Below are 144,179 nucleotides of genomic sequence, written 5' to 3' on the forward strand. Positions count from 1 at the left end.
GGGTGGCAAGGTAGAGTTTGAGGATACATTGTGTGTAGTAACTAGCTGGAAATTGTTGGTAGGTGGAGGAGGGTTGGTAAGAATGTAAAAGAAGGAAAAATAATTGCTTTTGATAGAGGTTTGCTTTTTGTGGATTTTGATTCATCATCAATGGCCAGTCCATGTCAAAATTACTCAAAATATACTTGAGGCAAAAATTTGTGGGCCGGCCCCATGGCTTAGCGGTTAAGTGCACGTGCTCCACTGCTGGCGGCCCGGGTTCGGATCCCGGGCGCGCACAGACACACCGCTTCTCCGGCCATGCTGAGGCTGCGTCCCACATACAGCAACTAGAAGGATGTGCAACTATGACATACAACTATTTACTGGGGCTTTGGGGAAAAATAAATTTAAAAAAATATTTGACAGTATGTGTGTGCATTGAGAGAGAATATTGTAGAAGAAAGCCTTCTCCCCAACTTCATATCCAGCCTAGCTTCTCCAAGTGACTGGTTTATGCTTTACTGTTGAAAACAAAACTTTATTCTAAAAAAATTAACACACATATAGAAAAAGATGTAAAATCTAAATATACAGTTTAATGAATTACAAAAAGGCAAATACCTATGTAATCACCATCCTGGCCAAGAAATAACGCTTTGCCAGTTCCCCAGAAATGCTCCTTCCAGAAGACAAGCCCCTCCCTTCTCCCTAAAGGGAATCACTAGCCTAACTTATGGGAATCACTTCCTTGTTCCCAACCACATTGTTGTAAATATTATAGACTTATGAAACATCTTGGCAGCCAGTGAATCAAGGCTTGCCACCTGTTCTTCAAAAATGTCCTGGTTATTCTTGGTCCTTTGCCTCTACATAACATTTTTAAGTCTATTTAAATCACACACACACACACACACACACACACACACACACAGAACCTTGGAATTTTTATTAGAATGACATTGAATCTCTAAAGATCTATTTAAAATTGCAAGCTACCACCACCCCCAACATGTCAAAGTCCCTACTCTACTTTCTTTTTCTCCATAACAAGTATTAAAACTTGACTTTATATTTATTTTATTTATTTATTTTGTATATTGTCTATTTCCCACACTAGAGTGTAATCTTAAGAAAGACTAAAGTTTTTGCCTGTGCTGTTGCTGTATCCTCAGCACCTAGAACATGGCCTGGCACATAACAGGCTCTCACTTAATGCCTGTAAAAGAAATGAATGGATGCACGAGTGATTAGGAACATTCATGAAGTATGTTGTTAACTCTATAGCAGCCACTAAAAGCATAGAAACACATTGTATAATTTTAAAACTAGTAGAGAGTAAAAATGAATACTAAAAAGCAATTGTATTAGTTTCCTGGGGCTGCCATAATCAATTAGCAAAAATTGAATGGCTTAAAACAATAGAAATTTATTCTCTCACAGTTCTGGAGGTGAGAAGTCTGAAATCAGGTATCTGCAAGGCTGTGTTCTCTATGAAGGTCCTAGGGGAGGATCCTTCCTTGCCTCTTCCTAGCTTCTGATGGTTGCCGACAATCCCTGGCATTCCTTGGTTTGTGGCAGCATACTTCCATTCTCAGCCACCATCTTCACATGGCCATCTTCCAACTCTGTGTGTCTGTCTCCATGTCTCTTTTTCTCTTCTTATGAGAACACCAGTCATATTGGATTTAGGGCCCACCCTAACCCAGTATGAGCTCATCTTAATTTAACTAATTACATCTGCAAAGATCCTGTCTCCAAGTAAGGTCACATTCATGGGTACGTGAGATCAGGACTTCAACATATCTTTTTGGGGAACACAACTCAGCCCACAACAGCAATCATCATCCAAAGCCTTGAATTATGTCTATAATTTTTCATAGACAATGTTCAGCAGCCAATCACAAATAATTCAGCATATGTGCAGAGAAAACATTGCGACCAAAAACCAAGAGAAACAAGCTAACAGAAACAAAACAATAAGTCACTCAGATAATAGAGTTATCAGACATGGACTCTGCATTGTGTTTAATATGTTCAAAGGAATAAAAGACAAAGGAAACAGTTTAGCAAAGAACTGAAAATTATTATTAAATTTTAAATTTTATAATTCAGGATTTTGGTGCAGGAATGTCCTGTGTTTGAAGAGAAATGAGACAATTTAAGGGAGAGTTAGAGACCGTTAAAATGTGTAAAAAGCACAATAGCCCTTGGAGCAACAGAAGCCTAGCTTTGAATCATCTTAATTCTTGAAATGGGTGATCCCTAAATATTAGTGCCTCTGAGCACCTACCAAGAGCTAACACAAATCCTCTTTGGAAGACAAACAGCATCATCTCCGAAACTCCCAATTGATTACCAGATGTTTCAATGACTATGACATACAAGAAATTCCTGTCTCCATCCCCTCTTCACTTTGGTCCTGCTATGGTCTGAATGTTTGTGTTCCCCCAAAATCCGTATCTTGAAATCCTAACCCCCAAAGTGATGGTGTTAGGAGGTGGAGCTTTTGGGAAGTGAATAGGTTCTGAGTGTGGAGCCCTCATAAGTAGGATTAGTGTCCTTATAAAAAAGATTCCCCATTGCTTCTGCCATGTAAGGACACAGCAAGAAGATGGCCGTGTATGAACCAGGAAGCAGGCTCTCACCAGACCCTGAATCTTCCAGTACCTTGATCTTGGACTTCCCAGACTTTAGAATTGTGAGAAATAAATATTTGTGCTTGTAAGCTGCCTAGTCTGTGGTAATTTATTATAGCATCCTGGACATACTAGACATGTCCCAACATGCTAATGACGTCAGACTCATTCATTCTGCTCAACCAGTTAGAATCATGTTAAATGCAGCAGAACTCCTTCATAAAATGTCTCAGTACCCCTTGCATCCAGAATCAGAATCACATTGTAATGTCATTGCTACAACAAGAAATTATAATTCCACTTAAAAGTTCTTGAGGTTCTCCACTTCTTTCAGTTAAATAGAAAAACAAATGTGCTTACCATTATGTTCAAGATCTCTAAGAAGTCATTGCAATGGTGTTCACTTTGTCCCCAGTTTCTCTCAATCTGCCCACTGTATAATCATCTTTCCATCTTCTGCCATTCTCTAGTGGTAGATAGGTGTTCCTCCTCCTTCTTTTCTATCCTTATTCATCCTGACAACCTGTTTTTACTTGCAATCAAACAGCAAGGTCTCCTGTATCCTTGGATACTGAAAGTCCATGTATCTTTGTAAATCTTTAAAAAAGATTTGGATAGTATTATATTTCCTGGATACTCCATGCTTGTCTAGTAGGCAGATGACCTCTCACCGGTCTCCTCCTCAATAGATGTCTATAAGCAAGATTTAGTAATTTTACTCGCTTCTCTCATTTAAAAAGGCCGTAAGGTTTCTAAGGAAAAATTACAATTTTCTTTGACATAAGTCTATCACCTGTTACATGTCTTTTCATTCAACACCCAATACCTCTCAAGCAGAAGCCGTTCACAAGGTCCTGAGGATAACTGCAATTTCACCAAGATGTACCTTTTGAGGTATCGCTGACCATTATTGATAATAAACATTGGGATATTCTTCAAGTGCTGACTCTTTAATACAACTGACTGGAGCTTGGCTGCTGGAAATGGAAGAATAATTTTCCCTCCTCAAATGGAGTTTAGCCAGATCTTCTTGATTAGGAAAAGAACTTTCCCTCTTTTGTCATGAGAAGATAGAATTACCTTAGGTGTGATAACTCTAAGTCATAGAGACAATCAAAGTCCTATTATTGCTTAATACATACAGTCCTTCTCCGGACCTTGGAAAAGCTGGGCAGCCTCCCTGTACTCCCATGTACTATGACCATGGCTATAATTCTGGTAGAGGGATCGTTCACTTCTATAACTTTAGGCAGAGGCTTCTCTTTAGCTTGTATTCGTCACAGGTAGCTTGACCTCAAGATTTCAAATGTTGTCAGGTAGTTCAAAAGAGTTCCAACTCTTTCCTTGTCTAAGATCAAAACTGCAAGAATTACTAAAATTGAATGAAAGACAAAGGATACTTTCTAAAATAAAAAAAAGTTGAACAAGTTGAGTGTAATTTTTTGAACAACAAAAAATTCCCAAGATGTTTCAGCGAGATATAAACCTCTTGCTTGCTACAAACTTAGTTTCATAAGACAAGTGGAGACATTTTTCTTGATTACAAATAACAATTTATGCCCTGAATGAGGATAAGTATTCAGGTTAGAAGATGACATTTTGTTCCCGCTTGTCACTCAGAAGCTTCTCTCAGAGGATCTTTCCCACTTAATCTACGTCACTTAATGGGCTGAAGAGCTCTTGTAGTTCAAAATTTTATTATAAGAAAAGGTATGACACTGATTTTCTCTGGGCCAGGGGGTTAGGGATCTGGGGTCAGTGGTAAGAGGGAGATATACTCCTCATGGTATATTTTTTATGCCTTTGAAGTATTGTACCAGATGAATATATTAACTAATGAAAAAATTTTAAACTATATTTTTCAAAAAATAAAAAGCATTGTTTGATAACATTATCAAAAGAACAACCATTTCTTATCCCAGATTTCACCTATGTTTTAATTTTTTCCAACTAACTACTCTTGCAACTGCGTGTTTCCCTTCCCCTAGATCAAGGCCCTCATATTGAGGAAAGCAGTCTTGGTGACCAACAGGGTGTCTATTATCCACTCACCCCATGCCTGCTGCACATTTTCTGTGGCATAGCCTAGACTGCCATTTGACGATGCCAAAAGATTTGCTCAGTCGTGTTGCTCCAGTGACACAAAGAGTGGAGAAAACAGAAGAGCAAAAGGAGATGTTGAGATGGTAGAAACCGTAAGACATGATTGGCCCCAAAGTGTTCCAGGGTAGCTCAGATCTGCCCTATTTTCCAAGTATATAATGTAGACAAAGCTGCTAAAAAAAAAAAAAAAGCAAAGAAAGAAAGACAGCGCACTGCCTCCCTTGAAGTCCCTTGTGAATATTCAGATTGATTGTATTCAGATAACACAATATTGTTTATATGAATATATTTGAGTAGTTGTCTGTACATATTTAGGATGGGTAAAAACATACTTTAACAAAAAACTAACCTGGTTACTGTTGGCAAAAGACTTGAAGGAGATTTTATTCAGAGACTGGGTATACATTTGTCTATCCATAGTGTCTAGTACACACACTACATAAAATAGATCATGAAGGAAGTTTGTCCTGAAAAACCAGCAACACCCTCATTGCTCACATCACCTAAAATTAATGCATATTTTATTGGCTTTCCTCTCCCTCCTATTTCACTTCTGCATTCCCTCACCATATTTTCTGTGGTCACCTCCCAAAAAAACTTTATATCCAAAAGCCTATCTCAGTCAGCATCCACTTCTGGAAGAACCCTAATTAAAACAAGTCTTGGGGTCGGCCCCGTGGCTTAGTGGTTGAGTGCACGTGCTCCGCTGCTGGCGGTCCGGGTTTGGATCCCGGGCGCGCACCGGCAGGCCGTTTCTCCGGCCATGCTGAGGCCGTGTCCCACACGCAGCAACTGGAAGGATGTGCAGCTATGACATGCAACTATCTACTGGGGCTTTGGGGGGAAAAATAAATAAATAAAATCTTTAAAGGAAAAAAAAGTCTTGATACGTATTTTATAGTGTAAGTTCTCTAAATTTTTCTTATTTTTTAAGATTGTCTTCACTATTCTTGGATATTTTCATTTCCATATGAATTTTATAATTAGCTTGGAATTCAAATATCTGCTTGGATTTTGATTGGGGTAGCATTGAATCCATGGACAAATTTGAGAGAATTGATATCATTATAATATTGAGGTTTCTAATCTATGAACATGGTATATACCTCCATTTATTTGTCTTCTTTAATTTCTCCCAGTAATGTTTTATAGATTTGATTCTAGAGATATTGCTCATCTTTCATTAAATTTATCCCTTAGTATTTGATTATGTTGATGTTATTGTAAATGGTAGTTTATTTTATTTTCTAGTTGTTTGTTTCTAGTATGTCCTAATATTTGTGTGTTGATCTTGTGACCTTCCTAAATTCATTTATTCATTCTAAAGTTTAGAGAGACTTTTGTATTTTCTGTGAACACAATCATATCTTTTCTTGTTTTCACCTTGTTTCACTGGCTGAGGTCTCCTGTAAAATGTTGACTAGAAATGGTGGTATTAGCCATCTTTACCTAGTTCCCAGTTTCTGAAGGAAAGCTTTCAATTTTACCATAAAGTATGATGTTTGCTATAGTTTTCTACAAGATACTATATATCATATTAAGAGCTTTCATCGTATATAAGTTTTGAATTTCATCAGCTTCTTTTTATGCGTCTATGAGATCTTTGTTTTTCTCTTTCATTCTGTTAATGCAACCAGTTACATTGATTGAGTCCTTGCATTCCTGGAATAAATCCAGCTTTGTAATGATGTATTTTTTTTTTTTTTTTAAAGATTTTATTTATTTTATTCTTTCCCCCCAAAGCCCCAGTGGACAGTTGTGTGTCGCAGCTGCACATCCTTCTAGTTGCTGTATGTGGGACTCGGCCTCAGGATGAACGGAGAAGTGGTGCCTCGATGCGCACCCGGGATCCGAACCCGGGCCGCCAGCATCGCAGCGCGCGCACTTAACCACCAAGCCACAGGGCCGGCCCATGTAATGATGTATTTTTAATTAATGCGTTAGATTTGTTAATATCTTATTTAGGATTGTTGCATCTATAGTCATGAGAGTGATTGGCTTGTAATTATCCAATCTTGTGATATCCTTGTCAGATTTTTGTATCAACGTTAGGCTGAATGCAGAGTTAGAAGAATGCGCCACAAGATCACCCTTACTTCTGACACCAATTGCAATTCTGGGGATCCCCCCCAAGACCACTACCATCACCTTTGACATTAATTATCAACTTGAAGGTCCCCAAGACCACTCTTAGGTTCAATAATTTGATAGAATGACTCACAGAACTCACTGAAAGCTGTTGTGTTCACAGTAATGGTTTACTGCAGCCAAAGAATACAGATTACAATCAGCTAAAGGAAGAGGTGTATAAGGAAGAGCCCAGGAAAGTTCCAAACACAGAGCTTCCAGTTGTCCTCTCCTCGTAGAGTTATGAACAGCGTTATTTTCCTGGCATCAATGTGTAACAATACACACAAGAGTATTGTCAACAAAAGGAAAGGTCACCTAGTCCTTGCTGTTTAGAGTCTATTGAGGCTCAATTACATACACCTGGTTGGCTGCCCTCAGTCTCTAGCCCCTCCGAGGTCAAGATGATATTGCAGTTCTGGTTTGAGTCTCTCATGAGGTGGCAGACAGATGGTGGCTAAGGCTGGGATAATCTTTAAGGCTTCTTCTCTTACATGTCTGGTGCCTGGGTGGGAAGACTCAAACAGTTGGAGGAGGGAACACATAGGGCTTCTTGGACATCCCTCTATTTCTATGTGGTGTTTTCACATGGTCTCAGAAGTCACACAGTGTCATTTCTGCCACATTCTATTCATTAGAATTGAGCTACTAAGAGACCCCAAATTTTGTGGGATGGTTATCAAAGAATTCACAGAGTATGTGCAGAATATGCCACATCAGTGAATTTTCATATCTGAAGGTTCTGTCTAAAGTGAGAAACCAGTTTTATCACCTATTTTGAATAAAAAGACAAAATACCAGGTCAGGTTATTGTGTTTGGAATATGGAAGCACCATACATCACATTTGAGCCTGCTCTTACTCAGGCCATAAGGATTCCAATTTCGAGTGGAATCCCAAACAAGAAAAGGCTCTACAATAGGTCCGAGTCACAGAGAAAATTTTTTTTCCACATGGACCTTATGGTTGTGCATGCCAAATAATATTTCTAGATGGAAAAGAAGCTGTTTCGAGTTTCTGGCAAGCCCCAGTAGGAGAACCACACCACATACTCCTAGAATTTTGGAGTAAGGCCACTCTGTCTCCTGCCAATTATTCTCCATTTAAAACAGATGTTTTAATGTAACTTGTCTTGCTGCTAGGCCCTGGAGAGGCTAAATGATGACTAAGGAGCATCAAGTGACTGTGTAACCCAAATTTCCCATCATGACTGTGAACTAGGTATTACCTGATCCATCGAATCATAAAGTTGTAAAATGGAAATGCTGTATTTAAGGCCAAGCCAAGGCAAGTTTAGGTGACAGAACTAAACTACAGAGCAAATGTCTCAGACTCTTATATCATCTGCTCCTACTATCTTGCTTCCTCTTCTTTAACCCACACCTATGGCTTCATACTAAGTAACCTATGATCAGTTAATGAAGAAAGAAAGGAGGGAAAGTATGATTTACAAATGGATCTGCTTGATATGTTGACTCTATCTATAAGTAGACAGCCACTGTATTATAGCCCCAAGCAGGAGTAACCTGAAAGTTAGTAGTGAAAAGAAATTCTCCTTGAGAGTAACTTCAGATCATTCATCTCGCTGCTTACTTTGTGAGGAAGAAGAGATGGCCTGAAGTACAAATCTACATTGTTTCACAAGCAGTGGCTTGCAGGTTGCCCCTCTGGGGAGGGACTTGTATAGACCAAGACTGAAACATTCGTAACAAAAAGCTGTGAAGGGAAAGTACATGAGTGGACCTCTAGATCTGAGCACAGAGAATGAAGGAATTTGGCTCCCATGTAAATGTGCACCAGAGAGCATCTTCTGTAGAGGAGACTGTCTCAATTACCAGCTCATTAAGATGACCCAACCTGTGGATGACAGTCAGTATCTTTCACCAACCACCTCAGTGCAAATTTAATGGGCTCATGTACAAAGCAGCTATGGCATCAGGGACAAGGATGTGCATAGACACAATAACATGGGGTTCTCTTCACCAAGGCTGATCCGGCTAACGCCACTCCTGAGTAGCCAACCTGCCAACATCAGTAGTCAATGTGGAGCCTCAGTGTAGCACTATTCCTTAGGGGGTACCATCCAGTTACCCAGTGACAGCTTAGGTTACTTTGGACCCTTTCTATAAGGGAAAGAGTAATGATTGGCCTTCACAAGGACAGATACATATTCTGGTTATAGGTTTACCTTCCCTGGTCATAATGCGTCTGGTAACACCAACATTTGTTGACTTGCAGAATATCACAGTATCTCACACAACATTGCCTCTATAGGCAATCTTGGCTAGACGTCCAAGATCAAGGTGTTGGCAGGGTTGGTTTTTTTTAAGGGAAAAAGCAAAGAAGACACCGTGGGATATTCTAATTCTCTTACTCCCTGTGTCCTTATCACAAGATGTTTGGTGTTAGAGAAAGGAGCTTCAGATGAAAGATAAATGTTCAATGAAAACCCTGTGGATCTGAAGTTGAATTCGCAGTGTTTGTGAATCTATTTGAAGCAAGTGGTAGAAATCAAAGGTCCTCCTGGAAGAAAATAGGATCCCAGAATCAGAACATGCCACACCCATCCTCACAACCTTACATCTATGAGAGTAATTGCACCGAAGAGAGAGATCTAGACCTAAGAACTCCACTAAGCCACTCATAGCACCTGTCCTCTCCTGCATAGAACTTCTGTTTCTCGTTCAGGTAAACCTAGGCATGTTAACGTGAAAATCACAGAGCAGACATGTATTCCAAGGTGACAGAAGAGAAGAATAGAAATAGAGAGTCAAAGATTTCAGCTCGAGAAACGATTTCCCTCAAAATCCATCACAAAACATAGAAAAACTATAAAATGACATCCCTATCTGACTTAAGTGTTCCTAACAAAGCATTTGTAGGTACGAAAAACACAAAACTTCACATAAGAAATACACAACTCAAAAGAGAAGTGGATAAGAAACAGAAAATCAGAAATTAGAATTGGCAGAAATTAGGAAAAAATTGAAGCAAAAGAAAATTCTCTGAAAAATAAGCTAAATGACAAGGTTCATAAGGGCAACATATTTGTCTAAAAAGACTAGAAGGGACATTGAACAAAGAAATGAAAGCATCCAACAGAACAGAAATGAAGAAAAGATGATGAGAAAGGATCGAAGTCTAGCTCCCTGGGAGACATAGAACTGCAATGCTCAACTCTAAGACCTATCCTCTTAGAACTGATAGATTTTAAAGAAAAAGAAAACACAATTCCTCTGAAGCTCCAGAGCTCTCTCTGCTCCTCAGAGAAGCCAATTCACATTCAATGCAGAGAAAATCAATTTACATTCTACATCTCAACAGAACATACAAAGCGGGACGATATCTCATAAAAGCTCAAGAAAAGTCATTGTGGGCAAGTACCTTCTATTCACAAAGCTGCCCATGTATCAAGGCAGCAGAAAAGAGTGTTATACGTGCAACACTCAGGGACTCCTGCTTCCATCCTGAGGAGTCTTTTCAGGAGGAACTCCACCCAAGAAGAGGAAACTGAGTAAATTGGGACATTTGAACAGCTGGTCACCACTGAGTGTATTGAATTGTAGATCTAAAACAAAGATCTAGGAGGGGACAAGGTGGGAAAAATAGTGTGAATGATATACCTTGGACTGGGTTGAAATAATTCTATAAGAAGTGGGAAGGGAAAGATGGAAGAAAAGAGAAAATAGAATCAATGGACTTGATGGTCACAGTGGTCAAAGTTGGCAGTTGACATTTCAAACTCATAGAACAAATGCTAGAATTTGACAAGTTAATGAGGGACTAAGATATCAAACAAAATTTAGTGCAGTGTAGACCACTAGCTATAATTTCTTCTTAAATACCAAATAAACACACACACACAAAAACGTGGAGAAAGAAATACATTTATAAATACAATCTACTACATATGGCTAATACGGCCTAAAGTGTATGGGAGAGTGTAGGATATACATATGAAGAAGAGAAAGCAGAATGTTTATATTAATTTGTATTTACATCCACCCAATCAGTCATGATGATAATGATTAATAACACTGAATTTAAAAAATTGACAAGTCCACAGTGATAGTCAAAACAAAAATTTTAATGGTATGAATGGGGAGGGAATGTTCTTTTTCACGGCACAATGCCAGCAAATAAAGTATAAAGGTATGAATGAATGAGAAAATTTCCAATGTACAAATATGAATATGATCATTGAACCACGTCAGGGATCATTGAGGGATGGTAAAGTTTTGAGACAAAGATTGTTAGAGAAGAGGATATTCATACACTCTCAAAGTACCTCTTGCAAAATTACTTGCTGATTATAGAAAGAAAAGAATGTGTCTTCACAATGAAGAGATCTCGCAGGCCCCTCCGCAACAAAGTGACCAATGCTAGTATGGCAAGGATAGTGATGGATAAACTTTCTTGGTCCCCAGGTGGGCTGCACTAGGAAGCACACAGCATTAACTATGCAGTGTTCTTGGCAAGAGGGTCAGCCTGAATTTCATCGTGAGGAAATGGTCAGACAACTATGTAGTGTAGACCATTGAGCCAGACAACTGACCTGACCTCTACAAACGAGGCAGTGTCCCCACCACCTAAAAGAACTAAAGGTGAGGAGATGTTTTTGGTTCAAAAGGACTAAAGAAATATAGTAACACAATCTTTTGAGACCTTTGGAGCCTCAAACATGTCTTTTCCTTTTTGTGATCTCACTGGTGGTGACATTGACTGAAGAAAGGCGAGTTGTCTTGTTCAATGGTCTAAATTCTGCACTTCTCTCGTAACTACCTCATGATTCAATTCAGGCTAAACGTTTTCAGCAAAGACACTGCATAGTCAACGCTGTCTGCTCCTAGCGCTGCCCATCTGGTGCCAAAGAATGCCCAGTGTGTCATGCTGTCTGCTGCCAGTTGCTCCCGATTCCGGTGATGTACAGGATGGAAACTGAGAGGAGAAAGAGTTAAGGTCTCTCATAACTCTGTCTGGGTCTAGGCATTGGTCTCCTTAGTGATTTTGCACAATTGGAGGCTGGAGGGCTGGGATTTCTCCCCTCAAACCAGGCTTGGAGTAAAAATCTTGGAGAGTGGTTTGTGGTTGCAATGTTTTTCAACAAAGGATCCCTTCAGAGTTCTGTTTGGGCTTTAAATTGACTTGCTGTTTTAGGTTTTTTTTCATCAAGTGGAAAAGCTTCCTTTTATGATGCGGTTTCTTTCAAATCAGCAATATCTTTTCTTAGTTCCAGAAGTACTTGATATCTGAGAGAGGCAGAGAAAATAAAAACCAAATGTGAGTCTTTGTCAGGTCCTGCTGATAGCTGAGCCTGGAGGAATGGCTATGTGGTGACAGAGGCCAGCAGGATGCTGAGCTCCTGTTGAGAGCAGGAGCTGAAGCAGGGAGCCACAATTGGCTGAAGGGGAAAGTCAGATCCACAGGTTAGAAGAAATACCTCCCTAAACTTACATCCAGTCTGTGGTGCAGCATCCAGGGAGCCTGTCCTCATCCCACCAGGAGCCTGGTGATGTCCCAGCTCAAAGCTGCTGCAGAGCCTTAGCCAGACCCCTACCACCCTTTCCTCAGCAGCCACTTCACTCCTGAATCCCCTTCATTTGCAGCAAAGTGGTGGCTTTCTCACACCTCCCAGGGAGGGATGTCCTTAGCATCCATCGCACACATTCAGAAACAGGCTGCTGTCAGAAGGAGGGGACCCTTGGCAGAGAAACATGCTCTCTTTAACTCTATGTTGCCGTCCTCCGAGGAGGAGGGGCCGGCTATGGGAGAGTCCCAGAATGTGAGGGGCAAGAGCGACCTCAGAATATATGTAAATCCAGTTCCCCTTTTACACATGAGAAGTTGTAGTGCCAAGGGGCTAAGGACTAACCAAAGCCACGGGACCTGTTATTGACAACCCTAGAACTAGAACCCAGGCCTCAGGCCCTTTCCATAACTTGGGGGAAGGTGAGAGGAAAGGCTCCAATCTGGAGGTTTCAACAGGCCATAGACACTGTTGGGTCACCTCGGCTGGAAAGGAATAGGGCTTTACAGAGAAATTCCTCTCCAAAGGGACTGAGGAAAGAACAAAAAAGGAGAAACTCAAAATAGAATTAGCAAAAAGAGAGCAGGGAGGGTAACCACGGCCCCACTCATTTTCCTTCATTCTCTGGTGTTGATTCGACGCCAGGATACACCTTAAGGCATTTCTAGGAATATTCTCAACACTAGAGTTCTCAGCCTCAAAAACTCTGAAGGGGAAGCATACAGCAACTGGTTTGACTAGATTCTCCCCCACTTACCCATTATTCCCGCAAAGCACTGCCTAGGGAAGGATTCTGTTTTTTGTCTTTTACGCCAGTGTAAAGAATGGCTTAAAGAAGCATAAACATACAATCTTTTTACTAACTTGCAGTTTTTATTTGCTATGATATTCTCTTTAGGGAAATGAACATAATGATTCTCTTTGGAGATCTTACTGAATGACAAAAATTGATCAATACTAAAATTTTCAACCTGTAGTGCTTGAACTACATTTTCAACACATTGGGCTTGAAATCAATTGGATGGAATATGAACTTGTAGTTTTATATGAGAAATATTAAAGAAAATACTAAATTTTATGATGTGTAATAAGGGAGGTCTTCTTTTCTGTACACTGGGTTTCAATGAAATGCTTATTTCCTATTTTATCACGTATTCAGAAAAGTTGCAGAAACTCTCCTCCAAGTAGGGAGATTAGAAGTCTAATCCATTCACCTACTTTTTTCTCCTCACTTTTTTCCCATGTTGTACAGATAGTACTGTTGAGAGAGGCATACAAATTCCATCAATGGCTGATGGATATTCAGCATTTTCAATGAAGTAGCCACACATTCAGGGCATTTCTATGCTGAACCTGAGATCTTCATGCTGGAATGGTCCTTCTCATGTCCAGCTGCACATTAGAATCACTGGGAAGCTTTTCAAATCTCCTGAAGCCCAAAACCCCACCCCCGACCATTTAAATGAGAATCTCCAGGTGTGGGGTCAAGGCATTCATCTTAATTAAAATTTCACCAGGTGCTTAAGCCTGGCAGTGTTAATGCCAGCTCCAAGAGGGCCTTGGGAGGGACACTAAGTCCCTGGAAGGCCCATGCAGATGATCACAGGCCTGCACACCTGGGGCTGAAGAGATCAATATGGCATGCCAACTGTGACTCCAGTTCTAATTTAGTTTTTGTAATCTGGGCTCTTTAACCTCAGTTTTAATACTTCTTGTCCACATGGAGAAGTCCAGGGTTAAGGGTTGTCCTAGGTCAGGTTCCCTACAAGACGCAAGACGAGGATCCATGTGTGAGTGATTTGTTATGAAGAAAGAGGCAGTGGAGTTGGGAAGCCGGGGATGGAAGGCAAGCAAATCAAGAAAGTGTGATTTCAGGCAAAGTGCCATGTGTTCAATGGTTTCAATGATGCTCTTGTGATGAGGAGGACCTTGGGGCCAGGTTTCCCCGTGGCTAAGAGGAAAGGTCAGAGGGAATATCAGGACAGCAGCAGCAGGCATATAGCAGAGCTCAGAGTGTAAACAGGAGATGGAGATGGAAGGGTCTGGCAGGGTGCAGCCCCCATGGAAAGCAGAGGGAAAACCAGACAGAGGTCGCATCAGCTGTTGGACTGAACAAATGAGGAAGAGAAAAAATAGTGAGAGATTGAGCTACAAACTTAGATAGAGAGCAAGAAGGAATAAGTACATCTAAGAGCCACTGATGTGATTACCTCAGTACCCTAATCTGAAGGCCAGGGAAATTGCAAGTTACTCTCCACTTGAAAAGTGGTTTTCTTTTCATGATCTTCAGGTTCTTCCCTGTAGCGCAGGCATCCAAACACAGCTCTGAAAATAAAATCACAGACAACAGGATCCATTGTTATTCATGATCTTAGTGTCACCTTCATGTGTGTGCCTGGGGAGGCTGAGATGGCAGGTACCAGGCTGCAGTGTCCCTGAAGTGAAAAATCACCCACTGAGTCCAGAGGACTTTGCACGGGCAGATGAAGTCATGCCTATTAATCTGTTCTTATTAACTTAGTCCTATAGCCTAGAGAGAAGGTTCTAGAGAGGCCTCAGGAGATGGGGAGAAAGTGATGTTGATGTGTACCCACCAGAATAAAGGAACAGGGAAAAAAGTACGGCCTCAAGGCTTCAGGTCCGGTAGAAAAGGGTGTTGGAAAACTAGTTCGTGGACCATTTTACGAGAATTTTTGCAGAGTTCTGCGGCCCATTGAACACCCTTGTCTGTAAATTTTGACTGCCCTTCACTCACCCACACATCTAGACATTCTATTGCCACACAGGGTTAGTTGCAGGTGAAGGAAATGCAGTAGAGGTCTGAATCCCTTATGGGAAACTGAGGGGCCAGAAGTGCTACAGAATCAGACTCTGTGGTTCTTCAGGGAGGTAAGAGAGTGCACAATCCTTATGTTACACACACCTCAGTGGCTTTTGGCCCCTTCTCCCTATTGAAACGTGTATATTTCTACTGTGAAATGAATACATATTCTCAGAAAGTGGGCTAACCAAAGACCTCAGATAGGCTGAGGCCAATCCAAGTCAGGCTCAGGCGGGGTCCTGGCCCACAGGGCCTGCTCCACACTGAGATGGGTTCCCCTCTCTCCTGCCCTCTGCACATCTCCATTCTCATCAAGGTTTGTTTAACCGTTTCTTACACGTGTCTTTGTGTATCTGTTACCATTTTGTCTTCCAGATCGCATACTCTACCTGACTCTCATCATGGATTCATCCAACCTCCTTCTAACTGCTTTCTCTGATTCTATCCTCTCCTCACCATCCAATGTGTCACCCGTCTTATTACTCCCAATCCAGTTTCATCCCATGCCTGCTCTGCTGTGAGAACTTCCTCTCCCTTCTCTGCTACACACACTCTCAACTCCTTACCTTCCTTTGCACTCCCTCCTCCTTTCCCTCTGGTCCCTCTTTCTTCTCCAACATCATTTCCCACAGCTCCCTTCTACAAATCCTCTGGAGTCAGCCTACCCCTCTCCCCACACCACGCCAGCCCTGCACCACGTGCCTCTTCTAGCTTCCAGCTCTTTTTCCACAAGCACGTTACATCCTCCATATTTCCTGGAGACAGTTTATTAATCATAATTTAGGACATAGAATAAGATTTTATGATAACACATATTGGGCTAAAGAGTAAACCCTCTGAAATTAACAAATCTGCCTGGTAAAAGAATCACCAAAACGAGGTCTCATCATTCTCAAAAGTTATTTTGAATCAAGGTCTAAGGTTGTTTTAATTATCGTGGCTGATTGCATCATGTTGTTTTATCTCTCTCTTCCCAACTGCTAGGCTTTATTAAACCTATGCTTTGAATATTCTTTGCATTTGCAGGAGAACAGGGAGAACATTGTACTGAACTTCTGAAGGGCTGTCCCATATTGTTGGTGTGGCAGGTGGGCAAGAGCCCTCAATAAAAGATCATGTTATGATTTAGGTTGTGTTCGCATTGTTTCCAGAGCGCTTCTCCCTGTACAGAGAGGATGGGGTGGAGCAGACCATCTGTGGCCCCACTGCTGCTATACACACTGTTTACATGTTGTCATTAGTGAACCCCCACACAGGACAGATGCGTGTAGAATTGAAAGGCTCCCTTCATTTATCTCAGCCCATCCGCGTGGGGGAATTTGTTTTCTCCTGGTGCATTTTGAAGGATGGCCTGACAAGGCCGTGCCCTGTCACACGCATCACACTCCTGAGAGGGGTGTCTGAGCCTTTCTCCTCCTCCTCATGGGAACCAGACCTGGCTGTCAGCGTAACTGAGATGGAGCTATGTGGCTTTACAAGGATGCCAGGACAAACCTGAGTCAGAGCAGGAAACCCCTGAGGACAGGGGGTGGTGAGAGACAGAGATCTCTCAGCCCTGACTGATTTTCCATGGAGAGAGAGTCTCATGGAGCTGCAGCTCCCCCTAGAGGGGCTGGATGAGACTCTGGCTCTGCTCACAGGACAAAGTGCACTGAGACAGTAGGAGTTGGCAGATCTATATGAGTGGCCACAGGAGGTCTTTGGACCAGTATTCAGACTTTTCTGTTTAAGCTCAAAAATTGTTTGACACAACTTGCAACAAAGGAAAAAGAAGAGGGTGAGCACCATCCTTGCTTAGTCTATGACAGTGTGACTGCTGACAGCAGGGGACAGGGCCTGAGCAGGAGTCAGGCCAACGAGCGGCCTATGACCCACCGTGGCGCTGGCTGGGTGTTTTGGGCTAGTGAAGTGACCTTCCTGAACCTCAGGCCCCTCAGCCCTAACAGGGGATCCCACGCCTAGTTGAGAGTGTCGCTGTGAGGACCAAGTGGATTAGGGCGTCCATGGAGCTCGCTTGCTAAGGGGCATGGCAAACAACAGATGCAAAAGAACTGTGTGTTACATTTTTGTTTTGTGAATTGTTGTGGTCCTCAGAAAGCCTCTGATCCTTTGTACCTCAGGAAGGAATGGGAAACAGGCGAGAGGATGGTCCCAGTGTGAAAAGACACTTACCGACCCAAAAAGGCTGAGGGACATAGCGTTCATAGCCAATTTCACTATAAAATAGAGTGAGTAAGGAACACCACCAAGTTTCTTGCTCTTCCTACAAGCTGATTTGATGAATAAAGTCCCCTAAATATCCAACTGCTTCTCCCAGATGAAAAGGTCAAAAAATAGCCTCTGTGAGAGGAAATGGAAAGTGTGTTTTCATCTAGAAACTCTATGAAATTGTTGCCCCAACGAGATGGTGCTCACCAGGAAGGACTTTTCTGGATATTACGGAGAGGGGAACCACTCTACTCTGCTCATAAATTAGGTCAATACCCCCATCAGGTACACAGGTTGCTGATAGTTTACGTGAGATGATACGACGGAGACTAGACATGTGATTGAAACTACAAGCCACAAACGGAAGAAATGAATGGTGTTGCACAAAGGATGAAAACCATGGCCATCTGTGGAGGATGAAAGATCAGAACGAGAGATTTGGCTTCATTGAAACCACAGGCACAGGCAGGATTTGGTGCTCAGGGTCTGGTATCGAAATGCTTCAGAGGGAGGTAGGCAACCCAGGGGAAAACTTTGAGCTCTGAAACAAAATAAAGGATGTTGCAAATATGGAGCAGAATGCAAACTTGTGTGGAAAGCTAGAGAGTTTGTACAAAACTATTCAGGAAATGCAAGCAAAAACATCATGTCTTGAGTGTGAGAAGTTTTATGAGGAAAAAGAGAGCTATGTTACACAAATTACTCTAGGTGGCATAATGACGGCTGACATTTGGCCATTATCCCTCCATTCCTTCTCTCGAACCTGACTTGATAGGAACAGCCTGCACCTGTGAGAGATGCCAGGCGACAGGTGACCAGATTGGGACAAAAAAGTTCTCTGGCCACAGGATGCAATCTTAAAATTAAATCCAAGAGCACGATTCAACCCAGAACCAGTCTAGTCTACAGAACGTGTTTGCAGGGTTGCATCTCTCAGTCAGTGCAGGTTGGTGGATTCAAAGAACATACAGGCTACCAGGGACACACCAACACTGTATGCCCTTTACAATGGGAATACTCACCGCGTGCATCCAAGGCGGAGAAGAATTCCTTTCCATCAAACGCCAATGAGGAACTTGTGTAAGGCCTATAAGAGGCTGCCAGGTCATGGCCAATTGAACGAGTGAAATACCATTCATCCAGGAATTCCCGTGGGACTTCAATCTTCATTCTTAACAGCAGATGCCTGCTGAGGCTTCTGGAGTAGGAAGAATACAAGATTAAACGAGAGGGATTAGGAAATACAGAATAGGAGAATTGGATTAGAAGTGAGGGATAAGGAAGTGGTCAAAAAAAACAAAAGAGAAGAGTGCATCAAGGGAGAAATGGGAAAATTCCCCACACCGGAAACAACTGTAGTTGAAAAGTGAATGGGAGAGAGAGGTAGATCATTAGAAAGATACGGAGAGACAGAGAGAGAGAGAGAAATGGGGGTTGGAGGAGAGACGGCAAGCAGAGGATGATCAGAGCACTGAGGAGAAAACGAGGTCAGGAGGAAGGAGACCGAGCTACCCCAGTACACAAGAGTCATGGCGCACCTACTCTCAGAAAACCAGAAAGGTGGCATCAACACTTTTGCAGAAACATTCTTGAAAGCTATTGACACTTGCCAAGTCAGCGGCCACGGTGGCGTTGGAGACTCTTAGAAGTCGGGAAGCATCAAGGTGACTTTCTCTCAATACGGTCGAAGGTGATGGATTTTTTTTTTTTACTCATCACCTCCTTAGCCAAGATAAACCTGCCACAGTGCAAATGCCAAACAGGCAAAAGCATAATTGTGTCCTATGCCGGTGGTCCTCACAAAGAGAGAACGGGACAGGGCAAGCAATCCTATGGCTCGTTAGTACACCTGCATCAACTGATTGCAGGTGACTACATTGGAGAGAGGTCAAGCAATTGGCCTCTGGAAGGCGCAGAGTCGAAAAGGACAACTTTTCGAATAGGACGCTTGCGGTGAAATGGGTCTAGTCAGCACTTTCTGATTTCCCTGGATCTGAGATCCCCAGAAGTCCACTTAAAATGAAGTCTCACGATTCTTGAGACTTACCTGGAAGACATGCGGTGATGGTCTTCCTCGTCCCCAAGATCAGGATGGTTTTCTACAAAGAAATTCAGAAAGGGTCAGTCACATTAAGCAGTTCCCCATTGGAACATTACCATCCAACGTTCAGTCCTGGCACAGGGACATCACTATCCTCACTGTGACAACAGGATACCGTAAGAGCAATATTCCAGGAGACCTCAGGTGGGGTCTTGTGAAACCTCGTGATTCGCTCCCCTGAGCCACTGGGAATACCTCCCTGATCGGGTAGACCCTCATCACAACACCGTATCTCTGGTCTGTGTCAACAGTCCCAGATTTTTACCTCAAATATTCTGGGGAACAAGCTTAACTGCATTCTCACTGAATTACTGCACTATGCAGCCTTTTCTCACCAGACACACTAGTCATCGAGTGTTCCGTGGAAATCCTACACTGAGAGTAGATTGACAGAGGGGATCTACGAGCCTTGGCATCCAAACGCATCTTTCAGGCTAGGCAGTAACGCGGGACACTCTTGGGGATGGCGAATGCCAAGGCATAGACTGGCATGAGGGAAACTGACAAGCAAGGGAACGGTAGAGGTGTTTAGGGTCGGTCGTCGGTGGACTCCATAGGAATAAAGGCCCAGAGAAAGCAGATAGAGAACGGGGCGAAGAAGAGTATAGCCTAGGTACATCTTTGATGGAGACGGTCACAGGGATGCCAGTCGCATTGGGTAGGCCTAGAATCTGAAGGGATACGTTTCAGGCATGAAACGTAGAGCATTGAAGGTGAGGAGAGACATTTCATGCCCGATAGGATGTCGGACAGAACCTTTGTTGTTCGTGTTGCGGAGGTCACTTGAGGATGTCATGCCAGCTTTGGGTCCAGTGATCTGCAGAGGGGCCAGGGTGACAGGGGCGCATCCTGGGAATGAGGATGGGAGCGCTGCTCCCTGAACCACCTCTTGTTTGGGCTTCAAACACAGTCCTAGAACTGATTCAGTTCAATGTGTGTGTCTGCACAGCCAGAGGCGTGGAGTACAAAGGAAGTGGGCTGAGCAGGGAGTCCAGCTGGAGCTTGAAGACCTGCATGATGGAATACTCACTGGCTGCATCCGCAACAGAACAGACCTCCACCAGATCGACACAGAACACGGAGGTGCTCGCCTGAGTCCAGTACGAGTCCGAGTGGCCAACATCAACTGAGTATGTCCCATAGTACTCGCCGAGAGAGGGTGTCGGGACCTGAAGCTCTCCCATCGGTGGAGGATCCCTGCTCAGCCTGGTGGGGTAGGGAGGACTAAAGTTGAAACAAGAGGGTTTGGGAAACACACTGTCCTAGCGCTGGTTTCCCCAGAAGGCAGAAGGGTCCGTCCACAGAAAAGAAATGGGAAGTCCTCGCCAAGGGACAGGAAACAATCCTCCTCTATCTGGGGCCAGAGTAGTGTGGAAATGGGACGACCAGATAGGGAGTGTGAGAAAAGACAGACACAGAGACAGAGAGAGAGAGAGACAGAGAGCAAGCAGAGGGTGCTCAGAGCACTGAGCAGAAAACGAGCTCATGAGCAAGGAGACCGAGCTCCCCCAGTACACAAGAGCCATGACGCACCGACTCTCAGAAAACCAGAAAGGTGGCGTCAACACTTTTGCAGAAACATTCTTGAAAGCTATGCACACTTGCCAAGTCAGCGGCCCCGGTAGCATTGGAGACTCTTAGAAATCTGGAAGCTTCAAGGTGTCTTTCTCTCAATAAGGTCGAAGGTGATGGATTTTTTTTTTTACTCATCACCTCCTTGGCCAAGAAATACCTGCCACAGTGCTAATGCCAAACAGGCAGAGGCATAATTGCGTCCCATGCCGGTGGTCCTCACAAAGAGAGAACGGGACAGGGCAAGCAATCCTCTGGCTGGTTAGTACACCTGCATCAACTGATTGCCGGTGACTACATTGGAGAGAGATCAAGCCATAGGCCTCTGGAAGGCGCACAGTCGAAAAGGACAAGTTTTCGGATAGGACACTTGCGGTGAAATAGGTCTAGTCAGCACTTTCTGATTTCCCTGGATTTGAGAACCCCAGATGTCCCCTTAAAATGAAGTCCAGGGTTCTGGAGACTTACCTGGAAGACATGAGGTGCTGGTCTCCCTCGTCCCCAAGATCAGGATGGCTTTCTGCAAAGAAATTTACAAAGGGTCCATCACATTAATCAGTTCCCCTTGGAACATTAGCGCCCAACGCTCAGTCCTGGCACAGGGACATCACTATCCTCAGTGTGACAACAGGATACCGTAAGAGCAATATTCGAGGAGACGTCAGGTGCGGTGTTGGGATACCTCGTGATTTGCTACCCTGAGCCACTGGGGAGATCTCCCTGATCGGGTACACACTCATCCCAACACCGTATCTCTGGTCTGTGTCAACAGTCCCAGATATCTTTCCCTCACATATTCTGGGGAACAAGCTTAACTGCATTCTCACAGAATTACTGCACTATGCAGCCTTTTCTCACCAGACACACTAGTCATTGAGTGGTCAGTTCAAATCCTACACTGAGAGTACAGTGATGGAGGGGATGTACAAGCCTTGGAATCCAAATGAATTTCCAAGCTAGGCAGAAACGCCGGACACACTTGGGGATGGCGAATGCCAAGGTATAGGCTAGCATCAGGGAAACACACAAGCAAGGGAACGGTAGAGGTGTTTAGGGTCGGTCGTCGGTGGACTGCACAGGAACGAAGGCCCAGAGAGAGGAGATAGAGAAGGGGGCGAAGAACAGTGAAGCCTAGGTACAGCTTTGATGGAGACGTTGACAGCGATGCCAGTCGCATTGGGTAGGCCTAGAATCTGATGGGATACGCTTCAGGCATGAAACGTAAAGCATTGAAGGTGAGGAGAGTCATTTCATGCCCAATAGCATGTTGGACAGAACCTTTGCTCTTGGTGCTGCAGAGGTGAGTTGAGGATGTCATGCCAGTTTTGGGTCCAGTGATCTGCGAGTGGGGCCAGGATGACCGGGGCGCATCCTGGGAATGAGGAAGGGAGCGCAGCTCCCTGAACCACCTTCTTGTTTGGGGTGCAAGCCCAGTCCTAGAACTGATTCAGTTCAATGTGTGTCTGCACAGCCAGAGGTGTGGAGTACAAAGAAAGTGGGCTGAGCAGGAGTCCAGCTGGAGCTTGAAGACCTGCATGATGGAATACTCACTGGCTGCAGCCGAACAGAACAGACCTCCACCTGCTGGACGACAACACGGAGGTGCCTGCCTGAGTCCAGTAGGAGTCCGATTGGCCAACATCAACTGAGTATGTCCCATAGTACTGCCGAGAGACAGTGTCGAGCTGAAGCTCTCCCATCGGTGGAGGATCCCTGCTCAGCCTGGTGGGGTAGGGAGGACTAAAGTTGAAACAAGAGGGTTTGGGAAACACACTGTCCTAGCGCTGGTTTCCCAGAAGGCAGAAGGATCCGTCCACAGAAAGGAAATGGGAAGTCCTCGTCAAGGGAGAGGAACACTCCTCCTCTATCTGGGGCCAGAGTCGTGTGGAAATGGGACTACCAGATAGGGAGCGTGAGAAAAGAGAGACACAGAGACAGAGAGAGAGACAGAGACAGAGAGCAAGCAGAGGGTGCTCAGAGCACTGAGCAGAAAACGAGCTCGTGAGCAAGGAGTCCGAGCTCCCCCAGTACACAAAAGCCATGACACACCTACTCTCAGAAAACCAGAAAGGTGGCATCAACACTTTTGCAGAAACATTCTTGAAAGCTATGCACACTTGCCAAGTCAGCGTCCCCGGTAGGATTGGAGACTCTTAGAAATCTGGAAGCTTCAAGGTGTCTTTCTCTCAATACGGTTGAAGGTGTTGGATTTTTTTTTTTTTTACTCATTACATCCTTGGCCAAGAAATACCGGCCACAGTGCTAATGCCAAACAGGCAGAGGCATATTGCGTCCTATGCCGGTGGTCCTCACAAAGAGAGAACGGGACACGGCAAGCAATCCTCTGGCTCGTTAGTACACCTGCATCAACTGATTGCAGGTGACTACATTGGAGAGAGATCAAGCAATTGGCCTCTGGAAGGTGCACAGTGGAAAAGGACAAGTTTTCGAATAGGACACTTGCGGTGAAATGGGTCTAGACAGCACTTTCTGATTTCCCTGGATCTTCCCTGGATCCCCTGATGTCCCCTTAACATGAAGTCCCACGATTCTTGAGACTTACCTGGAAGACATGCGGTGATGGTCTTCCTCGTCCCCAAGATCAGGATGGTTTTCTACAAAGAAATTCAGAAAGGGTCAGTCACATTAAGCAGTTCCCCCTTGGAACATTATCGTCCAACGCTCAGTCCTGGCACAGGGACATCACTATCCTCACTGTGACAACAGGATACCGTAAGAGCAATATTCCAGGAGACCTCAGGTGGGGTCTTGTGAAACCTCGTGATTCGCTCCCCTGAGCCACTGGGAATACCTCCCTGATCGGGTAGACCCTCATCACAACACCGCATCTCTGGTCTGTGTCAACAGTCCCAGATTTTTCCTCACGTATCCTGGGAACAAGCTTAACTGCATTCTCACTGAATTACTGCACTATGCAGCCTTTTCTCACCAGACACACTAGTCATCGAAAGTGTTCCGTGGAAATCCTACACTGAGAGTAGATTGACGGAAGGGATCTACGAGCCTTGGCATCCAAACGCATCTTTCAGGCTAGGCAGTAACGCGACACTCTTGGGGATGGCGAATGCCAAGGCATAGACTGGCATGAGGGAAACTGACAAGCAAGGGAACGGTAGAGGTGTTTAGGGTCGGTCGTCGGTGGACTCCATAGGAATAAAGGCCCAGAGAAAGCAGATAGAGAACGGGGCGAAGAAGAGTATAGCCTAGGTACATCTTTGATGGAGACGTTCACAGGGATGCCAGTCGCATTGGGTAGGCCTAGAATCTGAAGGGATACGTTTCAGGCATGAAACGTAGAGCATTGAAGGTGAGGAGAGACATTTCATGCCCGAGAGGATGTCGGACAGAACCTTTGTTGTTCGTGGTTATGGAGGTCACTTGAGGATGTCATGCCAGCTTTGGGTCCAGTGATCTGCGAGAGGGGCCAGATGACAGGGGCGCATCCTGGGAATGAGGATGGGAGCGCTGCTCCCTGAACCACCTCTTGTTTGGGCTTCAAACACAGTCCTAGAACTGATTCAGTTCAATGTGTGTGTCTGCACAGCCAGAGGCGTGGAGTACAAAGGAAGTGGGCTGAGCAGGGAGTCCAGCTGGAGCTTGAAGACCTGCATGATGGAATACTCACTGGCTGCATCCGGAACAGAACAGACCTCCACCAGATCGACACAGAACACGGAGGTGCTCGTCTGAGTCCAGTACGAGTCCGATTGGCCAACATCAACTGAGTATGTCCCATAGTACTGCCGAGAGAGGGTGTGGGGCCCTGAAGCTCTCCAATCGGTGGAGGCTCCCTGCTCAGGCTGGTGGGGTAGGGAGGACTAAAGTTGAAACAAGAGGGTTTGGGAAACACACTGTCCTAGCGCTGGTTTCCCAGAAGGCAGAAGGGTCCGTCCACAGAAAAGAAATGGGAAGTCCTCGCCAAGGGACAGGAAACAATCCTCCTCTATCTGGGGCCAGAGTAGTGTGGAAATGGGACGACCAGATAGGGAGTGTGAGAAAAGACAGACACAGAGACAGAGAGAGAGAGAGACAGAGAGCAGCAGAGGGTGCTCAGAGCACTGAGCAGAAAACGAGCTCATGAGCAAGGAGACCGAGCTCCCCAGTACACAAGAGCCATGACGCCCCGCCTCTCCGAAAACCAGAAAGGTGGCGCCAACACTTTTGCAGAAACATTCTTGAAAGCTATGCACACTTGCCAAGTCAGCGGCCCCGGTAGCATTGGAGACTCTTAGAAATCTGGAAGCTTCAAGGTGTCTTTCTCTCAATAAGGTCGAAGGTGATGGATTTTTTTTACTCATCACCTCCTTGGCCAAGAAATACCTGCCACAGTGCTAATGCCAAACAGGCAGAGGCATAATTGCGCCCCATGCCGGTGGTCCTCACAAAGAGAGAACGGGACAGGGCAAGCAATCCTCTGGCTGGTTAGTACACCTGCATCAACTGATTGCCGGTGACTACATTGGAGAGAGATCAAGCCATAGGCCTCTGGAAGGCGACAGTCGAAAAGGACAAGTTTTCGGATAGGACACTTGCGGTGAAATAGGTCTAGTCAGCACTTTCTGATTTCCTGGATTTGAGAACCCCAGATGTCCCCTTAAAATGAAGTCCAGGGTTCTGGAGACTTACCTGGAAGACATGAGGTGATGGTCTTCCTCGTCCCCAAGATCAGGATGGTTTTCTACAAAGAAATTGACAAAGGGTCCATCACATTAATCAGTTCCCTTGGAACATTAGCGCCCAACGCTCAGTCCTGGCACAGGGACATCACTATCCTCAGTGTGACAACAGGATACCGTAAGAGCAATATTCCAGTAGACCTCAGGGGCGGGGTTGTGAAACCTCGTGATTTGCTACCCTGGGCCACTGGGAACATCTCCTGATCGGGTAGACCTCATCACAACACCGCATTCTGGTCTGTGTCAACAGTCCCAGATATCTTTCCCTCACATATTCTGGGGAACAAGCTTAACTGCATTCTCACAGAATTACTGCACTATGCAGCCTTTTCTCACCAGACACACTAGTCATTGAGTGGTCAGTTCAAATCCTACACTGAGAGTACAGTGATGGAGGGGATGTACAAGCCTTGGAATCCAAATGAATTTCCAAGCTAGGCAGAAACGCCGGACACACTTGGGGATGGCGAATGCCAAGGTATAGGCTAGCATCAGGGAAACACACAAGCAAGGGAACGGTAGAGGTGTTTAGGGTCGGTCGTCGGTGGACTGCACAGGAACGAAGGCCCAGAGAGAGGAGATAGAGAACGGGGCGAAGAACAGTGAAGCCTAGGTACAGCTTTGATGGAGACGTTGACAGCGATGCCAGTCGCATTGGGTAGGCCTAGAATCTGATGGGATACGCTTCAGGCATGAAACGTAAAGCATTGAAGGTGAGGAGAGTCATTTCATGCCCAATAGCATGTTGGACAGAACCTTTGCTCTTGGTGCTGCAGAGGTGAGTTGAGGATGTCATGCCAGTTTTGGGTCCAGTGATCTGCGAGTGGGGCCAGGATGACCGGGGCGCATCCTGGGAATGAGGAAGGGAGCGCAGCTCCCTGAACCACCTTCTTGTTTGGGCTGCAAACACAGTCCTAGAACTGATTCAGTTCAATGTGTGTCTGCACAGCCAGAGGTGTGGAGTACAAAGAAAGTGGGCTGAGCAGGGAGTCCAGCTGGAGCTTGAAGACCTGCATGATGGAATACTCACTGGCTGCAGCCGAACAGAACAGACCTCCACCTGCTGGACGCACAACACGGAGGTGCTCGCCTGAGTCCAGTAGGAGTCCGATTGGCCAACATCAACTGAGTATGTCCCATAGTACTGCCGAGAGACAGTGTCGGGAGCTGAAGCTCTCCCATCGGTGGAGGATCCCTGCTCAGCCTGGTGGGGTAGGGAGGACTAAAGTTGAAACAAGAGGGTTTGGGAAACACACTGTCCTAGCGCTGGTTTCCCAGAAGGCAGAAGGATCCGTCCACAGAAAGGAAATGGGAAGTCCCCGTCAAGGGAGAGGCACACTCCCCCTCTATCGGGGGCCAGAGTCGTGTGGAAATGGGACTACCAGATAGGAGCGTGAGAAAAGAGAGACACAGAGACAGAGAGAGAGACAGAGACAGAGAGCAGCAGAGGGTGCTCAGAGCACTGAGCAGAAAACGAGCTCGTGAGCAAGGAGTCCGAGCTCCCCCAGTACACAAAAGCCATGACACACCTACTCTCAGAAAACCAGAAAGGTGGCATCAACACTTTTGCAGAAACATTCTTGAAAGCTATGCACACTTGCCAAGTCAGCGTCCCCGGTAGGATTGGAGACTCTTAGAAATCTGGAAGCTTCAAGGTGTCTTTCTCTCAATACGGTTGAAGGTGTTGGATTTTTTTTTTTTTACTCATTACATCCTTGGCCAAGAAATACCGGCCACAGTGCTAATGCCAAACAGGCAGAGGCATATTGCGTCCTATGCCGGTGGTCCTCACAAAGAGAGAACGGGACACGGCAAGCAATCCTCTGGCTCGTTAGTACACCTGCATCAACTGATTGCAGGTGACTACATTGGAGAGAGATCAAGCAATTGGCCTCTGGAAGGTGCACAGTGGAAAAGGACAAGTTTTCGAATAGGACACTTGCGGTGAAATGGGTCTAGACAGCACTTTCTGATTTCCCTGGATCTTCCCTGGATCCCCTGATGTCCCCTTAACATGAAGTCCCACGATTCTTGAGACTTACCTGGAAGACATGCGGTGATGGTCTTCCTCGTCCCCAAGATCAGGATGGTTTTCTACAAAGAAATTCAGAAAGGGTCAGTCACATTAAGCAGTTCCCCCTTGGAACATTACCGTCCAACGTTCAGTCCTGGCACAGGGACATCACTATCCTCACTGTGACAACAGGATACCGTAAGAGCAATATTCCAGGAGACCTCAGGTGGGGTCTTGTGAACCCTCGTGATTCGCCCCCCTGAGCCACTGGGAATACCTCCCTGATCGGGTAGACCCTCATCACAACACCGTATCTCTGGTCTGTGTCAACAGTCCCAGATTTTTCCCTCACGTATCCTGGGAACAAGCTTAACTGCATTCTCACTGAATTACTGCACTATGCAGCCTTTTCTCACCAGACACACTAGTCATCGAAAGTGTTCCGTGGAAATCCTACACTGAGAGTAGATTGACGGAAGGGATCTACGAGCCTTGGCATCCAAACGCATCTTTCAGGCTAGGCAGTAACGCTGGGACACTCTTGGGGATGGCGAATGCCAAGGCATAGACTGGCATGAGGGAAACTGACAAGCAAGGGAACGGTAGAGGTGTTTAGGGTCGGTCGTCGGTGGACTCCATAGGAATAAAGGCCCAGAGAAAGCAGATAGAGAACGGGCGAAGAAGAGTATAGCCTAGGTACATCTTTGATGGAGACGCTCACAGGGATGCCAGTCGCATTGGGTAGGCCTAGAATCTGAAGGGATACGTTTCAGGCATGAAACGTAGAGCATTGAAGGTGAGGAGAGACATTTCATGCCCGATAGGATGTCGGACAGAACCTTTGTTGTTCGTGGTTGCGGAGGTCACTTGAGGATGTCATGCCAGCTTTGGGTCCAGTGATCTGCGAGAGGGGCCAGGGTGACAGGGGCGCATCCTGGGAATGAGGATGGGAGCGCTGCTCCTGAACCACCTCTTGTTTGGGCTTCAAACACAGTCCTAGAACTGATTCAGTTCAATGTGTGTGTCTGCACAGCCAGAGGCGTGGAGTACAAAGGAAGTGGGCTGAGCAGGGAGTCCAGCTGGAGCTTGAAGACCTGCATGATGGAATACTCACTGGCTGCATCCGAACAGAACAGACCTCCACCAGATCGACACAGAACACGGAGGTGCTCGCCTGAGTCCAGTACGAGTCCGATTGGCCAACATCAACTGAGTATGTCCCATAGTACTGCCGAGAGAGGGTGTCGGGACCTGAAGCTCTCCCATCGGTGGACGATCCCTGCTCAGCCTGGTGGGGGAGGGAGGGCTAAAGTTGAAACAAGAGGGTTTGGGAAACACACTGTCCTAGCGCTGGTTTCCCAGAAGGCAGAAGGGTCCGTCCACAGAAAAGAAATGGGAAGTCCTCGCCAAGGGACAGGAAACAATCCTCCTCTATCTGGGGCCAGAGTAGTGTGGAAATGGGACGACCAGATAGGGAGTGTGAGAAAAGACAGACACAGAGACAGAGAGAGAGAGAGACAGAGAGCAAGCAGAGGGTGCTCAGAGCACTGAGCAGAAAACGAGCTCATGAGCAAGGAGACCGAGCTCCCCCAGTACACAAGAGCCATGACGCACCGACTCTCAGAAAACCAGAAAGGTGGCGCCAACACTTTTGCAGAAACATTCTTGAAAGCTATGCACACTTGCCAAGTCAGCGGCCCCGGTAGCATTGGAGACTCTTAGAAATCTGGAAGCTTCAAGGTGTCTTTCTCTCAATAAGGTCGAAGGTGATGGATTTTTTTTTTTTTACTCATCACCTCCTTGGCCAAGAAATACCTGCCACAGTGCTAATGCCAAACAGGCAGAGGCATAATTGCGTCCCATGCCGGTGGTCCTCACAAAGAGAGAACGGGACAGGGCAAGCAATCCTCTGGCTGGTTAGTACACCTGCATCAACTGATTGCCGGTGACTACATTGGAGAGAGATCAAGCAATAGGCCTCTGGAAGGCGCACAGTCGAAAAGGACAAGTTTTCGGATAGGACACTTGCGGTGAAATAGGTCTAGTCAGCACTTTCTGATTTCCCTGGATTTGAGAACCCCAGATGTCCCCTTAAAATGAAGTCCAGGGTTCTGGAGACTTACCTGGAAGACATGAGGTGATGGTCTTCCTCGTCCCCAAGATCAGGATGGTTTTCTACAAAGAAATTGACAAAGGGTCCATCACATTAATCAGTTCCCCCTTGGAACATTAGCGTCCAACGCTCAGTCCTGGCACAGGGACATCACTATCCTCAGTGTGACAACAGGATACCGTAAGAGCAATATTCCACTAGTCCTCACGTGCGGTGTTGTGAAACCTCGTGATTTGCTACCCTGTGCCACTGGGAACATGTCCCTGATCGGGTAGACCTCATCACAACACCGCATCTCTGGTCTGTGTCAACAGTCCCAGATATCTTTCCCTCACATATTCTGGGGAACAAGCTTAACTGCATTCTCACAGAATTACTGCACTATGCAGCCTTTTCTCACCAGACACACTAGTCATTGAGTGGTCAGTTCAAATCCTACACTGAGAGTACAGTGATGGAGGGGATGTACAAGCCTTGGAATCCAAATGAATTTCCAAGCTAGGCAGAAACGCCGGACACACTTGGGGATGGCGAATGCCAAGGTATAGGCTAGCATCAGGGAAACACACAAGCAAGGGAACGGTAGAGGTGTTTAGGGTCGGTCGTCGGTGGACTGCACAGGAACGAAGGCCCAGAGAGAGGAGATAGAGAACGGGGCGAAGAACAGTGAAGCCTAGGTACAGCTTTGATGGAGACGTTGACAGCGATGCCAGTCGCATTGGGTAGGCCTAGAATCTGATGGGATACGCTTCAGGCATGAAACGTAAAGCATTGAAGGTGAGGAGAGTCATTTCATGCCCAATAGCATGTTGGACAGAACCTTTGCTCTTGGTGCTGCAGAGGTGAGTTGAGGATGTCATGCCAGTTTTGGGTCCAGTGATCTGCGAGTGGGGCCAGGATGACCGGGGCGCATCCTGGGAATGAGGAAGGGAGCGCAGCTCCCTGAACCACCTCTTGTTTGGGCTGCAAACACAGTCCTAGAACTGATTCAGTTCAATGTGTGTCTGCACAGCCAGAGGTGTGGAGTACAAAGAAAGTGGGCTGAGCAGGAGTCCAGCTGGAGCTTGAAGACCTGCATGATGGAATACTCACTGGCTGCAGCCGAACAGAACAGACCTCCACCTGCTGGACACACAACACGGAGGTGCTCGGCTGAGTCCAGTAGGAGCCCGATTGGCCAACATCAACTGAGTATGTCCCATAGTACTCGCCGAGAGACAGTGTCGGGAGCTGAAGCTCTCCCATCGGTGGAGGATCCCTGCTCAGCCTGGTGGCGTAGGGAGGACTAAAGTTGAAACAACACGGTGTCCGAAACACACTGTCTTAGCGCTGGTTCTCCCACAAGGCAGAAGGATCCGTCCACAGAAAGGAAATGGGAAGTCCTCGTCAAGGGAGAGGAACACTCCTCCTCTATCTGGGGCCAGAGTCGTGTGGAAATGGGACTACCAGATAGGGAGCGTGAGAAAAGAGAGACACAGAGACAGAGAGAGAGACAGAGACAGAGAGCAAGCAGAGGGTGCTCAGAGCACTGAGCAGAAAACGAGCTCGTGAGCAAGGAGTCCGAGCTCCCCCAGTACACAAAAGCCATGACACACCTACTCTCAGAAAACCAGAAAGGTGGCATCAACACTTTTGCAGAAACATTCTTGAAAGCTATGCACACTTGCCAAGTCAGCGTCCCCGGTAGGATTGGAGACTCTTAGAAATCTGGAAGCTTCAAGGTGTCTTTCTCTCAATACGGTTGAAGGTGTTGGATTTTTTTTTTTTTACTCATTACATCCTTGGCCAAGAAATACCGGCCACAGTGCTAATGCCAAACAGGCAGAGGCATATTGCGTCCTATGCCGGTGGTCCTCACAAAGAGAGAACGGGACACGGCAAGCAATCCTCTGGCTCGTTAGTACACCTGCATCAACTGATTGCAGGTGACTACATTGGAGAGAGATCAAGCAATTGGCCTCTGGAAGGTGCACAGTGGAAAAGGACAAGTTTTCGAATAGGACACTTGCGGTGAAATGGGTCTAGACAGCACTTTCTGATTTCCCTGGATCTTCCCTGGATCCCCTGATGTCCCCTTAACATGAAGTCCCACGATTCTTGAGACTTACCTGGAAGACATGCGGTGATGGTCTTCCTCGTCCCCAAGATCAGGATGGTTTTCTACAAAGAAATTCAGAAAGGGTCAGTCACATTAAGCAGTTCCCCCTTGGAACATTATCGCCCAACGCTCAGTCCTGGCACAGGGACATCACTATCCTCACTGTGACAACAGGATACCGTAAGAGCAATATTCCAGGAGACCTCAGGTGGGGTCTTGTGAAACCTCGTGATTCGCCTCCTGAGCCACTGGGAATACCTCCCTGATCGGGTAGACCCTCATCACAACACCGTATCTCTGGTCTGTGTCAACAGTCCCAGATTTTTCCCTCACGTATCCTGGGAACAAGCTTAACTGCATTCTCACTGAATTACTGCACTATGCAGCCTTTTCTCACCAGACACACTAGTCATCGAGTGTTCCGTGGAAATCCTACACTGAGAGTAGATTGACGGAAGGGATCTACGAGCCTTGGCATCCAAACGCATCTTTCAGGCTAGGCAGTAACGCGGGACACTCTTGGGGATGGCGAATGCCAAGGCATAGACTGGCATGAGGGAAACTGACAAGCAAGGGAACGGTAGAGGTGTTTAGGGTCGGTCGTCGGTGGACTCCATAGGAATAAAGGCCCAGAGAAAGCAGATAGAGAACGGGGCGAAGAAGAGTATAGCCTAGGTACATCTTTGATGGAGACGTTCACAGGGATGCCAGTCGCATTGGGTAGGCCTAGAATCTGAAGGGATACGTTTCAGGCATGAAACGTAGAGCATTGAAGGTGAGGAGAGACATTTCATGCCCGATAGGATGTCGGACAGAACCTTTGTTGTTCGTGTTGCGGAGGTCACTTGAGGATGTCATGCCAGCTTTGGGTCCAGTGATCTGCGAGAGGGGCCAGGGTGACAGGGGCGCATCCTGGGAATGAGGATGGGAGCGCTGCTCCCTGAACCACCTCTTGTTTGGGCTTCAAACACAGTCCTAGAACTGATTCAGTTCAATGTGTGTGTCTGCACAGCCAGAGGCGTGGAGTACAAAGGAAGTGGGCTGAGCAGGGAGTCCAGCTGGAGCTTGAAGACCTGCATGATGGAATACTCACTGGCTGCATCCGAACAGAACAGACCTCCACCAGATCGACACAGAACACGGAGGTGCTCGTCTGAGTCCAGTACGAGTCCGATTGGCCAACATCAACTGAGTATGTCCCATAGTACTCGCCGAGAGAGGGTGTCGGGACCTGAAGCTCTCCCATCGGTGGAGGACCCCTGCTCAGCCTGGTGGGGTAGGGAGGACTAAAGTTGAAACAAGAGGGTTTGGGAAACACACTGTCCTAGCGCTGGTTTCCCAGAAGGCAGAAGGGTCCGTCCACAGAAAAGAAATGGGAAGTCCTCGCCAAGGGACAGGAAACAATCCTCCTCTATCTGGGGCCAGAGTAGTGTGGAAATGGGACGACCAGATAGGGAGTGTGAGAAAAGACAGACACAGAGACAGAGAGAGAGAGAGACAGAGAGCAAGCAGAGGGTGCTCAGAGCACTGAGCAGAAAACGAGCTCATGAGCAAGGAGACCGAGCTCCCCCAGTACACAAGAGCCATGACGCACCGACTCTCAGAAAACCAGAAAGGTGGCGTCAACACTTTTGCAGAAACATTCTTGAAAGCTATGCACACTTGCCAAGTCAGCGGCCCCGGTAGCATTGGAGACTCTTAGAAATCTGGAAGCTTCAAGGTGTCTTTCTCTCAATAAGGTCGAAGGTGATGGATTTTTTTTTTTACTCATCACCTCCTTGGCCAAGAAATACCTGCCACAGTGCTAATGCCAAACAGGCAGAGGCATAATTGCGTCCCATGCCGGTGGTCCTCACAAAGAGAGAACGGGACAGGGCAAGCAATCCTCTGGCTGGTTAGTACACCTGCATCAACTGATTGCCGGTGACTACATTGGAGAGAGATCAAGCAATAGGCCTCTGGAAGGCGCACAGTCGAAAAGGACAAGTTTTCGGATAGGACACTTGCGGTGAAATAGGTCTAGTCAGCACTTTCTGATTTCCCTGGATTTGAGAACCCCAGATGTCCCCTTAAAATGAAGTCCAGGGTTCTTGAGACTTACCTGGAAGACATGAGGTGATGGTCTTCCTCGTCCCCAAGATCAGGATGGTTTTCTACAAAGAAATTGACAAAGGGTCCATCACATTAATCAGTTCCCCCTTGGACCATTAGCGCCCAACGTTCAGTCCTGGCACAGGGACATCACTATCCTCAGTGTGACAACAGGATACCGTAAGAGCAATATTCCAGTAGACCTCAGGTGCGGTGTTGTGAAACCTCGTGATTTGCTACCCTGAGCCACTGGGAACATCTCCCTGATCGGGTAGACCCTCATCACAACACCGTATCTCTGGTCTGTGTCAACAGTCCCAGATATCTTTCCCTCACATATTCTGGGGAACAAGCTTAACTGCATTCTCACAGAATTACTGCACTATGCAGCCTTTTCTCACCAGACACACTAGTCATTGAGTGGTCAGTTCAAATCCTACACTGAGAGTACAGTGATGGAGGGGATGTACAAGCCTTGGAATCCAAATGAATTTCCAAGCTAGGCAGAAACGCCGGACACACTTGGGGATGGCGAATGCCAAGGTATAGGCTAGCATCAGGGAAACACACAAGCAAGGGAACGGTAGAGGTGTTTAGGGTCGGTCGTCGGTGGACTGCACAGGAATAAAGGCCCAGAGAGAGGAGATAGAGAACGGGCGAAGAACAGTGAAGCCTAGGTACAGCTTTGATGGAGACGTTGACAGCGATGCCAGTCGCATTGGGTAGGCCTAGAATCTGATGGGATACGCTTCAGGCATGAAACGTAAAGCATTGAAGGTGAGGAGAGTCATTTCATGCCCAATAGCATGTTGGACAGAACCTTTGCTCTTGGTGCTGCAGAGGTGAGTTGAGGATGTCATGCCAGTTTTGGGTCCAGTGATCTGCGAGTGGGGCCAGGATGACCAGGGCGCATCCTGGGAATGAGGAAGGGAGCGCAGCTCCCTGAACCACCTCTTGTTTGGGCTGCAAACACAGTCCTAGAACTGATTCAGTTCAATGTGTGTCTGCACAGCCAGAGGTGTGGAGTACAAAGAAAGTGGGCTGAGCAGGGAGTCCAGCTGGAGCTTGAAGACCTGCATGATGGAATACTCACTGGCTGCGTCTGGAATAGAACAGACCTCCACCTGATCGACACAGAACACGGAGGTGCTCGTCAGAGTCCAGTAGGAGTCCGATCGGCCAACATCAACTGAGTATGTCCCATAGTAGTCGTCGAGAGACGGTGTCGGGAGCTGAAGCTCTCCCATCGGTGGAGGATCCCTGCTCAGCCTGGTCGGGTAGGGAGGACTAAAGGTGAAACAAGAGTGTTTGGGAAACACACTGTCCTAGCTCTGGTTTCCCCAGAAGGCAGAAGGGTCCGTCCACAGAAAGAAATGGGAAGTCCTCGTCAAGGGAGAGAAAACAATCCTCCTCTATCTGGGGCCAGAGTCTTGTGGAAATGGGACTACCAGATAGGCAGCGTCAGAAAAGAGAGACACAGGGACAGAGAGAGAGAGAGAGAGAGAGAGCAAGCAGAGGTTGCTCAGTGCACGGAGCAGAAAATGAGCTCGTGAGCAAGGAGACCGAGCTCCCCCAACACAAGAGCCATGACGCACCTACTCTCAGAAAACCAGAACGGTGGCGTCAACACTTTTGCAGAAACATTCTTGAAAGCTATGCACGCTTGCCAAGTCAGCGTCCCCGGTAGGACTGGAGACTCTTAGAAATCTGGAAGCTTCAAGGTGACTTTCTCTCAATACGGTCGAAGGTGATGGATTTTTTTTTTTTACTCATCACCTCCTTGGCCAAGATATACATGCCATACTGCTAATGCGAAACAGGCAGAGGCATAATTGTGTCCTATGCCGGTGGTCCTCACAAAGAGAGAACGGGACTGGGCAAGCAATCCTCTGGCTGGTTAGTACACCTGCATCAACTGATTGCAGGTGACTACATTGGAGAGAGATCAAGCAATTGGCCTCTGGAAGGCGCACAGTGGAAAAGGACAACTTTTCGAATAGGACACATGCGGTGAAATGGGTCTAGTCAGCACTTTCTGAATTCCCTGGAACTGAGATCCCCTGATGTCCCCTTAACATGAAGTCCCACGATTCTTGAGACTTACCTGGAAGACATGCGGTGATGGTCTTCCTCGTCCCCAAGATCAGGATGGTTTTCTACAAAGAAATTCAGAAAGGGTCAGTCACATTAAGCAGTTCCCCCTTGGAACATTATCGTCCAACATTCAGTCCTGGCACAGGGACATCACTATCCTCAGGGTGACAACAGGATACCGTAAGAGCCATATTCCAGGAGACCTCAGGTGGGGTCTTGTGAAACCTCGTGATTCGCTCCCCTGAGCCACTGGGAATACCTCCCTGATCGGGTAGACCCTCATCACAACACCGTAACTCTGGTCTGTGTCAAAACTCCCGGATATCTTTTCCTCACATATTCTGAGGAACAAGCTTAACTGCATTCTCACAGAATTACTGCACTATGCAGCCTTGTCTCACCAGACACACTAGTCTTCGAGTGTTCAGAGGAAATCCTACACTGAGTGTAGAGTGACGGAGGGGAACTACAAGCCTTGGCATCCAAACGCATCTTTCAGGCAAGGCAGAAACGTGGGACACTCTTGGGGATGGCGAATGCAAAGGCATAGGCTGGCATGAGGGAAACTGACAAGCAAGGGAACGGTAGAGGTGTTTACGGTCGGTCGTCGGTTGACTGCATAGGAACAAAGACCCAGAGAAAGGCGATAGAGAACGGGGCGAAGAACAGTGAAGCCTAGGTACGTCTTTGATGGAGACGTTGACAGGGATGCCAGTCGCATTGGGTAGGCCTAGAATCTGAAGGGATACGTCAGGCATGAAACGTAGAGCATTGAAGGTGAGGAGAGACATTTCATGCCCGATAGAATGTCGGACAGAACCGGTGCTGTTCGTTGCAGAAGTGAGTTGAGGATGTCATGCCAGCTTTGGGTCCAGTGATGTGCGAGTGGGGCCAGGGTGACAGGGGCGCATCCTGGGAATGAGGAAGGGAGCGCAGCTCCCTGAACCACCTCTTCTTTAGGCTTCAAACCCAGTCCTAGAACTAATTCAGTAGAATGTGTGTGTCTGCAAAGCCAGAGGCGTGGAGTACAAAGAAAGTGGACTGAGCAGGGAGTCGGGCTGGAGCTTGAAGACCTGCACGATGGAATACTCACTGGCTGCACCTGGAACAGAACAGACATCCACCTGATCGACACAGAACACGGAGGTGCTTGTCTGAGTCCAGTACGAGTCCGATTGGCCAACATCAACTGAGTATGTCCCATAGTACTCGTCGAGAGAGGGTGTCGGGACCTGAAGCTCTCCCATCGGTGGAGGATCCCTGCTCAGCCTGGTGGGGTAGGGAGGACTAAAGTTGAAACAAGAGGGTTTGGGAAACACACTGTCCTAGCGCTGGTTTCCCCAGAAGGCAGAAGGGTCCGTCCACAGAAAAGAAATGGGAAGTCCTCGCCAAGGGACAGGAAACAATCCTCCTCTATCTGGGGCCAGAGTAGTGTGGAAATGGGACGACCAGATAGGGAGTGTGAGAAAAGACAGACACAGAGACAGAGAGAGAGAGAGACAGAGAGCAAGCAGAGGGTGCTCAGAGCACTGAGCAGAAAACGAGCTCGTGAGCAAGGAGACCGAGCTCCCCCAGTACACAAGAGCCATGACGCACCGACTCTCAGAAAACCAGAACGGTGGCGTCAACACTTTTGCAGAAACATTCTTGAAAGCTATGCACGCTTGCCAAGTGAGCGGCCCCGGTAGCATTGGACACTCTTAGCAATCTGGAAGCTTCAAGGTGACTTTCTCTCAATACGGTCGAAGGTGATGGATATTTTTCTTTTACTCATCACCTCCTTGGCCAAGAAATACCTGCCACAGTGCTAATGCCAAACAGGCAGAGGCATAATTGCGTCCTATGCCGGTGGTCCTCACAAAGAGAGAACGGGACAGGGCAAGCAATCCTCTGGCTGGTTAGTACACCTGCATCAACTGATTGCAGGTGACTACATTGGAGAGAGATCAAGCAATTGGCCTCTGGAAGGCAAACAGTGGAAAAGGACAACTTTTTGAATAGGACACATGCGGTGAAATAGGTCTAGTCAGCACTTTCTGATTTCCCTGGATCTGAGATCCCCTGAAGTCCCCTTAACATGAACTCCCACGATTCTTGAGACTTACCTGGGAGACATGCGGTGATGGTCTTCCTCGTCCCCAAGATCAGGATGGTTTTCTACAAAGAAATTCAGAAAGGGTCAGTCCCATTAAGCAGTTCCCCCTTGGAATATTATCGTCCAACGTTCAGTCCTGTCACAGGGACATCACTATCCTCAGGGTGACAACAGGATACCGTAAGAGCCATATTCCAGGAGACCTCAGGTGGGGTCTTGTGAAACCTCGTGATTCGCTCCCCTGAGCCACTGAGAATACCTCCCTGATCGGGTACACCCTCATCACAACACCGTATCTCTGCTCTGTGTCAAAAGTCCCAGATATCTTTCCCTCACATATTCTGGGGAAGAAGCTTAACTGCATTCTCACAGAATTACTGCACTATGCAGCCTTGTCTCACCAGACACACTAGTCTTCGAGTGTTCAGAGGAAATCCTACACTGAGAGTAGAGTGACGGAGGGGATCTACAAGCCTTGGCATCCGAAAGGATCTTTCATCTAGGCAGAAACGTGGGACACTCTTGGGGATGGCGAATGCCGAGGCATAGGCTGGCATGAGGGAAACACACAAGCAAGGGAACGGTAGAGGTGTTTACGGTCGGTCGTCGGTGGACTGCATAGGAACAAAGGCCCAGAGAAAGGAGATAGAGAACGGGCGAAGAACAATGAAGCCTAGGTACGTCTTTGATGGAGACATTGACAGGGATGCCAGTCGCATTGGGTAGGCCTAGAATCTGAAGGGATACGCTTCAGGCATGAAACGTAGAGCATTGAAGGTGAGGAGAGTCATTTCATGCCCAATAGCATGTTGGACAGAACCTTTGCTCTTGGTGCTGCAGAGGTGAGTTGAGGATGTCATGCCAGTTTTGGGTCCAGTGATCTGCGAGTGGGGCCAGGATGACACGGGCGCATCCTGGGAATGTGGAAGGGAGCACAGTTCCCTGAACCACCTCTTGTTTGGGCTGCAAACACAGTCCTAGAACTGATTCAGTTCAATGTGTGTCTGCAAAGCCAGAGGCGTGGAGTACAAAGAAAGTGGACTGAGCAGGGAGTCGGGCTGGAGCTTGAAGACCTGCACGATGGAATACTCACTGGCTGCACCTGGAACAGAACAGACATCCACCTGATCGACACAGAACACGGAGGTGCTTGTCTGAGTCCAGTAGGAGTCCGATCGGCCAACATCAACTGAGTATGTCCCATAGTACTCGTCGAAAGACGGTGTCTGCAGCTGAAGCTCTCCCACTGGTGGCAGGTCCCTGCTCAGCCTGGTGGGGTAGGGAGGACTAAAGGTGAAAGAAGAGGGTTTGGGTAACACACTGTCCTAGCGCTGGTTTCCCCAGAAGGCAGAAGGGTCCGTCCACAGAAAGAAATGGGAAGTCCTCGTCAAGGGAGAGAAAACAATCCTCCTCTATCTGGGGCCAGAGTCTTGTGGAAATGGGACTACCAGATAGGCAGCGTCAGAAAAGAGAGACACAGGGACAGAGAGAGAGAGAGAGAGAGAGCAAGCAGAGGTTGCTCAGTGCACGGAGCAGAAAATGAGCTCGTGAGCAAGGAGACCGAGCTCCCCCAACACAAGAGCCATGACGCACCTACTCTCAGAAAACCAGAACGGTGGCGTCAACACTTTTGCAGAAACATTCTTGAAAGCTGTGCACACTTGCCAAGTCAGCGGCCCCGGTAGCATTGGAGACTCTTAGAAATCTGGAAGCTTCAAGGTGTCTTTCTCTCAATAAGGTCGAAGGTGTTGGATTTTTTTTTTTTTTACTCATTACATCCTTGGCCAAGAAATACCGGCCACAGTGCTAATGCCAAACAGGCAGACGCATATTGCGTCCCATGCCGGTGGTCCTCACAAAGAGAGAACGGGACACGGCAAGCAATCCTCTGGCTGGTTAGTACACCTGCATCAACTGATTGCAGGTGACTACATTGGAGAGAGATCAAGCAATTGGCCTCTGGAAGGTGCACAGTGGAAAAGGACAAGTTTTCGAATAGGACACTTGCGGTGAAATGGGTCTAGACAGCACTTTCTGATTTCCCTGGATCTTCCCTGGATCCCCTGATGTCCCCTTAACATGAAGTCCCACGATTCTTGAGACTTACCTGGAAGACATGCGGTGATGGTCTTCCTCGTCCCCAAGATCAGGATGGTTTTCTACAAAGAAATTCAGAAAGGGTCAGTCACATTAAGCAGTTCCCCCTTGGAACATTATCGTCCAACGTTCAGTCCTGGCACAGGGACATCACTATCCTCACTGTGACAACAGGATACCGTAAGAGCAATATTCCAGGAGACCTCAGGTGGGGTCTTGTGAAACCTCGTGATTCGCTCCCCTGAGCCACTGGGAATACCTCCCTGATCGGGTAGACCCTCATCACAACACCGTATCTCTGGTCTGTGTCAACAGTCCCAGATTTTTCCCTCACGTATCCTGGGAACAAGCTTAACTGCATTCTCACTGAATTACTGCACTATGCAGCCTTTTCTCACCAGACAAACTAGTCATCGAGTGTTCCGTGGAAATCCTACACTGAGAGTAGATTGACGGAAGGGATCTACAAGCCTTGGCATCCAAACGCATCTTTCAGGCTAGGCAGTAACGCGGGACACTCTTGGGGATGGCGAATGCCAAGGCATAGACTGGCATGAGGGAAACTGACAAGCAAGGGAACGGTAGAGGTGTTTAGGGTCGGTCGTCGGTGGACTCCATAGGAATAAAGGCCCAGAGAAAGCAGATAGAGAACGGGGCGAAGAAGAGTATAGCCTAGGTACATCTTTGATGGAGACGTTCACAGGGATGCCAGTCGCATTGGGTAGGCCTAGAATCTGAAGGGATACGTTTCAGGCATGAAACGTAGAGCATTGAAGGTGAGGAGAGACATTTCATGCCCGATAGGATGTCGGACAGAACCTTTGTTGTTCGTTGCAGAGGTCACTTGAGGATGTCATGCCAGCTTTGGGTCCAGTGATCTGCGAGAGGGGCCAGGGTGACAGGGGCGCATCCTGGGAATGAGGATGGGAGCGCTGCTCCCTGAACCACCTCTTGTTTGGGCTTCAAACACAGTCCTAGAACTGATTCAGTTCAATGTGTGTGTCTGCACAGCCAGAGGCGTGGAGTACAAAGGAAGTGGGCTGAGCAGGGAGTCCAGCTGGAGCTTGAAGACCTGCATGATGGAATACTCACTGGCTGCATCCGGAACAGAACAGACCTCCACCAGATCGACACAGAACACGGAGGTGCTCGTCTGAGTCCAGTACGAGTCCGATTGGCCAACATCAACTGAGTATGTCCCATAGTACTCGTCGAGAGAGGGTGTCGGGACCTGAAGCTCTCCCATCGGTGGAGGATCCCTGCTCAGCCTGGTGGGGTAGGGAGGACTAAAGTTGAAACAAGAGGGTTTGGGAAACACACTGTCCTAGCGCTGGTTTCCGCAGAAGGCAGAAGGGTCCGTCCACAGAAAAGAAATGGGAAGTCCTCGCCAAGGGACAGGAAACAATCCTCCTCTATCTGGGGCCAGAGTAGTGTGGAAATGGGACGACCAGATAGGGAGTGTGAGAAAAGACAGACACAGAGACAGAGAGAGAGAGAGACAGAGAGCAAGCAGAGGGTGCTCAGAGCACTGAGCAGAAAACGAGCTCATGAGCAAGGAGACCGAGCTCCCCCAGTACACAAGAGCCATGACGCACCGACTCTCAGAAAACCAGAAAGGTGGCGTCAACACTTTTGCAGAAACATTCTTGAAAGCTATGCACACTTGCCAAGTCAGCGGCCCCGGTAGCATTGGAGACTCTTAGAAATCTGGAAGCTTCAAGGTGTCTTTCTCTCAATAAGGTCGAAGGTGATGGATTTTTTTTTTTACTCATCACCTCCTTGGCCAAGAAATACCTGCCACAGTGCTAATGCCAAACAGGCAGAGGCATAATTGCGTCCCATGCCGGTGGTCCTCACAAAGAGAGAACGGGACAGGGCAAGCAATCCTCTGGCTGGTTAGTACACCTGCATCAACTGATTGCCGGTGACTACATTGGAGAGACATCAAGCATTTGGCCTCTGGAAGGCGCACAGTCGAAAAGGACAAGTTTTCGGATAGGACACTTGCGGTGAAATAGGTCTAGTCAGCACTTTCTGATTTCCCTGGATTTGAGAACCCCAGATGTCCCCTTAAAATGAAGTCCAGGGTTCTGGAGACTTACCTGGAAGACATGAGGTGATGGTCTTCCTCGTCCCCAAGATCAGGATGGTTTTCTACAAAGAAATTGACAAAGGGTCCATCACATTAAGCAGTTCCCCCTTGGAACATTAGCGTCCAACGTTCAGTCCTGGCACAGGGACATCACTATCCTCAGTGTGACAACAGGATACCGTAAGAGCAATATTCCAGTAGACCTCAGGTGCGGTGTTGTGAAACCTCGTGATTTGCTACCCTGAGCCACTGGGAACATCTCCCTGATCGGGTAGACCCTCATCACAACACCGTATCTCTGGTCTGTGTCAACAGTCCCAGATATCTTTCCCTCACATATTCTGGGGAACAAGCTTAACTGCATTCTCACAGAATTACTGCACTATGCAGCCTTTTCTCACCAGACACACTAGTCATTGAGTGGTCAGTTCAAATCCTACACTGAGAGTACAGTGATGGAGGGGATGTACAAGCCTTGGAATCCAAATGAATTTCCAAGCTAGGCAGAAACGCCGGACACACTTGGGGATGGCGAATGCCAAGGTATAGGCTTGATGACTACAGCTACCACAAACGGATTATTGGATCCATTGTACAGGTAAGGAGATCGATATGGAAGAAGTAACAACCAATTTCCCGCCCACTGTTACCAAAGTCAACACTCAGGCTAGAGCCTGGGAAAGCCCATGCTTAGTCCAGGTCTCTTTTCACTCTAACAAGCGCTCTGTCATGTCCTCTTTTCTGTGCTCTAACACTGCCTCTTGCCCTAAAGCTCACACTCTATCAGGAAGGGAACAGACACTTGGAGCAGCATGACCTCCACCCTGTAAATATCTCCTCTCTGTTCCCACCCAGCCAGTCCTGGCCCTATCATGGCCCCAAGTGTGGTGTGGAAACCAGGACGGCTTGTCAAAACATTACAAGGGGAGCTGTGGAGTCTCTTGTGAGCCAGGCACCTTGGAGAGCAGTTCAGTGCACTCAGGGCCTGTGGCCACCTTACCTGAGCTGAGCACACTGGCAAGCCGCTTGGCAAGCCCGCATCCCTCAGCCAGTTGCTCTCCGAAGCCTGGCCCCTGGTCGTCCTCAGGATCGTCATGAGTGAGGAGGTCACTGAGGTGCTGATGGAGTAGGACCGACACTTCTCTCCCTTCCTGTACCCGGTGCCGTAAATCGGTCAGTTGTTGCTCCTGATCTCGAATTCTGATATTGTATTCCCTAAGGTGGGACAGAAGAGAACATTTCAGAGTCAAAAGGGATGAGTGATAGATTCTAAAGGTTTTCAAGAAGATTTCTGTGGGAATTTCCTCCAAGGAGTCCTCAGAGAATTCTGGCACATGTGTGGTGACTTGTCGGTGGCAAAGAGAAAGAAGAAGGTAAAATATAAGCTTCCTCTGGATCAGAGAGTTCTCCTGTAAGATTCCTGGAGATCCTAGTCACTGTTTTCTTCATCAACAAAGCCAGCCGTCTTCCTAAACCTGCTGTAAAAACACGTCTCTTCAGTTCTTCACTTCAGCCGTGCCCGTTTCTATGTGAAAATACACACAGTGCATTATGCAGTGAGTGGACACCAAGCCAGACACAGAAATGTGGACAGGACAGCTGGTGTTCGCTGGAAAGAACACGAGAAAGACAGGGTCCAGGAGACAGCATTCTTTTGAAAGAAAAAATGACAAACTGTAGTGCATCAGGAGGTGAGTATGTTAAAGGTAAATGAGGTGACGATGGCACAACACTGTGAATGGAGTAAACGCCACTGAATTGTTCACTCCAATTTGTTCAAATTTATGTCATGTGAGTTTCAGTTCAATAATTTATATTTTTGAAAAAAGAGTGAATGAGCCTCTGAATAATTGGGGTCCATAATTTTCCAATTATTTTTCTCTAATTGTTTTATAAATATTTCTGCACCTGTGCCTGCCATGTACATTTCTGCCTTCTGCTGGCCCAAAGTTGCTCCTTGCCCCACTTCAGAGATTCCTACCCCTTCCCGCCAGCCTCCCCACACACAGCCCTCCCCTTACCTGAGCTTCTCAGCTAGCGCCCACTGCTCTGCCAGCTTCCCCTCCTCAAGATGCAGCTTCTCCCCCAGCACAGATTCAACGAGGTCTTGGTACTCTCCACACTCTGAGAAAAGACAGAGAGGCCTGCTCAGTGGAAAGCTGGCCATGCTGCTGTGGTCACCGCCTTCAAGGGAGGACGCAGGGTCCATCCCGGGACAGACATAGCCGCAGCACCAAGCTCTACACTGGGATTTCCACATCTTATTCCTCAGCCTCCCAACTACTACGCGGCATTTGGTTACTCCCCATTTTAGAGCTGAGGAAAGAGAAGCTCCAAGGCACAGAAAGTAACTAGACAGATTAACTGGTATTTGGCAAGGTCAGTATTCACATCCCCTGAGACTGACCCTGAGTCCTGGGCCACTTTACCAAGCCTTGCAGGCTCTTAAGGGAAACACTGAGCAGGCGCACAGAGTAGCGATTTCCTGTATGCTTGGGAAAGCCCCGGGGACTATACTGACTGCTGGTTCCCTTGAGCTCAGAATTTCAAGCACAAGTACCTCAAAGATAAAAAAATTTACGTGGGTGCAATTCTGTAAAATATAATACGTTAGACCATAAATTCCTGAAGGAAATATGCACAGATACTAATCAAGTTTGTGTTAAACTGAAAGTAGCAGAAGGAAGAACTAATAAGTACTGTTTACTCTGTGACAGCAACTGTTTTAGGAGCGTTACAGAAATCACTCACGTGATTCATTGCAACCAGTCAAAGAAGTAGGTACTATGATAGCACCGTATTAACCGAGGAGGAATCTGAGGCTCAGAAAGATACACAGCTTGGATTGGAGCCCAGGAAGACTGGCCCCGAGTCCGTGCTCTTCACCACTGCACCATGTTACCTTGACACCCAGGCTTAAGTGATATCTTTCTTCTTCATCATCTTCAAAATTTGTTTCCTACAGCTATGCTATGATTATAAGGAAAGATGTAATTAAAACTTAGTTTGTCCTTTCCTGAAAGCTCATCTCTTCACATTTTTAAATGGCAGGCTTCAATTTTTCTCTGTGTCAGTGATTTTTAATCACCACCTCCACAATGACTTATTGAAAAGCAATTGCAGGACATGACACAAATTCAGGCTCAGAGGTGTCCAGACTCCTTCTAAACACTCCATTGTGCAGGTGCCCAGGTTCTCACAATGCCTTTCATCACTACAGCCCAGTCTTACTGAACAGGCAATCGAGCTTCCAATTTTGAGGCTGACCGGGCGAGGGAAGGGCCTGCCTCACACACTGGCTTGAGTTTTTCCTGGGGCTAGGGGTCTCCTCCACCTACCCTCATTCTCACTTTGGGCACATGTCTCACAGCCTAGATTCTCAAGGTCACCGGGACCTGCTGGCTGTCCTGCATCCCTGAGGGTTCACCACCTGAGAGAGACAGAGGGGTGGTATGCAATCTCTGATTTCCACAGAAACAGCCTCAACCTCACCACAGATATCCAATGGCTTCCTTGCACTCAGGAAGAAGAGCCTGTGCCCTGGAAGCAGGGCTTCCCTCTCACCAGGCTGTTCCCTGTCTTGATGGCGTCACTCACAGATACCACAGTTTCAGGGAGGAGCAGCCTCATCTTTAAGCTCCTTTAAAGCAGGTCCTATCACCTGTTTTCCCCAGTGTGGAATATCACCCGTTTCCGCAGTGTAAGTAGCACAGTGCTTTGCCACCGGGACCTCAGAGAAGTCTGAACTGATGGAGTTCATTAGTTCCAGACATTTAGGCCAACAGTGATGCAGGATCTGATACAGGACAGAAAGGATGCTGAGAGAAACAGTCTAGCCCTTTCCCGAGAGAAGCAGGCAGTTGTGCGGCTGCACCAGCAATCCATATCTGGGTCTTTATCCTAATTCCACCCTACACCACACTGCAAACCTGAAAATGTTACTAAACTCTTTGTGCCTCGGTGTCTCCATCGCCAGAAAACTGAGGGTAAAATGCCCACTTCTACCTTTCCTGGATTGTGATCAGAATGAAATTTATTTGGACAAAGGGAATAGAAGATAAAGTCTGGAACGTGTTCAGTTTTTTAGAGGGAAGACAGTGATCATTCATCGCTTTGGTGACCATGGCCCTGTAGGACTTACTATATTTCTGCAGCTCCTTGGCCAGAGAGTAGGTAGTAGCTTGGGATACAAGGAATTTCTCCATGAGGTCTTGGAAGTCCTGCTCGCTTTTTGCCAGCTGGGAACGCAGTTCTTGGTTGATTTCATGGACCGTCATTTCTGCCCTCGGATCAGACACAGAGCTAAGACATACTGCCATGGTGATGTGTGGCAGAAGAGGTAGAGCCAGGGACTGCTAGAGAAATCCAAACACATAAGGTTAAAAACAAGTGAAATCAAACAAAAACCAATACAAAAAAACAAGTGACATCAAACAGGTTTCATCAGGCCTGATCCAGGAATTCCTACCCTACTGTTGGGAACAACTTGATCAACACCCCACAACACTTGAGAGTCCGTAAATGTCCAAACAAGGGTCAAGATGCCAGAGCTCAGAGCCACAGGCACTGCCTGTAGCTCAGACTCAGACAGGAGTGATGGAGAGAGCACCCAGCGCGCCAGTTAACGGTCTGGAGTTGCCATAGCAGAATTGGAAGCTGTGGGGTGTCATGGAATCCTAGGAGCCACTGCCTTCCAGTTACCTAGGCCATGCTGACAAACAAGGCTGCCTGGTCTCTTCTGAAGGTCACCAGTGATGGGGACCACCCCTCAGCAGCCACTCTCAATAGCTGTCTACCCTTGTGCTGATCTACCGACCTGTCTCTTTCCCAAAAATTTCTAAGCACAACTCTCCCTGTTCAATCATGTGTGCATCTAAAAGCATCAAGACAGAACAGTTTCTCGACAAATTTTATTTTCTTAAGCACTGGCATGAAGTCACCCCACGTTCTCTTTAAATTAAAAGAGATCTTAAGGCTTTTCCACACATGAAAGATGTCAAACTTTTAGATTCTCGTGATGTTCTTCTCTGGGTCTTCTCCAGTGTTTTCTACATCCATTAAAAAGGACAAAAACCAGAGTACGATACTAAGTGAAGGAAGAGTTAATTTAAAAATTATTTTCTGTCCTGACTCTCTCAGCAGGCTACTTGCTGCATCCCTGTCTTATGTCGACTTCTTACCCCTCACTGGGGCACCATGTTGGCTTATCATTAAACCGAAGTCTGAGTGACAACCCTACCTCCTAAAATCCTTCTCTATGAGTGGGTTGCTTTTTTGTTGTTTTTTTAATGTCAGTAAATAACCTCTCTCATACTTCTCGCTCATGGATATCATTCTTGTCCCACAAGAGCTCTTTCCAAGCTATGAAAATGATTACAATACTTCATGTGTGTACCCTGAATACGGGTAGTGGCCATTTCTTTTGGGAAGACTTGTAAACCTGATGCTATTTTTATGTCTTCATTCATTTCACTCACATGTTGAACAGAACAGGGATCAAGAGCAGTTTCTATGGAACATTGCTTGACACATCTCTTTGAATTGTCATCATGCTATTGAGCTGTGGTTGTAGTCCTCTAACAGAACATGGAAGTTCAAGGTCACGGGTCAGGGATGGTTGATGATTCACAGTGTACGTGTGCAGTGGGGTTCACTGACAGAGAAGCTGGGATTGAGGAGAGAGGGACAGGCAGGGAAGTGAAAGTGATGCCCTGAAGGTCCTCTTCACTTTCTGGTCATCTGTTGCCACCTGCGTCTTGTGAGCCTGAGACTTGGGAGACCCCCTCTGGCACTGGTCTCTTCAGTTTAGCTGCTGGACTTGCCTGAACTGAGGGTGAGAGGGGTGTGACCACGTACCACTGAGCATTTATGTCCAGGTCAAGGACAGAGGACTGCATCAACCGCTTTTGAAGCCCATCTTCTCCCCACCCCACGCCATCCTCCAACAACACTGTGTAACGATATTGGTGTGTGAGATCCATCCAAAGCTTTCAAGAAATCTATTTTTTGGTGTCTGTTGGGCCTGACGTGCTTTTCTTTATGTCTCAAATGCCTGCGATCTACTGGGCCGTATTGTCCTGAACTTGTACGGACTTGGGTAGAATGTTTATAAGATTTTCTTACTTAAACCCCACTGTTGAAGTTTGAATGAGTAATAATAGGATTTATTTTGTAAGGTGAGAGCCTTGGAGAAGACTGGACTCATCAAAGAGCAAAAAAGAGGGAAATTTAACTTCTATCCAAAGCAAGCTAGAATTTGAAAGTAGGGCTCTAACTGTTTTCAAGGTGAACTGTCAGGTGCCTCAGTCATATGCCCCCAAGGGCTTATGTCTCTGCTGTAAAATGAGTGAAGTCAAAATGGGGTCAGATGGGCCAGGTCCCCTTCCATTCTACAGTCCTCCAACAGTTTCTCCTCTGCTTTAGAGACTGGATTGAAAATATCCTTGTTGTTCGGCTCTGTCCTACTTTTGTGTTTTGGGTAAAAGTTATACAGCTCAATGTTTCCTACCCCCAAGTTGATCATTATAAGAATCACTTGGATCCAAAGCAATCTTAAGACAAAAGAACAAAGCTGGAGGTATCATACTCCCTGATTTCAAAATACACTACAAAGCTATAATAATCAAAACATCCTGATACTGGCAGAGAAACAGACACACAGATCAATGGAAGAGAACTGAGAGCCCAGAAATAGACGCTCACATCTAGGGACAGCTAATTTCTGACAAAGGATCCAAGGACTTACAACAGAGAAAAGAAAGTCTCTTCAATAAATGGTATTGAGAACACCGGATTGCCACACTCAAAGAATGAAAGTAGACCATTATCTTACACCACACAGAAAATTAACTCAAAATGCGTTAAAGACTTGAAAGGAAAACCTGAAGCCATAGAAAACATAGGCAGTATGCTCTTTGACATTGGTCTTAGCAGTATCTTTTTGAATATCATGTCTCCTCAGGCAAGGGAAACAGAAGAAAAAAGTAAACAAATGCGACTACATCAAACAAGAATTCTTACCTTACAGTTGGGAACAACTTGATTTACACCCCACAACACTTGAGAGTCCGTAAATGTCCAAACAAGGGTCAAGATGCCAGAGCTCAGAGCCACAGGCACTGCCTGTAGCTCAGACTCAGACAAGAGTGATGGAGAGAGCACCCAGTGTGCCAGTTAACGGTCTGGAGTTGCCATAACAGAATTGGAAGGTGCGGGGTGTCATGGAATCCTAAGAGCCCCTGCCTTCCAGTTGCCTAGGCCACGCTGACAAACAAGGCTGCCCGGTATCTTCTGAAGGTCACCGCTGATGGGGACCACCCCTCAGCAGCCACTCTCAATAGCTATCTACGCTTGTGCTGATCTACCGACCTGTGTCTTTCCAAAAAATGTCTAAGCATAATTCTCACTGTTCAATCTTGTGTGTATCTAAAAACATGAAGACAACATAGTTTACCAACAAATAAAATGTGTTGGGAAGTTAAGCATGGCAAGGGAAACCATCCACAAGACGAAAAGACAATTACCAATTGGGAGAAGATATTTGCAAATCATATATCCGATAAGGGGTTGATATCCAAAATATATAAAGAATTCATACAACTCAACAACAAAACAAACAAATGGAAACAACCAGATTAAAAAATGGGCAAGGATCTGAATAGACAGTTTTTCAAAGAAGATGTTCACATGGCCAACAGGCACATGAAAAGATGTTCAACATCACTAATTACTAGGGAAATGCAAATCAAAACCGTAATGAGATATCACCTCATGCGTGTTCAAATGCTTGTCACTAAAAAGCCAAGAAATAATTGTTGGAGAGGTTGTAGAGAAAAGTGAACCCTCATATATTCCTGGTGGGAATGTAACTGGTGCAGGCACCACAGAAAACAGCATGGAGATTCCTCAAAAAATTAAAAATAGAACTATCCTATAATCCAGCTATTCTATTTCTGTGTATTTATCCAAAGAACACAAAAAAATCACTAATTCCAAAAGATTTATGCACCCCTATGTTCACGGAAGCATTATTCACAATAGCCAAGACTTGGAAACAACCTAAGTGATCATCAATGGATGAATGAATAAAGAAGATGTGAGATATATATATGTACACATATATATATACACACACACACACCATGGGGTACTACTCAGCCATCTAAAAAGATGAAATCTTGCCATTTGCAACAACATGGATGGAACTTGAGATTTATTATGCTAAGTGAAATAAGTCAGATGGAGAAAGTCGAATGCCATATGATTTCACTCATATGTGGAAGATAATAAAAACAACAAACCAACACATAGACACTGAGAACAAACTGGTGTTTCCCAGAGTGGTATGGGGGAAGGGAGAGGGCAAAGGCGTAAAGGGGCACATATGTTCGGTGACCGATGACAACTAGACTTTTGGTGGTGAACACGATGTGATCTATACAGAAGTCCAAACATAATGATGTACACCTAAAACTTATATAATGTTATAAACCAATATTATTTCAATAAATATTAATTTACAAAAAATGAAAACAGAAAATAAATGGCAAGCAGAGATGGAACACCAGTTATGAGAAATATGAGAGGAACAGGGATATGGTCTTCTGCTAAAGCATACCCTGGCAGCATCTAAATTTCTACCGTTAAGAATTCATCCCACTGGGCTGGCCCTGTGGCCTAGTGGTTAAGTTCAGCATTCTCCACTTCAGCGGCCTAGGTTCTGTTCCTGGGCACAGACCCACACCACTTGGCAGCGGCCATGCTGTGATGGCGACCCAGACACAAAACAGAGGAAGATTGGCACAGATGTTAGCTCAGGGTGAATCTTCCTCAAGCGAAAAAAACAAATTAGGACAAAATGAGGAAAACTGGCAGTAGATGTTAGCTCAGGGCAAATCTTCCTCACCAAAAAAAAAAAAAAAAAAGGAATTCATCCCATTGGTTCAAAAGATCCCATAGGAATGCCTTTTTAAAATGTAAAAATTGCCTGGAACATTAACTCTATCAGCATCATAGGCTCACAACAAGGGGCAATAATATCTCTGAAAAACCAAGGAGAATGGGTTTGACTGAAGACTTATAACAACACTACAAAATAGAATGTTCATGGTTCTGCTCCCACTAATTTCTTAAGAACCCCAACTCTGTTCAAATTCCTTTGAAATAGCTCTGGGAATTTCCAAAGGGGGGTTGCATCTGCATTCCAGGAACTCCTCCTCCTGGTCACCAAGGTGCACCTACCATTTTGGTCAATCTGGTAGCTGCAGACAACCAAAGGGGCAACTATGCCATGAAGTCACCAAGGACTCTATGACAAAGACGTCTGCCATCTCAAGTGCCAGCTCTGTTGCCAGTGCCTTCGATGCTGTGGCTCCTGATGCCTGATGTGGAAGGAATTCATGTCGTTCCTAGGAAGCCAACTTTCCTCTCAGCCAAAACTCTAGCCAACCAAAGCTTCTTATGTTTTGAGCCTTTTGTATCAACATTTTACAGTTTTGCTCACTATTTTATTAGAACTCCTGTGTCTCAGAGTTCTGGATTGAAACATTTGACTTTCATAGATCACTCCATGGTCAAATGTACAAAACTCTTCAACAACCTTGCAAGTAATTCTATTGGGTTTGGAGAATTAAACCTATTTAAATTCTTAAAAAAAAAAATCACCTGGGAGAGTTAGTACAAATACAAGGTCAGAGTCTTCATTTGTGGTGATTCTGATTCAGTGGGCTGAGGGGGGGCCTGGAATCTATTTGTTAAAGTTACTCAGATGTGCAGTCAGGTTGAGGACCTACTGATATCATCAACCTTCCTCACAGTTTGTGGAATGATTATTTCATATATATTATTACTTCTAATCGTCACTATCGACTTGTGAGGAAAGCATTACCTTTCCCTGGTTTGCTGATGAAGAAACCAAGGCACAGACAGGGTTTGTAACTCGCCCCAGGTCCCCTTGTTGTAAGTGCTGGAGCAGGCTGTCAGGTAGAGTCCCCTCCACCCCAAAGCCCCCTCCCACATTTTGCAATTCACTCTGTGTCAGGTCTTTCCAAGTAGGTGCTTCCTGCCTATACCTCATTTCTACCAAAATCTTCCCAAAGTTAATATATATTTTGGCATGTATCAGTACTTTATTCTTTCTATCCTTGAACAAGATTTCATTTTATGACTAGCCTACATTTTGTGCATTTATCAGTTGATGGACATTTGGGTAGTTTCTACTTTTACTGCTATGAATATTCACATACAAGTTTGTTTGTGACCATGTGTCTTCAATTCTCTTGAGACATACCTAGGAGTGGAATTGCTATATCTATGTCAACACTCTTTGTAACTTGGAGGAACTGACAAACTGTTTGCCAAAGCATTTGCTCCTTTTTACATTCCCACTAGCAATGCATGAGGATTCCAATTTCTCCACATCCCCCTCCACACTTGTTATCGCCCTTCTTTTTATTACAGCCATACTAGTGGGTGTGAAGTGGTATCTCATTGTGGGTTTGATTTCTATTTTCTTAATGACTAATCATGTTAAACATCTTTTCACGTGCTTATTGGACATTTGTACATCTTCTACGGAGAAATGTCCATACAAATCCTTTTTCCATTGATTAACTGGATTATTTGTCTTTTTATGGTTGAGTTGTAAGAGTTATTTCTATTTTCTGGATACTAGATATGTCAGATATCTGTCTTGCAACTGTTTTCTTTGATTCTCAGGGTTGTCTTTTCACTTCTTTGTTAGCATCCTTTGAAGCACAGAAGATTTTAATTTTGATGAAGTCCAATTTATCTATTTATTCATCGGTTGTTTTTGCTTTACCTGTCATATCTAAGAAATCATTATGTAATCAAAGATTACAGAGATTTACACCTATGTTTTCTTCACCACATTGCTTTGAATAAGAACTTTTCTGAGTTAGGGTACAGGCGTATTTTTGAATTTTGATTCCTGTAAATTGATATAGATGTCTCCTGACTGATACTCACAGGTCTGCCACCCACTTCACTGGAGCATCCATGTGCTGTTAGAGAGATCTGGGAAATGGTATGTATGACTATCCCGGCTTTGACTCAGGTGAGAGTCCTGGTCAGCTGGTTCACCCTCTCCTTGACCTCTCCTGGTGTCAAAAACTGTTCAATATCTTTAGAGTTGAGCAACTGATTGAGTGTCTTTCTGAGGAACACCTGGGAGTCCGGGTTGTTCTAAAGCTAATGGACTTCCTCATTTCATTCCAGACAGGGAAGACTGTGGGGGCTGATCTGGTCAAGATTTCCATCTCTGGTCTTACATGGAAACTAGCCCTGCTTCAGGGTGTGGGGATGGCTGTTCAAGAGGCTCTCGTTCCTCTCTCATTCCTTTTACTACATACACGACTTCTTTCTAGAAACAGTGGGAAAGTACTTATTTTAGAATGTCTTATCTGTTCTCTGCCAATTTTTTTATGTCTCCAAATTTAAAGTGGGTAAAGGAGGACTCCAAGTCAAATATTTTCTTAGTGTCTATTATTGTTCAAGTGATTATATTTAACCCTAAGAACTATATTATTAGTCAGGTTTTATCCTTTTCTTTACGAGAAAAAAAGCTCAGAAAGATTAAAACATATTCCAAGGCCACAATCTAGTGAGGAGAGGAGTGAGCATTAGAAACCAGTTCCGTTTGGCCTTCAAATTTTCATCCATGGTGAGTGCCTGGGTGTTACGTCTAAGACTTCTCTGCCTTTGCCTTGTTCGTGAGAATATTTCCATTTTTCTTTCAAAAGCTTTATAATTTTAACTTTCACATCTCCAATTAACTCAATGTGTGGTGGAAGGTGGTTGTGAATATTAATTTATTTCTAAATAAATAGGCCTTCATTCTAGCACTTTTTAGCAAACAACTCTTTCATTACCCCACTGAAGTTAATTGGTGACTTTATTTCAAAAAGCCAAATAATTGTATACGAGTGGGGATCAATTTCTTACTCTCTACTCTCTCACATGATATATTTGTGTTGTGTCTACTTCCACCAATACTATAGTGTCTTAATTACTGTAGCTTTCAAGGGAGTTTTGAAATCCGGTAGAGTGTGTCCTCCCACTTCATTCTTCTTCAATGTCGTCTTGGCTATTCCAGGTACTTTGATTTCCACATACATTTGAGAATTAGCTTGTAAATTTCCCCCAAAATGCCTGCTACAACGTTAATTGGAACAATGTTGATTTGTCATTCTAACAATATTGAATCTTCTAATCTATGAATTTGATATATATTTTTCTATTTATGTAGTCTTCTTTCATTTCTCTCAGCAATAGTTTTCCGGGGTCTTTGTTATATGTGTTCTTAAGCATTTAGTGATTGTGAATGTTAATCTGTATTGTGTTTTATGGATTTCATTTTTGAAACACTCAGTCTAGTATGGAGAAATGCAATAGATTATTATATGAATGCCATTGAGGTATACTTTAGATACAATAGACTGCGCCACTTTAAAGTATACAATTAAATGAACTTTGACAGATGTAGACACTAATGAACCTACTGCTACAATCAAGACACAGGGCATTTCCATGATCTCACAGCATTCTTTGGGCCCTTTGCAGTCCATCACTCCCTCAACCCTCAGCCCCAGGCAACCACTGTCATTACAAATGTGTTTGCATCTTTAACAACTTTGTATGCATGGAACTATACACGTGTTCTTTCATGTCTGCATTCCTTCATGGAGCATAATGATTTTTAAATCCACCCATTTGTATAGTGATGAATGGAAACTAGACTTTCGGTGGTGAACATGATGTGGTGTATACAGAAGTTGAATTATAATGATGTATACCTGAAATCTATATAATGCTACGAACCAATGTTACCTCAACAAAAAAAGAAAAATAAGAAATAATAAGAAAAAGACTTATTAAACTTGCCTCTTGATTTCTCCAGCTGGCCAGGACACAGTCAGTAGCGACTGATATCAGCAGTTTCCTCTGGAGACCTTGGCAGTGTTGAGGGCTTGCAGCCAGCATGGAGCCCAGGTGTTGGCTGTATTCTGAGAGGCTGCAGTCTGGCTGAGGTTTGGGGTCGTGGACCCAGACAGGTCATCCAGCTGCTGGGAAAAGCAGAAGGGGGTCCAGGACAACCACTGAGGTCATCCCTGGCCAGCACTGGCCAGTTCCTCCAATGAACCCACCACCACTACACTTCTCATAACTTCCTGGTTACTACACTGAGAGCTCTCTGAAAGTTGGGATAATATGTTATTCATCTCTGTTTTCATGATCCTAGCAGCCAGTCAAGCACTTGAGAAGGCTCTCAGCGACATTTGTTCAACCGATTGAATAAAAGTGGCTGCAAATCTCCAGTCATCTCAACTACATTCCTGTCCCAAATGTCCCGTCAGGGATGCTCTGCTTTCTCCCAGGATGTAGCAAATCCCTTCCTTAGACTGGGGTCTGCCCTACCCTCCCCACGTCCTAGGACACTCACCTGTGGTCAGCTCTGATGAAGAAGGGATTGCCCTCAGGGATTGCTCACAATGGTTCACCCTGTCATTAGGAAGAGATGTCCTTGGCCAACTCTCTCATCAGCTGGGCTGCCACAACTCCCCAGTTTAGGAGACCTATCACATTTTGTTGAAACTATCTCTTCATATTCTTCCTCTCACTGCTTTGATTTCCTTAGGGAAATATTATTGAAATGCAAACTCCAAGTTCTTAACATAGCATAAGGAAAATTAGGCATTGAACAAATATTTAAGACATATTGTGTCTAAAGCCTTTCTCAACCATAAATGCAGAAGAATATTACTATCACTGCTTCAGATGCAAGGGTCCCCGTACCCTGGCCCCTCCTGACTTGAGGGCACAATTGTTTAAGGTAAGAATGGACATCTCCAACCCTTCTCCAAATACCATCTATCCCTCTAAGCCCACGCTTGCTTGAAGGGCATCCACTGTAACAGCAGCTCTGAGGTTGAGGCCGGGGGTCTGGGGAAGAGTCTCTGGGGTCCCATCATCCTCCTCTTGGAATTGGTGTTTCCCAGCAGTAGAAACCAACCCTGATCCATCCTTGGATCTCCTTGGCAGGAGCACAGGTTCTCTGTGGAGTAAGTTACTCTCCCAGTCCTCACCGCTCAGCTCAGGCTGCTCCTTGAAGAGTGGATGATGCTGTACTCATTCCTCAGTTTCCCTTGATTTCCTGAACTCAACTTGTCCTTATTCTCACCTCCTTTGGCAACCACCTGCTCCACCAGTACCTTCACCTTCTTTGGGTTATTATCATACTCCCAACCTGCTGATTTTCTTTCTTCCATCTGCTCCCTCATTTCTGTGTTTTCAGGGTGTGGGCTCAGCTCAGGCTCCTACAGGAGACACACAGAGAAGAGACCAAGGCCCAGTCTCACCTGCAGTTCCCAGGGCACATTTAACATGCATCTCAGTCCCACATGCACTCAGAGAAAAGTGAGCAGGAAGGGACTTTGGAGAATTTGAACAATGTTATCTTACTGATGGGGAAACTGAGGCCCAGAGAGACTAGGAGATTTTCCCACACTCCCTCACCACTTGATGGCAGCAGGGCCCCCAGACAAGCCTTGGCCACAATCTTCCCTGTCCAAAGTACCTATCACTCCCTCCAGGAACCCACATCTGAATTTCAGGGACAATGGATCAAACATCAGGATTTCCACTGTTCCAACTAAAATATCTGAAGGAACTTTCTGGGAACAAATCTTTTATTCACAGTTCTGTAGTCCTATTATTTATACTCAGTCAGTTTTCAAACCTGGCTGACACAATGGGACCAAGGAACACATAAGTAGTAAATAAAATTTATCATAGCCATAATTAAAATATATTTATGTGATTATCTGTAAAATGTCCAGCTCTTGTGCCAGAAGCTCATCTTCCTGAGAACGGGCACTCCGTCTGCCCATTCACCCCGTGTCCCCAGTGCCTCCACAAGACTCTGTCAGATAAAATAGTCAGTAAATACTTGTCAAGTACATAAATAACAGTTAGCAAGAACAACTAACTTGTACTGATGTCTTCCACTCCCAACCACATTTCTTTTTTTTTTCTTTGTGTGGAAGATCGGTCCTGAGCTAACATCTGCCAATCCTCCTCTTTTTGCTGAGGAAGACTTGCCATGGGCTAACATCCATGCCCATCTTCCTCCACTTTATATGGGACACTGCCACAGCATGGCTTGCCAAGCAGTGCGTCGGTGCATGCCAGGGATCCAAACCGGCGAACCCCGGGACGCCACAGCGGAGCGCACGCACTTAACCGCTTGCGCCACCAGGCCGGCACCCCTACCACATTTCTAATCAAATCCTATCCTAGGTCTATGCTGGATAAAAGCACAGACTTAGGAAAAGCAGTCAAAGATTCAAATACCAACTCCACCATGGACCAAGTATGCTTTAGTGGATGATTTCATTACCTGCTTTGAGCATGTTTATCTCAAGTATGAGAGAGAAGAATGTCTAATGTTAAATAGAGAAGCAGCATTGACCACTAGAGTGTTGGATGACTAAATGCGATATTAGGCAGGAGACAGGGCTCCAATCCCTGGGCACCAGCTGCAGAGCTAAAGAACACCTACTTCAGAGTCAACGCGGTGCTTGTCAAAATCCTCTGGGGATAAGGTGTGAGAAACTGCACTTCAGACAGAAATTCCAAGGAGATTCTCATGCAAGGAAAAAGCCACACCATTAAAAAAAAAAAAAAAACAAGCCAAGGATGGAGACTCTGAGAGCCCCAGTGGTAACAAGAACAACTCAGCTTGAGACCAGCAAGTCCCTTGTCCAAGCTGGCCTTTCAATGGGAAATGTCCCCTTTCCAGGAAGAGTTCCTACCCGACGTGGGACACAAAGAGGACCCTCCCTCCCCAGCCTGCGCTTTCAGTGCCTCCCTTGTCCTCTAGGTTTTCTCCTCTGCTCTAATCACTGGGGGCTCTCAGCCGTCAGAGGGGTCATTTCTTTAGGAAGACCTCTACTGTTTTATTCTCCTCTTGGAGAAAGAGATGGCAGAGATCAGTTCTGGGGCTCCACAGTTCTAGGCTTTCTCCTAAGCCACCTAAGTGAGCTGAAAGAAGTCATGACTGACAGAAATCAGGTCTTCAAAGAGGATCCCAGAAGAGCATGGGATCACGAGGGCAGCCCCTCATGGGACACAGTCAGAAAAACAAGACGGTCAATGTCAGACCTATTCGAGCGGGGAGGACACACCACCAATTCTGTGAGCGGAGAACCCGGCCACGTCATTCCAGACTCCTGATCCACAGAACTGTGAGACAACAAACATGTGTTGTTCTAAACCACTGATTTTGTAATCTGTTAATATGCAGCAATAGGAAACTAATTCAGATACTTATCTCTACTCTCCTGATTTCTCAATTTTCAGAAACTTGTATGCTAATCCCTATAAAGCAAAAAAATCAAAGACCACAGCAAGAATGGTGAGCTCACCTTCAGGTGACTATTCCCAAGCCTTTGTAATGCAAAGGGCACTATGAAGGGCATTTCAGGCACTGGAGGAATGTCTCTTTCATGCTACCAACCAAACCTCTAAGAGAAGAAAGAGGGTACAATACTTAGCTCCACTTAACATTATCTGCGAATCCATCGACTGTCTCTATTTCCTATGGCAGATTATTTTTAGCTCCTTGTTCTCCTGAGCTCACCAGACAAGGTTTTATAACAAGTGCCAGTTACCAGCACAGGCGAACCAATTCAAGGAGAGCAACGAAACAGCCACTATAGTAAGTTCCCCAAACAAAGTCCTTTGAATTTTTTTAGTTTTCTATTTTTTTCCCCCAAAGCCCCAGGAGATAGTGGTATGTCATAGCTGCACATCCTTCTAGTTGCTGTATGTGGGATGCGGCCTCAGCACGGCCCGAGAAGCAGTGCGTCGGTCCACGCCCGGGATCTGAACCCGGGCCGCCAGCAGCAGAGCGCGCGCACTTAACCACTAAGCCACGGGGCCTGCCCCAAACAAAGTCCTTTGAATGCAATCTCTCCACTTATTTGGACTAGAAATAAAGAAAAGATCTATTTTTTCAAGGCCTATTCTAATGAAAATTTAAAAGTCTCTGTATTCCAACTCGTATTCTGCTCAAGCCCAATCATGGAAACCTCACTTCTCAGGGTGAGTGGGTACCCAGTTCACTGCAGCCTGGGCTCTCTGTCAAGGGCAGTCAGGTAAACTCAACCTCAAACCTCTTCTGTGACCCAGCCCCTCACCCTCAACATCCAGAACAGTGTGTGAAACCAACAGGCAGGAGCATCCGACAAGCAGGAGTGATGTGTTTGCATTGCTCTGGGCCCAGATCATCTGAGAGAACAGAGCAGTCATAAAATAGAAGAGAACAGAAAAAAGTCCTATTGATTTTAGCTTTTCCAGGATGTCACTTAAGTTAGGCCAATGAATGTAAACTCATTGAGTAAATCTCTCCATAAGGGCTTAAGTGTTGGCAAAAATAAATGGTAGGTACAGATGCTATCCAGTGTTGGCAAGAAGGTGGAGAAAAGAATATTCTCATAAATGATTGAAAATATGAATTGGTAAAACTTCTTTGCAAGGCAATAGGGCAGAATTTACCAAAAATTAGATATATACAAATATATTTCTAAACTGAGCAATTCTCTTCCCAAGGATAAATACTAGAGACATGCTTACACAAGCTATGATGGAGATATATAGATATAGATATAGATATACAAATGTCCACTGCAGCTTTGTGTCTAACAATAAAGACTGGAACTAATTTCATGTCCGTCAATTGGAGAACCTTTATTTAGAAAGGTCCATCCATACCCTGAAAGGGTCTGCAGTTGTTTCAAAGAACAAGGCAGATAACAAAAATGCTGATGGTGATGGATGGTAGGAGCTAATATGTACCAAGTATTCACAAGCCAGGCACTGGGCTCAATGCTTTACCTGCACATCTCATGTAAACCTAGGCCAAACCATGTAGGAAGAACTCCTATTTGACCCATTTAAAATGAGAAACTGAGCCACAGAAAATTCAAGAAACTTGGTCAAAGTAACACTGTCACCCAGTCAGGTTTGCCCCTACAGCTTGTGAGACCCGAGTGCTCTCTTTTCTTGTCCTCTATTTTAGGGATTTCCAGTGAGATAGAAAAATACCAGCCTCTGAAGCCCTGCACTGATCTGACACTCACAGCCTGACCATTTTGTTCTCCTGTTGGAAATCATCTCAGATACAGAACATCAGCCTCAGACACGATTACCCTGAAACCTTGATAAAATGAAACAAAACAAGGCTAGCTCGTCCAGGCACAGACAAAAACAAGGTCACTGTGCAACCTATGAAATCCAAACACCCTCCTGTATTCATAAGGAAATGACTGTTACTTCTTTACTCCAATCATAGAATTGTCCACGCTGACTACAGTATTCAATATAGAACAAACTCTGCTTCCTCCCATCCTCCCCCAAATCACGCAACCAAAGCCCCAATCCTAGAATAGGTTCTTTCTAACACTCTCTTACTCAGACCACGGGGTGTGTTCTTTCTGGCTCCAAGCAATAAAAAATCCAACTTGTTTAACAAGAGGTGTGTTCCTGATGATTTGGCTTAAGGGACTCGACACCAGGTTTCCAGGGATGAGCAGCTGTAAAAACCCAGCCTTGGGAAGAAAGGCTGTACACACTGTCTGTAAGAAACGTAGGCTCTGGAACTCCAAAACTTGTTTTTACCCTTAACAATTCTACCAAACTCCTTTAGCAACTAACATGAACCTTCAGAGTTCAGGCAGGATTTTTCCATGTCTGATTTAAAGTAGAGATTGAGGATAAGGTTAAGAGAGAAGCTAGTTAAGAGAGAATGTGCAGCCCAAACATAGCTTCAAAGAACCTGGAATCAGTCAACTCCGGTATCTGTAGCTGAGCTTGAACCACCAACCCTTCAGTGAACACATGAATGAGCTCACCTATTACTCAAGGAAAGGCAGGCACCGGGCCTCTATGCCAGGTCTTTCTAGCCCCAAGCTGCTGCAGCCGGGGCTCCTCTGCCTTGTGGAACACCACCAGCTCCAGAGAAAGAGCCCAAGAGTCCTGTGGCGATATCTACACCTACCGTAATGTGATATAAGAACTGGAATCTCCTGTTGGCGATAAAGGTACAGGACTCTCATGTGACCATATTCAAAAGGAAATGATTTCACTCACATGTGGAAGATAAACAAACTAACAAACACATAGACACAGGGAACAGATTGTTAGTTACTAGAGGGGAAGGGGGTGGGGGGAGGGCGAAAGGGGTAAAGGGCCACAGGTGTATGGTGACGGCAACTAGACTTTGGGTGGTGACCACGATGTAGTCTACGCAGAAGTCAAAATATAATGATGTACACCTGAAATTTACATAATGTTATAAACCGACGTTACTTCAATAAAAATAGTCAATTTAATAAATAAAATGCTACATTTCCCTAAGAGATTAGTCAAAATATAGATGTCATTATCCCCCCCAACTTAAACACATGGTGTTTTGGAATGCTTCTCTCTGGATCTGGTAGCAAAGGCTGTTACCTGGCTTTGGTGTCCAGCGACCTCAGCCAAAGGCATGAAGGACTTGGCAGGCTCTGTGGGGTCTCCTCCTACAATGGTGCATGGCCCTTCCCTCCCTTCCTATTCCCACTAAACTGTGTACTGCTTCCAACTCCTTCTCCCTAGTGAGGGAGGGACTGTTATAACAGCTCTCTCTCTCTTTTTTTTTTTTCCTGAGGAAGATCGGCCCGGAGCTAACATCCCTTGCCCATCTTCCTCTTTTTGCTGAGGAAGATTAGCCATGAGCTAACATCTGTGCCCATCTTCCTCATTTTGTATGTGGGACGCTGCCACAGCATGGCTTGACAAGCGGTGCGTGTCAGTCCAAGCCCAGGATTCGAACAGGCCAACCCGGGTCCCCAAGGCAGAGCTCACGAACTTCACCACTACGCCACCGGACGCACCCCGAACAGCTCTTTGTTCTCTGAAAATCCTGTTCCTCATATCTGGCCTTACCAGACACGCCTTTGGGTTTATGTTTCTTCTCCCTTTCTTCCCTTCAAGATTTTGCTCTGATTTCTGGAATACGTCCTTAGCATGATCCTGCAAATCTTTTTTCTTGTTGTCCTTATTCCTACTATGATGCTTTTCATTTTCAAGAGCTCTTTTTCTAAACCTGTCTCTGGATGAAGCAGCATCCACAGGGACGAGGCCTAGGAGTCGACAGTCAGCCTAAACCTGGCGGGTGAGGACACCACTTCCCGGCTTGTCTGCTGACCCGCCATTGGCAGGGACGATGGATTGGGAGGCGAGATGCGGCCGGGGGCGGGGCGTGGGGCGGAAGGCAGGCAAGAGCCAATGATGCCGGGTAGGGGGCGTGTCTTCTGTAGATGAGGCAGTTCCGGGGTCCGCCGTTTAGGCGCCCGTTACTCACGCTCTAGATGACTTCCTGACCCGGGGGGACGGAGTGCGGGACTGTTGCTGAATCTGCAACAACTTCTGTGTGCTGGAGCTCCGGGGCTGGTGTGGGGGAGGTGCTTGAGACCGTGAATGCACACGGTAAGGAATACAAGGATCCGGCAGGGCGGCAGGAAGCAGTTTTCCAAGTGTGATACCCGAGATGTCCTCAGCATGGGCGTGCTTCCTCAGGGTGCGGTGGTCCGTCCGGCTGTACCTGGTATTTTCTTATCTCTGCCGTTTTCCTGACTCTGCCGAATTGCCTGTATGATGTGTGGTAGTGAGTTATGGTGTGTGGGTTTTATTCTATTTGGGATTTAGTGAGAGCTGTTTTAATCCCGAGCTTCTAGTTCTCCTTGCTAGTTTTTGGTTCTTCCCGTCTTGCCTTCCTTCCTTCCAAACTGACCACTCTCGCTCTTCCGCTGACTCGGCGCTGCGGGCGGTGGGGCTCTCTCCTGCGTATTTCATAGAGGCGGCCACAGACCCTGGAGCAGACACAAGCTTGGCAGGTCTAGTGTCTTTACTGTTGCTGCTTTGTTGCTGTTGCTGCCAGCTATTGTTTTTTCTTTTGTTGTTGCTCTGTGAGTGTGTGTGCGTGTGTGTGTATTCCCACGTGTTTACTTGGGGGGTGAGCTTTTGGGGACACGTAACAAAGTGGATGCTGGGAACCTCAAGTGATCTTCTGTAGGTTCTGCCTCTTCTCTGGCTGTATGTTCTCTCCCAGGTTGTTGACTTCTGTTGGAGGCCATGGTCCCCTCACCTCTGCGTGGGGCATTTCCTGTCTAAGGGCTCTGAGATATTTGGAATGCTCTGGCCACGCTACCCTTGAGGAGCTCTGCCCTATGGGCCCACATAATACCGGGGGTAACTGGGAAGTCCACTTCTCTGCCATAGTTATCACACGCACTTTCCTCGTGGGTCATATGGGTGTAATAGTACCCCACACCTCATAGTGCTGTGCAGAGTAAGATAACCCCATTACTCACCTAGCACAGTTTGTGCTTCCTGGTATGATGTGCATTGACAGAAAGATATTTGTTTCTTTCATTGTGTAACACAATATGCAGAAGGCTGCCTAAAACATAAATGTACAGCTTAATGAATGGCTATAAATGAACATAACCAGCACCTAGATCAATACCTAGAACATGTGAGGCTTCCAGAAGCTTCCCACATGCCCCTTCCTCATCACCTCTCCCTCCCTGCCCTTGGCAGTAACCACAGTCTTATTTTCATGATGCTTCATTCCTTGTTTACATATTTTATAATTTTGTTTATTAGGCCCAATTCACAGGTCTGGATTTTAACCTGTAATCGCATAGTATGTATTCTCTTATGCCTGGCTTTTTTCCCTAAAAATTATGGATTTAATAGTCATCAGTGATTCCTCCATTGTGGTTGCTAATGAAATAGACCACAATTTAGTTATCCATTCTATTGACGATGGACATTTTGGTTGTTTCCAGGTTGTGGATCTTTCACACAATGAGGCTATGGTCCTTCTGGTGCAGTGTCCTGGGCACAGTGGATTACACAACAAAGAGTGGAATTCTGGGGTCCTGTGTTATGCCTATCCAAGCCTTTCTGAGGTAAAAAAGAAAAAAAAATCTATAAAGCAATGCATGCAGATTATCTGAGTCATATGAACAGAATAAAACAAAACTGAATGAATGTGATGTACTGGATATATAGATATAAGCCTACATGTTAAGGTACTAATCAGTGTGTTTTCTGTGTCCATCCTCCCTGCTCCGTTCAGGTTTGACATCTTCACAAATCCAACTAGAATGACCTGGGACGGCTGGATTCCATTTAGCAGGGGGACCCCATGAGTCTGTGAGGAGACCTGGCCTGCACTTCCTTCTCTCTTGGGAGATTTTTATGCTTCAGACTCTCCAGAACCCCAAGACAAGGGTTGGCAAATAAGGGCCTGCGGAGGTGGGGGTTGGGAGGGGACAGTCCTGCTCCAGGTGAAGGACTTGGGCCCAAGCTTGGGGAGACCCAGTGGAAAAGGAAAGAATCCCTAGAATCAGGGCATGAGAGGAGGAATGAGAGGCTGTTCATGTGGGAAGAAGGGAGGCTGGAGGATGAGAGATGAGGGCGGGGTGTGTGTGTGCAGATTCTGGTAAGGGAGTGTCCCAGAGAGAGAGGGGCTGCCATTCTGGGGCCAGGGAATAGAATCTCCTTGGTATTCAGCTCTCCATCCTCCCCCTCCTTCTCCTCCTGCTCCTCCCCCTCCTCTGTCCCTCTTATTCCTCCCATATCCTGCCTCTCCAACCCGCTCCCCTTCCTCCTCCATCTCATGATGGCACACAGGGTGCCCTAGGGATCCACACAGTAGGCACAGGGAAATGTGTATTAATTTATTTTAAAATCAAAAGAAAAGTCATTTTCTTTTAGGTCAAAGAGAATGTTTTCACGTATAATAATAGTAATACATTTTCTTTATACCAACACAGTGGTAGACTACACTTTTTAATATTTCATGGATGAGGGGGCCCATGAAGGCAAAAGTGCCTAGGGCCCACAAAAGTTGTAATATGAATTATGTACTTTAACTGTGTGTATTTGTAGTGAATTTTATCTGAAAGTAACGACCTATACAGCAAACCAAACCAGGGAGAAGGACTCGGCAGTTGTAGTGCAAGTCCTTTGTCTCTGGTGGCCTTTAGTAAGAAGCTTCCCTCCTCCAGGGAAGGGGTCCTACCTGGAGGGACCAGAGTAGATTCCTCCACCTGAGCCTTTAGCTCTTTCTGTCCAGCTCTGGTTTATCTCTTGTCCTCTTACTGCTGGATGGTCTCAGCACTCAGGGGAGAATACTTTCTTGAAGAGCACAGTTACTGCCTCTTCTATGGGAAGAGAGAGGAAGAGATGCATTAGGCATCTTATCAATGACCCAGTTTTCTCCAAATCCATGTGGATGAGCTGAAGTGAAATAACAGTTGAAAGAGGTCAGGTCGCTAAAGAGGCCCCATCCGAACATGGCCCCACAACGGCAGCTCCTAAGTGAAGAGTCAGCCCAACTGTATGACATCTGGATAACTGCTTCCTCAGTCATGTGGGCCCTGCAGACGACTGTGGGTGGGAGACAAGGAGAGATACAGCCATGAGGAGGAAGTGGAGGGTCCCAAAGTGGGTGAGAGGAGAAATAAACGAACAATAAATCTAGTGGAAACAAAGGTATTTTTAATTATGCTGGAGGTGAGGAGGCTGTGATGCTTCTCTTCTGCTTGAAATAAGGTTCCCTGAGGTACACCTCGTAAGTCAGGAAGCTTCATCAGACCCCACATCACCTCAGAGTTGCAGACCACAAAGAACAAGGCTCCCGATGTCAGAGCTCCAAGGCTGCTTAGCTCCTCTGTGAAGGTCTCCAGGGAAGGAGACCATCCTTCTCAGCCCCTTTCATTTCAGTTTTTGGCTTACCTGTGCTGATCCTTCCAAACACTTTCTCCAATCTGAGAATTTCTCCTTGTTCAGTGTTGCATGTGCAGAGAAAAACATCAAGGCAGCTATAATTTTCAGCAACTTTCTTTTATTGAGGAATCTGTTGAGGTCATTCATTGATCTGTTTCCATTTGAATTGTCCTTGATGCTTTTCCTCAAAGAAAAATGTAAGATTTTACACATTCTTCTTTTAGTCTCTACCAATCTTTCATACCCTTGAGACTGTGGAGTCCATCTGAGAATATACTCTACTTAGCTTGTGGCTAGTTAATTTAGCCAAAGGATATCTATCCCAACTGCCTATTAGTATTCTTCTTAACGTAACCCGCTATAATGTTGACTCAGTTTCCCCCCACGGCAATGTATTGGGTTTCACATAACTTGAAGTGAATTTTGGCATCTCTACCTCCCTGCCTCATCCTCTGTTGATATGTGTGCTTTGTTTTGATTTTTACTTTCTATAAAAATTAAACTCTGTATATGTAACTTAGGAATTTCATTACAATTCCACAGGATCTCTTTTCTGTGTGTCAAAGCCATTTAAAAATTTCACATATATCTCCCTGAATACATGTAATAAATCTGATGATGTAATTATATCTGCCTTTGGACAAGCAATATATTCAACAGGAGTGGCTGCAGGGGCAGTTTCTATGGAACAGTGTTGCTGGGTCTGCCTGGGTGGGCACATACCAGTGACCTGTGTTGGTGTTTCTCTGACGTACGTGGGAAGATACAGGCCCTGGCCAGGGTGGAAAGGATATATGCCACGTGTGTACAATAATGTTTAGTGGCACAGCAGCTGGGGTCGGGAAGAGAGGTGTGGCCCGAGAGAGAGCCATCTCCTAACCTACATCCTACCCACGGTTAGTGAGCCTGAAATGTGGGAAATTCTCCTGATTCGTGTGTCTCTATAACTCTGCTGGGATTGGCTAGGCTGGTGGTTTCACAAGGGTGACAACGGTCGTGACCTCCAAGTGTTCCACTAGGCATTCATGACTAAGAGAATTAAGGACTGGGCAGATTACTTTTCAAAGTTGAGGTCCCACCTCCATCACACCCCATACAAACTGCAGGATGATATTGCTATGTAACAGAGCTCAAAAGTACATTCTGTGGCAGAAGAAAGTGTTGTCCAAAGGCTGCTTAAACTGAGGTCATTGAAACCTAATAAGTGACTGGCCTAAAGTCATATTGTGGTGATTTATTTGAATACCCTTAATACCATATACCATATATTGAGCAATTGTGTATCAAGCTTATTAAAAATCTCTGGAGTCCTAGCCTGAGCTTGCTCAGTAGGGAAAAGCTAATTTTCAGAGTGATGATTTGTTCGTGAGTTGCTTGTACCATGGGAACCACGTTCTCAGTACAACTAAATTAAGATCGTTCACATTCTTTATAAATGTTACAGTGAATAGAGAAATCACGTGTTCTCTAGAAAACAATGGAGAAAGAACTATAGTAAATACAATCTACTGTGCATGGTTACTATAGCCCAAAAGCTGTGGGAGAATTTAGGATATAAATATGAAGAGGAAAAAGAAGAATATTTATATTAATTTATATTTGTATTCACCCAATCATTCATGATGGTAATGATTTATAACACTGAATTTAAAAAATTCACGACTCCATAGTTATAGTCAAAACAAAAATATTAATAGTGTGGAAGGGGGTGGGAATGTTCTTTTTCATGGCACACTGCCAGCAAATACAAGTATATAGGAATGATTGAATTAGAAAATGCCCAATGTACAAATATGAATATGATAATTGACACACAGGAGGGGTCATTAATGGATGGTAAATTTTTAGAGAAAGATCGTTAAAAAAGAGGATATTCATACACTCTCAAAGGGCCACTCACCAACTTACTTGCTCGTTATAGAAAGAAAAAAATGTGTCTTTACAAGGTACAGATCTTATAGGCCCCTCAGTAACAAAGTGACCAATGCTAGTATGACAAAAATAGTGATGCATAAACTTCACATTCTTGGTCTCCAGGTGGGCTGCACTAGGAAGCACACAGCATTAACTATGCAGTGTTCTTGGCAAGAGGGTCAGCCTGAATTTCCTCGTGAGGAAATGGTCAGACAACTACGTAGTGTAGACCACTGAGCCAGACAACTCACCTGATCTCTACAAACGAGGGAGTGTCACCACCAACTAAAACAACAAAAGGTGAGGAGATGTTTCTGGTTCAAAAGGACTAAAATCTTTTTAGTCGTTTAGAACTCCAAATGTCTCTTCTGTTTGTCATCTTATTGGTGGTGACATTGACTATTTGAAGAAAGACAGGGCAGTTGTCTTGTTCAACAGTCTAAATTCCATGCTTGTCTGATAACTACCTCAGGCTAAACTATGCATCAAGGACTCTGCATAGTTAATGCTGTCTGCTCCTAGCGCAGCCCATCTGGTGGCAAAGAATGCCCAGTGTGTCATGTTGTCTGCTGCCAGTTGCTCCCGATTCCGGTGATGTACAGGATGGGAACTGAGAGGAGCAAGGGTTAAGGTCTCTCATAACTGTGTGTGGGTCTAGGTATTGGTCTCCTTAGCGATTATCACAATTGGAGGCTGAAGGGCTGGGATTTCTCCCCTCAAACCAGGCTTTGGAGTGAAAATCTTGGAGGATGGTTTGTGGTTGTGATGCTGATTCTCAACAAAGGATCCCTTCAGTGTTCCCTTTGGGCTTTAAATTGACTTGCTGTTTTAGATTTTTTTCCATCAAGTGGAAAAGCTTCTTTTTATGATGCGGTTTCTTTCAAATCAGCAATATCTTTTCTTAGTTCCAGAAGTACTTGATATCTGAGAGAGGCAGAGAAAATAAAAACCAAATGTGAGTCTTTGTCAGGTCCTGCTGATAGCTGAGCCTGGAGGAATGGCTATGTGGTGACAGAGGCCAGCAGGATGCTGAGCTCCTGTTGAGAGCAGGCTGAAGCAGGGAGCCACAATTGGCTGAAGGGGAAAGTGAGATCCACAGGTTAGAAGAAATACCTCCCTAAACTTACATCCAGTCTGTGGTGCAGCATCCAGGGAGCCTGTCCTCATCCCACCAGGAGCCTGGTGATGTCCCAGCTCAAAGCTGCTGCAGAGCCTTAGCCAGACCCCTACCACCCTTTCCTCAGCAGCCACTTCACTCCTGAATCCCCTTCATTTGCAGCAAAGTGATGGCTTTCTCACACCTCCCAGGGAGGGATGTCCTTAGCATCCATCGCACACATTCAGAAACAGGCTGCTGTCGGAAGGAGAGGACGCTTGGCAGAGAAACATGCTCTCTTTAACTCTATGTCCCAGCCCTCTGCAGAGGAGGGGCAGGGTATGGGAGAGTCCTCGAATGTGAGGGGCAACAACAACCTCAGAATAGATGCATATCCAGTTCCCCCTTTTACACATGAGGAATTGTGATGCCAAGGGGCTAAGGACTAACCAAAGCCACGGGACCTGTTATTGACAACCCTAGAACTAGAACCCAGGCCTCAGGCCCTTTCCATAATTTGGGGGAAGGTGAGAGGAAAGGCTCCAATCTGGAGGTGTCAACAGGCAGTAGATGCTGTTGAGTCACCTTGGCTGGAAAGGAGTAAGGCTTTACAGAGAAATTCTTCTCCAAAGGAACTGAGGACAGAACTCCAAAAAGAGGAACTCAAAATGGAATTAGCAAAAAGGAGAGCAGAGAGTTTAACCAGGGCCCCTTTCATTTTCATCCCACAGACAGTAAAATTCTCTGAAGGGGATTTCATGCCAGGATACACCTTAGGGCATTTCTAGGAATATTCTCAGTAGGTGACCCACAAAACTCTGAAGTGAAAGTGAAAAAGCGTTAGTTTTAGTTATACTAGAGTCCCATCAATTTTCTTCCAAACTTCTCCTAAAGAAAGAGTGCCAGGGTAAAGAAGGGCATGAAAAAGGATCAACATAGGAGAATGAGACCTAAGATACTTTATTGGGATTTTGCATAAGGCCAAATTTGATAAAAAACAACTTTTTCAATCTGCAGTCTGAACCAATTAGTCAGCTGTGAAATCAATTTAGTGAATACTGGGCTGCAGGTTTCATTGTAAAAGTAGAAAAGAAAGCACTGAATTCCATTACTTATAATAGGGGAGGTATTACTTTTTGTGCACTGGGTTTCTATTTAATTTATTCTTACTGTATCTTGTACTATAAAAATTGTGCGAAACTCTGATCGAAATAGAGAGAGCACGTGTCTAGCCCACCCAGCTATCTTTTTTCCTCTCCTCTTTTCTCCAGGCTGTACACAGAGTTCTGTTGAGAGAAGAATGCTACTTCCACCCATGGCGGATATTCAGCTTTTCTATGAAGTAGCCACACACATGGGACACTTCTACACTGCTGACTGAGATCCTACTAGATCCATAGTCCTTCTAATTCCTCGATGCATCTTAATGGAGCTTTTTAAAAATACTAATATCCAAACCCCACCCCAGAGTGTTTAAATCAGAATTTAAAAGTATTGGTCAAAGCATTCATGTCAATTCAAAGCTCACTCAATGTTTATTTTCTAATAGCATGATTTACAACTACCCACTAGACCTCCCCTGTTTCACACCATTCTTTTTTCTTCTCCTCTCTACCACCATGAGCTTCTTTCCACTGGCCCTAAAGATTTTGGTCTTCTGTCTGACAGTCTCAGATAAATCAAATTACTCAGTTGTCCCAGATAAATTAACACAAGAAAAGAGTACTCAGATGTCTAGGATTAAGAATTAAAAAACAATAACAACAATGGCAAGAACCGACCAGAACCAGGCCTAAAACCTGGGTCTGCCACCAGGACGTTGTGATTACAAAACAAGCTTTCGGTATTCCAGTACACAGTGATATTTTCAGTATTGAAATTCTGGTGTATTTAGTGGCGTAAAACCGTGATAGGCTTTTAAGCAAGGGATGGATATAGCGAAATTCTTTTAAGGAGACTAGTTTTATTGTATTTGAAATTTTAATGCGGAGTGTACCTCTTTGGATATATATTAAGATATACTGATTCAGATTTCATATTTTTCAAAAACACTAACATATATTATTATACCCCAATTATTGTTATTTGGAACTTTAAGAGACTGTATTTCAGAATATCAGCACATGGCAAACCTGTGTTGCAATCACAACATCTCCCTACCAGGCCCAGGTTTTAGGACTGCTGGAGATCCAATCCAGCAATTATACACCTTTTTGGTAGAAGTCACTGAGTATATATTTTGGCCGTGTAACCTCAATAGTCCCATGTTAGAATCAGTATTCAGCAGAGGATAAAACCATGTGTTAACACCCAAAGAATGAACATCTGAAATATTATTAAATCTAAATATAGTTTAAAAATTTATTGTTTTATTCCCCCAAATTTTACTAGTCAAATTTTAGCAGTTTGATGTATAGTGTAGGAGCAATATTTCTCAGTTCCCTCAGCGACTAGGTTGCATCTGTGTCACTATGTCACTGTATTGCACAACTGAGATACCGAGTAGTAAATACTCGTTCTTGACTGAAGTGGATGGAGAGGACGATTTAAGGAGTTGTGTTTCTACATATATACATAGTGAATGTGTGTGTGTATGTCTTGGTTAAAGACTGAAGATGAGTTATCAAGGAAACTTTTCCATATCATTTACCTGTTGAAGACACAGAGTCAGTATTCCTTTCATTCCTGCTTGCGAAACAGACCATCTTTATTCCCTGAGGTCGTCTCTTTTGTAATATGTTACTAAAGGCAGCTGAGTCACAGTGCTGACGTTGTTTCCCTGTTTGTGAGTATGTGGTAGGTGTGAGAAACTGGGATGGGGCCAGCTCAGTCATTAGTGATTGTGTCTCAGTTTTTGGCGTCAACAGTTGGAGACCTAAATTGGAAGTACCGTATTTTGTTTAAATGACCTATTTTACTGAGAATTTTAATTGATTCTATTCTAACTTATTCAGATTTTATTCAGAATTTCTAGCTCCTAAGTCTCCATTGGACACTGAAGCTGCTGTTAAGCTAAGCTTTGAAACTGACTCCGAGAAATCTCATCCTTTCCTCCCAAACTCAACCAGAAAGAGGAATCCTGGCTACAGAACCAGCCTCTGTGGAGACCAGGGGTCACTGATTCACCTCCACCCAGGGCTTTGAGAAGCTTGCAGATCTTAGTGTCAAGGCTAGACTATTTGGAATGTACCTTGTTTGGTTAGATATGAGTTGCAAACCATATTCATTCTGACATAATTATAAAACTAAATTAAATTTTTTAAATTGGGACTCCAGACACTGAAAACACAATGTAACAAACGAACCTGTGTAATCGTGTTGTAGAACAACCATATGGATTAGAACTATTCCAAGAGACTTGAAAACAATAATTTATCTATACCCCAAGACAGTAACAAAACCAAAAACCACTTTTCTCCATCATGTTGCTAGTGGTATTGTTGCTAGTATCTTTATTCTTTTGTCTATATCATGTGGGAAAAAGCAAAGAAGACATTGTGGGATATTCTAATTCTCTTACTCCCTGTGTCCTTATCACAAGATGTTTGGTGTTAGAGAAAGGAGCTTCAGATGAAAGGTAAATGTTCAATGAAAACCCTGTGGATCTGAAGTTGAATTGGCAGTGTTTGTGAATCTATTTGAAGCAAGTGGTAGAAATTAAAGGTCCTCCTGGAAGAAAATAGGATCCCAGAATCAGAACATGCCACACCCATCCTCACAACCTTACATCTATGAGAGTAATTGCACCGAAGAGAGAGATCTAGACCTAAGAACTCCACTAAGCCACTCATAGCACCTGTCCTCTCCTGCATAGAACTTCTGTTTCTCGTTCAGGTAAACCTAGGCATGTTAACGTGAAAATCACAGAGCAGACATGTATTCCAAGGTGACAGAAGAGAAGAATAGAAATAGAGAGTCAAAGATTTCAGCTCGAGAAACGATTTCCCTCAAAATCCATCACAAAACATAGAAAAACTATAAAATGACATCCCTATCTGACTTAAATGTTCCTAACAAAGCATTTGTAGGTACGAAAAACACAAAACTTCACATAAGAAATACACAACTCAAAAGAGAAGTGGATAAGAAACAGAAAATCAGAAATTAGAATTGGCAGAAATTAGGAAAAAATTGAAGCAAAAGAAAATTCTCTGAAAAATAAGCTAAATGACAAGGTTCATAAGGGCAACATATTTGTCTAAAAAGACTAGAAGGGACATTGAACAAAGAAATGAAAGCATCCAACAGAACAGAAATGAAGAAAAGATGATGAGAAAGGATCGAAGTCTAGCTACCTGGGAGACATAGAACTGCAATGCTCAACTCTAAGACCTAGCCTCTTAGAACTGATAGATTTTAAAGAAAAAGAAAACACAATTCCTCTGAAGCTCCAGAGCTCTCTCTGCTCCCCAGAGAAGCCAATTCACATGCAATGCAGAGAAAAATCAATTTACATTCTACATCTCAACAGAACATACAAAGCGGGACGATATCTCATAAAAGCTCAAGAAAAGTCATTGTGGGCAAGTACTTTCTATTCACCAAGCTGCCCACGTATCAAGGCAGCAGAAAAGAGTGTTATACGTGCAACCCTCGGGGAGTCCTGCTTCCATCCTGAGGAGTCTTTTCAGGAGGAACTCCACCCAAGAAGAGGGAACTGAGTAAATTGGGACATTTGAACAGCTGGTCACCACTGAGTGTATTGAATTGTAGATCTAAAACAAAGATCTAGGAGGGGATAAGGTGGGAAAAATAGTGTGAATGGTATACCTTGGACTGGGTTGAAATAATTCTATAAGAAGTGGGAAGGGAAAGATGGAAGAAAAGAGAAAATAGAATCAATGGACTTGATGGTCACAGTGGTCAAAGTTGGCAGTTGACATTTCAAACTCATAGAACAAATATTAGAATTTGACAAGTTAATGAGGGACTAAGATATCAAACAAAATTTAGTGCAGTGTAGACCACTAGCTATAATTTCTTCTTAAATACCAAATAAACACACACACACACACACACACACAAAAACGTGGAGAAAGAAATACATTTATAAATACAATCTACTACATATGGCTAATACGGCCTAAAGTGTATGGGAGAGTGTAGGATATACATATGAAGAAGAGAAAGCAGAATGTTTATATTAATTTGTATTTACATGCACCCAATCAGTCATGATGATAATGATTAATAACACTGAATTTAAAAAATTGACAAGTCCACAGTGATAGTCAAAACAAAAATTTTAATGGTATGAATGGGGAGGGAATGTTCTTTTTCACGGCACAATGCCAGCAAATAAAGTATAAAGGTATGAATGAATGAGAAAATTTCCAATGTACAAATATGAATATGATCATTGAACCACGTCAGGGATCATTGAGGGATGGTAAAATTTTGAGAGAAAGATTGTTAGAGAAGAGGATATTCATACAGTCTCAAAGTACCTCTCGCCAAATTACTTGCTGATTATAGAAAGAAAAGAGTGTGTCTTCACAATGAAGAGATCTCGCAGGCCCCTCCGCAAGAAAGTGACCAATGCTAGTATGGCAAGGATAGTGATGGATAAACTTTCTTGTTCTCCAGGTGGGCTGCACTAGGAAGCACACAGCATTAACTATGCAGTGTTCTTGGCAAGAGGGTCAGCCTGAATTTCATCGTGAGGAAATGGTCAGACAACTATGTAGTGTAGACCATTGAGCCAGACAACTGACCTGACCTCTACAAACGAGGCAGTGTCCCCACCACCTAAAAGAACTAAAGGTGAGGAGATGTTTTTGGTTCAAAAGGACTAAAGAAATATAGTAACACAATCTTTTGAGACCTTTGGAGCCTCAAACATGTCTTTTCCTTTTTGTGATCTCACTGGTGGTGACATTGACTGAAGAAAGGCGAGTTGTCTTGTTCAATGGTCTAAATTCTGCACTTGTCTCATAACTACCTCATGATTCAATTCAGGCTAAACGTTTTCAGCAAAGACACTGCATAGTCAACGCTGTCTGCTCCTAGCGCTGCCCATCTGGTGCCAAAGAATGCCCAGTGTGTCATGCTGTCTGCTGCCAGTTGCTCCCGATTCCGGTGATGTACAGGATGGAAACTGAGAGGAGAAAGAGTTAAGGTCTCTCATAACTCTGTCTGGGTCTAGGCATTGGTCTCCTTAGTGATTTTGCACAATTGGAGGCTGGAGGGCTGGGATTTCTCCCCTCAAACCAGGCTTGGAGTAAAAATCTTGGAGAGTGGTTTGTGGTTGCAATGTTTTTCAACAAAGGATCCCTTCAGAGTTCTGTTTGGGCTTTAAATTGACTTGCTGTTTTAGGTTTTTTTTCATCAAGTGGAAAAGCTTCCTTTTATGATGCGGTTTCTTTCAAATCAGCGATCTCTTTTCTTAGTTCCAGAGTTCTTGGTACCTGAGAGAGAGAGAGAAAAAGTAAATAAATAAAAACCAAATGTGAGTCTTTGTCAGGTCCTGCTGATAGCTGAGCCTGGGTGAATGGCTATGTGGTGACAGAGGCCAGCAGGATGCTGAGCTCCTGTTGAGAGCAGGAGCTGAAGCAGGGAGCCACAATTGGCTGAAGGGGAAAGTCAGATCCACAGGTTAGAAGAAATACCTCCCTAAACTTACATCCAGTCTGTGGTGCAGCATCCAGGGAGCCTGTCCTCATCCCACCAGGGCCTGGTGATGTCCCAGCTCAAAGCTGCTGCAGAGCCTTAGCCAGACCCCTACCACCCTTTCCTCAGCAGCCACTTCACTCCTGAATCCCCTTCATTTGCAGCAAAGTGGTGGCTTTCTCACACCTCCCAGGGAGGGATGTCCTTAGCATCCATCGCACACATTCAGAAACAGGCTGCTGTCAGAAGGAGGGGACCCTTGGCAGAGAAACACACCCTCTTTAACTCTATGTTGCCGTCCTCCGAGGAGGAGGGGCCGGCTATGGGAGAGTCCCAGAATGTGAGGGGCAAGAGCGACCTCAGAATATATGTAAATCCAGTTCCCCCTTTTACACATGAGAAGTTGTAGTGCCAAGGGGCTAAGGACTAACCAAAGCCACGGGACCTGTTATTGACAACCCTAGAACTAGAACCCAGGCCTCAGGCCCTTTCCATAATTTGGGGGAAGGTGAGAGGAAAGGCTCCAATCTGGAGGTTTCAACAGGCCATAGACACTGTTGGGTCACCTCGGCTGGAAAGGAATAGGGCTTTACAGAGAAATTCCTCTCCAAAGGGACTGAGGAAAGAACAAAAAAGGAGAAACTCAAAATAGAATTAGCAAAAAGAGAGCAGGGAGGGTAACCACGGCCCCACTCATTTTCCTTCATTCTCTGGTGTTGATTCGACGCCAGGATACACCTTAGGGCATTTCTAGGAATATTCTCAACACTAGAGTTCTCAGCCTCAAAAACTCTGAAGGGGAAGCATACAGCAACTGGTTTGACTAGATTCTCCCCCACTCACCCATTATTCCCGCAAAGCACTGCCTAGGGAAGGATTCTGTTTTTTGTCTTTTATGCCAGTGTAAAGAATGGCTTAAAGAAGCATAAACATACAATCTTTTTCCTAACTTGCAGTTTTTATTTGCTATGATATTCTCTGTAGGGGAATGAACATAATGATTCTCTTTGGAGATCTTACTGAATGACAAAAATTGATCAATACTAAAATTTTCAACCTGTAGTGCTGAACCCATTGGGCTTGAAATCAATTGGATGGAATATGAACTTGTAGTTTCATATGAGAAATATTAAAGAAAATACTAAATTTTATGATGTGTAATAAGGGAGGTCTTCTTTTCTGTACACTGGGTTTCAATGAAATGCTTATTTCCTATTTTATCACATATTCAGAAAAGTTGCAGAAACTCTCCTCCAAGTAGGGAGATTAGAAGTCTAATCCATTCACCTACTTTTTTCTCCTCACTTTTTTCCCATGTTGTACAGATAGTACTGTTGAGAGAGGCATACAAATTCCATCAACGGCTGATGGATAGTCAGCCTTTTCAATGAAGTAGCCACACATTCAGGGCATTTCTATGCTGAACCTGAGATCATCATGCTGGAATGGTCCCTCTCATGTCCAGCTGCACATTAGAATCACTGGGGAGCTTTTCAAATCTCCTGAAGCACAAAACCCCACCCCCGACCATTTAAATGAGAATCTCCAGGTGTGGGGTCAAGGCATTCATCTTAATTAAAATTTCACCAGGTGCTTAAGCCTGGCAGTGTTAATGCCAGCTCCAAGAGGGCCTTGGGGGGGACACTAAGTCCCTGGAAGGCCCATGCAGATGAGCACAGGCCTGCACACCTGGGGCTGAGGAGATCAATATGGCATGCCAACTGTGACTCCAGTTCTAATTTAGTTTTTGTAATCTGGGCTCTTTAACCTCAGTTTTAATACTTCTTGTTCACATGGAGAAGTCCAGGGTTAAGGGTTGTCCTAGGTCAGGTTCCCTACAAGACGCAAGACGAGGATCCATGTGCGAGTGATTCGTTATGAAGAAAGAGGCAGTGGAGTTGGGAAGCCGGGGATGGAAGGCAGGCAAATCAAGAAAGTGTGATTTCAGGCAAAGTGCCATGTGTTCAATGGCTTCAATGATGCTCTTGTGATGAGGAGGACCTTGGGGCCAGGTTTCCCCGTGGCTAAGAGGAACAGTTAGAGGGAATATCAGGACAGCAGCAGCAGGCACACAGCAGAGCTCAGAGTGTAAACAGGAGATGGAGATTGAAAGGTCTGGCAGGGTGGCAGCCCCCATGGAAAGCAGAGGGAAGACTAGACAGAGGTCGCATCAGCTGTTGGACTGAACAAATGAGGAAGAGAAAAAATAGTGAGAGATTGAGCTACAATCTTAGATAGAGAGCAAGAAGGAATAAGTACATCTAAGAGCCACTGATGTGATTACCTCAGTACCCTAATCTGAAGGCCAGGGAAATTGCAAGTTACTCTCCACTTGAAAAGTGGTTTTCTTTTCATGATCTTCAGGTTCTTCCCTGTAGCGCAGGCATCCAAACACAGCTCTGAAAATAAAATCACAGACAACAGGATCCATTGTTATTCATGATCTTAGCGTCACCTTTATGTGTGTGCCTGGGGAGGCTGAGATGGCAGGTGCTAGGCTGCAGTGTCCCTGAAGTGAAAAATCACCCACTGAGTCCAGAGGACTTTGCACGGGCAGATGAAGTCATGCCTATTAATCTGTTCTTATTAACTTGGTCCTATAGCCTAGAGAGAAGGTTCTAGAGAGGCCTCAGGAGATGGGAAGAAAGTGATGTTGATGTGTACCCACCAGAATAAAGGAACAGGGAAAAAAGTACGGCCTCAAGGCTTCAGGTCCGGTAGAAAAGGGTGTTGGAAAACTATAGTTCGTGGACCATTTTACGAGAATTTTTGCAGAGTTCTGCAGCCCATTGAACACCCTTGTCTGTAAATTTTGACTGCCCTTCACTCACCCACACATCTAGACATTCTATTGCCACACAGGGGTAGTTGCAGGTGAAGGAAATGCAGTAGAGGTCTGAGTCCCTTATGGGAAACTGAGGGGCCAGAAGTGCTACAGAATCAGACTCTGTGGTTCTTCAGGGAGGCAAGAGAGTGCACAATCCTTATGTCACACACCCCACAGTGGCTTCTGGCCCCTTCTCCCTATTGAAACGTGTATATTTCTACTGTGAAATGAATACATATTCTCAGAAAGTGGGCTAACCAAAGACCTCAGATAGGCTGAGGCCAATCCAAGTCAGGCTCAGGCGGGGTCCTGGCCCACAGGGCCTGCTCCACACTGAGATGGGTTCCCCTCTCTCCTGCCCTCTGCACATCTCCATTCTCATCAAGGTTTGTTTAACCGTTTCTTACACGTGTCTTTGTGTATCTGTTACCATTTTGTCTTCCAGATCGCATACTCTACCTGACTCTCATCATGGATTCATCCAACCTCCTTCTAACTGCTTTCTCTGATTCTATCCTCTCCTCACCATCCAATGTGTCACCCGTCTTATTACTCCCAATCCAGTTTCATCCCATGCCTGCTCTGCTGTGAGAACTTCCTCTCCCTTCTCTGCTACACACACTCTCAACTCCTTACCTTCCTTTGCACTCCCTCCTCCTTTCCTCTGGTCCCTCTTTCTTCTCCAACATCATTTCCCACAGCTCCCTTCTACAAATCCTCTGGAGTCAGCCTACCCCTCTCCCCACACCACGCCAGCCCTGCACCACGTGCCTCTTCTAGCTTCCAGCTCTTTTTCCACAAGCACGTTACATCCTCCATATTTCCTGGAGACAGTTTATTAATCATAATTTAGGACATAGAATAAGATTTTATGATAACACATATTGGGCTAAAGAGTAAACCCTCTGAAATTAACAAATCTGCCTGGTAAAAGAATCACCAAAACGAGGTCTCATCATTCTCAAAAGTTATTTTGAATCAAGGTCTAAGGTTGTTTTAATTATCGTGGCTGATTGCATCATGTTGTTTTATCTCTCTCTTCCCAACTGCTAGGCTTTATTAAACCTATGCTTTGAATATTCTTTGCATTTGCAGGAGAACAGGGAGAACATTGTACTGAACTTCTGAAGGGCTGTCCCATATTGTTGGTGTGGCAGGTGGGCAAGAGCCCTCAATAAAAGATCATGTTATGATTTAGGTTGTGTTCGCATTGTTTCCAGAGCGTTTCTCCCTGTACAGAGAGGATGGGGTGGAGCAGACCATCTGTGGCCCCACTGCTGCTATACACACTGTTTACATGTTGTCATTAGTGAACCCCCACACAGGACAGATGCGTGTAGAATTGAAACGTTCCCTTCATTTATCTCAGCCCATCCGCGTGGGGGAATTTGTTTTCTCCTGGTGCATTTTGAAGGATGGCCTGACAAGGCCGTGCCCTGTCACACGCATCACACTCCTGAGAGGGGTGTCTGAGCCTTTCTCCTCCTCCTCATGGGAACCAGACCTGGCTGTCAGCGTAACTGAGATGGAGCTATGTGGCTTTACAAGGATGCCAGGACAAACCTGAGTCAGAGCAGGAAACCCCTGAGGACAGGGGGTGGTGAGAGACAGAGATCTCTCAGCCCTGACTGATTTTCCATGGAGAGAGAGTCTCATGGAGCTGCAGCTCCCCCTAGAGGGGCTGGATGAGACTCTGGCTCTGCTCACAGGACAAAGTGCACTGAGACAGTAGGAGTTGGCAGATCTATATGAGTGGCCACAGGAGGTCTTTGGACCAGTATTCAGACTTTTCTGTTTAAGCTCAAAAATTGTTTGACACAACTTGCAACAAAGGAAAAAGAAGAGGGTGAGCACCATCCTTGCTTAGTCTATGACAGTGTGACTGCTGACAGCAGGGGACAGGGCCTGAGCAGGGAGTCAGGCCAACGAGCGGCCTATGACCCACCGTGCGCTGGCTGGGTGTTTTGGGCTAGTGAAGTGACCTTCCTGAACCTCAGCCCCCTCAGCTCTAACATGAGATCCCACACCTAGTTGAGAGTGTCGCTGTGAGGACCAAGTGGATTAGGGCGTCCATGGAGCTCGCTTGCTAAGGGGCATGGCAAACAACAGATGCAAAAGAACTGTGTGTTACATTTTTGTTTTGTGAATTGTTGTGGTCCTCAGAAAGCCTCTGATCCTTTGCACCTCAGGAAGGAATGGGAAACAGGCGAGAGGATGGTCCCAGTGTGAAAAGACACTTACCGACCCAAAAAAGCTGAGGGACATAGCGTTCATAGCCAATTTCACTATAAAATAGAGTGAGTAAGGAACACCACCAAGTTTCTTGCTCTTGCTACAAGCTGATTTGATGAATAAAGTCCCCTAAATATCCAACTGCTTCTCCCAGATGAAAAGGTCAAAAAATAGCCTCTGTGAGAGGAAATGGAAAGTGTGTTTTCATCTAGAAACTCTATGAAATTGTTGCCCCAACGAGATGGTGCTCACCAGGAAGGACTTTTCTGGATATTACGGAGAGGGGAACCACTCTACTCTGCTCATAAATTAGGTCAATACTCCCATCAGGTACACAGGTTGCTGATAGTTTACGTGAGATGATACGACGGAGACTAGACATGTGATTGAAACTACAAGCCACAAACGGAAGAAATGAATGGTGTTGCACAAAGGATGAAAACCATGGCCATCTGTGGAGGATGAAAGATCAGAACGAGAGATTTGGCTTCATTGAAACCACAGGCACAGGCAGGATTTGGTGCTCAGGGTCTGGTATCGAAATGCTTCAGAGGGAGGTAGGCAACCCAGGGGAAAAACTTTGAGCTCTGAAACAAAATAAAGGATGTTGCAAATATGGAGCAGAATGCAAACTTGTGTGGAAAGCTAGAGAGTTTGTACAAAACTATTCAGGAAATGCAAGCAAAAACATCATGTCTTGAGTGTGAGAAGTTTTATGAGGAAAAAGAGAGCTATGTTACACAAATTACTCTAGGTGGCATAATGACGGCTGACATTTGGCCATTATCCCTCCATTCCTTCTCTCGAACCTGACTTGATAGGAACAGCCTGCACCTGTGAGAGATGCCAGGCGACAGGTGACCAGATTGGGACAAAAAAGTTCTCTGGCCACAGGATGCAATCTTAAAATTAAATCCAAGAGCACGATTCAACCCAGAACCAGTCTAGTCTACAGAACGTGTTTGCAGGGTTGCATCTCTCAGTCAGTGCAGGTTGGTGGATTCAAAGAACATACAGGCTACCAGGGACACACCAACACTGTATGCCCTTTACAATGGGAATACTCACCGCGTGCATCCAAGGCGGAGAAGAATTCCTTTCCATCAAACGCCAATGAGGAACTTGTGTAAGGCCTATAAGAGGCTGCCAGGTCATGGCCAATTGAACGAGTGAAATACCATTCATCCAGGAATTCCCGTGGGACTTCAATCTTCATTCTTAACAGCAGATGCCTGCTGAGGCTTCTGGAGTAGGAAGAATACAAGATTAAACGAGAGGGATTAGGAAATACAGAATAGGAGAATTGGATTAGAAGTGAGGGATAAGGAAGTGGTCAAAAAAAACAAAAGAGAAGAGTGCATCAAGGGAGAAATGGGAAAATTCCCCACACCGGAAACAACTGTAGTTGAAAAGTGAATGGGAGAGAGAGGTAGATCATTAGAAAGATACGGAGAGACAGAGAGAGAGAGAGAAATGGGGGTTGGAGGAGAGACGGCAAGCAGAGGATGATCAGAGCACTGAGGAGAAAACGAGGTCAGGAGGAAGGAGACCGAGCTACCCCAGTACACAAGAGTCATGGCGCACCTACTCTCAGAAAACCAGAAAGGTGGCATCAACACTTTTGCAGAAACATTCTTGAAAGCTATTGACACTTGCCAAGTCAGCGGCCACGGTGGCGTTGGAGACTCTTAGAAGTCGGGAAGCATCAAGGTGACTTTCTCTCAATACGGTCGAAGGTGATGGATTTTTTTTTTTACTCATCACCTCCTTAGCCAAGATAAACCTGCCACAGTGCAAATGCCAAACAGGCAAAAGCATAATTGTGTCCTATGCCGGTGGTCCTCACAAAGAGAGAACGGGACAGGGCAAGCAATCCTATGGCTCGTTAGTACACCTGCATCAACTGATTGCAGGTGACTACATTGGAGAGAGGTCAAGCAATTGGCCTCTGGAAGGCGCAGAGTCGAAAAGGACAACTTTTCGAATAGGACGCTTGCGGTGAAATGGGTCTAGTCAGCACTTTCTGATTTCCCTGGATCTTCCCTGGATCCCCTGATGTCCCCTTAACATGAAGTCCCACGATTCTTGAGACTTACCTGGAAGACATGCGGTGATGGTCTTCCTCGTCCCCAAGATCAGGATGGTTTTCTACAAAGAAATTCAGAAAGGGTCAGTCACATTAAGCAGTTCCCCCTTGGAACATTACCGTCCAACGTTCAGTCCTGGCACAGGGACATCACTATCCTCACTGTGACAACAGGATACCGTAAGAGCAATATTCCAGGAGACCTCAGGTGGGGTCTTGTGAAACCTCGTGATTCGCTCCCCTGAGCCACTGGGAATACCTCCCTGATCGGGTAGACCCTCATCACAACACCGTATCTCTGGTCTGTGTCAACAGTCCCAGATTTTTACCTCAAATATTCTGGGGAACAAGCTTAACTGCATTCTCACTGAATTACTGCACTATGCAGCCTTCTCTCACCAGACACACTAGTCATCGAGTGTTCCGTGGAAATCCTACACTGAGAGTAGATTGACAGAGGGGATCTACGAGCCTTGGCATCCAAACGCATCTTTCAGGCTAGGCAGTAACGCGGGACACTCTTGGGGATGGCGAATGCCAAGGCATAGACTGGCATGAGGGAAACTGACAAGCAAGGGAACGGTAGAGGTGTTTAGGGTCGGTCGTCGGTGGACTCCATAGGAATAAAGGCCCAGAGAAAGCAGATAGAGAACGGGGCGAAGAAGAGTATAGCCTAGGTACATCTTTGATGGAGACGTTCACAGGGATGCCAGTCGCATTGGGTAGGCCTAGAATCTGAAGGGATACGTTTCAGGCATGAAACGTAGAGCATTGAAGGTGAGGAGAGACATTTCATGCCCGATAGGATGTCGGACAGAACCTTTGTTGTTCGTGTTGCGGAGGTCACTTGAGGATGTCATGCCAGCTTTGGGTCCAGTGATCTGCGAGAGGGGCCAGGGTGACAGGGGCGCATCCTGGGAATGAGGATGGGAGCGCTGCTCCCTGAACCACCTCTTGTTTGGGCTTCAAACACAGTCCTAGAACTGATTCAGTTCAATGTGTGTGTCTGCACAGCCAGAGGCGTGGAGTACAAAGGAAGTGGGCTGAGCAGGGAGTCCAGCTGGAGCTTGAAGACCTGCATGATGGAATACTCACTGGCTGCATCCGGAACAGAACAGACCTCCACCAGATCGACACAGAACACGGAGGTGCTCGTCTGAGTCCAGTACGAGTCCGATTGGCCAACATCAACTGAGTATGTCCCATAGTACTCGTCGAGAGAGGGTGTCGGGACCTGAAGCTCTCCCATCGGTGGAGGATCCCTGCTCAGCCTGGTGGGGTAGGGAGGACTAAAGTTGAAACAAGAGGGTTTGGGAAACACACTGTCCTAGCGCTGGTTTCCCCAGAAGGCAGAAGGGTCCGTCCACAGAAAAGAAATGGGAAGTCCTCGCCAAGGGACAGGAAACAATCCTCCTCTATCTGGGGCCAGAGTAGTGTGGAAATGGGACGACCAGATAGGGAGTGTGAGAAAAGACAGACACAGAGACAGAGAGAGAGAGAGACAGAGAGCAAGCAGAGGGTGCTCAGAGCACTGAGCAGAAAACGAGCTCATGAGCAAGGAGACCGAGCTCCCCCAGTACACAAGAGCCATGACGCACCGACTCTCAGAAAACCAGAAAGGTGGCGTCAACACTTTTGCAGAAACATTCTTGAAAGCTATGCACACTTGCCAAGTCAGCGGCCCCGGTAGCATTGGAGACTCTTAGAAATCTGGAAGCTTCAAGGTGTCTTTCTCTCAATAAGGTCGAAGGTGATGGATTTTTTTTTACTCATCACCTCCTTGGCCAAGAAATACCTGCCACAGTGCTAATGCCAAACAGGCAGAGGCATAATTGCGTCCCATGCCGGTGGTCCTCACAAAGAGAGAACGGGACAGGGCAAGCAATCCTCTGGCTGGTTAGTACACCTGCATCAACTGATTGCCGGTGACTACATTGGAGAGAGATCAAGCCATAGGCCTCTGGAAGGCGCACAGTCGAAAAGGACAAGTTTTCGGATAGGACACTTGCGGTGAAATAGGTCTAGTCAGCACTTTCTGATTTCCTGGATTTGAGAACCCCAGATGTCCCCTTAAAATGAAGTCCAGGGTTCTGGAGACTTACCTGGAAGACATGAGGTGATGGTCTTCCTCGTCCCCAAGATCAGGATGGTTTTCTACAAAGAAATTGACAAAGGGTCCATCACATTAATCAGTTCCCCCTTGGAACATTAGCGTCCAACGTTCAGTCCTGGCACAGGGACATCACTATCCTCAGTGTGACAACAGGATACCGTAAGAGCAATATTCCAGTAGACCTCAGGTGCGGTGTTGTGAAACCTCGTGATTTGCTACCCTGAGCCACTGGGAACATCTCCCTGATCGGGTAGACCCTCATCACAACACCGTATCTCTGGTCTGTGTCAACAGTCCCAGATATCTTTCCCTCACATATTCTGGGGAACAAGCTTAACTGCATTCTCACAGAATTACTGCACTATGCAGCCTTTTCTCACCAGACACACTAGTCATCGAGTGTTCCGTGGAAATCCTACACTGAGAGTAGATTGACAGAGGGGATCTACAAGCCTTGGCATCCGAAAGGATCTTTCATCTAGGCAGAAACGTGGGACACTCTTGGGGATGGCGAATGCCGAGGCATAGGCTGGCATGAGGGAAACACACAAGCAAGGGAACGGTAGAGGTGTTTACGGTCGGTCGTCGGTGGACTGCATAGGAACAAAGGCCCAGAGAAAGGAGATAGAGAACGGGCGAAGAACAATGAAGCCTAGGTACGTCTTTGATGGAGACATTGACAGGGATGCCAGTCGCATTGGGTAGGCCTAGAATCTGAAGGGATACGCTTCAGGCATGAAACGTAGAGCATTGAAGGTGAGGAGAGACATTTCATGCCCGATAGGATGTTGGACAGAACCTTTGCTGTTCGTGTTGCAGAGGCGAGTTGAAGATGTCATGTCAGCTTTGGGTCCCGTGATGTGCGAGTGGGGCCAGGGTGACACGGGCGCATCCTGGGAATGTGGAAGGGAGCACAGTTCCCTGAACCACCTCTTGTTTGGGCTTCAAACCCCGTTCTAGAACTGATTCAGTTCAATGTGTGTGTATGCACAGCTAGAGGGGTGGAGTACAAAGAAAGTGGGCTGAGCAGGGAGTCCAGCTGGAGCTTGAAGACCTCCACGATGGAATACTCACTGGCTGCATCCGGGACAGAACAGACAACCACCTGATCGACACAGAACACGGAGGTGCCCGTCAGAGTCCAGTAGGAGTCCGATCGGCCAACATCAACTGAGTATGTCCCATAGTACTCGTCGAAAGACGGTGTCTGCAGCTGAAGCTCTCCCACTGGTGGCAGGTCCCTGCTCAGCCTGGTGGGGTAGGGAGGACTAAAGGTGAAAGAAGAGGGTTTGGGTAACACACTGTCCTAGCGCTGGTTTCCCCAGAAGGCAGAAGGGTCCGTCCACAGAAAGAAATGGGAAGTCCTCGTCAAGGGAGAGAAAACAATCCTCCTCTATCTGGGGCCAGAGTCTTGTGGAAATGGGACTACCAGATAGGCAGCGTCAGAAAAGAGAGACACAGGGACAGAGAGAGAGAGAGAGAGAGAGCAAGCAGAGGTTGCTCAGTGCACGGAGCAGAAAATGAGCTCGTGAGCAAGGAGACCGAGCTCCCCCAACACAAGAGCCATGACGCACCTACTCTCAGAAAACCAGAACGGTGGCGTCAACACTTTTGCAGAAACATTCTTGAAAGCTATGCACACTTGCCAAGTGAGCGGCCACGGTAGCGTTGGAGACTCTTAGAAATCTGGAAGCTTCAAGGTGACTTTCTCTCAATACGGTCGAAGGTGATGGATTTTTTTTTTTTACTCATCACCTCCTTGGCCAAGATATACATGCCATACTGCTAATGCGAAACAGGCAGAGGCATAATTGTGTCCTATGCCGGTGGTCCTCACAAAGAGAGAACGGGACTGGGCAAGCAATCCTCTGGCTGGTTAGTACACCTGCATCAACTGATTGCAGGTGACTACATTGGAGAGAGATCAAGCAATTGGCCTCTGGAAGGCGCACAGTGGAAAAGGACAACTTTTCGAATAGGACACATGCGGTGAAATGGGTCTAGTCAGCACTTTCTGAATTCCCTGGATCTTCCCTGGATCCCCAGATGTCCCCTTAACATGAAGTCCCACGATTCTTGAGACTTACCTGGAAGACATGCGGTGATGGTCTTCCTCGTCCCCAAGATCAGGATGGTTTTCTACAAAGAAATTCAGAAAGGGTCAGTCACATTAAGCAGTTCCCCCTTGGAACATTATCGTCCAACGTTCAGTCCTGGCACAGGGACATCACTATCCTCAGGGTGACAACAGGATACCGTAAGAGCCATATTCCAGGAGACCTCAGGTGGGGTCTTGTGAAACCTCGTGATTCGCTCCCCTGAGCCACTGGGAATACCTCCCTGATCGGGTAGACCCTCATCACAACACCGTATCTCTGCTCTGTCTCAAAAGTCCCGGATATCTTTTCCTCACATATTCTGAGGAAGAAGCTTAAATGCATTCTCACAGAATTACTGCACTATGCAGCCTTTTCTCACCAGACACACTAGTCTTCGAGTGTTCAGAGGAAATCCTACACTGAGAGTAGAGTGACGGAGGGGATCTACAAGCCTTGGCATCCAAACGCATCTTTCAGGCAAGGCAGAAACGTGGGACACTCTTGGGGATGGCGAATGCCAAGGTATAGGCTGGCATGAGGGAAACACACAAGCAAGGGAACGGTAGAGGTGTTTACGGTCGGTCGTCGGTGGACTGCATAGGAACAAAGGCCCAGAGAAAAGAGATAGTGAACGGGGCGAAGAACAGTGAAGCCTAGGTACGTCTTTGATGGAGACGTTGACAGGGATGCCAGTCGCATTGGGTAGGCCTAGAATCTGAAGGGATACGTCAGGCATGAAACGTAGAGCAGTGAAGGTGAGGAGAGACATTTCATGCCCGATAGGATGTTGGACAGAACCTTTGCTGTTCGTGTTGCACAGGTGAGTTGAGGATGTCATGCCAGCTTTGGGTCCAGTGATGTGCGAGTAGGGCCACGGTGCCAGGGTCGTATCGTGGGAATGAGGAAGGGAGGGCAGCTCCCTGAACCACCTCTTGTTTAGGCTTCAAACCCAGTCCTAGAAATGATTCAGTTCAATGTGTGTGTCTGCACAGCTGGAGGCATGGAGTACAAAGAAAGTGGGCTGAGCAGGGAGTCCAGCTGGCGCTTCAAGACCTCCACGATGGAATACTCACTGGCTGCATCCGGAACAGAACAGACATCCACCTGATCGACACAGAACACGGAGGTGCCCGTCAGAGTCCAGTAGGAGTCCGATCGGCCAACATCAACTGAGTATGTCCCATAGTAGTCGTCGAGAGACGGTTTCGGGAGCTGAAGCTCTCCCATCGGTGGCAGATCCCTGCTGAGCCTGGTGGGGTAGGGTGGATTAGGGTTGAAACAAGAGGGTTTGGGAAACACACTGTCCTAGCGCTGGTTTCCCCAGAAGGCAGAAGGGTCCGTCCACAGAAAAGAAATGGGAAGTCCTCGTCAAGGGAGAGGAAACAATCCTCCTCTATCTGGGGCCAGAGTAGTGTGGAAATGGTACTACCAGATAGGGAGCGTGAGAAAAGAGAGACACAGAGACAGAGAGAGAGACAGAGAGCAAGCACAGGGTGCTCAGAGCACTGAGTAGAAAACGAGCTCGTGAGCAAGGAGACCGAGCTCCCCCAGTAACGAGAGCCATGACGCACCTACTCTCAGAAAACCAGAATGGTGGCGTCAAGACTTTTGCAGAAACATTCTTGAAAGCTATGCACACTTGCCAAGTGAGCGGCCACGGTAGCGTTGGAGACTCTTAGAAATCTGGAAGCTTCAAGGTGACTTTCTCTCAATACGGTCGAAGGTGATGGATTTTTTTTTTTTACTCATCACCTCCTTGGCCAAGATATACCTGCCACAGTGCTAATGCCAAACAGGCAGAGGCATAATTGCGTCCTATGCCGGTGGTCCTCACAAAGAGAGAACGGGACAGGGCAAGCAATCCTCTGGCTGGTTAGTACACCTGCATCAACTGATTGCCGGTGACTACATTGGAGAGACATCAAGCATTTGGCCTCTGGAAGGCGCACAGTCGAAAAGGACAAGTTTTCGGATAGGACACTTGCGGTGAAATAGGTCTAGTCAGCACTTTCTGATTTCCCTGGATTTGAGAACCCCAGATGTCCCCTTAAACTGAAGTCCAGGGTTCTGGAGACTTACCTGGAAGACATGAGGTGATGGTCTTCCTCGTCCCCAAGATCAGGATGGTTTTCTACAAAGAAATTGACAAAGGGTCCATCACATTAATCAGTTCCCCCTTGGAACATTAGCGTCCAACGTTCAGTCCTGGCACAGGGACATCACTATCCTCAGTGTGACAACAGGATACCGTAAGAGCAATATTCCAGTAGACCTCAGGTGCGGTGTTGTGAAACCTCGTGATTTGCTACCCTGAGCCACTGGGAACATCTCCCTGATCGGGTAGACCCTCATCACAACACCGTATCTCTGGTCTGTGTCAACAGTCCCAGATATCTTTCCCTCACATATTCTGGGGAACAAGCTTAACTGCATTCTCACAGAATTACTGCACTATGCAGCCTTTTCTCACCAGACACACTAGTCATTGAGTGGTCAGTTCAAATCCTACACTGAGAGTACAGTGATGGAGGGAATGTACAAGCCTTGGAATCCAAATGAATTTCCAAGCTAGGCAGAAACGCCGGACACACTTGGGGATGGCGAATGCCAAGGTATAGGCTTGATGACTACAGCTACCACAAACGGATTATTGGATCCATTGTACAGGTAAGGAGATCGATATGGAAGAAGTAACAACCAATTTCCCGCCCACTGTTACCAAAGTCAACACTCAGGCTAGAGCCTGGGAAAGCCCATGCTTAGTCCAGGTCTCTTTTCACTCTAACAAGGGCTCTGTCATGTCCTCTTTTCTGTGCTCTAACACTGCCTCTTGCCCTAAAGCTCACACTCTATCAGGAAGGGAACAGACACTTGGAGCAGCATGACCTCCACCCTGTAAATATCTCCTCTCTGTTCCCACCCAGCCAGTCCTGGCCCTATCATGGCCCCAAGTGTGGTGTGGAAACCAGGACGGCTTGTCAAAACATTACAAGGGGAGCTGTGGAGTCTCTTGTGAGCCAGGCACCTTGGAGAGCAGTTCAGTGCACTCAGGGCCTGTGGCCACCTTACCTGAGCTGAGCACACTGGCAAGCCGCTTGGCCAGCCCGCATCCCTCAGCCAGTTGCTCTCAAGCCTGGCCCCTGGTCGCCCTCAGGATGCGTCATGAGTGAGGAGGTCACTGAGGTGCTGATGGAGTAGGACCGACACTTCTCTCCCTTCCTGTACCCGGTGCCGTAGAATCGGTCAGTTGTTGCTCCTGATCTCGAATTCTGATATTGTATTCCCTAAGGTGGGACAGAAGAGAACATTTCAGAGTCAAAAGGGATGAGTGATAGATTCTAAAGGTTTTCAAGAAGATTTCTGTGGGAATTTCCTCCAAGGAGTCCTCAGAGAATTCTGGCACATGTGTGGTGACTTGTCGGTGGCAAAGAGAAAGAAGAAGGTAAAATATAAGCTTCCTCTGGATCAGAGAGTTCTCCTGTAAGATTCCTGGAGATCCTAGTCACTGTTTTCTTCATCAACAAAGCCAGCCGTCTTCCTAAACCTGCTGTAAAAACACATCTCTTCAGTTCTTCACTTCAGCCGTGCCCGTTTCTATGTGAAAATACACACAGTGCATTATGCAGTGAGTGGACACCAAGCCAGACACAGAAATGTGGACAGGACAGCTGGTGTTCGCTGGAAAGAACACGAGAAAGACAGGGTCCAGGAGACAGCATTCTTTTGAAAGAAAAATGACAAACTGTAGTGCATCAGGAGGTGAGTATGTTAAAGGTAAATGAGGTGACGATGGCACAACACTGTGAATGGAGTAAACGCCACTGAATTGTTCACTCCAATTTGTTCAAATTTATGTCATGTGAGTTTCAGTTCAATAATTTATATTTTTGAAAAAAGAGTGAATGAGCCTCTGAATAATTGGGGTCCATAATTTTCCAATTATTTTTCTCTAATTGTTTTATAAATATTTCTGCACCTGTGCCTGCCATGTACATTTCTGCCTTCTGCTGGCCCAAAGTTGCTCCTTGCCCCACTTCAGAGATTCCTACCCCTTCCCGCCAGCCTCCCCACACACAGCCCTCCCTTACCTGAGCTTCTCAGCTAGCGCCCACTGCTCTGCCAGCTTCCTCCTCAAGATGCAGCTTCTCCCCCAGCACAGATTCAACGAGGTCTTGGTACTCTCCACACTCTGAGAAAAGACAGAGAGGCCTGCTCAGTGGAAAGCTGGCCATGCTGCTGTGGTCACCGCCTTCAAGGGAGGACGCAGGGTCCATCCCGGGACAGACATAGCCGCAGCACCAAGCTCTACACTGGGATTTCCACATCTTATTCCTCAGCCTCCCAACTACTACGCGGCATTGGGTTACTCCCCATTTTAGAGCTGAGGAAAGAGAAGCTCCAAGGCACAGAAAGTAACTAGACAGATTAACTGGTATTTGGCAAGGTCAGTATTCACATCCCCTGAGACTGACCCTGAGTCCTGGGCCACTTTACCAAGCCTTGCAGGCTCTTAAGGGAAACACTGAGCAGGCGCACAGAGTAGCGATTTCCTGTATGCTTGGGAAAGCCCTGGGACTATACTGACTGTTGGTTCCCTTGAGCTCAGAATTTCAAGCACAAGTACCTCAAAGATAAAAAAATTTACGTGGGTGCAATTCTGTAAAATATAATACGTTAGACCATAAATTCCTGAAGGAAATATGCACAGATACTAATCAAGTTTGTGTTAAACTGAAAGTAGCAGAAGGAAGAACTAATAAGTACTGTTTACTCTGTGACAGCAACTGTTTTAGGAGCGTTACAGAAATCACTCACGTGATTCATTGCAACCAGTCAAAGAAGTAGGTACTATGATAGCACCGTATTAACCGAGGAGGAATCTGAGGCTCAGAAAGATACACAGCTTGGATTGGAGCCCAGGAAGACTGGCCCCGAGTCCGTGCTCTTCACCACTGCACCATGTTACCTTGACACCCAGGCTTAAGTGATATCTTTCTTCTTCATCATCTTCAAAATTTGTTTCCTACAGCTATGCTATGATTATAAGGAAAGATGTAATTAAAACTTAGTTTGTCCTTTCCTGAAAGCTCATCTCTTCACATTTTTAAATGGCAGGCTTCAATTTTTCTCTGTGTCAGTGATTTTTAATCACCACCTCCACAATGACTTATTGAAAAGCAATTGCAGGACATGACACAAATTCAGGCTCAGAGGTGTCCAGACTCCTTCTAAACACTCCATTGTGCAGGTGCCCAGGTTCTCACAATGCCTTTCATCACTACAGCCCAGTCTTACTGAACAGGCAATCGAGCTTCCAATTTTGAGGCTGACCGGGCGAGGGAAGGGCCTGCCTCACACACTGGCTTGAGTTTTTCCTGGGGCTAGGGTCTCCTCCACCTACCCTCATTCTCACTTTGGGCACATGTCTCACAGCCTAGATTCTCAAGGTCACCGGGACCTGCTGGCTGTCCTGCATCCCTGAGGGTTCACCACCTGAGAGAGACAGAGGGGTGGTATGCAATCTCTGATTTCCACAGAAACAGCCTCAACCTCACCACAGATATCCAATGGCTTCCTTGCACTCAGGAAGAAGAGCCTGTGCCCTGGAAGCAGGGCTTCCCTCTCACCAGGCTGTTCCCTGTCTTGATGGCGTCACTCACAGATACCACAGTTTCAGGGAGGAGCAGCCTCATCTTTAAGCTCCTTTAAAGCAGGTCCTATCACCTGTTTTCCCCAGTGTGGAATATCACCCGTTTCCGCAGTGTAAGTAGCACAGTGCTTTGCCACTGGGACCTCAGAGAAGTCTGAACTGATGGAGTTCATTAGTTCCAGACATTTAGGCCAACAGTGATGCAGGATCTGATACAGGACAGAAAGGATGCTGAGAGAAACAGTCTAGCCCTTTCCCGAGAGAAGCAGGCAGTTGTGCGGCTGCACCAGCAATCCATATCTGGGTCTTTATCCTAATTCCACCCTACACCACACTGCAAACCTGAAAATGTTACTAAACTCTTTGTGCCTCGGTGTCTCCATCGCCAGAAAACTGAGGGTAAAATGCCCACTTCTACCTTTCCTGGATTGTGATCAGAATGAAATTTATTTGGACAAAGGGAATAGAAGATAAAGTCTGGAACGTGTTCAGTTTTTTAGAGGGAAGACAGTGATCATTCATCGCTTTGGTGACCATGGCCCTGTAGGACTTACTATATTTCTGCAGCTCCTTGGCCAGAGAGTAGGTAGTAGCTTGGGATACAAGGAATTTCTCCATGAGGTCTTGGAAGTCCTGCTCGCTTTTTGCCAGCTGGGAACGCAGTTCTTGGTTGATTTCATGGACCGTCATTTCTGCCCTCGGATCAGACACAGAGCTAAGACATACTGCCATGGTGATGTGTGGCAGAAGAGGTAGAGCCAGGGACTGCTAGAGAAATCCAAACACATAAGGTTAAAAACAAGTGAAATCAAACAAAAACCAATACAAAAAAACAAGTGACATCAAACAGGTTTCATCAGGCCTGATCCAGGAATTCCTACCCTACTGTTGGGAACAACTTGATCAACACCCCACGGAGGCGGAGTCAAGATGGCGGCGTAGGCAGACTCTGAACTCACCTCCTCCCGTGGACACAGCCAATTTACAACTACTCGTGGAAAATTACCCCTGAGACAGAACTGAAAACTGGATGAGAGGAACTCCTGCAACAACGGACAATCCTAACTGAGGTGGAAGAGGCAGAGACTCCCTTCCGGAGAGGAAAAACGCCGCCTTCACAAGCCGCCAGCTTCACGGCCGCCGGGAGCAGCGCACAGGTACGCACCCTCCCTGGAGGCGCGGGGCCCTGAGCCGGGAGCGCCCTCGCTGTGGGCATTTTGTGGACCCAGCACAATCGAGACCAGCGGCATAATATCTGACTGTGCCTGCTACTAAAGCATTGGGGAGCACCCCCAGAAAACCCGGTTCACAAAGAAACGAAAACTGGCTCTTAAAGGGCCCGCGCACAAACTCACCTGTTCCACAAAGCATCCTAAAATCACCAGAAAGAAAGGTGCACAGTGCTTTGGTGACAAGAGACTCACCTAATAGGCCCTGAGTGCATCTCGGTGAGGGGTGAGACCTCTCCAGGGACTGGGACATTGGCGGCGGCCATTGTTGTGGCCTGGTGTGAGCGTGCTGACACAGACGCCATTGGAGTTTTCCCTGAGACCTGCTAGCCCAGGGTCTGCTCCACCCGCTAGAGCACCAATTTAATCCAGCTCAGCCAGGGCAGGCAGCCCACCCTAGAGACTGGCCCCACCCAACAACAAGCCCTCAGGCAACGTGTGGGCCTGCATAGATTGGTGACTGGATTCTCTGCAGCCTGGCAACTGAGCTGACTTGAGCGGAGCAGGGTGTGCATAAGGAGCGGGTGGAGAGTGTGGGGTGGTGGCGGAGTGTGTGGGGCTCCCGCCGTGGAGAGACTGGCTCCGCTTGGGGAGGTCGGGGCGCTCACACGGGGCAGGACTGTGTTGACTGTGTGTGTGGACCTGTGGGCGGCAGGGCTTGTCAGCTGCAGAAGACTTGTGCTTCTCAAAGACCCACATAGGAGGTTTGCCCCACCTTCCAAAGCCTGAAACAATTGGGTGCTCCTGTGCCTGAGGGCAGCCCCACCCAGCTGCAATCCTCTGAGAGCTGACAAGAGACCTAATAGGCTAGAGGCTTACAGCAATTCTAAGGCCCTGAGCCTAACAACCTGCCACACTGGGGGCCTACTCACTTAAAAGAAATACTGCAACACAAATGTGGTATTAGAACTTGCAGCCAACTGTGCTGGGGCTCCCCACACCTGAGAAAGAGACTGAAGGGCCCACAACAACTACAAGCAGCTGAACATTACAACAGCTGGCCAGGAGCATAACTCAGCCTCCCTGGGCGCCTACAGGGAGAGCAAACAGGCCACAGCAGAAGGACACACGTAGCCCACATAGGGGCCACCCCTGGAACATTGAGAACTGAGGGAAGCACACTGGAAGCCTCCTAAGCCATCACTTACATAAGGTCACCTATCCAAGAGCAGGAGACGTAGCTGACCTACCTAATACATAGACACAAGCACAGGGAAAGAGGCAAAATGAGGAGGCAAAAGAATACATTCCAAGTAAGGGAACAGGACAAAACCCCAGAAAAGGAACTAAGTGAAACAGAAATGAGCAACCTACCTGACAGAGAGTTCAAACTAAGAGTGTTAAGGATGCTCACTGATCTGGGGAGAAGAATAGATGAACTCAGTGAGAATGTCAACAAAGAAATGGAAGATATAAAAGAACCAATCAGAAATGAAGAATACAATACTGGAAATGAAAAACTCATTAGAGGGACTCAAAAGCAGAGTAGAGGATACAGAAGAACGGATCAGTGAGCTGGAAGAAAGACTAGAAGAAATTACCCAAGGTGAACAGGTAAAAGAGAAAAGAATTAAAAAGAGTGAGGACAGTCTAAGGGACCTCTGGGACAACATCAAGCGCACTAACATCCGTGTTATAGGTGTCCCGGAAGGAGAAGAGCGAGACAAGGGGGCAGAGAATCTATTTCAAGAAATAATAGATGAAAACTTCCCTAACCTAAGGAAAGAAACAGACATCCAGGTACAGGAGGCACAGAGAGCCCCAAACAAGATAAACCCAAAGAGGCCCACACCAAGACACATCATAATCAAAATGTCCAGAATTAAAGATAAAGAGAGAATCCTAAAAGCCGCAAGAGAATGTCAAGTTACATACAAAGGAAACCCCATAAGGCTATCAGCTGACTTCTCAGCAGAAACCTTACAGGCTAGAAGAGAATGGCACGATATATTTAAAGTGCTAAAAGGAAAAAACTTACAGCCAAGAATACTCTACCCAGCAAGGTTATCGTTCAAAATGGAAGGAGAGATCAAAATTTTCCCAGATAAGCAAAAATTAAAGGAGTTTGTCACCAAGAAACCAGTGTTACAAGAAATGTTAAAGGGACTGAATTAAGGGGAAAAGAGAAGACCACAAATAGGAAAAATTATCTATTTCCACGATTAGAACGTAATGGATACAAATGCACAAAAAAGAGGTTAGATATGATATCAAAAACATAAAAGGAGGGAGGATGGTAGTTAAAGAGTACAGCTTTCAGACAGAGGTCAAAGTAAAGTGACCATCAATTCTGTATAGAAGAAGTAAGGAACAGAGAAGGACTACTAAAACACTGAGGGAAAAAAAAAAAAGTTAAAAAATGGCAGTAAGTACATACTTATCAATAGCTACTTTAAACGTCAATGGACTAAATGCTCCAATTAAAAGGCTAGGGTGGCTGACTGGATAAAAAAACAAGACCCATATATATGCTGCATACAAGAGACACACTTCAGACCTAAAGACACTCACAAACTGAAAGTGAAGGGATGGAAAAGATACTCCACGCAAATGGCAATGAAAAGAAAGCTGGGGTAGCAGTACTCATATCAGACAAAATAGACTTTAAAACAAAAACTGTAAAAAGAGACAAAGAAGGGCATTACATAATGATCAAGGGAACAATCCAACAAGAGGATATAACACTTGTAAATATCTACGCACCCAATGTAGGTGCACCTAAATATATAAAGCAATTATTAACAGACATAAAAACTGAAATAGACAGTAACACAATAATAGTAGGGGACTTTAACACTCCACTTACACCAACGGATAGATCATCCAAACAGAAGATCAATAAGGAAACATTGGCCTTAAACGACACCTTAGAACAGATGGACCTAGTAGATATATACAGAGCATTCCATCCAAAAACCGAAGAATACACGTTCTTTTCAAATGCACATGGAACATTCTCCAGGATTGATCACATATTAGGCCACAAAACAAGTCTCCATAAATTTAAGAAGATTGAAATAATACCAAGCATCTTTTCTGACCACAACGGTATGAAACTAGAAATCAACTATAGGAAGAAAATCAGAAAAGCCACAAATACATGGAGATTAAACAAAATGCTACTGAACAACGACTGGGTTAACGAAGAAATCAAAGAAGAAATCCAAAAATACCTGGAGACAAATGAAAATGAAAATACGACATGCCAGAATTTATGGGATACAGCAAAAGCGGTTCTAAGAGGGAAGTTTATAGTGATACAGGCTTATCTCAACAAACAAGAAAAATCTCAAATAAACAATCTAAAAATGCACCTAAAGGAACTGGAAAAAGAAGAACAAACAAAGCCCAAAATCAGTAGAAGAAGGGAAATAATAAAAATCAGAGCAGAAATAAATGAAATAGAGACCAAAAAAACAATAGAAAAAAATTAATAAAACCAAGAGCTGGTTCTTTGAAAAGATCAACAAAATTGACAAACCTTTAGCTAGACTCACCAAGAGAAAAAGAGAGAAGGCACAAATAAGTAAAATCAGAAATGAAAGAGGAGAGGTTACAACAGACACCTTAGAAATACAAAAGATTATAAGAGAATACTATGAAAAACTATATGCCAACCAATTCGACAATCTGGAAGAAATGGATAAATTCTTAGAATCATACAACCTTCCAAAACTGGATCAAGAAGAAGTAGAGAATTTGAATAGACCAATCACCAGTAAGGAGATCGAAACAGTAATCACAAACCTCCCCAAAAATAAAAGTCCAGGACCAGACGGCTTCCCTGGTGAATTCTACCAAACATTCAAAGAAGACTTAATACCTATCCTTCTCAAACTCTTCCAAAACATTGAGGAGGGGGGAAAGCTCCCTAACTCATTCTACGAAGCTGACATTACCCTGATACCAAAACCAGACAAGGACAACACAAAAAAAGAAAATTACAGGCCAATATCACTGATGAACATTGATGCGAAAATCCTCAACAAAATACTAGCAAATCGCATACAACAATACGTTAAAAAGATTATACACCATGATCAAGTGGGATTTATTCCAGGGATGCAGGGATGGTTTAACATTCGCAAATCAATCAACGTAATACACCACATTAATAAAATGAAGAGCAAAAATCACATGATCATCTCAATAGATGCAGAGAAAGCATTTGACAAGATACAGCATCCATTTATGATAAAAACTCTGAATAAAATGGGTATAGAAGGAAAGTACCTCAACATAATAAAGACCATATATGACAAACCCACAGCTAATATCATCCTCAATGGTGAAAAACTGAAAGCTATCCCTCTAAGAACAGGAACCAGACAAGGATGACCACTGTCACCACTCCTATTTAACATAGTATTGGAAGTCCTAGCCAGAGCAATCAGGCAAGAGAAAGAAATAAAAGGGATCCAAATTGGAAAGGAAGAAGTGAAACTGTCACTATTTGCAGATGACATGATTTTATGTATAGAAAACCCTAAAGAATCCACCAGAAAACTTTTAGAAGTAATAAACGAATATGGTAAAGTTGCAGGATACAAAATCAACATACAAAAATCAGTTGCATTTCTGTACACTAACAACGAAGTAGCAGAAAGAGAAATTAAGAATACCATCCCATTTACAATTGCAACAAAAAGAATAAAATACCTAGGAATAAACTTAACCAAAGAGGTGAAAGATCTGTACACCGAAAACTATAAAACATTGCTGAAAGAAATTGAAGAAGACACAAAGAAATGGAAAGATATTCCATGCTCTTGGATTGGAAGAATTAACATAGTTAAGATGTCCATACTTCCTAAAGCCATCTATAGATTCAATGCAATCCCTATCAAAGTTCCAACAACATTTTTCACAGAAATAGAACAAAGAATCCTAAAATTCATATGGAACAACAAAAGACCCCGAATAGCTAAAGGAATCCTGAGAAAAAAGAATAAAGCTGGAGGTATCACACTCCCTGATTTCAAAATAGACTACAAAGCTATAGTAACCAAAACAGCATGGTACTGGCACAAAAACAGACACACAGATCAATGGAATAGAATCGAAAGCCCAGAAATAAACCCACACATCTATGGACAGCTAATCTTTGACAAAGGAGCCAAGAACATACAATGGGGAAAAGAAAGTCTCTTCAACAAATGGTGTTGGGAAAACTGGAAAGCCATATGCAAAAAAATGAAAGTAGATCCTTACCTTACACCATACACAAAAATTAACTCCAAATGGATTAAAGACTTGAATGTAAGACCTGAAACTGTGAAAGTTCTAGAAGAAAACATAGGCAGTACACTCTTCCACATCGGTCTTAGCAACATCTTTTCAAACACCACATCTGACCGGGCAAGAGAAACAATAGAAAAAATAAACAAATGGGACTACATCAAACTAAAAAGCTTCTGCACAGCAAAGGAAACCATCAACAAAACGAAAAGACAACCTAACAATTGGGAGAAGATATTCGCAAACCATACATCTGATAAGGGATTAATCTCCAAAATATATAAAGAACTCATGCATCTCAACAACAAAACTACCAACCCAATTAAAAAATGGGCAAAAGACCTGAACAGACATTTCTCCAAAGAAGATATACAGATGGCCAACAGACACATGAAAAGATGTTCAAAATCACTAACTATCAGGGAAATGCAAATCAAAACTACAATGAGATATCACCTCACGCCCGTCAGAATGGCTATAATTAACAAGACAGGAAACAACATGTGTTGGAGAGGATGTGGAGAGAAGGGAACTCTCATACACTGCTGGTGGGAGTGCAAACTGGTGCAGCCACTATGGAAAACAGTATGGAGATTCCTCAAAAAATCAACGATAGAACTACCATATGATCCAGCTATTCCACTGTTGGGTATTTATCCAAAGAACTTGAAAACACCAATTTGCAAAGGTACATGCACCCCTGTGTTCATTGCAGCCTTATTCACGATAGCTAAGACTTGGAAGCAACCTAAGTGCCCATCAAGGGACGAATGGATAAAGAAGCTGTGGTATATATACACAATGGAATACTACTCAGCCATAAGAAATGACGAAATCCAGCCATTTGTGACAACATGGATGGACATTGAGGTTATAATGCAAAGTGAAATAAGTCAGAGGGAGAAGGCCAAATACCGTATGATTTCCTTCATTAAGTAGTAGATAATAACAACAATAAACAAACACATAGGGACAGAGATTGGATTGGTGGTTACCAGAGGGGAAGGGGGGAGGGAGGAGGGTGAAAGGGATAATTCGGTACATATGTGTGGTGATGGGTTGTAATTAGTATTTTGGTGGTGAACATGATGTAGTCCATGCAGAAATAGAAGTACAATGATGTACACCTGAAATTTTTGCAATGTTATAAACCAATGTTTCTGCAATAAACAAGGAAAGAATTATAAAAAAAAAAATAAAACACAACAAAACAAAAAAAACACCCCACAACACTTGAGAGTCCGTAAATGTCCAAACAAGGGTCAAGATGCCAGAGCTCAGAGCCACAGGCACTGCCTGTAGCTCAGACTCAGACAGGAGTGATGGAGAGAGCACCCAGCGCGCCAGTTAACAGTCTGGAGTTGCCATAGCAGAATTGGAAGCTGTGGGGTGTCATGGAATCCTAGGAGCCACTGCCTTCCAGTTACCTAGGCCATGCTGACAAACAAGGCTGCCTGGTCTCTTCTGAAGGTCACCAGTGATGGGGACCACCCCTCAGCAGCCACTCTCAATAGCTGTCTACCCTTGTGCTGATCTACCGACCTGTCTCTTTCCCAAAAATTTCTAAGCACAACTCTCCCTGTTCAGTCATGTGTGCATCTAAAAGCATCAAGACAGAACAGTTTCTCGACAAATTTTATTTTCTTAAGCACTGGCATGAAGTCACCCCACGTTCTCTTTAAATTAAAAGAGATCTTAAGGCTTTTCCACACATGAAAGATGTCAAACTTTTAGATTCTCGTGATGTTCTTCTCTGGGTCTTCTCCAGTGTTTTCTACATCCATTAAAAAGGACAAAAACCAGAGTACGATACTAAGTGAAGGAAGAGTTAATTTAAAAATTATTTTCTGTCCTGACTCTCTCAGCAGGCTACTTGCTGCATCCCTGTCTTATGTCGACTTCTTACCCCTCACTGGGGCACCATGTTGGCTTATCATTAAACCGAAGTCTGAGTGACAACCCTACCTCCTAAAATCCTTCTCTATGAGTGGGTTGCTTTTTTGTTGTTTTTTTAATGTCAGTAAATAACCTCTCTCATACTTCTCGCTCATGGATATCATTCTTGTCCCACAAGAGCTCTTTCCAAGCTATGAAAATGATTACAATACTTCATGTGTGTACCCTGAATACGGGTAGTGGCCATTTCTTTTGGGAAGACTTGTAAACCTGATGCTATTTTTTATGTCTTCATTCATTTCACTCACATGTTGAACAGAACAGGGATCAAGAGCAGTTTCTATGGAACATTGCTTGACACATCTCTTTGAATTGTCATCATGCTATTGAGCTGTGGTTGTAGTCCTCTAACAGAACATGGAAGTTCAAGGTCACGGGTCAGGGATGGTTGATGATTCACAGTGTACGTGTGCAGTGGGGTTCACTGACAGAGAAGCTGGGATTGAGGAGAGAGGGACAGGCAGGGAAGTGAAAGTGATGCCCTGAAGGTCCTCTTCACTTTCTGGTCATCTGTTGCCACCTGGCGCCTTGTGAGCCTGAGACTTGGGAGACCCCTCTGGCACTGGTCTCTTCAGTTTAGCTGCTGGACTTGCCTGAACTGAGGGTGAGAGGGGTGTGACCACGTACCACTGAGCATTTATGTCCAGGTCAAGGACAGAGGACTGCATCAACCGCTTTTGAAGCCCATCTTCTCCCCACCCCACGCCATCCTCCAACAACACTGTGTAACGATATTGGTGTGTGAGATCCATCCAAAGCTTTCAAGAAATCTATTTTTTGGTGTCTGTTGGGCCTGACGTGCTTTTCTTTATGTCTCAAATGCCTGCGATCTACTGGGCCGTATTGTCCTGAACTTGTACGGACTTGGGTAGAATGTTTATAAGATTTTCTTACTTAAACCCCACTGTTGAAGTTTGAATGAGTAATAATAGGATTTATTTTGTAAGGTGAGAGCCTTGGAGAAGACTGGACTCATCAAAGAGCAAAAAAGAGGGAAATTTAACTTCTATCCAAAGCAAGCTAGAATTTGAAAGTAGGGCTCTAACTGTTTTCAAGGTGAACTGTCAGGTGCCTCAGTCATATGCCCCCAAGGGCTTATGTCTCTGCTGTAAAATGAGTGAAGTCAAAATGGGGTCAGATGGGCCAGGTCCCCTTCCATTCTACAGTCCTCCAACAGTTTCTCCTCTGCTTTAGAGACTGGATTGAAAATATCCTTGTTGTTCGGCTCTGTCCTACTTTTGTGTTTTGGGTAAAAGTTATACAGCTCAATGTTTCCTACCCCCAAGTTGATCATTATAAGAATCACTTGGATCCAAAGCAATCTTAAGACAAAAGAACAAAGCTGGAGGTATCATACTCCCTGATTTCAAAATACACTACAAAGCTACAATAATCAAAACATCCTGATACTGGCAGAGAAACAGACACACAGATCAATGGAAGAGAACTGAGAGCCCAGAAATAGACGCTCACATCTAGGGACAGCTAATTTCTGACAAAGGATCCAAGGACTTACAACAGAGAAAAGAAAGTCTCTTCAATAAATGGTATTGAGAACACCGGATTGCCACACTCAAAGAATGAAAGTAGACCATTATCTTACACCACACAGAAAATTAACTCAAAATGCGTTAAAGACTTGAAAGGAAAACCTGAAGCCATAGAAAACATAGGCAGTATGCTCTTTGACATTGGTCTTAGCAGTATCTTTTTGAATATCATGTCTCCTCAGGCAAGGGAAACAGAAGAAAAAAGTAAACAAATGCGACTACATCAAACAAGAATTCTTACCTTACAGTTGGGAACAACTTGATTTACACCCCACAACACTTGAGAGTCCGTAAATGTCCAAACAAGGGTCAAGATGCCAGAGCTCAGAGCCACAGGCACTGCCTGTAGCTCAGACTCAGACAAGAGTGATGGAGAGAGCACCCAGTGTGCCAGTTAACGGTCTGGAGTTGCCATAACAGAATTGGAAGGTGCGGGGTGTCATGGAATCCTAAGAGCCCCTGCCTTCCAGTTGCCTAGGCCACGCTGACAAACAAGGCTGCCCGGTCTCTTCTGAAGGTCACCGCTGATGGGGACCACCCCTCAGCAGCCACTCTCAATAGCTGTCTACGCTTGTGCTGATCTACCGACCTGTGTCTTTCCAAAAAATGTCTAAGCATAATTCTCACTGTTCAATCTTGTGTGTAACTAAAAACATGAAGACAAAATAGTTTACCAACAAATAAAATGTGTTGGGAAGTTAAGCATGGCAAGGGAAACCATCCACAAGACGAAAAGACAATTACCAATTGGGAGAAGATATTTGCAAATCATATATCCGATAAGGGGTTGATATCCAAAATATATAAAGAATTCATACAACTCAACAACAAAACAAACAAATGGAAACAACCAGATTAAAAAATGGGCAAGGATCTGAATAGACAGTTTTTCAAAGAAGATGTTCACATGGCCAACAGGCACATGAAAAGATGTTCAACATCACTAATTACTAGGGAAATGCAAATCAAAACCGTAATGAGATATCACCTCATGCGTGTTCAAATGCTTGTCACTAAAAAGCCAAGAAATAATTGTTGGAGAGGTTGTAGAGAAAAGTGAACCCTCATATATTCCTGGTGGGAATGTAACTGGTGCAGGCACCACAGAAAACAGCATGGAGATTCCTCAAAAAATTAAAAATAGAACTACCCTATAATCCAGCTATTCTATTTCTGTGTATTTATCCAAAGAACACAAAAAAATCACTAATTCCAAAAGATTTATGCACCCCTATGTTCACGGAAGCATTATTCACAATAGCCAAGACTTGGAAACAACCTAAGTGATCATCAATGGATGAATGAATAAAAAAGATGTCATATATAAATATGTACACATATATATATACACACACACACACCATGGGGTACTACTCAGCCATCTAAAAGATGAAATCTTGCCATTTGCAACAACATGGATGGAACTTGAGATTTATTATGCTAAGTGAAATAAGTCAGATGGAGAAAGTCGAATGCCATATGATTTCACTCATATGTGGAAGATAATAAAAACAACAAACCAACACATAGACACTGAGAACAAACTGGTGTTTCCCAGAGTGGTATGGGGGAAGGGAGAGGGCAAAGGCGTAAAGGGGCACATATGTTCGGTGACCGATGACAACTAGAATTTTGGTGGTGAACACGATGTGATCTATACAGAAGTCCAAACATAATGATGTACACCTAAAACTTATATAATGTTATAAACCAATATTACTTCAATAAATATTAATTTACAAAAAATGAAAACAGAAAATAAATGGCAAGCAGAGATGGAACACCAGTTATGAGAAATATGAGAGGAACAGGGATATGGTCTTCTGCTAAAGCATACCCTGGCAGCATCTAAATTTCTACCGTTAAGAATTCATCCCACTGGGCTGGCCCTGTGGCCTAGTGGTTAAGTTCAGCATTCTCCACTTCAGCGGCCTAGGTTCTGTTCCTGGGCACAGACCCACACCACTTGGCAGCGGCCATGCTGTGATGGCGACCCAGACACAAAACAGAGGAAGATTGGCACAGATGTTAGCTCAGGGTGAATCTTCCTCAAGCAAAAAAAACAAATTAGGACAAAATGAGGAAAACTGGCAGTAGATGTTAGCTCAGGGCAAATCTTCCTCACCAAAAAAAAAAAAAAAAAAAAGGAATTCATCCCATTGGATCAAAACATCCCATAGGAATGCCTTTTTAAAATGTAAAACTTGCCTGGAACATTAACTCTATCAGCATCATAGGCTCACAACAAGGGGCAATAATATCTCTGAAAAACCAAGGAGAATGGGTTTGACTGAAGACTTATAACAACACTACAAAATAGAATGTTCATGGTTCTGCTCCCACTAATTTCTTAAGAACCCCAACTCTGTTCAAATTCCTTTGAAATAGCTCTGGGAATTTCCAAAGGGGGGTTGCATCTGCATTCCAGGAACTCCTCCTCCTGGTCACCAAGGTGCACCTACCATTTTGGTCAATCTGGTAGCTGCAGACAACCAAAGGGGCAACTATGCCATGAAGTCACCAAGGACTCTATGACAAAGACGTCTGCCATCTCAAGTGCCAGCTCTGTTGCCAGTGCCTTCGATGCTGTGGCTCCTGATGCCTGATGTGGAAGGAATTCATGTCGTTCCTAGGAAGCCAACTTTCCTCTCAGCCAAAAGTCTAGCCAACCAATGCTTCTTATGTTTTGAGCCTTTTGTATCAACATTTTACAGTTTTGCTCACTATTTTATTAGAACTCCTGTGTCTCAGAGTTCTGGATTGAAACATTTGACTTTCATAGATCACTCCATGGTCAAATGTACAAAACTCTTCAACAACCTTGCAAGTAATTCTATTGGGTTTGGAGAATTAAACCTATTTAAATTCTTAAAAAAAAAATCACCTGGGAGAGTTAGTACAAATACAAGGTCAGAGTCTTCATTTGTGGTGATTCTGATTCAGTGGGCTGAGGGGGGGCCTGGAATCTATTTGTTAAAGTTACTCAGATGTGCAGTCAGGTTGAGGACCTACTGATATCATCAACCTTCCTCACAGTTTGTGGAATGATTATTTCATATATATTATTACTTCTAATCGTCACTATCGACTTGTGAGGAAAGCATTACCTTTCCCTGGTTTGCTGATGAAGAAACCAAGGCACAGACAGGGTTTGTAACTCGCCCCAGGTCCCCTTGTTGTAAGTGCTGGAGCAGGCTGTCAGGTAGAGTCCCCTCCACCCCAAAGCCCCCTCCCACATTTTGCAATTCACTCTGTGTCAGGTCTTTCCAAGTAGGTGCTTCCTGCCTATACCTCATTTCTACCAAAATCTTCCCAAAGTTAATATATATTTTGGCATGTATCAGTACTTTATTCTTTCTATCCTTGAACAAGATTTCATTTTATGACTAGCCTACATTTTGTGCATTTATCAGTTGATGGACATTTGGGTAGTTTCTACTTTTACTGCTATGAATATTCACATACAAGTTTGTTTGTGACCACGTGTCTTCAATTCTCTTGAGACATACCTAGGAGTGGAATTGCTATATCTATGTCAACACTCTTTGTAACTTGGAGGAACTGACAAACTGTTTGCCAAAGCATTTGCTCCTTTTTACATTCCCACTAGCAATGCATGAGGATTCCAATTTCTCCACATCCCCCTCCACACTTGTTATCGCCCTTCTTTTTATTACAGCCATACTAGTGGGTGTGAAGTGGTATCTCATTGTGGGTTTGATTTCTATTTTCTTAATGACTAATCATGTTAAACATCTTTTCATGTGCTTATTGGACATTTGTACATCTTCTATGGAGAAATGTCCATACAAATCCTTTTTCCATTGATTAACTGGATTATTTGTCTTTTTATGGTTGAGTTGTAAGAGTTATTTCTATTTTCTGGATACTAGATATGTCAGATATCTGTCTTGCAACTGTTTTCTTTGATTCTCAGGGTTGTCTTTTCACTTCTTTGTTAGCATCCTTTGAAGCACAGAAGATTTTAATTTTGATGAAGTCCAATTTATCTATTTATTCATCGGTTGTTTTTGCTTTACCTGTCATATCTAAGAAATCATTATGTAATCAAAGATTACAGAGATTTACACCTATGTTTTCTTCACCACATTGCTTTGAATAAGAACTTTTCTGAGTTAGGGTACAGGCGTATTTTTGAATTTTGATTCCTGTAAATTGATATAGATGTCTCCTGACTGATACTCACAGGTCTGCCACCCACTTCACTGGAGCATCCATGTGCTGTTAGAGAGATCTGGGAAATGGTATGTATGACTATCCGGCTTTGACTCAGGTGAGAGTCCTGGTCAGCTGGTTCACCCTCTCCTTGACCTCTCCTGGTGTCAAAAACTGTTCAATATCTTTAGAGTTGAGCAACTGATTGAGTGTCTTTCTGAGGAACACCTGGGAGTCCGGGTTGTTCTAAAGCTAATGGACTTCCTCATTTCATTCCAGACAGGGAAGACTGTGGGGGCTGATCTGGTCAAGATTTCCATCTCTGGTCTTACATGGAAACTAGCCCTGCTTCAGGGTGTGGGGATGGCTGTTCAAGAGGCTCTCGTTCCTCTCTCATTCCTTTTACTACATACACGACTTCTTTCTAGAAACAGTGGGAAAGTACTTATTTTAGAATGTCTTATCTGTTCTCTGCCAATTTTTTTATGTCTCCAAATTTAAAGTGGGTAAAGGAGGACTCCAAGTCAAATATTTTCTTAGTGTCTATTATTGTTCAAGTGATTATATTTAACCCTAAGAACTATATTATTAGTCAGGTTTTATCCTTTTATTTACGAGAAAAAAAAGCTCAGAAAGATTAAAACATATTCCAAGGCCACAATCTAGTGAGGAGAGGAGTGAGCATTAGAAACCAGTTCCGTTTGGCCTTCAAATTTTCATCCATGGTGAGTGCCTGGGTGTTAGGTCTAAGACTTCTCTGCCTTTGCCTTGTTCGTGAGAATATTTCCATTTTTCTTTCAAAAGCTTTATAATTTTAACTTTCACATCTCCAATTAACTCAATGTGTGGTGGAAGGTGGTTGTGAATATTAATTTATTTCTAAATAAATAGGCCTTCATTCTAGCACTTTTTAGCAAACAACTCTTTCATTACCCCACTGAAGTTAATTGGTGACTTTATTTCAAAAAGCCAAATAATTGTATACGAGTGGGGATCAATTTCTTACTCTCTACTCTCTCACATGATATATTTGTGTTGTGTCTACTTCCACCAATACTATAGTGTCTTAATTACTGTAGCTTTCAAGGGAGTTTTGAAATCCGGTAGAGTGTGTCCTCCCACTTCATTCTTCTTCAATGTCGTCTTGGCTATTCCAGGTACTTTGATTTCCACATACATTTGAGAATTAGCTTGTAAATTTCCCCCAAAATGCCTGCTACAACGTTAATTGGAACAATGTTGATTTGTCATTCTAACAATATTGAATCTTCTAATCTATGAATTTGATATATATTTTTCTATTTATGTAGTCTTCTTTCATTTCTCTCAGCAATAGTTTTCCGGGGTCTTTGTTATATGTGTTCTTAAGCATTTAGTGATTGTGAACGTTAATCTGTATTGTGTTTTATGGATTTCATTTTTGAAACACTCAGTCTAGTATGGAGAAATGCAATAGATTATTATATGAATGCCATTGAGGTATACTTTAGATACAATAGACTGCGCCACTTTAAAGTATACAATTAAATGAACTTTGACAGATGTAGACACTAATGAACCTACTGCTACAATCAAGACACAGGGCATTTCCATGATCTCACAGCATTCTTTGGGCCCTTTGCAGTCCATCACTCCCTCAACCCTCAGCCCCAGGCAACCACTGTCATTACAAATGTGTTTGCATCTTTAACAACTTTGTATGCATGGAACTATACACGTGTTCTTTCATGTCTGCATTCCTTCATGGAGCATAATGATTTTTAAATCCACCCATTTGTATAGTGATGAATGGAAACTAGACTTTCGGTGGTGAACATGATGTGGTGTATACAGAAGTTGAATTATAATGATGTATACCTGAAATCTATATAATGCTACGAACCAATGTTACCTCAACAAAAAAAGAAAAATAAGAAATAATAAGAAAAAGACTTATTAAACTTGCCTCTTGATTTCTCCAGCTGGCCAGGACACAGTCAGTAGCGACTGATATCAGCAGTTTCCTCTGGAGACCTTGGCAGTGTTGAGGGCTTGCAGCCAGCATGGAGCCCAGGTGTTGGCTGTATTCTGAGAGGCTGCAGTCTGGCTGAGGTTTGGGGTCGTGGACCCAGACAGGTCATCCAGCTGCTGGGAAAAGCAGAAGGGGGTCCAGGACAACCACTGAGGTCATCCCTGGCCAGCACTGGCCAGTTCCTCCAATGAACCCACCACCACTACACTTCTCATAACTTCCTGGTTACTACACTGAGAGCTCTCTGAAAGTTGGGATAATATGTTATTCATCTCTGTTTTCATGATCCTAGCAGCCAGTCAAGCACTTGAGAAGGCTCTCAGCGACATTTGTTCAACCGATTGAATAAAAGTGGCTGCAAATCTCCAGTCATCTCAACTACATTCCTGTCCCAAATGTCCCGTCAGGGATGCTCTGCTTTCTCCCAGGATGTAGCAAATCCCCTTCCTTAGACTGGGGTCTGCCCTACCCTCCCCACGTCCTAGGACACTCACCTGTGGTCAGCTCTGATGAAGAAGGGATTGCCCTCAGGGATTGCTCACAATGGTTCACCCTGTCATTAGGAAGAGATGTCCTTGGCCAACTCTCTCATCAGCTGGGCTGCCACAACTCCCCAGTTTAGGAGACCTATCACATTTTGTTGAAACTATCTCTTCATATTCTTCCTCTCACTGCTTTGATTTCCTTAGGGAAATATTATTGAAATGCAAACTCCAAGTTCTTAACATAGCATAAGGAAAATTAGGCATTGAACAAATATTTAAGACATATTGTGTCTAAAGCCTTTCTCAACCATAAATGCAGAAGAATATTACTATCACTGCTTCAGATGCAAGGGTCCCCGTACCCTGGCCCCTCCTGACTTGAGGGCACAATTGTTTAAGGTAAGAATGGACATCTCCAACCCTTCTCCAAATACCATCTATCCCTCTAAGCCCACGCTTGCTTGAAGGGCATCCACTGTAACAGCAGCTCTGAGGTTGAGGCCGGGGGTCTGGGGAAGAGTCTCTGGGGTCCCATCATCCTCCTCTTGGAATTGGTGTTTCCCAGCAGTAGAAACCAACCCTGATCCATCCTTGGATCTCCTTGGCAGGAGCACAGGTTCTCTGTGGAGTAAGTTACTCTCCCAGTCCTCACCGCTCAGCTCAGGCTGCTCCTTGAAGAGTGGATGATGCTGTACTCATTCCTCAGTTTCCCTTGATTTCCTGAACTCAACTTGTCCTTATTCTCACCTCCTTTGGCAACCACCTGCTCCACCAGTACCTTCACCTTCTTTGGGTTATTATCATACTCCCAACCTGCTGATTTTCTTTCTTCCATCTGCTCCCTCATTTCTGTGTTTTCAGGGTGTGGGCTCAGCTCAGGCTCCTACAGGAGACACACAGAGAAGAGACCAAGGCCCAGTCTCACCTGCAGTTCCCAGGGCACATTTAACATGCATCTCAGTCCCACATGCACTCAGAGAAAAGTGAGCAGGAAGGGACTTTGGAGAATTTGAACAATGTTATCTTACTGATGGGGAAACTGAGGCCCAGAGAGACTAGGAGATTTTCCCACACTCCTCACCACTTGATGGCAGCAGGGCCCCCAGACAAGCCTTGGCCACAATCTTCCCTGTCCAAAGTACCTATCACTCCCTCCAGGAACCCACATCTGAATTTCAGGGACAATGGATCAAACATCAGGATTTCCACTGTTCCAACTAAAATATCTGAAGGAACTTTCTGGGAACAAATCTTTTATTCACAGTTCTGTAGTCCTATTATTTATACTCAGTCAGTTTTCAAACCTGGCTGACACAATGGGACCAAGGAACACATAAGTAGTAAATAAAATTTATCATAGCCATAATTAAAATATATTTATGTGATTATCTGTAAAATGTCCAGCTCTTGTGCCAGAAGCTCATCTTCCTGAGAACGGGCACTCCGTCTGCCCATTCACCCCGTGTCCCCAGTGCCTCCACAAGACTCTGTCAGATAAAATAGTCAGTAAATACTTGTCAAGTACATAAATAACAGTTAGCAAGAACAACTAACTTGTACTGATGTCTTCCACTCCCAACCACATTTCTTTTTTTTTTTTCTTTGTGTGGAAGATCGGTCCTGAGCTAACATCTGCCAATCCTCCTCTTTTTGCTGAGGAAGACTTGCCATGGGCTAACATCCATGCCCATCTTCCTCCACTTTATATGGGACACTGCCACAGCATGGCTTGCCAAGCAGTGCGTCGGTGCATGCCAGGGATCCAAACCGGCGAACCCCGGGACGCCACAGCGGAGCGCACGCACTTAACCGCTTGCGCCACCAGGCCGGCACCCCTACCACATTTCTAATCAAATCCTATCCTAGGTCTATGCTGGATAAAAGCACAGACTTAGGAAAAGCAGTCAAAGATTCAAATACCAACTCCACCATGGACCAAGTATGCTTTAGTGGATGATTTCATTACCTGCTTTGAGCATGTTTATCTCAAGTATGAGAGAGAAGAATGTCTAATGTTAAATAGAGAAGCAGCATTGACCACTAGAGTGTTGGATGACTAAATGCGATATTAGGCAGGAGACAGGGCTCCAATCTCTGGGCACCAGCTGCAGAGCTAAAGAACACCTACTTCAGAGTCAACGCGGTGCTTGTCAAAATCCTCTGGGGATAAGGTGTGAGAAACTGCACTTCAGACAGAAATTCCAAGGAGATTCTCATGCAAGGAAAAAGCCACACCATTAAAAAAAAAAAAAAAAGCCAAGGATGGAGACTCTGAGAGCCCCAGTGGTAACAAGAACAACTCAGCTTGAGACCAGCAAGTCCCTTGTCCAAGCTGGCCTTTCAATGGGAAATGTCCCCTTTCCAGGAAGAGTTCCTACCCGACGTGGGACACAAAGAGGACCCTCCCTCCCCAGCCTGCGCTTTCAGTGCCTCCCTTGTCCTCTAGGTTTTCTCCTCTGCTCTAATCACTGGGGGCTCTCAGCCATCAGAGGGGTCATTTCTTTAGGAAGACCTCTACTGTTTTATTCTCCTCTTGGAGAAAGAGATGGCAGAGATCAGTTCTGGGGCTCCACAGTTCTAGGCTTTCTCCTAAGCCACCTAAGTGAGCTGAAAGAAGTCATGACTGACAGAAATCAGGTCTTCAAAGAGGATCCCAGAAGAGCATGGGATCACGAGGGCAGCCCCTCATGGGACACAGTCAGAAAAACAAGACGGTCAATGTCAGACCTATTCGAGCGGGGAGGACACACCACCAATTCTGTGAGCGGAGAACCCAGCCACGTCATTCCAGACTCCTGATCCACAGAACTGTGAGACAACAAACATGTGTTGTTCTAAACCACTGATTTTGTAATCTGTTAATATGCAGCAATAGGAAACTAATTCAGATACTTATCTCTACTCTCCTGATTTCTCAATTTTCAGAAAGTTGTATGCTAATCCCTATAAAGCAAAAAAATCAAAGACCACAGCAAGAATGGTGAGCTCACCTTCAGGTGACTATTCCCAAGCCTTTGTAATGCAAAGGGCACTATGAAGGGCATTTCAGGCACTGGAGGAATGTCTCTTTCATGCTACCAACCAAACCTCTAAAAGAAGAAAGAGGGTACAATACTTAGCTCCACGTAACATTATCTGCGAATCCATCGACTGTCTCTATTCCCTATGGCAGATTATTTTTAGCTCCTTGTTCTCCTGAGCTCACCAGACAAGGTTTTATAACAAGTGCCAGTTACCAGCACAGGCGAACCAATTCAAGGAGAGCAACGAAACAGCCACTATAGTAAGTTCCCCAAACAAAGTCCTTTGAATTTTTTTAGTTTTCTATTTTTTTCCCCCAAAGCCCCAGGAGATAGTGGTATGTCATAGCTGCACATCCTTCTAGTTGCTGTATGTGGGATGCGGCCTCAGCACGGCCCGAGAAGCAGTGCGTCGGTCCACGCCCGGGATCTGAACCCGGGCCGCCAGCAGCAGAGCGCGCGCACTTAACCACTAAGCCACGGGGCCTGCCCCAAACAAAGTCCTTTGAATGCAATCTCTCCACTTATTTGGACTAGAAATAAAGAAAAGATCTATTTTTTCAAGGCCTATTCTAATGAAAATTTAAAAGTCTCTGTATTCCAACTCGTATTCTGCTCAAGCCCAATCATGGAAACCTCACTTCTCAGGGTGAGTGGGTACCCAGTTCACTGCAGCCTGGGCTCTCTGTCAAGGGCAGTCAGGTAAACTCAACCTCAAACCTCTTCTGTGACCCAGCCCCTCACCCTCAACATCCAGAACAGTGTGTGAAACCAACAGGCAGGAGCATCCGACAAGCAGGAGTGATGTGTTTGCATTGCTCTGGGCCCAGATCATCTGAGAGAACAGAGCAGTCATAAAATAGAAGAGAACAGAAAAAAGTCCTATTGATTTTAGCTTTTCCAGGATGTCACTTAAGTTAGGCCAATGAATGTAAACTCATTGAGTAAATCTCTCCATAAGGGCTTAAGTGTTGGCAAAAATAAATGGTAGGTACAGATGCTATCCAGTGTTGGCAAGAAGGTGGAGAAAAGAATATTCTCATAAATGATTGAAAATACGAATTGGTAAAACTTCTTTGCAAGGCAATAGGGCAGAATTTACCAAAAATTAGATATATACAAATATATTTCTAAACTGAGCAATTCTCTTCCCAAGGATAAATACTAGAGACATGCTTACACAAGCTATGATGGAGATATATAGATATAGATATAGATATACAAATGTCCACTGCAGCTTTGTGTCTAACAATAAAGACTGGAACTAATTTCATGTCCGTCAATTGGAGAACCTTTATTTAGAAAGGTCCATCCATACCCTGAAAGGGTCTGCAGTTGTTTCAAAGAACAAGGCAGATAACAAAAATGCTGATGGTGATGGATGGTAGGAGCTAATATGTACCAAGTATTCACAAGCCAGGCACTGGGCTCAATGCTTTACCTGCACATCTCATGTAAACCTAGGCCAAACCATGTAGGAAGAACTCCTATTTGACCCATTTAAAATGAGAAACTGAGCCACAGAAAATTCAAGAAACTTGGTCAAAGTAACACTGTCACCCAGTCAGGTTTGCCCCTACAGCTTGTGAGACCCGAGTGCTCTCTTTTCTTGTCCTCTATTTTAGGGATTTCCAGTGAGATAGAAAAATACCAGCCTCTGAAGCCCTGCACTGATCTGACACTCACAGCCTGACCATTTTGTTCTCCTGTTGGAAATCATCTCAGATACAGAACATCAGCCTCAGACACGATTACCCTGAAACCTTGATAAAATGAAACAAAAACAAGGCTAGCTCGTCCAGGCACAGACAAAAACAAGGTCACTGTGCAACCTATGAAATCCAAACACCCTCCTGTATTCATAAGGAAATGACTGTTACTTCTTTACTCCAATCATAGAATTGTCCACGCTGACTACAGTATTCAATATAGAACAAACTCTGCTTCCTCCCATCCTCCCCCAAATCACGCAACCAAAGCCCCAATCCTAGAATAGGTTCTTTCTAACACTCTCTTACTCAGACCACGGGGTGTGTTCTTTCTGGCTCCAAGCAATAAAAAATCCAACTTGTTTAACAAGAGGTGTGTTCCTGATGATTTGGCTTAAGGGACTCGACACCAGGTTTCCAGGGATGAGCAGCTGTAAAAACCCAGCCTTGGGAAGAAAGGCTGTACACACTGTCTGTAAGAAACGTAGGCTCTGGAACTCCAAAACTTGTTTTTACCCTTAACAATTCTACCAAACTCCTTTAGCAACTAACATGAACCTTCAGAGTTCAGGCAGGATTTTTCCATGTCTGATTTAAAGTAGAGATTGAGGATAAGGTTAAGAGAGAAGCTAGTTAAGAGAGAATGTGCAGCCCAAACATAGCTTCAAAGAACCTGGAATCAGTCAACTCCGGTATCTGTAGCTGAGCTTGAACCACCAACCCTTCAGTGAACACATGAATGAGCTCACCTATTACTCAAGGAAAGGCAGGCACCGGGCCTCTATGCCAGGTCTTTCTAGCCCCAAGCTGCTGCAGCCGGGGCTCCTCTGCCTTGTGGAACACCACCAGCTCCAGAGAAAGAGCCCAAGAGTCCTGTGGCGATATCTACACCTACCGTAATGTGATATAAGAACTGGAATCTCCTGTTGGCGATAAAGGTACAGGACTCTCATGTGACCATATTCAAAAGGAAATGATTTCACTCACATGTGGAAGATAAACAAACTAACAAACACATAGACACAGGGAACAGATTGTTAGTTACTAGAGGGAAGGGGGGGGGGAGGGCGAAAGGGGTAAAGGGCCACAGGTGTATGGTGACGGGAACTAGACTTTGGGTGGTGACCACGATGTAGTCTACGAGAAGTCAAAATATAATGATGTACACCTGAAATTTACATAATGTTATAAACCGACGTTACTTCAATAAAAATAGTCAATTTAATAAATAAAATGCTACATTTCCCTAAGAGATTAGTCAAAATATAGATGTCATTATCCCCCCCAACTTAAACACATGGTGTTTTGGAATGCTTCTCTCTGGATCTGGTAGCAAAGGCTGTTACCTGGCTTTGGTGTCCAGCGACCTCAGCCAAAGGCATGAAGGACTTGGCAGGCTCTGTGGGGTCTCCTCCTACAATGGTGCATGGCCCTTCCCTCCCTTCCTATTCCCACTAAACTGTGTACTGCTTCCAACTCCTTCTCCCTAGTGAGGGAGGGACTGTTATAACAGCTCTCTCTCTCTCTCTTTTTTTTTTTTCCTGAGGAAGATCGGCCCGGAGCTAACATCCCTTGCCCATCTTCCTCTTTTTGCTGAGGAAGATTAGCCATGAGCTAACATCTGTGCCCATCTTCCTCATTTTGTATGTGGGACGCTGCCACAGCATGGCTTGACAAGCGGTGCGTGTCAGTCCAAGCCCAGGATTCGAACAGGCCAACCCGGGTCCCCAAGGCAGAGCTCACGAACTTCACCACTACGCCACCGGACGCACCCCGAACAGCTCTTTGTTCTCTGAAAATCCTGTTTTCATATCTGGCCTTACCAGACATGCCTTTGGGTTTATGTTTCTTCTCCCTTTCTTCCCTTCAAGATTTTGCTCTGATTTCTGGAATACGTCCTTAGCATGATCCTGCAAATCTTTTTTCTTGTTGTCCTTATTCCTACTATGATGCTTTTCATTTTCAAGAGCTCTTTTTCTAAACCTGTCTCTGGATGAAGCAGCATCCACAGGGACGAGGCCTAGGAGTCGACAGTCAGCCTAAACCTGGCGGGTGAGGACACCACTTCCCGGCTTGTCTGCTGACCCGCCATTGGCAGGGACGATGGATTGGGAGGCGAGATGCGGCCGGGGGCGGGGCGTGGGGCGGAAGGCAGGCAAGAGCCAATGATGCCGGGTAGGGGGCGTGTCTTCTGTAGATGAGGCAGTTCCGGGGTCCGCCGTTTAGGCGCCCGTTACTCACGCTCTAGGTGACTTCCTGACCCGGGGGGACGGAGTGCGGGACTGTTGCTGAATCTGCAACAACTTCTGTGTGCTGGAGCTCCGGGGCTGGTGTGGGGGAGGTGCTTGAGACCGTGAATGCACACGGTAAGGAATACAAGGGTCCGGCAGGGCGGCAGGAAGCAGTTTTCCAAATGTGATACCCGAGATGTCCTCAGCATGGGCGTGCTTCCTCAGGGTGCGGTGGTCCGTCCGGCTGTACCTGGTATTTTCTTATCTCTGCCGTTTTCCTGACTCTGCCGAATTGCCTGTATGATGTGTGGTAGTGAGTTATGGTGTGTGGATTTTATTCTATTTGGGATTTAGTGAGAGCTGTTTTAATCCCGAGCTTCTAGTTCTCCTTGCTAGTTTTTGGTTCTTCCCGTCTTGCCTTCCTTCCTTCCAAACTGACCACTCTCGCTCTTCCGCTGACTCGGCGCTGCGGGCGGTGGGGCTCTCTCCTGTGTATTTCATAGAGGCGGCCACAGACCCTGGAGCAGACACGACCTTGGCAGGTCTAGTGTCTTTACTGTTGCTGCTTTGCTGCTGTTGCTGTCAGCTGTTGTTTTTTCTTTTGTTGTTGCTCTGTGAGTGTGTGTGCGTGTGTGTGTGTGTATTCCCACGTGTTTACTTGGGGGGTGAGCTTTTGGGGACACATAACAGTGGATGCTGGGAACCTCGGGTGATCTGTAGGTTCTGCCTCTTCTCTGGCTGTATGTTCTCTCCCAGGTTGTTGCTTTCTGTTGGAGGCCACAGTCCCCTCACCTCTGCATTTGGGCATTTCCTGTCTAACGGCTCTGAGATATTTGGAATGGTCTGGCCACGCTACCCTTGAGGAGCTCTGCCCTATGGGCCCACGTAATACCAGTGGTAACTGGGAAGTCCTCTTCTCTGCTATGGTTATCACACGCACTTTCCTCGTGGGTCATATGGATGTAACAGTACCCCACACCTCATAGTGCTGTGCAGAATAAGATAACCCCATTACTCACCTAGCACAGTTTGTGCTTCTTGGTATGATGCGCATTGACAGAAAGATATTTGTTTCTTTCATTGTGTAACACAATATGTAGAAGGCTGCATAAAACATAAATGTACAGCTTAATGAATGGCTATAAATGAACATAACCAACACCTAGATCAATACCTAGAACATGTGAGGCTTCCAGAAGCTTCCCACAGGCCCCTTCCTCATCACCTCTCCCTCCCTGCCCTTGCCAGTTACCACAGTCTTATTTTCATGATGCTTCATTCCTTGTTTACATATTTTATAATTTTGTTTATTACGCCCACTTCACAGGTCTGGATTTTAACCTGTAATCATATAGTATGTGTTCTCTTATGCCTGGGTTTGTTCCCTAAAAATTATGGATTTAATAGTCATCAGTGATTCCTCCATTGTGGTTGCTAATGAAATAGACCACAATTTAGTTATCCATTCTATTGATGATGGACATTTTGGTTGTTTCCAAGTTGTGGATCTTTCACACAATGAGGCTGTGGTCCTTCTGGTGCAGTGTCCTGGGCACAGTGGATTCCACAACAAAGAGTGGAATTCTGGGGTCCTGTGTTATGCCTATCCAAGCCTTTCTGAGGTAAAAAAAAAAAAAAAAAAAATCTGTAAAGCAAAGCATGTGGATTATCCAATTCGTATGAACAGAATCAAACAAAACTGAATGCATGTGATGTACTGGATATGTAGATATAAGGGTACATGTTAAAGTACTAATCGGTGTGTTTTCTGTGTCCATCCTCCCTGCTCCATTCAGGTTTGACATCCTCCGTGAACAATTTTCTGAATTCATCATAATCATCTACATAATGATGATAACTTTAGTGGCAAAAGTTTGATATATTTTTAAATATAAATGCCTAAAAGTAGGCATTTATAGGGATAATACAATTTTAGGAAATGTGACGGTGATTATTTTTAACATGTGATAATTCTCAAAGCTCACTATATAAAGAATAAACATTAAAATATAACGAATTCTGTTAAATAATGTTCAGGAGATCTACTAATGAAAGTATGAAATTTCTTAGGGAGAAAAACACAGCTGTGTGACTATTCACCTAAAATTATTAAACTATCATATGGGAAAACTTTATAAGAAACGCTGTGTAAATAGATTTTATTATTTTATGTTTCACTAGACTTATTCCCAGGATTTCCTTCTCTTATTTCCTACTTCATTTTTTGCTGTGAGTGATCTCAAAAAAGTGAAAACAAAAACTCTGGTGGATATGGCAAAAAAAAAAAAAAAAAGTTTGACTTCTTCACAAATCCAACTAGAATGACCTAGGACGGCTGGATTCCATTTAGCAGGGTGACCTCATGACTCCCTGAGGAGACCTGGCCTGCACTTCCTTCTCTCTTGGGAGATTTTTATGCTTCAGACTCTCCAGAACCACAAAACAAGGGTTGGCAAATAAAGGCCTGGAGAGGTGGGGGTTGGGAGGGGACAGTCCTGCTCCAGGTGAAGGACTTGGGCCCAAGCTTGGGGAGACCCAGTGGAAAAGGAAAGAATCCCTAGAATCAGGGCATGAGAGGAGGAATGAGAAGCTGTTCATGTGGGAAGAAGGGAGGCTGGAGGATGAGAGATGAGGGCGGGGTGTGTGTGTGCAGATTCTGGTAAGGGAGTGTCCCAGAGAGAGAGGGGCTGCCATTCTGGGGCCAGGGAATAGAATCTCCTTGGTATTCAGCTCTCCATCCTCCCCCTCCCCCTCCCGCTGCTCCTCCTCCTCCTCAGCATCCATCGCACACATTCAGAAACAGACTGCTATCGGAAGGAGAGGACCCTTGGCAGAGAAACACACCCTCTTTAACTCTATGTTGCAATCCTCTGAGGAGGAGGCACAGGCTATGGGAGAGTCCTAGAATATGAGAGCCAACAGCGACCTCAGAATATATCCAAATCCAATTCCCCCTTTTACAGATGAGGAGTTTTGGTGCCAAGGGGCTAAGGACTAACCAAAGCCGTGTGACCTGTTATTGACAACCCTGGAACTAGAACCCAGGCCTCAGGCCCTTTCCATAATTTGGGGGAGGGTAAGAGGAAAGGCTCCAATCTGGAGGTGTCAACAGGCAGTAGATGCTGTTGAGCCACCTTGGCTGGAAAGGAAAAAGGCTTTGCAGAGAAATTCTTCTCCAAAGGGACTGAGGACAGAACCCCAAAAGGACAAACTCAAAATGAATTAGCAAAAAGAGAGCAGGGAGTGTAACCATGGCCCCACTCATTTTCATCTCATGGACACCAGCATTCTCTGAAGGTGATTTCATGCCAGGATACACCTTCGGGCATTTCTAGGAATAGTCTCAGTAGCTGACCCACAAAACTCTGAAGCGAAAGTAAAAAAGCATTAGTTTTAATTATACTAGATTCTCATCAATTTTTTTCCAAACTTCTCCTAAGGAAAGAGTCTCTCTTCATATCATGTCCCAGGGTAAAGAAGGGCATTACAAAGGATCAACATAGGAGAATGAGACCTAAGATTCTTTATTGGGATTTTACATAAGGCCAAATTTGATAAAAAACAATATTTTCTTCAATCTGCAGTCTGACCCAATTAGTTGGCTGTGAAATCAATTTAGTGAATAGTGGGCTGCAGGTTTCATTTTAAAAGAAGAAAAGAAAGCACTCAATTCGATCACTTATAATAGGGGAGGTATTAGTTCTTATACACTGGGTTTCTATGTAATATTTATTCTTATTGTATCTTGTACTATAAAAATTGTGCAAATCTCTGATCGAAATAGAGAAAGCATGTGTCTAGCCCACCCAGCTATCTTTTTCCCCTCCTGTTTTCTCCAGGCTGTACACAGAGTTCTGTTGAGAGAAGAATGCTACTTCCACCCATGGCGGATATTCAGCTTTTCTGTGAAGTAGCCACATACATGGGACACTTCTACACTGCTGACTGAGATCCTACTAGATCCATAGTCCTTCTAATTCCTTGATGAATCTTAATGGAGCTTTTTTAAAATACTAATACCCAAACCCCACCCCAGAACATTTAAATCAGAATTTCAAGGTTGGTCAAGGCATTCACGTCAGTTCAAAGCTCACTCAGTGTTTATTTTATAATAGCGTGATTTACAACTACCCACTAGACCTCCCCTAGTTCACACCATTCTTTTTTCTTCTCTTCATCTTTTCCACTATGAGCTTCTTTCCACTGGCCCTAAAGATTTTGGTCTTCCTTCTGACAATCTCAAATCAATCACTTTCCTTCTCAACTAGACTTGTATTCTTGTGTCTCTCCCTGGTTCTTCATAAAGCTGGCCCAAAGTTATTTCACTACTACTCAATGTTCTATATTTTCTGGCCTCAGATTCAACTTAGTTCATTTTTCTAGGTTCTTCACTGAACATCTAGAAGTGGTCATGGGAGTGACAAGGCGAGAGGTCTGAATGCCCAAGCACCTCATGCTCTGTGCATTTTGGAAACATACCCTCTGCATCTGCTTTTGGCCAGTGTCCCTTTAGGGTCCCATCCACTGTCCTCCACCTAATGCCAGCTCCAATGAGGCCCTGAGGTGGGGCCACTGAGTCCCTGGAAGCCCATGCAGATGAGCACAGGCCTGCACATCTCGGGCTGAGGAGAAACCTGACTCCACGTCAATGTGGCGTTCCCACCTGTGACTCCAGTTCTAATTTAGTTTTTGTAATGTGGGCTCTTTGTCTTCAGTTTTAACACTTCTTGTTCACATGGAGAAGTCCAGTGTTAAGGCTTGTCCTAGGTCAGGTTCCCTAAAAGAAGCAGGAGGAGGATCCATATGCAAGCGATACATTAAGAAAATGCTCCCAGGGCCAGCCCCGTGGCTTAGTGGTTAAGTGCAAGCGCTACGCTGCTGGCGGCCCGGGTTCGGATCCCGGGCGCGCGCCAACACACTGCTTCTCCGGCCATGCTGAGGCCACGTCCCACATGCAGCAACTGGAAGGATGTGCAGCTGTGACATACAACTATCTGCTGGGGCTTTGGGGGAAAAATAAATTAAAAAAAAAAAAAAGAAAATGCTCCCAGAAGAAAGAGGCAGTGGAATAGGGAAGCTGAGAAGGGAAAACAAAAAAGCCAAGAAAGTGTGTTTTTTCAGAAGTGTCATGTGCTCAGCAGCTTCAATGATGCTCTTGTGATGAGGAGGACCTTGGGACCAGGTTTCCCTGTGGCTAAGAGGGAAGGTGAGAGGGAATAATCAGGACAGCAGCAGCAGGCACACAGCAGAGTTCAGAGTGTAAACAGGATATGGAGATGGAAAGGTCTGGCAGGGTGGCAGCCCCCATGGAAAGCAGAGGGAAGACCAGACAGAGGTCGCATCAGCTGTTGGACTGAACAAATGAGCAAGAGAAAAAATAGTGGGAGATTGAGCTACAATCTGAGATAGAGAGCAAGAAGGAATAAGTGCATCTAAGAGCCACCGATGTGATTACCTCAGTACCCAAAGCTGTAGGCCAGGGAAAGTGCATGTTAGTCTCCACTTGCTGAACAGCAGTTTTCTTTTGACAACCTTCTGTTTCAGGGCGCTGAAGCATTAATGTGGCCAATGACTTACCAGCTGTGCTTGCTGGCAGCCCAGCCCTCAAGAGCATCACTGTCCAGCTTGGGATGGATCTTCATTCCGGTGGAGGCATCCAAACCTAGCTCTGAAAATAAAACCACAGCCAACAGGATCCACTGTTATTCATGATCTTACTGTCATTCCTCCACTAAAGAGGGACATCGAGTAAGCAAAGTGGCCAGAACAAGAAAGGCCACTGAAAGTCCATGGATGAGGTGAAGCCAATCGAGACACTTTCACATTTTCTCTTTTGTTGATCTTTCTTACACTACCCAGTAATGATAAGATTGCCAGGAGGCATGGGAGAGGCCTGTTGTCTCCCCCACACAACCCCGGCCATGTGATGACCAACAATGGACCAGAGCTTCAGATTCCCCTTTTCTCTCTTACCTTGGAAGAGCGGCTGCTGGTTTCCAGAATCATTGTTGGCTGCCAAGTTCCATGTGGCGGAGGAGAGGCCGAGCCTGGCTTTGTCATCACCACAATCAAACTGGTCCAGCTGCAGTGGCAGATAACTGGTTACCCAGGTGCTTGGCTGCAGCTGTGCTTGTGAAGCTTCCACCTCTGACCTTTGGAAACTCATGTTTCCCCTCAACGGCCCTGGTAACAGGCCTCCTGGGTAGAAGCTGAAAGGAGAAGAGGGCTCAGTTAGACCAATCCGTGGTTGTCATTACTAAGCCTGTAAGTGAACATAAGTGAGGCCATCTTGTTACACCAAATGGCCCCAGCCCCTCCTCTGTGTGACTCCTTGCTGTTCTGCACGTCCTCTAAAAAATCCACGTGCTCTCCTGATTTATGGTCTCCTCTTACGTATGTACTCCCCAATAGCTTGATAAATTAAAAACTTTGTTCTATGAGTTTCTCTCCAGGAACAGGCTGACCACAGGCAGAAAACACACCTACAAGGTATTCATCACAGCTGACAAAAGAATGGAACAATGTGGTGCCTGGAGCCCCTCCTGCCTGGAGACCAACATCCCTGGACGCCCTCCTTACTGCCCATTTTCCCTATATAACTGCCTCAAGATTCTGTAATCTTTGAAGATGGGTGTTTGAGACATTAGTCACCTGTCTTCCGATTTGCTGGCTAATCTAATTAAACTTGGTTTCTTGATTTCTAACTTGTTATGATTAATTGGCTCAGATTGCAGCGAGCAGAGCAAGCCCATGCTTGGTATCAAGCCCTCTCAGACCACCAATTTCTTATGTCCCCGCCTGTCAGTGAAACTACCCAGGGACGCAGACAACAAAGGCAGATATCATGTCTAGGAAGGAGATGTCACCTTTATGTGTGTGCCTGGGGATGCTGAGATGGCAGATGCCAGGCTGCAGTGTCCCTGAAGTGAAAAATCACCCACTGAGTCCAGAAGACTTTGGACCAGCAGACGAAGTCATGACTATTAATCTGTTCTGATTAACTTACTCCTGTAGCCTAGAGAGAAGGTTCTAAAGTGATGTTGATGTGTACCCACCAGAATAAAGGAACAGGGAAAAAAGAGTATGGCCTCAAGGCTTCAGGTCCGGTAGAAAAGAGTGTTGGGAACTGTAGAACATTGATCAAGTTATGAGAATTTTTGCCAAGTTCTGCAGCCTTTTGACCATCATTTTCTGTGACTTTTGACTACCCTTTACCCACCCACACATCTAGATATTCTATTGCCACACGGGGGTAGTTGCAGGTGTAGGAAATGCAGTAGAGATATGAGTCCCTTATGGGAAACTTAGGGGCCAGAAGTGCTATAGAATCAGACTCTGTGGTTCTTCAGTGAGGCAAGAGAGTGGACAATCCTTATGTCACACACCCCTCAGTGGGATCTGGGCACTTCTCCCTATTGAAACGTGTATATTCTACTGTGAAATGAATACATAGTCTCAGAAAGTGGGCTAACCAAAGACTTCAGATAGGCTGAGGCCCACCCAGGTCAAGCTCAGGGGGGTACCTGGCCCACAGGGCCTGCTCCACACAGGTGGGCTACCCTCTCTCCTGCCCTCTACACATCTCCATTCTCATCAAGGTTTGTTTAACCGTTTCTTAAAAGTGTCTTTGTGTATCTGTTACCATTTTGTCTTCCAGATCCCATACTCTACCTGACTCTCATCATTGATTCATCCAGCCTCCTTCTAACTGCTTTCTCTGATTCTATCCTCTCCTCACCATCCAATGTGTCACTCATCTTATTACTCCCAATCCAGTTTCATCCCATGCCTGCTCTGCTGTGAGAACTTCCTCTCCCTTGTCTGCTACACACACTCTCAACTCCTCACCTTCCTTTGCACTCCCTCCTCCTTTCCTCTGGTCCCTCTTTCTTCTCCAACATCACTTCCCACACCTCCCTTCTACAAATCCTCTGGAGTCATCCTGCCCATCACCCCCAACCCCAGTCCTGCACCACGTGCCTCTTCTAGCTTCCAGGACTATTTCCACAAGCCTTTCTCTCAGGCTGGTATACCCTCCATATTTCCTCAAGGTGCAGCTTATTAACCATCATAATTTAGGACATTTAATAAGATTTTGTGATAATACGAATTGAGCTAAGAGTAAACCCTCTTACATTAATGAATCTGGTTGATGAAAGAATTGTCAAAACCAGGTATCCCCATTCTCAAATGTTATTTTGAATCAAAGTCTAAATTAGTTTTAATTATCACAGCTTAATCGCATCATATTGTTTTATCTCTCTTTTCCAAACTACTGGGCTTTATTAAACCTGTGCTTTGAATATTCCTTGCATTTGCAGGAGAAAAGGGAAAAAACACTGTATCAAACTTCTGAAGGGCTGTCCCGTATTATTTGTTTCAAAAGTGGGAAAAGCCCTCAATAAAAGATCAAGTTATGATTTAGGTTGTGTTAGTACCGTTTCTACAGGGTTTCTCCCTGTACAGAGAGGATGGGGTGGAGCAGACCACCTGTGGCCCCACTGCTGCTATACACACTGTTTACGTGTTGTCATTAGTGAACCCCCACACAGGACAGATGCGTGTAGAATTAAGACATTCCCTTCATTTATCTCAGCCCATCCGCGTGGGGGAATTTGTCCTCTCCTGGCACGTTTTGAATAATGGCCCGCCAAGGCCGTGCCATGTCACACACATCACACTCCTGAGAGGTGTGTCTGAATGTTTCTCCTCCTCCTCATGGGAACCCAGACCTGGCTGTCAGCGTAACTGAGATGGAGCTATGTGGCTTTACAAGGATGCCAGGACAAACCTGAGTCAGAGCAGGAAACCCCTGAGGACAGGGGGTGGTGAGAGACAGAGATCTCTCAGCCCTGACTGATTTTCCATGGAGAGAGAGTCTCATGGAGCTGCAGCTCCCCCTAGAGGGGCTGGAGGAGCCTCTGGCTCTGCTCGCAGGACAAAGTGCACTGAGAGAGTAGGAGTTGGCAGATCTACATGAGTGGCCACAGGAGTTCTTTGGACCAGTCTTCCAACTTTTCTGTTTAAGTTTAAAATTGTTTGACATAATTTGGTACAAACCAAAAGAAGAGGGTGAACACCATCCCTGCTTAGTCCCTGACAGTCTGACTGCTGAGAGAAGGGGACAGGGCCTAAGGAGGGGAGTCAGGACAATGAGGGGCCCATGTCCCACTGTGCACTGGCTGGGTGTATTGAGCTAGTAAAGTGACCTTTCCAAGCCTCAGTGCCCTCGGCTCTAACATGAGATCCCACACCTACTTGAGAGTGTCCCTGTGAGGACCCAGTGGATTAGAGCGTCCATGGAGCTTGCTTGCTAAGGGGCATGGCAAACAACAGATGCAAAAGAACTGTGTGTTACATTTTTGTTTTGTGAATTGCTGTGATCCTTGGAAAGCCTTTTATCCTTTGCACCTTGGGGAGGAATGGGAAGCAGGCAAGAGGATGGTCCCAGTGTGAAAAGGCACTTTCTGACCCAAAAATGTTGAGGGAAAAATTGTTCATGGCCAGTTTCACTACAAAATAGTCAGAGAGAGTAAGGAGCATCACAGAGTTTCTTGCTCTTTCTACAAGATGATTCGAAGAGTAAAGTCTCCTAACAATCCAACTGCTTCTCCCATATGAGAAGACCAAAAATAGCCTCCATGAGAGGAAATGGAAACTGTGTTTTCATCTAGAAACTCTATGAAATTCTTGCCCTCAACGAGATCGTGCTCACCAGGAAGGACTTTTCTGGAGATTACGGAGAGGGGAACCACTCTGCTTTGCTTATAAATTAGGACAATACCCCCATCAGGTACACAGGTTGCTGACAGTTTACATGAGATGATACCACTGAGACTAGACACATGATTGAAACTACAAGCCGGGGGCCGGCCCGATGGCTCAGCGGTTAAGTGCGCGCACTGCGCTACTGGCGGCCCGGGTTCGGATCCCGGGCGCGCACCGACGCACCACTTCTCCGGCCATGCTGAGGCCGTGTCCCACATAGAGCAACTAGAAGGATGTGCAACTATGACATACAGCTATCTACTGGGGCTTTGAGGAAAAAAAAGGAGGAGGATTGGCAGTAGATGTTAGCTCAGAGCCCGTCTTCCTCAGCAAAAAGAGGAGGATTAGCACGGATGTTAGCTCAGGGCTGATCTTCCTCAAAAAAAAAAAAATTAAAAAAAAAAGAAACTACAAGCCACACACGGAAGAAATGAATGGTGTTGCACAAAGAATGAAAACCATAGCCATTTGTGGAGGACGAAAAATCAGAACGAGAGCGTTGCCTTCATTAAAACCACAGACACAGGCAGGATTTGGTATTCAGGATCTGGTATCTAAATGCTTCAGAGGGAGGTAGGCACCCCAGGGGAAAAACTTTGAGCTCTGAAACAAAATAAAAGATGTTGCAAATATGGAGCAGACTGCAAACTTGTGTGGAAAGCTATAGAGATTTTATGAAACTACTCAGGAAATACAAGAAGCAACATCATGTCATGAGTATGAGAAGTCTTATCTTGACAAAAAGAGGTCTGTTACACAAATTCTCCTCGTGACAAAATGATGGCAGAGATTTTTCCATTATCCTTCTATTTGCCCTCTCGAACATGACTTGATGGGGACAGCCTGCACCTGTGAGAGATGCCAGGCAACAGGAGGTAACACTGTGACAAGAAGAAAGTTCTCTGACCACAGGATGCCTTCTTAAAATTAAATCCAAGAACACGATTCAAACCAGAACCAGTCTACAGAACCTGATTGCAGAAATGCATCTCTCAGTCAATACAAGTTGGTGGATTCAAAGAACGTAGAGGCTACTGGGGACCCACTATGTGCCCTATGCCCTTTACAATGGGAGTACTCACCCTCTATATCCAGGGCTGAGAAGACTTCCTATCCATCAAATGCCAATGAAGAACTTCTGTAAGGCCTATACAAGGCTGACAGGTCATAGGCAATTGAACGAGTGAAATACCATTCATCCAGGGAGTCTGGTGGGACTTCATTTTCCTTTATGACCAGCAGATCCCTGCTGAGGCTGGTGGGGTAGGGATGACTGAAGATTAAACAAGAGGGATGGGAAACACAGAATCCTAGAGCTGGTTTGGATGGGAAGCATACAGGTGTGGTCACAGAAAACAAAAGAGAAGTCCCCATCAAGGGAGATAAAGCAAACCTCCTCTGTCTGGGAACAGAGTGTGGTTGCAAAGGGAATAGGAAAGAGAGAGAGATCAAGAGGTAGAGAGGGTGAGGGAAAGAGAGAAGACAGAGAGAGAGTAATCAGGGGTTGCTCAGAGTACTGATTAGAAGACAAGCTCCTATGAATGAGACAGAACTACTCCAGTATAGAACAGTCACGACACACAGTGCAGTCAGAAAAACCATAAAGGTGGCATAAACACTTTGGCATAAATTTTGTTGAAATGTACATGCAGCTGCCAAGTGAATATTGGCTCTGGTAGCATTGTAGACTCAGAGAAATCTTGTGTCTTCAAGGCCTATTTCTCTAACAATGCAATATGTTATGCACTTTTTTTATCTGTTGCTTTCTTTGCCGAGAAATACCTACCATCCTGGTAATGCCATAGAAGCAGAGGCAGATATGCATCTTCTGCTGGTTGTCATCAAAAGGAGATAGCGGGAGAGTGCAAGCAATCCTATGACTTATTAGTACACCTACATCAACTGACTGCAGGTGACTGAACTGGAGAGAGATCAATCAATTGGCCTATAGAAGGACCACAGTGAAAACAGACAACATTGCGGTTGTCTGAATGGGCGAAATGGGTATATTCAGCACTCGCTAATTATGCTGGATCTGAGATCACCAGATGTCCCCTTAAAATCAAGTCCCGTGATTCTTCAGAGTTACCTGGAAGAGATGCAGTCTTCATCTTCTTCGTCCCCAAGATCAGTATGTTTTTCTACAAAGAAATTCAGAAAGGGTCATGGGGCCGGCCCAGTGGCACAAGCGGTTAAGTGCGCGCGCTCTGCTTTGGCGGCCAAGGGTTCGCAGGTTCGGATCCTGGGCGCACACCGATGAACCGCTTGTCAAGCCATGCTGTGGCGGCGTCCCATATAAAATAAAAGCAGATGGGCACGGATGTGAGCGCAGGGCCAATCTTTCTCAAGAAAAAAGGGGAGGATTGGCATCGGATGTTAGTTCAGGGCTAGTCCTCCTCACAAAAAAAAAAAAAATTCAGAAAGGGTCAGTCGCATTAAGCAGAACCCACTTAAAACAATAGCATCCAGTGTCCAGTCCTAGCACAGGGACATCAGTACCCTCAGTGTGACAACAGGATATCATAAGAGCAATATTCCAGGAGACCTCAGATGGGGTCTTGTGAAACCGCCTGATTTGCTTTCCTGAGCCATTAGGAATACCTCCCCGATCGGGTAGACCCTCATCACAACATCATCCCTCAGGTCTGTGTCAACAGTTCTAGATATCTTTTCCTCACATATTCTAGGGAACAAGCTTAACTGCATTCTCACAGAATTATTGCACTATTCAGCTTTCTCTCACCAGAGACACTAGTCGTTGAGGGTTTAGTGGAATTCCTACACTGAGAGTAGAGTGACGGAGGGGATCTACAAGCCTTGGAATCCAAATGAATCTTTCACGCTAGGCAGAAACACTGGCCACTCCTGGGGTGGGATAATGCCAAGGCATAGGCTGGCATCAGGGAAACATGCAAGCACGGGAATGGTGGAGGTGTTTAGGATTGATTTTCAGAGGACTGCTTCGGAAGGAATTCCAACATAAAGGAGGTAGAGAATGTGACTAAGAACAGTGAACCCTGGGTTACGCTCTCTTGACAGGGATGTAGAAAAGGCCCAAAGTGGGAAAGAGAAAGGTGGACAGGGCAAGTGCCCAGCGTTAATGCAGTTCCAGTGACCAGCAGCAATGGGATCACTATTTGTTTCAGAGATGTAAGCAATTGAACTCTGAAATCCCATCCCGACAGCCTATTTCCAGAAACATTTCTGTTAGTATTTCTCTTAGCCTGAGTCCTCTACAAATGAAAGCCTGAGGCAAAGATTAAAGTGCTAACACTTGATTTAGGAGGTGCAAATTCAGGGAGGTGAGGATTAGGAAAAAACGGAAGAGAAGCAAGAAAGATTAGAAACTACGTGATTTGTGATCACCCTGCCTATCTCTTTACAATGATTCTCTAAGAGACAGGGAAGAGGCAGAGACCTGAAAACAAATCTGTCCCAGGTCCCGTGGTGCATTCTCCAGTATGAGAGAGAGGATGGCCGAGGATAGCTGTTGCAATATGAGGAACAGGGACAAGGGTGGGCAGAGAGAGGAAGGGGGAACAGAGGAAAGGATGAAGAGGTAAAGAAACTGAAGAGCAAAAGAGGAAGGGAGAAGAGGGGCAAAGAAGGCAAAGGGGAGGTGCTGAGGGGAGAGGCGTCAGTGAGGAAGGAGGGCCATTAGACGTGATTGAAGAAGAGAGACGGGATTCAAATGTCCCCGTTGAAGCCATGTGCAGCAGAAACAAGCCATTCCCCCTAAGCTCTGCCTAAATGGAAGACTCATGAGCAAAATAAATGACTGTTGTAGTTTTTAAGTCACTAAGTTTTGGAGTGGTTTGTTCTGCCAATAGATAACTGATACAACCTCTATGATGTAGAGTTGCAGCTTGGTGCTCTTGCTGATGACACGAATATTTTTAGTGGGCTTGTGGAAGTGGTTTGTGCTTTATAAGAATCCTTGTTGGCAGCAGTATGGAGAAGGGATTGGAGTGGGCCAACACTGGACACAGACGAGGACTAGGAATGGTCAGGAGGCCATTTCAGCAATGGAGGCCACAGGAGGGCCTTGTTATATGGCTCACCAACATCAGTCCCACGTCCAGATGATTAGTTTCAGGTACTCAGGGTAGTTCCACCCTCCTGGCCAGAGATTCGTTCAGGAATGAGTTGTCACCTATCTCTGGCCACTGAGATAGGAAGAAAAGTGTGCTGGGGGCTTCTGGGCAAAGCTTCCTCTCTTCTAAAAAGGAGCCACAGGAAAGATGATCCCCATTCTACCTCTTGACATTCTTTTATCTTGTAGATTGCTATGTGTTGAACTGTGTTCCCTCAAAATTCATAATCAGAGCCCTGACCCCCAGTACTTCAGAAGGTGGCTATATCTGAGGATAGGGTCTTTACAGAGCTGATGAACTTAAAATGAGGCCGTTAGAGTGGGCCCTAATCCAATCTGACTGGTGTCCTTATAAGAAGAGGGAATTGGGACACACAAAGAGACATTAGGGATGCATGCACAGAGAAAACACCGTGTGAGGATACAGCAAGAAAGTGACCATCTGCAATGCAAGGAGAGAGGCCTCAGAAGAAACCAGACCTGCCAACATCTTGATCTTGGACTTGTAGCCTCCAGAACTTTGAGAAAACACATTTCTGTTGTTGAAGCCCCCGAGTCTGTGGTATTTTGTTATGGTAGCCCTAGCACACTAATACATAAGTGGTGCATGGAACACCAACAGACATCTTACTCTCAGCCAGAGGATGAAGCTGGGGTCGAGAGACTGAAGGAGCGGGATGCTGAAGACATTGAAATGCTCCTGAGTCAGTCAAGCATGGAGCTGCCCTGCCTCTAGATTTCCAATTTCATGAGGGGATGCATTTACTTTTTCTTTAAGCCACTTTGAGATGGGGCTTCTATGAGTCACAGCTGAAAACATCCTACCTGATCAAGACCTGAACTAATTAAGTGTCAGGGGCAGTGGGACTTGGGGGAGGTCATGTGGGAAACAGATTTAAGGGGAAGTAGGAGGTAGAATCAATGGGACTCAGTCACCGGTTATGATTGGATGACCGTGGTTAGAGGGGTGATGTGCCTAAGGTTAGATCTACCATTTTCCTAGACTTTTAGATGCTGTCAATGGTCAGTTGTTCCATGATTTATATACCACTAAGGATGAGATGCATAATGATATTAAAGATGTCAAAATATGAAAAACGTGTCTTAGAATCAATAAAAGAAAGTACTAAAGAAACATAATTTCCTTTGGGAGCTTTTCTTCTTGGGTGCTGTTTTATTTTCCTTTATCAATATATCTAAATATTTTGTATAAATCAGTATTTTCAACCCACAAAGATAAAAAAATATTAGTTTAACAAAAAAGAGACTCACAATGTATTTTAAGAATTGCAATTTTCTCAGTGCTGTAATGAAGTCATGTGTGAGCAATGTGGCATCACCATGGAGGACTGATCAATTCTACAACAGCTGCAGGAGGACCCGAGAACCGAGGAGTGACACAGGGACAGAAATGGTAGAAGAGGCTTGAAGCATCAGAGACGGTGTGGAATGACTTCTTCTCAAATGCAGTCTCTGGACGGGTGCTTATCTGTCACAAATTTTCAGTAGTTTGTGGCAAAATGAGAAAATTAAGGACAAAGAAGTGTCTCTGTATGAAACTAAATTTATTTAAGCTGAAGCTTTATATTTATTCTGAGATGATCAAGTTCAACTTTTGTTGCTAGAATATCCTTTTTCTATGAAATGATAATGATGGTAGATGTTTAATTTTTAAAATTTTTATTTTTGCTTTGCAAAAAAGACACACACACAAAAAAAGAAAACCAACATGAACTTTTATTAGTTTTATCCTCATCTATTTTGTTTTTGGAAAATACACAGGTCCATGAAATCCCCAAATCTGGAAACAATGCTAGCAGATGACTGTAACCGCAGGTCCTCCAGGACCAGTTCAACTGACCCCATCTCTTATCAACAGAGTGATTAAGATTTGTCTTTCAGAAAAACTGCAAAGTCACATAGCTGGGGCATACACAAAAGAAGAACTCATGACCTGAAATGACCTTGGAACCAAAGATCCTCCTCCCAACAGAACCCAAGGACCAGGACAGGACTGGAACTTGAAAGTCAGACTCTTATCAGAAGCAAGGGGTCCCTCAATCAGCAAGATCCAGTGTTAAAATTCCTTCCCCACCTCATCAAAAATGTTTAGAACCCTATCATAAATGCTTAGAACCTTGTCATAAATGTTTAAAACCTTACTAGAAATGCTTGAAGCCCACCATTCAAAGCCTGACCCACCAGCATTTCTGCATGCCAGCCTGTTCTCCCTAACCTCTTAAATTTTGCCCCAAATGCTGAATCAGGGAGACAGATCTGAGGGCACATGCCCCCGTCTCCATGCAGATTGATCTCACAGAATAAAAGCTGATTTCTCTCCCGAAGGCTAATGCCATAATTAATTGACTTTTTGATGCGATCGGGCAGAGAACCCCAATTTTGTCTGGTAACATGACCTTTCAGATTTGTCTTTTAGAACCTGTCAGCTCCATGAATTATCCCTGTAGAAAGAGCCTGGCCCTAGATACCCAGAGGCCTCACCTCCACTGGGCATCGTGCCATGAAAGCCTGGGCTGGGCCCCACTGGTCTTTCTCCATAAAGGGCTCAGCACCTCAGCCCACGCCAGGAGCCTCTGCAGAGAAAGCTCCCAGTCTCCACCCAGCGAGCAGTTCTCAGCTCCTGGCCCCAGTGTGGAGGGAAAGAGGGACTCTCTGTCCTGGAGGAAAGTGCTGCTGAGACTCAGACCAGGTCTGTGGGTATTGGGAGCCCTGACTCCAGCTCAGAGATGTGTGGGGTTTAGGCAAGGAGTCCTTGGCCTTGGAGTTTTTGTAGGACTGGACAGGTGTGAGGGTTGGGACAGGAATGGAGAGAAAAATGATGGTGGAGACCTTAACCTCATCTTATTTTTCCTTAGGTAACAATGACCCAACTTGGCTTCTTGCTGTTTCTTATTGTGTTCACCAACCTAGAAGCTCTTTGAACTCCATCCTTTTGGGTTTATGGAGGCTTCATTACATGGGCATGATTGATTAAATCTTTGGCCATTGGTAATTTTTGCGTGTGTCTGTGTGAGGAGATCAGCCCTGTGCTAACATCTGCCAATCCTCCTCTTTTTTTTTTTGCTGAGGAAGACTGGCCCTGGGCTAACATCTGTGCCCATCTTCCTTTACTTTATATGGGACGCCGCCACAGCATGGCTTGCCAAGCAGTGCGTTGGTGCACGCCTGGGATCCGAACTGGGGAACCCCGGGCCGCCACAGCGGAGCGTGCGCACTTAACCGCTTGCGCCACCAGGCCGGCCCAGCCATTGGTAATTGATTCAACCTCCAGCCCCTTTCTTCTCCCGGGGGAGAGGGGCAGGAGGGACTAAAAGTTCCAATCCTCTAATCATATGGTTGGTTCCTCTGGTGACCAGCCCCCACCCTTAGGTGACCTAGGGGCATTCCAAAAGTCTCCTAATTAACATAACAAAAGACATCACTTAGGAAGTTCAGTGGTTTTAGGCAGGAAATGGGGACAATGAACAAACATATATTTCTTATTATAAATCACAATATTGGGCCGGCCCTGTGGCTTGGCGGTTAAGTGTGCGCGCACCGCTTTTGGCGGCAGGGGTTCGGATCCCGGGCGTGCACCGACGCACCACTTCTCCAGCCATGCTGGGGCCGCGTCCCACATACAGCAACTGGAAGGATGTGCAGCTATGACATACAACAATCTACTGGGGCTTTGGGGGGAAAAAAATAAATAAATAAAATCTTTAAAAAAAAATCACAATATCAAAATCTTAAACCCCAAACTCCTTTTCAGTGTCTACTACCAGAGAAGCCAACATGAAACACCAGCCCTGTTTTAAAATATAGGTTTTATCATAATTTAGGTATGGCAAGGCCGGTAGACATAAATGTGGGCAAGAGCCTTTATCGTGGTTTCCACAGGAAGGAACAGGTGAGGCAGGGTAAGCAGGCTTAGGATTGGCTAGTTTGAATTATTTTAGCAGGCCCAGGGGCATAGGTCTGTCCCTACTTGTCCAGTACCTGGTCCTGGGTGATTAGGGCAGGTGGATAGTGGCCCAGACGGTGACAGCCCAATAGACAGGTGGTTGGGGGTACGGGCTCTGGATTGGTTGGTTTGCATGTGAAAGGCACACTCACAACCAAGTTGTTTATGCGACGCCTGGTGGCGCAAGCAGTTAAGTGCGTGTGCTCCACTGCAGCGGGCCTGGCGTGCACTGACCACTGCTTGTTAAGCCATGCTGTGGCGGCGTCCCATATAAAGTAAAGGAAGATGGGCACGGATGTTAGCACAGGGCCAGTCTTCCTCAGCAAAAAATAGGAGGATTGGCATTAGATGTAAGCTCAGGGCTGGTCCCCCTCAAAAAAAAACAAACAAAGAAAAAAAGACAACCAAGTTGTTTGCTATCTCTAGGAATTAGTTAACCCTGAAAGGGGCAGTTTCTCCAGTGTCAGCAAGGCCCCAAGAAGTCAAAGCATCAGAAAATAAAAGGAATGATTAATACAGCAGGAATACCATGAAAATATTATCCTTTTCTGTGTGTGCCAGGATGCAAAGATTTGGAAATATTTACCTAGCAGGATTCAAAAAAGGGATTTGAATTAAATAAGAGTGCATGAATGAACTGACAAATGAAATCAAAGTACTTGCTTTGCCTCTTAGTAACTGCAAATCACCAGCCTCTCCAAGCTTTGATTTTCCAGCTGCAAAGAGAGAACAATGCCTATAGGATTATGAAGATTAATAAGAAATGATCTAAGTGAACGTTCAGCTATAAAACATTATACAAATTTAATTATTACCAGCTTTGGCATTGACCGTTATAATACCATCTCCCTAACTGATCACTCTTTCTTCAACCTCATGTCCCTGCCATATACCCTGCTCTCATTAGCAAATTGTTCTTCAAACACCTGGTTTTTTTCAAGTTATTCTCCATATTAAAAACCTTTGGCAGCTCCCGTTTGCCTACTCAGTTAAGTCTGAACTCAAGCCACAAGGACCTTCAATCACCTAGCTGCAACTCCCTCTGTTCTCCATGGACCCTATGACAGACAGGGTGGGGGGGAGACGGGGTGGGGTTCCAAGGCCAATCTGTCAGGTACACCAGCCACTAGGGGTGTAAGGTTCCAGGATCAAGCTATATTAGGCAAAGGTTTACTCAGAAGTCAGAAGCAACAGCACAAAGGGGCAAGTTCAACAGATGAGGCAGGGAGCCAGAAATCAGAACTGCAGAAGCAGGAGCAGTATCAAATTTAGAGGCAAGGGAAATTCGCAAGCCATGTGTTTTAATTAGGATGGGCTCGGTTATGTTGCCCTAACAAACAATTTCCAAACTCCAGTGGCTTAACACAACAGAGGTTTATCTCTTGCTAATGCAAAGTCAGCTGCAGGTCTGGATGACTCTGCAAGGTAATTATCTTCCATGGGTAATTTCACCATAAGGCCTTCTTGGCTGCAGAAGAGATGATACGCCTGGAGGATCGTGCAGGCTTTTCTTTACTTCACCTGAGAGTGAAACATGTCACTTTTGCTCACAGCCCATTGTCCACAACTAGTCAAATGGCCCTGCCTAAGTGCAAAAGGACTGGTAAATGTGGGTGTGGTAGATAGAACCCAAAGATGTGCCCACAATCCCTCCCCTCTTGATACACGTATATCATTCCTCCCATCAAGAGATGCAGCCTATTTCCCCTCTCCCTAAATCTGGGCTGGCATTGTGACCTCCTTTGACCAATAGAATGTAGCAGAAATGATGTGAGTGTAGCTCAGCCCTTAAGAAGTGGCCCCTTCTGTTTTTGCTTTCTTGAAACCCAGCCTCCATCTATAAGGAGGTCCAAGCTATCCTGCTGGAGAGAGAAGGGCCATGTGCTGAGGCTCTGGAGGGTGAGATACCACATGGAGAGAGAGGCACATGGAGGAGAACTAAGGAGCCCCTGCAGAGTTCCCAGTTGAACACAGACACATAAGTAACCCAGGCTGACAATATTCATTGCTCAGTCAACACAAAGAATCCAGAGAAATAACCCAAATGTCTCTCAACTGATGAATGGATAAATAAAATTTTGCAAATCCATAAAATGGAATATTACTTGGCAATAAAAAGGAATTAAGTACTGACAACATGCTACAAAATGGACAAACCATTTATATGAAATGTCCAGAATAGACAAATCTATAGAGACAGAAAGTAGATTAGTGGTTGCCTGGGGCTGAGGGGGTTGCGGGGAAATGGGGTGTGACTGCAATTGAAATGGGGCTTTGGGGCCAGCCCCATGGCTTAGCGGTAAAGTGCGTGCGCTCCGCTACTGGCGGCCCAAGTTCGGATCTGGGCGCCCACCAATGCACCACTTGTCTGGCCATGTTGAGGTGGCATCCCACATACAGCAGCTAGAAGAATGTGCAACTATGACGCATAACTATCTACTGGGGCTTTGGGGAGAAAAGCGGGGAAAAAAAGGAGGAGGATTGGCAATAGATGTTAGCTCAGGGCTGGTCTTCCTCAGCAAAAAGAGGAGGATTGGCATGAATGTTAGCTCAGGGCTGATCTTTCTCACAAAAAAGAGAAAAAGAAAGAAAGGGAGTTTCTTTGGGGGTGATGAAAATGTTCTAAAATGGATTGTGGTGATGGTTACACAACTCTGTGAATATACTAAAGACCATCCAATTGTACACTTTAAATCAGTGCATTGTATGGTATATGAACTATATCCCAATAAAGCTGTTTAAAAACGTCCAGGGGGCCAGCCCCATGTCCCAGTGGTTAAGTTCAGCATGCTCTGGTTCAGCAGCCCAGCTTCAGTGGTATAGGTCCCAGGTGCAGACCTCCATCACTCGTCAGCGGCCATGCTGTGGCAGCGACCTACATACAAAATAGAGGAAGATTGGCACAGATGTTAGATCCGGGGAAATCTTCCTCAAAAAGAGGAAGATTGGCACAGATGTTAGCACAGGGTGAATCTTCCTCAGTAACAAAAATAAAAAATGAATTGGGTAATTGATATACCCTCAGAACTCTTAACAAAAATTATCCAAAACTTGGAAATAAGGCAAAAAGATGACTGCATGTCCTTTCAATGTCACATAGAAACATGGTCTAAGATGCTCACCCAAGAATTATCTAATTCTCTAGTTCTGGGCTGTCCAATACTGTAACCATGAATCACAGGTGTCTACTGAGCACCTGAAATGTGGCTAGCACACATGAATGTTTAATTTTAATTAATTTAAATTTAAAATTGATACTCTTTAGTTACTGGGACAGTTTTAAGTATGTCTTTAAGTATGTTTGGAGCACCTTTTTCAACTGTAAATTTTATGAAATCTAAATGCAGATCAACAATTTCGGATTTGTTTTTTTTTTTTTTTTTTGGTGAGGAAAATTGGGCTCTGAGGTAACATCTATTGCCAATCCTCCTCTTTTTGCTTGAGGAAGACCATCACTGAGCTAACATCTGTGCCAGTTTTCCTCTATTTTCTGTATGTGGGACGCCGCCACAGCATGGCCTGATGAGCGGTGCGTAGGTCCGCACCTGGGATCCAAACTCAAGTAACGCTGGGCCACCAAAGCAGAGCACACAAACTTAACCACCATGCCACCAGGCCAGCCCCCAGATCAACAATTTCTGATGAAAATTTAGCATGCGAATTGAGCTGAGCTGTGACTATTTAATACACACTGAATTTTGAAGACTTAGCAAGAAAAAAAATTTTTTTTTATATCGACTACATGTTGAAATTATCATATTTTGGCTACACACACACACATATTAAAGTTAATTTCACCTGTTTTTTTTAATTTTTTTAATAGAATTAATAGAAAATTTTAAATTACATATGTGTTTTGCATTATGCTTCTATTGTACAGTGCTGTTCTAAGGTACATAACTTGTTTGATTTGCTCTTTACTATTAATTAGGGCCTGAAGGGCAGAAAAATTTTCCTTTCTTCCCTTCTAGGTTCTTTAGCTGGTCCAATAATTAAATTGATGTAAGACAGGAGAAAAACAAATTTTATATATACAGGAGCCCCATAAACATATGAGACCCAAAGGGCAACCAGGTAATTGAGGCTTATACAGCAAGCTGAGCTAAGGAAAGGGTAGGAGTCTGCAGATACCAAGGGGAGGGTGGCCATTCGCAGGAAGGGGAGGAGATGTTTGGAAAACAAAGGTTGCCATGTTGTGCAGATAATTTTCTTAGGTAAAGAGGTATCTCTGGTAATAGCTCTCTTCCTAGTATAGGCCCCCAATGTAAATTTACGCATTTGAGGGGGGTAGAGAGCTTTTCCTGAATCTGCTGGAGTTTGATTGCATTTAACTCAAAATAATCCTCATGCCGAAGTGGCATATTTTGGGGTGACAAATTCTTCTCCTCTTCAGTCCTAAACTCTGAGGTTATATGTTAACTTGTAAATTTTTGCCCAGTAGAAACACAGAGGATTTGAAGACCACCCCAAAGTTTTATTGCCCAGTTTGTCTCCAACTTAGTTGGACTTATTCCAGCATGCCCTTCCTGACTCTATAAATCTATTCTGAAAATGCTCTTGAATCAGCTTTACTATCCACGAATTCCCTCATTAATGAGTTAAATAAACCATTGACACATGCTCACTTTACAGGTGTATGAGTCATGTTTTTAACTTGTTTTAAATTATATTTTGACAGAGCCCACTGGCACAGCCCTACATAATCAGATCACTTCTTTAATATAAAAATTATGATATAATATATGGAGTGGGCTCTCCACACCCAGGGGTTCTGCATCCTCAGAGTCAACCAACCCCGGATGAAAGGCCTATATTGGTTGTGTCTGTCCTGAACACATACAGACTTTTTTTTCTTGTCATTATTCCCTGAATGATACAGTATAACAACTATTTACATAGCATTTACATTGTATTAGGTATTATGAGTAATCTAGAGATGATTTAAAGTATACGCGAGGGTGTGCATAGGTTATATGCAAATACTACACAATTTTATATAAGGGACTTGAGCATCTTCAGATTTTGGTATCCGATGGGATCCTGGNACCAATCCCCCAATGGATACTGAGGGACTACTATAGTACTTCAAATAAAATTTCTAAAAGAAAAAAACAATTCATAACTTTTCTACCCTAAGAAAATTTTTTATTCATTCTTATTTTCTATCATTTTTTGCCTATTTGACTTTTTTCACATAGATGTAATTATAAAATGGATGCTATTTTGCATTCTCAATAGGTATATGTGAAAAATCATAAACATTTTTCATGTTTCTACATGTGCGTCATAATTATCATTTTTAATAGCTGCCTGATATTTCATTGGCCTTTGTGCTCTAACTTAACAATTTGCTTATTGTTGAGAATTTGATTTCTTTCCAATTTTTCACTCATACAAATCATGCTACAATGAACTTCTTTCACATATGTTTGTATACGACCTTTTGTTTCTGTTTAATTATTTCCTTAGGGTGGCTTCCCATGAGAGGAATTACTGAATTTCAGGGTGTAAACAATTTTATGGCCATTGAAATAAGCCGCTGTAATGCTTCCAGAAAAGGTTGTAACCATTTATACTACCACCAAAAGTCCATTAATGTACCTGTTTCCCAAAAGATCCTTGCCTTGGTGAAACAGTGTATTTTTGTTTGTTTTTTTGTTTTTGCTATAAATTAATAGATGTAAAATGGGTCCTCAATCTAATGCTGCTTTTAATTTCCTGTTTTCTTTCTGTTTTGGCCAAAAGAAAAACAGGCACTCTGGGGGACCTAACACAAGAATGATCCCTAGGGTGGAACTGTCACATAGCCTTCAATTTAGTGAGACCAACCTAGCAGAGAAGTGAGCTACAGGAGATTTCGGCAGGAAACAAAGCCTTATAGTTGTAGAGAAATGTATGAGCCCCAGCAGAGTCTGACTCTCAAAGAGAATTGAGGCGAGATAAAAAGGGCACCAGAGCCTGTGGGTAAAGTCAGATTGAGTTATGAGTAAAACTGTCAAGGATGAATGGAAACATGGAATAATGCCTAGATTATTTTTCCGATAGAAGTTAAGAGTGTGCTCAGTAGGCATCATCCTTAAATACAACTGTATTCATTTGCTAGAGCTGCCATAACAAAATACCACTGACTGGGGCGCTTAAACAACAGAAACTTATTTTCTCACAGTTCTGGAGGCTAGAAGTCCAAGATCACAAGGTGTTGGCAGGGTTGATTACTACTGAGGCCTGGCTCCTTGGCTTGCAAATGGCCACCATCTCTACATCCTCACAGGGTCATCCCTGGGTCTGTATTTGTGTCCTTATCTCCTCTTCTTATAAGGACACCAGTCACATTGGATTAGAGTCCACCTTAATGAGTTCATTTAACCTGAATTACCTCTTTAAAGGCCCTATCTCCAAATACAGTCATATTCTAAGAGTCTAGGGGGTTAGAATATCAATTTATGAACTGGATGGGGGGGAAGGCAGTTTGGCCCATAACAGTAGCCTTAGCGATAACATTTGTTACAATTTTGTAGACATACAAGCTTAAAAATTGGTAAGGTTAAGGCCCCTGGAGGGATCACACTTAGAAAATTACAATCCAAACAGACACAAAATAATTAGAAAAAAAATCCCTCGTTACATTGTCCCCCAAAAGACATAGAAAGAGAATAAATCCTTAATCTCAGGAACACTTTCCATAATCCCTTTCTCTTCTCCCTTACTTTCTCCCATCCCTCTCTCCCAGCCCACAGAAAACTACCTACTCCAAGTTCCCAGGACTGCTTCCCGCCTGATGCTTTGTAATGTAGATTTAGTAAACTTCCCAGTAAGGAGCTTATCCTGCCTCTGCTGCCTTTCCAGTTCAGCCCTGTCTATAATTCTGCATCACAGAAGTTCAGAACCGGTCTGGCCGGGATCTACACTCCCCAGACGGAGGCGGGATTGAGGGCGAGGTCAGGTGTCAGAAACAGGGGCGTATATCTGGCTGCGAAGACCGGCTTCTCCCGCCGGGCTAGGTGACTGGGGGGGTCAATAACAGGTAACGCGTTTGCGCTCACCTCCCCCTCCACCTCCGTGAGCTTTTGGGCCCTGCAAAGAGATCCTGAATATCCCAGTGCGCTCTGGCCGCTTCCCCGCCGACCCTTTCTACCCGGAGCGCGCGATTCCTGCCAATGACTTGCAGGCTCTCTTAGCACAGAGCTGGGAACTTGCACCTTCTTAGAATCCACGCAGCCTGTGAATTAATCCCCTCCAAGATTACTGTCTTCGGTTCTGGGAGGAAGAGAGAACGAGCAGCCACTAGATGGCCCCCTTTGCCTCATCCACAGCAGTGCAGGTCTCGGCTCGCCCCCGAAGTCTCGGGATTCATCCTTCCCTACTGGGGCTCGGGGCGACGGCCTTCGTGGCCACAGCGATTCCTCCGTGGCCCCCTCGGCCCCAGTGGAAGCAAATTAACAGGATGTGGTCTCCAGCCCGGAAGCCTTCTGGGCTAGCCCCATGAGAAGTGGCCCCTAACGGAACCTGGAGAACTCCACTTGCAATCCACCCGCAGGGGACCTCATGTACAGATGCTTGTCTTTTGGGGGATGGAGTCAGGCCTGCATCTCTCCCCAGGTCCCCAAAGAAACACACACACACACACCCCGGGGAGGAGGGTGGTGTCAAGCTTTGATGTAGAAAAGACTTTGTGTTGTCTAAGCTTCTTCCACGTTGCTCTGGATTCTAGCCTTTCCTTCTTTGAGATGATTTACAAAAGTTGGAGGCAATTGACAGACATGTAAATTCCTGTGACTTATGTAAATTTTATGACTTCCTCTTCTCTCCCAAAAGAAATCAGTTTTGCCCCTATTTGCAGTTCATTTCAAAATTCTCTTTTACACTCCATATAAAGTTTGTAACCAGTTATAATATCTCACCTGATTCTCCCCTTTGGGTAAAATAAAACTCTTTAACCTAGGAGATCATTTTTATATCTTTGGGATGAAATTCCTGGTTTTACCTGTTTCCAAAATTCAGCTTTTAACAATGGTTAGGAGGCAGATTCACTGTAATAGTAAAGAAATCTTAAGCTTCAGGGCCTCTCTTCCAAGCCCCAATACATAATGTTGAATTGTTTTTCTTAAGGAGACCCCCCAAACTGTATGCGCACTTCAGTGCTCACCAAACCTATATCCCCTGCTGGTGACCGCCAGCTCCCTCAGCCGCAGGTAAGACAGTAGCTGATTTTTTTAAAGGTAAAATCATGACTCCCATAGAAATATAAAATGAACACATGTTAACAATTAATTAGCTCATTAATTAATCCTTTGGGGGAGCATAAATGTAATTTCCCTGGAATTATCCTTTTCTACAGAGGAGGAAATCAATTGTATCTCTATCAGATAAAATTCATTCTGCATTTCTATGAACAGGGATCATTTGCATCAGCCATCAGGCTTCTGAGTCAACTTCTTTCTCTACAGAGTCAAAAAAATAGTCAATCGATAGTGAAGGATGCAGACCCTTATATAGAATCAGAACTCCAGAAGGGTCCTCTAGTTCAGACAAAATCCTAGTATTCCCTATTGGAAGTGATGCTCTCAGTATTTGCCCATTTCAAAAATCTTTCACAATTTTTCCTTTAATTAACAGCAGGAATTTGGGGGTAGCAAAAAAGTCACCACGTTGTTTGTTATTTCCTTACTGCATTGTATTGTTTTTCCCACTGGAGCCTCCCTCCAAGCCCTGTTCCCAGCTTTCCTGGTGGCCGGTGACTTGTGTACATTGTGCCCAAGCGTGCCGAAAAAGTGTTGCTTGCTTTTGGCTGGGTTGCTGGTGCAGAGTTATGAATTAGGCCTGTGGGGATCAGAATTTGCCACCCCAAATGTGTCTCTTTGGCATTGATTATTTTTAAGAACAAAAGACTCAGAAAAAGAAACTTTGACCTCTCTCCCCTAACTACCTAAAAGAATTTAAGATAGAAAGTCAGTGTTTCAGGAAAGGAGCTATCACCATAGATGTAACTATGGTGGTAGCAGTGAGGAACCTAGCAAGGCCCATTTGATCAAAAAAGTCCTCCTCCCCATGTCCCATTGTTCTCTTGTGTAGAAGGTATGGCAAACATTTGTTTACCAAACATTTGCTTTTCCTTCTCCACACGTGAGATTGCCTTCCTACGCCTTTGAATTCCAGCAAACCACTACCCCCAGCATCCTCCATTGTCTCTTTAAAGCTGAAGATGGTGTTTAAGAGTGGTAGCTTTGGTCATGTTGATGTGAGTTACTCAGTTTCTCCTGGGTTTCTCCCATGTATACATGTTATTAAACTTTATTTTCTCCTGTTATTCTTTCTCTTACATCAATTTAATTCTTAAACCAGCCAAGAAAAAACTCTTAGAGGGTAGAGGAATATTTCTTCACCTCCTCTACAGGCCCTATAGATCACTATCACTGTCCACCCACCACACACTTGTTCCTAGGGCATTGAGACAGCACTTAACCAAGAAGAGCCAGGTGACAGAACTCTCTCTCCTTGGGAACAAATTCTAGCCAGCAATGTGGTCTTCTAGCAATTTAAGATTCCTGTCCCTAGGGATGACCTGCAGCCCCCTTAAAACAAAAAGCTTAAATGCTGCCAGGAAAATGTACTGTTTGTTCCAGCCAAAAACCTGGTAATAGGACACAGGCTCCCTGCACCCCCTCTTAGAGCAATTACTTTGGAGAGTTTGCAATTATAAATCCTTCCCTCCACCCACTTTGAGATGTAAATCTTCTACCACATCCAGAACTGCCTTCTCAAGTACACTGAAATGCATACATTCCAGGAGATAACTC

At 45.1% G+C, this 144,179-nt stretch overlaps 3 protein-coding genes and 4 long non-coding RNA genes across 9 annotated transcripts in view; 1 reads left to right on the plus strand and 6 right to left on the minus strand.

The window, feature by feature from the left end:
* Positions 1-14,542: 14,542 nt before the first annotated feature.
* LOC147917878 (uncharacterized) lies at positions 14,543-19,535 on the minus strand. Its single transcript, XR_015554663.1, has 3 exons — positions 19,451-19,535; positions 18,426-18,601; positions 14,543-14,699 (listed from the first exon to the last, which is right to left on the minus strand). It is a non-coding gene; the product is annotated as an uncharacterized LOC147917878 (long non-coding RNA).
* Positions 19,536-22,760: 3,225 nt separating this feature from the next.
* LOC147917879 (uncharacterized) lies at positions 22,761-24,832 on the minus strand. The gene is made up of 3 exons (XR_015554662.1): positions 24,723-24,832; positions 23,640-23,691; positions 22,761-22,798 (listed from the first exon to the last, which is right to left on the minus strand). It is a non-coding gene; the product is annotated as an uncharacterized LOC147917879 (long non-coding RNA).
* Positions 24,833-36,678: 11,846 nt separating this feature from the next.
* LOC147917880 (NBPF family member NBPF6-like protein) lies at positions 36,679-62,738 on the minus strand. Its single transcript, XM_087417342.1, has 11 exons — positions 62,472-62,738; positions 55,927-56,800; positions 55,368-55,549; positions 46,609-46,822; positions 44,489-44,591; positions 43,468-43,682; positions 42,478-42,529; positions 41,468-41,643; positions 40,386-40,437; positions 37,277-37,452; positions 36,679-36,749 (listed from the first exon to the last, which is right to left on the minus strand). The coding sequence occupies exons 3-11, from the start codon at positions 55,464-55,466 to the stop codon at positions 36,679-36,681; spliced, it is 1,158 nt and encodes a 385-aa protein (XP_087273468.1). The 5' UTR covers positions 55,467-55,549; positions 55,927-56,800; positions 62,472-62,738.
* Positions 62,739-62,849: 111 nt separating this feature from the next.
* Positions 62,850-74,474, plus strand: LOC147917881 (uncharacterized). 2 transcript variants are annotated; one of them, XR_015554661.1, is made up of 4 exons: positions 62,850-63,014; positions 64,379-64,501; positions 64,672-64,826; positions 70,608-74,474. It is a non-coding gene; the product is annotated as an uncharacterized LOC147917881 (long non-coding RNA). The 2 variants fall into 2 exon arrangements; XR_015554660.1 differs by lacking the exon at positions 70,608-74,474 and having other exon boundaries at positions 64,672-66,953.
* Positions 74,475-74,561: 87 nt separating this feature from the next.
* LOC147917882 (NBPF family member NBPF11-like) lies at positions 74,562-88,534 on the minus strand. Its single transcript, XM_087440683.1, has 7 exons — positions 88,376-88,534; positions 87,291-87,342; positions 84,186-84,361; positions 83,101-83,152; positions 82,073-82,248; positions 78,230-78,344; positions 74,562-75,743 (listed from the first exon to the last, which is right to left on the minus strand). The coding sequence occupies exons 1-7, from the start codon at positions 88,527-88,529 to the stop codon at positions 75,722-75,724; spliced, it is 747 nt and encodes a 248-aa protein (XP_087296809.1). The 5' UTR covers positions 88,530-88,534; the 3' UTR covers positions 74,562-75,721.
* Positions 88,535-91,428: 2,894 nt separating this feature from the next.
* Positions 91,429-116,519, minus strand: LOC147917883 (uncharacterized). 2 transcript variants are annotated; one of them, XR_015554665.1, is made up of 5 exons: positions 115,673-116,519; positions 109,607-110,480; positions 109,047-109,225; positions 93,507-93,720; positions 91,429-91,491 (listed from the first exon to the last, which is right to left on the minus strand). It is a non-coding gene; the product is annotated as an uncharacterized LOC147917883 (long non-coding RNA). The 2 variants fall into 2 exon arrangements; XR_015554664.1 differs by having other exon boundaries at positions 109,047-109,228.
* A 24,765-nt stretch (positions 116,520-141,284) lies between these two features.
* The window catches only part of LOC147917884 (putative NBPF family member NBPF5), an 8,326-nt gene continuing 5,431 nt past the window's right edge, over positions 141,285-144,179 (minus strand). Inside the window, exon 5 of the mRNA XM_087417351.1 lies at positions 141,285-141,387. Within this exon, the coding sequence (XP_087273477.1) occupies positions 141,285-141,387 (103 nt within the window). The remainder of the gene's footprint in view (positions 141,388-144,179) is intronic.

Source organism: Ceratotherium simum, chromosome 2 (assembly GCF_057802395.1).
Source record: "Ceratotherium simum simum isolate JZ-2026a chromosome 2, ASM5780239v1, whole genome shotgun sequence".
Classification (NCBI taxonomy): Eukaryota; Metazoa; Chordata; class Mammalia; order Perissodactyla; family Rhinocerotidae; genus Ceratotherium; species Ceratotherium simum.

What these genes read in the sequence shown, in the direction of transcription:
- LOC147917880 (XM_087417342.1), bottom strand. Translation starts at nt 55,466, where the DNA reads ATGCTGGCTGCAAGCCCTCAACACTGCCAAGGTCTCCAGAGGAAACTG. An exon ending in CATCACCGCATGTCTTCCAG is followed by an intron (nt 37,453 to 40,385) that starts GTAAGTCTCAAG and finishes CTACCCCACCAG; the next exon opens with GCTGAGCAGGGATCCTCCAC. An exon ending in TTCTGTTCCAGGTGCAGCCA is followed by an intron (nt 36,750 to 37,276) that starts GTGAGTATTCCA and finishes CTTGCTTGTCAG; the next exon opens with TTTCCCTCATGCCAGCCTAT.
- LOC147917882 (XM_087440683.1), bottom strand. Translation starts at nt 88,529, where the DNA reads ATGGGAGAGCTTCAGCTCCCGAAACCGTCTCTCGACGACTACTATGGG. An exon ending in TTCTGTTCCGGATGCAGCCA is followed by an intron (nt 87,343 to 88,375) that starts GTGAGTATTCCA and finishes ATTTCTTTGTAG; the next exon opens with AAAACCATCCTGATCTTGGG. An exon ending in CATCACCGCATGTCTTCCAG is followed by an intron (nt 82,249 to 83,100) that starts GTAAGTCTCAAG and finishes TTCCTACTCCAG; the next exon opens with AAGCCTCAGCAGGCATCTGC.